The following is a 144,179-nucleotide window of genomic DNA, read 5'->3' on the forward strand; positions in this document are numbered from 1 at the left end:
TTTCTCATAATTCAAATTCTTGACACCTAGAATGATATTTGATGTACATTTTTGTACTCCCTCTCGATAATATTCCTCCCCTGATTAGGTGATCAGAACTGCAGAGGACAAGCACTTAAGTCTCTCTGACTGACACTGAGATATGGAGCAGTCTGCAGATGGCGCACAATCTATGTTTAATTACCATGAATGTCAAAAATTTACTCACAGAATCTAATTATATCTGGACTAGATCATTCTGATGTTGTCCAAGAAGTTATAATATATTCAATGATGAAACATTTTTTATCCTTCTTTGTGCTTTACCCTTTTCATTTGGTTGTTTCCAGGCTCAAAAACTGCGCATAATCTCCTGCCTTTGACTGAGATACCTTGTGCATGATTGCCTCCTGAGTGTTGTGGTATTGGCATTACAGATGGATGGTGCAAATGGAAAGGTTCAAACGTACTCAGACTGGGGAGTGAGAGCCTAGGAGGCACAGAGCAGAAACAACCAATCGCTGGATTGCCTGTTGACCTTTCCCTTGAGATTATAATACTTGTGATCTGTACTAAGCCAGGCAACAAATTAATACAAATTCAGCACTGTTCCCTAAAGAGGTCGCTCTGCTTCCTGCATTCATATCACGATCTGTTATTAACAAGATAGGTACACGGTTCCAAATCTTACTGATTTAACCATTTGAATATTGAACATTTGGAATAGTTTAATGCATTCATTGAGGAAATGAAGCAGAGCATTAGGTGTGGGAAATTCTGTTCATTAAAATGGGAAAGAGGTAAGAAGCAATGAAGTTGCCACAAGTTTATATTTAAACATTAAACATTTAAATATAAACTTGTTCCTAGAATTGGCCCAGACACAGGTAGAACATAAAATCCACACTCTACAGAGGAAATCTAAACTCATTTAGTTTGAACATCGGGCTTTTTTTGAAATTACCTGCTGTAATGAAATTCTAGAATAATTTCCTTATTCAGAGATCCCCAGCTGATGGGGGATTTGCAGGATCGGTTTAAGTAGAAGAAATTCATTTCCAGTTTGTCTCTGACCTGAATCCTGATTTTGTTGCTGTATTTGCAAACTAAACAGATGGTTTATTCTAAACCCCTTGTGCACGTGGTCTGGGGAAACATTACACAAAGCCTAAGCTGTAGCAACACTGATCTGTAGAAATCACTGTCTCTCTTTTTCCCTGGCAAAGCAATGGAAATCTCCACATTAAGACCCATTTAGGGACAAGTGTGGATTTTCACTGCATCCAGATGGCTTTTGATCTGGATCCCCAATGAATGATGCTTGATATTGGTTTGAAAGTGGGGGAAGACACAGTGACTACTTGCAGGATCAAAAGAGACAAAGGAAGAAATACTTGCCTGGGACGGAAAAGAAATCTCTCACAAGGTGTCAATTTGAACTTGTTTCAACAAAATGGTAAAGTCTTCAACAGCCTGATCTTGCTGCTAACCTGATGACATGGCAGTCACCATTTTGAAAGGCTTTAACTACTGGATATCCAAAACATTCTCCTGTTACAGCCAGCTGGTCCAGTTCCATGCGTTGCCACTTGCTGATAGAATGCAGATAGCAGAGGTATATTTGAATTGAATTTATTTGGGATGCTGCTCCAGAGACCTGTGAAGTAAGCTAGAGGTGTAGAACTGCCTGGAACAGAGTTTCAGTGTCAGTGTAGCAATGAAGTAAGTAAGAAGACTGAAGATGCATACAAGTGGGCCAAGGAATGGTAGACAGAATTTAACTTGGACAAGTTCGAGGCATTGCATTTTGGTCAGATAAACCAGGACAGGACTTGCACAGTAAATGGAGAATGTTGTAGAACAGAGAGACCTAGGGGCACAAGTACATAATTCGCTGAAAGTGACGACACATGTAGACAGGGTGGTGAAGAAGGCCTTTGGCACACTTGCATTCATTGGTCAGGGCATTAAGTACAGCAGTTGGGATGTCACGTTGCAACTGTAGAGGTTGTTGATGAGACCATACTTGGAGTATTGTGTTCAGTTCTGGTCACCCTGCTATAGGAAAGATGGCTTTAAGCTGGAAATGCTGCAGAAATGATTCACAAGGATGTTACTGGGACTGGAGGGTTTGAATTATAAAGAGAGGCTGATAGGCTGGGACCTTTTTCCCTGGAATATAGGAGGTTGGGGGTGATCTTATAGAGGTATATAAAATCATGAGGGTGTCGATTAGATGAGGGTGATCGATCAAATCTTTTCCCCAGGATAGAGAAGTCTAAAACTAGAGGATATAGATCTAAGGTGAAAGGGGACCTGAGGGGAAACCTTTTACGCAGAGGTTGGTGCATATATGGAATGAGCTGCTATAGGAACTGGTGGAGACGGGTACAATTACAATGTTTAAAAGACATTTAGACAGGTGCATGGATAGAAAAAGCTTAGAGGGATATAGACCAAATGCAGGCAGATGTGACTAGCTCAGATAGACATCTTGGTCAGCATGGACATGTTGGGCCAAAGGCCTGTTTCTGTGCTGTATGACTCTATGACTGTATAAATGGAAATAGATAAATCTAAACTAATTCATTTTCTAACAGCCCACAAAGAAAAAGAATGGCCAACATAGGGTTAAAAAACTGTGGCTTTGTCTGATGTTGAAGGTAGAGGGATGATGTGTGCTTTCAACATCTGTTTAGGCAGTCCTTCAGGGTCAAGGATGATTTGCTCCCAGTACAGTTCTTTTGATTCTGTGGAGGCTGAAGAGGCCAATTTGGGACTCACAGATTCTATTACAGGTGGGGCAGGAGCTGGATAAGCAAGTGTGGGGGTTATTTGCAGGGGTTATTTGCAAATAACTTCCACCATTTATGCTGGATTCTGATATGCTCCTAATGAATGGAGATAAGGTTCTTAATACCGCTCAGAATACTTCTCCATTTTGAGCGCTCATGAGTCGGTGAGGATGTTACATTTTCCATGGAGGATTTGAGTAAATCCTTGAATTATTTCCTCTATCCACCTGATAATCCCTTGCTGTGACAGAGCTTAGAGCAGAGAGTTTGTTTGAGAGATCTGGTGTCATCCGTATGTGAAAGATGTGGCCTGTCCGGCATAACGGACTCTGTTTAGTCAGGGCCTCAAAGCTGGGGATGTTTGCTAGGGAGAAGATTCTGACATTGCTTCTCTTATTCTGCCAGAGTATTGAGAGGATTTTGCAGAGGCAGTACTTGTGGTATCTCTCCAGTGTTTGGAGCTTTCAGCTGTAGGTAATACCTGACTTGGAAGTAGAGAGGAGGGCAGGGATCACTGCTGCCAGGTAGATCATGGGTTTTGTGCCAGGTCTGAGGTTTTGATCTCTATCTTTTCCCTAGTTGGCAAACTTAAGGTAACGGTGAATTTCATCCTCCATGTCTTCATCGAGAGGTCACTCCTGAGACTGAGGAAATTGTTGACACTTTTCAGGGTCCCATCAAGGACCTTTATTGTCAGGGGGCAGTGTTGCACAGTGCAGGCAGGTTTATAGAGGATCTTTGTTATTGTACACCAGCTATCATATAGACTTGACAGAATGAGCTCTTAATCCAGTGACAAGAAGACTGGAGACCAGATTCCACTTCATGGGAGCTCCATGCACACACAGGTGGACATATCCATTGGTGCCTGTCAGCACATGTGCATTCATCTTCTCTCTCTCTTTTCTTTTCTCTCTTTCTCTCTCTCTGTCTCTCACACACGTACACCTCCACTGAAAAACACACACACTACATACACACACACAAAAACACTCACAAACAATAACATTAAACCACACACAGACACACACATAGACACAGAGAGACACACAAACACACACACACACACACACACAAACAGAAATACTGAAACACAAAAACACACACATGCATGCATGTGTGCACACACAACCTGATTCCTTTGCCAACTTCGTTTCTATCTCACCCTCCGACCCATCTGTTGTGCAGCCAGTGGAAGGACAGGTGTAAAGTTGTTGGTGGTGGTGGTGTGGAGTGTGACGATGGAGTGCGGGGAGGGAGGCAAGAATCCAGCTGGGAATGGTGATGGTGCATAGCCAGCTGGGGCAGGTGCGTAGCCAGCAATGGTGGACAAGGAACAGGTGTCCAGTTAGACAGCGGCAGGCGTGCAGCTGGAAGGGAAGTAGCCAGGAGCAGGGGCAGAGAGAGGGAGGGTTGCCTGGAGCAGGGAAAGAAGGAGGGTGGCAAGTGACAGGTTAGAAGAGCAAGGGGGAAAACTGTAAGTAATAGAGGGGTGGGCATCAGTCAGAGGGTTGGAATAGGACAGGGGAGGAGGGAGACAATGAAGGTGAAGAGATTTATGGAAAGGGCTGATCTCCAATGGGAGCTAGGGCTGTTCTCATTGGAGAGAAGGAGGATGAGGGGAGACATGATAGAGGTATACAAGATATTGAGAGGAATAAATAGAGTGGACAGCCAGCACCTCTTTCCCAGGGCGCCAATGGTCAAAACAAGAGGACAGGGCTATAAGGTATTGGGTGGGAAGTTTAAGGGAGATGTCAGAGGGAGGTTTTTCGCCCAGAGAGTGGTTGGTGCATGGAATGCGCTGCCTGGGGTGGTGGTGGAGGCTGATACATTAGACAAGTTCAAGAGATTGTTAGATAAGCATATGGAGGAATTTAAGTTAGAAGGATATGTGGGAGGAAGGGGTTAGATAGTCTTAGGTGTGGTTTGAAGGGTGGCACAACATGGTGGGCCGAAGGGCCTGTATTTTGTTGTATTGTTCTATGGTTCTATGGAGAGTGAGAGGGGTTACAGCACACACAATTGTACACTATATCACATACATCACATTTGCATTTTTTACCATCCACGAGAAATAGATGAGAACAAGGAAGAGACTAAAATTGGGCTCTTTGAACACTCACATTTTGTGCAAGATATTTCAAGCGTTGACTACCTGTGGACATTCTGAACTGGAACCAATCAAGAATTATTACACTATGAAAATCTGGTGCATTGAGCAATATTAGAGAGGTAATGCAAAATATGGATGAAGAGTGTTCCATGTCAGTCATAAAGAATGTAGGAGTTTACTGTTTGGTGCTGCCTAGAGCAGAGTGTGTTCCTTCAGTCATTCAATGAGAGTAGACAAGTCTGCTGCCTGTTCAGTTTTTGATCAGACCGTTTAATGTTGTAAAGCTATGACTAGAAAATTGGAATACGTACATCAGACACCAAAGTCTAATTTTTAGAAGATCAGCTCATTTTTATCTGGCTCCAAAAGCAGAGGTACTAATTAACTTCCAATTCCTTTTTACTGGTAGTGCTAAAATTCTCATGATCCCTCTTCCCTTCCTTCTCCCTATTTTCCAAGTACTATAATGGAGGTGTGAAAGGTCGCATTGAAAAATACCAGATTCTTTAATCTGGAAGCATGAGATGGAAGAACACCTGGTCTGGAACCACAAAATAATGTAGCAAAGAAGAAGAACCTTTAACCCATTATGCCCATTGGTCCATAAGGTTAGAATCCATGGGATCCATTGCAAGTTGGCAAATTGGATCCAAAATTGGCTGAACGGTAGGAGGCAGAGGGTGTTGGTGGAGGGTTGTTTTCGTGATTGGAATCCTGCGACGTGTGGTGTACCACAGGGATCAGTGCTGAGATCCTTCCAGTTTGTTATAGACAGTAACAATTTGGATATGAATGTAAAAGGTATGGTTAGTAATTTAGCAGATGACACAGAAATTGGCAGTATTGTTGATGGTGAGGAAGATAGTCTCAGGTTACAGGAATATATTGATTGATTGGTAAATAGACAGAGCAATATCAGATGGAATTTAATTCTGATAAGTGCATGCTTAATGCACTTTGGGATGACTAATAAAGCTAGAACATACACAATGAATGGTAGTATTGAGAAACAGAGGGACTTCAGCATATAAGTCTAAAGAACTCGGCAGGTGGCAGCACAGATAGATAAGGTGGTGAAGAAGGCATTGGGGTAACTAGTCTTCATTATAGGATATAACAGCAGGAAGGTTTTGATACAGCTTTATAAAACATTAGTCAGGCCACAGTTGGAGTACTGTGTGCAGTCCTGGTTACCACACTATAGGAAGGATGTGGTTGCACTAGAGAGAATGCAGAGGAGTTTCACCAGATGTTGCCTGGTATGGAGCATTTCAGTTATGAGGAGAGAAAGATAAGTTTGTTTTCCTTGGACTGGAGGAGGCTGAGAGGGGACCTGATTAAATTGGCATTGACAGAGTAGAAAGTAATAAACCTTTTACAGCGACAGAGGTGCCAAAAACTGGAGGACATAGAATCAGAATCGGGTTTATTATCACTAACATATGTCGTGAAATTTGTTATTTTGTGGCAGCAGTACAGTGCAAGACATAAAGACATAAAAATTACTATAAGTTACAAAAATAAATATATAGTGCAAAAGAGGAATAACGAGGTAGTGTTCATGGATTCATGGACTGTTCAGAAATCTGATGGCAGATGGGAAGAAGCTGTTCCTGAAACGTTGAGTGTGGGTCTTTTCCTCAATAGTAGTAACGTGAAGAGGGCATGTCCTGGGTGGTGAGGGTCCTTAGTGATGGATGCTGCCTTCTATATTGTCAGATTTAGGGTAAAGGGGAAGAGGTTTAGAGGAGACCTGAGGAAGAGTGTTTTCACCAAGAGTGTGGCTGGAATCTGGAACACACTGCCTGAGGGGATGGTGGAATTGGGTACTCTCACATTTAAGAATTATCTAGATGAATCGCCAAAGCATAGAAAGCACAGACCAAGTGCCAGTAAGTGGGACTAGTAAGATGGGTATGTGATGGTCAGCAGGGATGTGGTGGGCTGAAGGGCCTTTCTCTGTGCTATATGACTTTATTACTCAATGATGTATATGAATTGAAAGTCTTCTAGAAAATCTTCTCTGAGTCTTCCCCAGTATGAGGAGGAGCAGGATTTCATGTTCTATTAAACGGCATATGTAAGATGTTCTTAGTGATTATACAATATACCTTTCATGTCACATTGCATACTCCTGTCCTCAGAGGAAATGCTAATGGCTGCCTCAGGCCTTGAAATCAGTGGTAGGAGAGGATGTGCATTTAAGACTTTCCACTGCATTCAATGTCTTTCGTTGTGCTGTTTTGGATTTTCCCATCACATTAAATGTGTAGTGTTTTATAAGTAATAGCAATCCCTTAGCGCCTGCCAGGGCTCGATCTGCTGTGGGCCTTCCATGCAGGTCTCTCCTCTTCTGCTGGAGAAACAGCCTTGTATACATCTGGTGTCTCTGAATTAAAACTCTCTGAGGAACAGAGAGCTCTCACACTACTGACTAGAAAGAAAATATAGATAAATTACAAAGATGCTTAGAGCATTTATTGGAGTTGAAATAAGTTCTACAGGCAGAGTATCTGCCCAAGTAAGAATTGCCTTCTTCTTGGAACTAGTCCACAAACTCCAAGGAAAAAATGTATTCTTAGGGCAAACAGTACCAGGATAGCTCTTCTGGGAGATGAATCCATCTCCCATTTACCATGAAGGGCTGCACTCTGGAGGTACTTGTTCCATGAGGATGTCACTTAAACTGGGAAAAGCCATGATCAGGAAACACATATGCAATCCACAAGGTGCACTGGAGCAGTTCACTGCAATGGCTGGGGTGTGCTGGATCAGTGGTTAAATTACTAAACTAGCAGCCAGAGTCCTGTACCATAGAACCGGAATCTTACCATGGCAGTGATGAACTTAAATACAAGTAGAACATAGAACATAGAACATAGAACAATTACAGTACAATTCAGGCCCTTCGGCCCACAAAGCTGTGCCGAACATGTCCTTACCCTAGAAGTATTTAAATAAATCTGTATTTTTTTTTCTTTAAGAAAGGTAGTCTCATTGACAGTAGGGATAAACTATTGCATTGTCATAATAAACCATTTGGTTTACTAATGTCCTTCAGTGAAGTAAATCCGCCATCCTTACCTGCCATGGCTCATATGTAACTCCAGACCCACCTATGTGGTTGTATCTTAAATGCCTTCTTAGTTGATGGGCAAATAGGAATTAACAATCAATGCCAGGTTGCCAGGGACATGATGCATCCTGCAAATTAATAAATGAAGGAAACTAAGGCTTCTTCAAACCCTAACCACGTACAAACCCATGACATCCATCACTTAGAACGACATGAGCATCACATGGAAACACCAGCTGTCTTAGAGAGGTATCACAGGTTCTTCATCAACACTACGCTTTGAGAGATCTGACTGTAGCGATTCAAGAAGATGGCGGTCTACCTTCTCACAGGGTGTCATGAATGGGCAGTGGATGCCAAACCTGTGAATGAAGACCATATCCTATGAATGAATATAAAAACTGTGAACTACCTCACCTTGACACCCCTCACCCCCTCTCCAATGCATGAAGATCTGCAGTTCTGTTGTCTGTCTCCTCCAATGTGTTCTGAAACTCTCCATTATTATATATATTTCCATTTGTGGTATAAACTTGGAGCATCTCTGACAGTGTTTATGTAGTTTTCAGTTTTGGAATATATATTTCTCCATGTGTTTGTGTGTGCGTGCGTGCGTGCGTGCGTGTGTGTGTGTTCCTCTGTTGGGCCTTGCAAGTCTCGGCAATTTAAATTCTAAAGTGGTCTCAGTCTAAGTAGCCATTCAGTCCCTGGACTCTGGCTGCTTTTTATTGGGATTATGATCTAGCTGATTTAATATTGACACTGGTTATGTACCTTGTGTGTGCTGAGTGGAACAGTCTAAACCCAGGATGCTCTTTACATCTTAATGTGGACTATAATAGTTAGTACCGGAACTGCAGCATGAATAAAATGTCCAGCTTTCTCCTTCGTCTCTTTGCATACTACTCAACTCGTGGCTGTTCTTTCCTCACTCCTGCTACATAAAGAAAAAAATGCCATGCGGATCAGAATAAAATTCAGACCCAGATTTTCCACACTGGCACAATATATGTACAGGCTTTGAAACTGTCCAGGCCACACTGCAGATTTTCACAACTAGCATTTTCTGATCTGATTCCTTTCTCTGCCTTATTTTTCCTTTTTACTGGTGCCCCACAACCTGTCATGTGCTCTGACTATAGCCTGTGGTCACTGCCTGCCCCTCAGAACCTTGCTTAGACACATAGTTCTTGTCCTGTCAGCATGGACAGCTGATTGGGTAGAACATCCCGAAAAGTAACTTTAAAAACTTTAAGAGACATTGTGATTCTATTGTTAAACTCCATCTAGTGGTTGGGTGACGACACAGGAAAACAAAATGCCTTTGCTCAAGGAAAACACGTGATGAAGACCTCTGGAGTGAGCTTTGTTTACTTGATGTTTGCATACACGGAAGGGTACTGTTATGACAGTTGGTGACGGTGGATGAAAGGACATCAAGCCAGATGGTTAAAGGAGTAAGTGTGAGATTTAGGCTTTCCTCTGGAGCTGTGGAACAGCATCGTTGACAGAGACAGTTCTTGTGCTTGTATCAGCTGTGCCAATGTGCAGCACAAGTCAGGATGACCAAATCTGGTACAGCAATCCGGTTCAGTCAAAATATTTATTGAACATGTGGAGAGGGTGGTGATGTAGATGGATCACATAAAGTGTTTCCACTGTCAAAATTCTACTGAACCTTCTCATACATAGTAAACATTTCAGAAAAAGGAATGTCATGGGACTTGACAATGGTGTTGCAGCACCGGTGATGTGTGTGTAAGAATTTAAACAACATTGGTCTGATAGTAAAGTGTAATTCAAGGACTCACTCCCTTCTTTCAAACTTATACTCAGTATGCTGGGGATGTATGAAGTTAGAATGAGAAAGCAGTAAAAGTGAAGCAAAATTACCTTGTCTAATTGCTCTAGGTTAAAGATCTATTTCTTTAGGCCTGAATTGGCTATCAAAGATAAAGTTAGATTTGGGAGAATAAAGAGTATGAAGACACTACCTCATTATTCCTTTTTTTTGCACTAATTATTTATTTTTGTAATTTATAAATTTTTATGTCTTTGCACTGTACTGCTGCCACAAAACAACAAATCTCAAGTCATATGTCAGTGATAATAAATCTGGTTCTGATTCTGAGAAGGTTTACTAGACTGATACCTGGAATAGGCATGTTGTCTTATCAGGAAGGTTTGAACAGGCTATGGCTTGTACTGTGTTTACTGGAGTTTAGTAAAGTGAGGCAACTTGGTTGAAAAATATGAGATCCTGAGAGGTCTTGACAAGGTGAATACGGAAGGAATGTTTCCTCATGTGTGTCAATCTAGAACTAGCGATCGGTGTTTAAAAATAAGGGGCTGTGGTGACCCACCTTCGACGCAAGTGAACCGGCTCTGAAGTTGGCGCGCGTGTCGGCAGACAGGCCAGCCACAAAATGGTGCTGGGCCTCCTTCTTCAACAGCAAGGGGAGAAAGCCCACACGCGGGAAGAGGTTCGGTTGGCGCACCTCTGACGTCATCGCTGCGCGTCGAGCGCGGGAACTTAACTGCTTAAAAAAAGCCAGTGCGGCAAGATTCGAATAAACCAGTCTCGAGTTCAACCCACCGACTACGTGTCGTTATTCCTAGCTCAGTGCGTAGTCCATCGCTACAGGGTCACCCATTTATGTTAGGGATGAGACAAAATGTTTTCTCTCAGAGGATCATGAGTCTTTGGAACTCTTCTTCAAAGGCAGTGGAAGTAGAGTCTTTGAATATTTAAGGCAGAGGTAAAGAGATGCTATAAGCAAGGGGTTGAAAGGTTTCTGAGAGTATGTGGGGATATGGAGTTGGGATTACAATTAGATCAGCCATGATCTTATTAAATGGTGAAGCAGGTTTGAAGGGCTGAATGACTCTGTGTATGTATGTTCATAAAATTGTATGTAATAGAATTTTAATAAAAGATAAACCATTCTGTTTGAATCATGAAAAATTGCATGTTTTAATGGAAATCTAGGAAAATATAAATGGAGAAAGAGAGAGGAATGTGAATAAAGTATTGGGCAGTAAGCAGAACTAGATGGATTCTTGAAAAGCAACGGGGTGAAAGGTTACTGGGGTAGGTGAAATATGGAGCTGATTGGAAGCAAGTCAAAGGGTCAAGTGGCCTACCCCGGACCTAATTCTTGTTTGTTTCTTTGCATTTTCAGTCATTTCTTGATATTCTAATTTCTTTTTGACACTTAAGTTCTTAAGTCATTTTTTAAAATATTTTTGTCTCTGGTACAATTTATGATGCCAACAGTTTTCTTTGTTGGGACTTCTTACTTTATGATATGATTGAAAGAAATGATTGACCAACAGGGAAAAGGTAGCCAAATCTGGCCACACAAAGAGGTCACCGTGACTACCTCCAATCTCAAATATCTGCATCTGCAAAGATGAACAAATCTTGCTTGGGCAGATGGTAAGTACGCACTGCAGATCCTTAAATGGACATATAGCTCAGTGGTGGACCAAGTGCTCTGCATGCATCTGCACCACGGTTCATTCCTAAACAACTTGAATTGTAGTTGGGTTTGGTGGTGGTGCAGAGGTTAAATTACCAAACTAGTAATCCAGAGACCTGGACAAACACAGACCCAAGTTTGAATCACATCAGAGCAACTGTAAAGTTTGGAATGTGGAAAAAAAAACACCAATTAGACTTAGTAATTATGACCATGAAAAACTAATGGATTGTCATAAAAACCCTTCAGGTTCAGTAATGTCCTTCAGGGGAAGAATCTGCCACCCTTACCTGGTCCGTCCTACACATGACTCCAGGCCCGCTCCATGTAGCTTACTCTCACATGCCTTCTGAAGTGGTCTAGCCATCCTCTCAGTTGTACCAGTACCAGTTTAGTAAAGTAGGAAATGTAGCAGTCAATTTGAACACATCCCCTTCCTGCAAACAGTAGTGTTATTGACCAGATAATCAGTTTTTATGATATGTTGGGGGAAGCATAGCATTTCATGTAATAGAGCAGCTGCCTCATAGCTCCCATGATATGGGTTCAATCCTGACTTCCAGAAGTGACTATGTGGATTTTGCACATTTTCCTTTGACCACATTGCCATCCCCCTGGTGCTCAAGGTTTTCTCCCACATCCTAATGAAGTGCTATTTGGTATATTAATTACCCTCTTTAAATTGCTCCCAGTGTGCTTGTGAGTGGTAGGATCTGGAGACAGCTGATGGAAACATGGAGAGAATAAAATGAGATTAATGTAGGATTGGTGTGGTGGGGTGATTGATGATCAGCATAGACTCGGTGGTCTAAAGGCCTGTTTCCATGTTATATGGCTAAAACTCTTTGATCATGACCATGACTAATTTATCCATTGAGGGACAAACATTGGCCAGGACAATGGAGAAAATTCCCCTGCCTTTCTTCAGAACAGTTCCATGTATATGTTTTGTCTATTTGAAAGAGCAGATAAGGCATTAGTTTAATAATTCAATCAAAAGAAAGCACAACTGACAGTGTAACACCATCTCAGTACTGCAATGTTAGCCATGATTTTAGTTCATATTCTCTGGAATGTGAGCTGAAGCACAACCTCTGACCCAGACAAATTATCATTTTGATCTCATTTTCCCATGATACAAATCCTAATTTTTCTTTTAAGAATATTCAAGGTCCTAGAAGTATTTCCACTGGAGCAGAAAAGTTTACATGGAGAGCTCATAGAAGGGTTGAATGCTATGGCATTGGTATGTTATTGTCACATGTACTGAGATACATTGAAAAACTTTTGTTTTGCATGCCATCCAGACATACCATACATAATTACATTGAGGTAGTAAAAAGAAACAGAGTCCAGAGTATAGTGTTGCAGTTACAGAGAATGTGCAGTGCAGATAGACAAATGAAGTCCCAGGGCATGAGTTGCTTTGTTTTGGTTAAGCAACATTTCCTTTAGTTAGTGAGCTAGACTTCATTTTTAAAATTTTACTAACGGAGTGAAAAGACAGGATAACCTTCTTTACATACTAGAGCACAGGATACTTTATAGAAGAAACTGAATAAAACCTGGTTAAGGTTAAGTTTTAAGGGAAAATTGAATAAATATTTCAGTCCAAAGAAGATATGGAGGTATGGAGAGAAAGCATGAGAGTAGCTTTAGTTATGCGTTGCTCTTGCAAACACCTGGTGAAAGCATCTGCTCATGGACACGTACACGCAAGATGACCACCTTCTGTCCTGTGAACTTATATTGGAGGGATTTCCCTCAGTGTTACCAACTGAATTTCAACAGAACTGGAGGAAAAATGAGAAGACTGGTGCATACATTTTCCTCACCTCCCCAACATACATTTTCCTCTCTCACATCCTCCAGGACTGCTGTTGACTACTCTTCCTACACTGAAATGGAAGCAGGGAGGTGGGTTTAGATCCTGGCAAGTTTTCTGGCTTCACATGTTACTGCTTCTTCCTGGATTCTCCCGTGGAGAAAGCAGCAGTAGGAATGGCAGCAACTGCCCTTTGGAGTTCCTGGAAACACTCATCAAGTAATGTGCCTCTTGGAGAAAGAAACAGGATTAACTGTCTAGAATTTGCAGGTGTAATGATGGTGTCATTACTTTCTGAATTTGACAAGTGCTCCTGACATCTGCAACTGTACACTTAAACGTAGAATCAAGAAGTTGCTGTCAGAGGTAACCTTCTGTGCAACAGGATGCACTCTCACGAATACAACAAAGTCAGTGATCTGACATGAAAGTTATCTTTTAATCCACCACTCTCACAATAAAATAGTGAACATGTTGTCTTGCTGACTGAAGTGTAATTAAAGTTTGAACAATCTACTAAGCCATTATTCCGACTGGACATTCTCTCTGGCCCTAAAATTAACCTTATTTGTGCAGAGTTTACATTCCCACAAATGCAGAAATAGTTATTTCAAAAGTCCATGAAATAATAACAAATCTTTCTGGAAAAAAGTTTATATATGTGATTTAAGCTAGAATATCATGATTGTTCCAATGTTTTATTCTCTGTAAAATAAAAGGAAAAATTAGAGCTTTTTCTTCTGGCTTGCATCTGGCTGAATTCTTAAATTTGATTAGCTGTTCAGTCACCTTTATGACTTCACTGTGGCTGGTCAAAGTCACCAAGTCTTGTTGTGTCACAGAACCCATTGAATTTCTGTGGATTGGTCTCTTTCAGGTCAGTGGCAAAATATGTCCCTTCACCACATACCTGAAAATCCATAAAAAACGTTTCATATTAATGACCTTTGGTTAAGACTGGAAGAAGTTAATGATGTAACAGCAAGTAAGGAAGAAGGGAGAAAAGGTGGAGTGAACATAAAGAATTGAAGGGATGGTCTGTGATAGGTTGGGAGGACGGAGAGGTTAAGAGACTAAAGAAATGCCATGGCAATGCATAAATCTTTACTAGTTGCTACTGTGTGGTTGGCAGGATCTCACAATGGCTTCCTCAAGCACAAATGCAGTCTGAGCCTAATTATACCAGAAGTTTTATTGATATCTTTCATCTGTGCTTTCCCATTAGAACATCATGTTCTGAAGTTAAAATTCAAGGGAAACTTCTCATCTAAATAAAATTAGCAAATAGGAATAATTTGTAACAACAACTGTATGGTCTTTAGACATTATATTGTTTAAATTTGGCTTATGACTTCAGGAAAAATATAATTTAGATGAATCTACAGTTCTTCCTCCCCTCCTTAGTGCCAAATTTATTAGCAGTCAATTTTGCTTACTGGAGTTTCTGATTGTGATGGAGGGCCTTAAATTTCAGTATCACTGCTGCTGGCTATTCTTGGTAGCTTTACCTCACTGGAGACCCTGCAATTTATGGGTTTAATGTTAATAAAACATTCCAGGCTGAAATATTTCAATTGCCAGATCTCATTGAACATGCTGATACAGGTGAAGTAGGAATTTGAATACGTTCCAAGTATAGGACTGTACAGACTCTGGTTTTCACTTTGTGACAGTGAATGCAAGGTGATGGAGGCTAATTGCTACCAGATAAACCAAGAAAGCAAAGTTTTTCCAAACTTCTTTGAGCCTATTGAACACCAAAGGCAATCTAGAAGAAATTTGAAAAAATCTCCCACTAGCCAGACCTAGCATTGCTTTAAGATTTAAGATTTCTTTATTAGTCACATGTACGTCCAAACACACAGTGAAATGCATCTTTGCGTAGAGTGTTCTGGAGGCAGCCCACAAGTGTTGCCACGCTTCCAGCGCCAACAGAGCATGCCCACAACTTCCTAACCCGTAAATCTTTGGAGTGTGGGAGGAAGCCAGAGCACCCGGAGGAATCCCATGCAGTCACGGGGAGAACGTACAAATTCCTTACAGACGGTGGCAGGAATTGAAGACCGGTTGCTGCCACTGTAATAGCATTACGCTAACCACTATACTACCATGCCTGTCCGTGTGCTTTCTTGTGTTTTACATTTTTTTTGTATTTATTAGTTTTCCAGAATATGGGCATTGCTGGCAAGGCTGAGACACAAGAGACTACAGATGCCAGAATCAGGACAACAAACAACATGCTGGAAGAACTCAGCAGGTCAAGTAGCATCTGTGGGGGGAAAGGAATTTGTTGATGTTTTGGGTCAAAACCTTGCATCAGGATCATCAATGAACTTTCTACTTTTGACTTGATAATTGAAGGAAAATTACCAATAAGCAGCTGAAGATGGTTGGGCCTAGGTCACTATTCTGATGAACTCCTGCATTGATGTCCCGAAACTGGGATGACGTCCAACAACCACAGCCATATTCCTTTGTACAATGTATGACTATCAGTTAGGTCCGGCTAATGGTCTAGGGCTCAGAAATGATTGGGGGATCTGTGTATTCCCCAATTGTACTATTGAGCTTGTGATTCATTCCATCTGACAAACGTAGATGGCAACCTAATTAACATCAATCAGGATACCAAGTATTCTCCAGCCATCTTCATAATACATTTGTTTTGTTCCCATTCCATCAAATGAAGACCTGCAAATGATTCCTGCAGGATTCAATCTGTTGTTACCTGGTGTCTTGCACGTATAGTCTACCTTAAGTCACCAAAGAGCATAATTGACTTCCAATCCATGCAGTATTATATTCTAAGCCAAGTGATCACAATGGTTCAGCCACTTCTCCCAATCCCACATCAGATACTGCATTAAAAGCACCAACAATTCATCCTGATAAATACCAGTCAAAACTCTTCATCCATCCCATTCAATGTCACAAAGAGTCAGACCTAATGCTTTCTTCTATCTGCCAATATGATTTCATGATAGTTGAAATACCAACACTGATCCCCATGATAAAATCTCAAATCATCCAAAAAATCTAACTCCAACACCACATTAATAATACAACATTGTAGCAAACTACTTCAGCACTCAAAATAGTCACATCCAATACAAGATTTTCTTCCACATTATTGAAGCATCCATGTTATCTATTTCAATGCTTTAATTTATTGAATTGATCTCATTAAGATTCCATACTATTTTTTACTCCCAATATTTATTGACCATCCCTAAATGTCTTAGAGGAGATGGTGATGAACCACCTTCTTGAAGGTTGCAATGTTGAAGATACTGTTACTGTGGCTGTTAGGGAGAGACTTTTGACCCATTAACAACAGTGGAAAGGGTGGGCACAATTGACAATCTGCCACCATTCATAGGATGTTTCAATGTCTTGGGCACCCTGGTACAAATGAGCTGATTAGGATATTTAAATTGGATGACCTCTTCTTTTGTCTCTACCAAATTCAGCAAGGTCAGAAGTAGACATTCAATGCAGACATATCCCAAAGCTTATGCCAGAATGCAAGCTATCATCTTGCATCCCTCAATTTTCTTTCAACCTCTATATCCAAATCCTTCCTATACAACATTTCTTGAGATTCCAATGTTTTATTCATTATCCATTCCAATCTGCCATCTTGCCCATCTCAATATCCTAATCTACCATACCAAATCCTTATCACCCATTTAATAGCCCAACCTATTTAATATTCTTTGTAACTAGCCCCAGTGCCCTGCAACAACTGCAGACCCTATCTAATCCCATTAATGGAATGAACCATTCTTAACATAAACTATGGTATCTCAGTAGTGCCTTCTTCTCAGAAGTGCTAGCGCTAGCCAACTTCCCAGCCCAATTATTCAACCTCCAAACAATACTTCAACCTATGCCCCTCATAGCCAGCATTGCACGTCTACAATCACACCCACTTCATTAGATGTCTGATCAGTCTCAGACCACTTATGTTGCAAATTCCTCAACTATCTCTACAGCCCAACACAAGTCCACAATCTTTAATTGTTATCACTCCAACATTATATATGTTTGCACACTATTCCCTTTTTTATCATTCAGAAACCTGGATTAACTGAATGGAGTTTACAGACTAGAGCAGAAAGCCATTATGTTACCATGATTTCTGATGTGCCATCTGGTTTAAATGATTGTTTTATAATGGAAATCCTTTGCTTGATTGAATAAACAAATACAACAAATTAGCGTAGAAATTAGATTTCAACTGTTTTTTGTATTCTATTGTGTTTAGCACTAATGCTAAATAGGGTTCTCCTCAAAAATAACAAAATTGGTCAAAAATACATCTGAATTAGATTGAAGTGTTTTACACCCATCAGCTGGAACCTGTATGTTTCTAGCTAGGACCACTCAATTCAGTGCAGCTGATGACATTGTGCTGTGCAGATCTTAAAGACACACTCCCCAGGGTAGCTGGACAGCAGCAATCAACTATGATTGCCAGGAAGAAGAGAAAGGCTGAAAGAGAGAGGGACAGAACTCTCAGATTCACTTAAAAAGACTTGGAAGTCCTGGTCAATAAAGTGTTTGTCGGTGTGTCATGGAGAAAAATAGACTCACCAAGTCCACCATTAGGAGGGCATGGAAGGAGATGGCTATAGTTGTCTCCTCAGAACAGTGTCACATGAAATTTCGTGGTGAGCTACATACCAGTGAAAATATTGTTTCCTTATCCATGCAAACACACACACACACACACACACACACACACACACACACACACACACACACACACACACACACACACACACACACACACACCAAAAGCGGGTATGTTGGCGTTAATTGCAAATGGGATTTGAATAAAAGAATAAGCATGCCTTATGTTGGACCTTAATTAGACCACACCTGGACTATTGTAGTTGTGTGGATGCCAGCAAGTGACCATATTTCAGTGGATACGTCAAGGAAAACGTAGAATTTTCTGTTGCTTTCCAAGTACAGAAGAAAGTACTTCTGTAAGGTTACCACATTATGCATTCTAACTGATTGCCTCTTCAATCTGTTTCTTTGTCTTTTTTTTGTACTGAAATTGTACCCTTACAACACATCAGGGGCATTACAGGCAACAAGATAGTTCATATTCAGGAACGTTTTTCACTGAAGTCCTCGTATACAATATTTTATTGGATAATCAGTGTTAAGCTATGAAAGCAATTTGACAGTCTGGGAGAGTCAGCATATATTGAGGCATTGTGGTATTGTGTTACTGTGACTCTATGCACCTGCTGTGTCAAGTCTCTTCGTGCCTGATGCTTGATACCTGTTCCCTTCAAGAAATGTTTCAGCTGAGACAGATGTTTGTGGTGTGACAGGAGTTGCGCTTGCCATTTGTTTAACGCTGAGCATGTCAGCATAATAAAGTACCTAAAGGGTCAATGTAATAAATTCGCTGACCAATTGTCATTCAGGCTGTGAAGTGCATCATACAATTTTCCAAAATATTTCATCTCTGTCTTGTTTAACTTCACATCCATTACGGTATTATTATGACAGAAAATAGATCAAAGTGTTGAGATGTGGAGATACTGTTTGTGATAGACTCTATTCACCAGAGTACAAGGCAGCTCAATGAAGATAATGGAGTTGGACTGTGTTTGGATTTAGCTTCTCAGAGGCACACAGCAAGTGAGTGAAAATAAGAGCTGCAATCTGTTAGGGGAATATTCTGATCTGACGTTTATTTTTTAATATGCTGTTGTGCTCTGACACTGTGTCATTGTCAAATGATTCTCTTACAAAAGAAGGGACTCTTGTTTAGAACTGACATTAGGGGTGAAGGATTCAGTGTTTTGAGTAGTGCTGGGGAACTAAAGGCAGCTGAACCTTAGCTTTGACAGACTGATGTGGGGCTGCAGAGGGCCAGGTGATCAAGGTTAACATGCTGTGCTTCTGTGTTTATATATAATATGATAGAATAGATAAATAATTCATTACCCTCAGTATGTATTGATAATCAGTTCAATCTAGCTGTGATTCTGTCACCAACCTGAGATGTATGACTAAGTATATAAAAAAAACTGCAGATGCTGGTAATCGGAAATAAAAACAGAAAGTGCTGGAAAACCCTCAGCAGGTCAGATAGCAACTGTCAAAAGGAAAACAGTAATAGTCTGTGTCCTGTACCCTTCATTAGAACCTCTGACAATGGGTCCCAGAGCTAAAACGTTAACTGTCTCTCTTTCCACAGTAGCTGGCTGACCTACTGAGTGTTGCTTGGATATATGACTCTTAACTATTATGGAAAAATGCTTACATTAAGGCTGAGGGTGAGTGAGAGGGGCTACTACAACATTAGGAGGCTTGCATTGTAGTTACCTCTAACAATATTGTCTGCATCTGTTCAGTTGAAGACCAATTGCCACAAACAAGGGTTGTCTTTATTTGAAGCTCCACATCTACATAAGTAATGAGTGATTGTGCCTCTCTGGCCAAGAGACCAGCTCAGAAGGACCCATAGAACATTATACTGACAATGAGGAGGGGATGTATAGAAGCTCCAGGTTGTAAAAAGTAAGACGGGATGAGTCTGCAGATGTTCAAAAGAACTGGTGAAATAGAAGCCTTTCCTAAAAACTAAAATAAGATATTCATAAGCATAAAGGGAGTTCAAGAGATGACAGTAAGGCACAAATGGGATACATTGGAAAGTTCAGGAAATACAATAAATCATAAGAGGGTTTTAGGACCTACCTGGAACATTATGGCAAAGAACATTTTAGAGACTGTGGGCAACAATAACAAAGAACAAAATAAGCATTAAAAAGCCATGTTATTACATCCACACAACACCAGAAAATTTATTGGCACCTTGGAATTCAAAAAGTGTCTCATTTGAAGCCAAGAACACACTTCAACACAAATCTGAAAGATTTCAAAGTTGTAAGTTTGGCACTCATAACCAGATGCCAGAGGAGACAATTGGGTATTACATTGTTGGTCTGTGGGACTTTGTGAGGAGGGTAATTTCAGAATATTCCTAAGCAGCATTGATGGATGTATTAGTGTGTGAGTAAAGTGATGAAAACACAGATCAAGTTCTTTAATATGCAACACAAAGACACTGTGAATTGCCATCCTGATGGAAATGACACTGAAAAGTGTGAAAGAATTTTAGCCAGCACAAAATGCAGATATGAGTTTATTGGGTAAATCTACAGTGGCATTAATGGCAGCATAAAGCATGCCTTCTTTATTGTGACCTGTCACATGGCTGTTAAGAGTAGCTTTGGAAGGAAATAATTAACCATGTAAACCTGAGAGGCATTAAAACCACATAGAGGCTGTAAACAGTGTCGAGGAAGCCTTGCTGCTTCTGACACTCTTAAAATTGGACATGTGGCACCAGTTTGTGGAAGCAGACAGGACATGCTAGACCAGAGCATCACAGTAATAGCTTGTTCAGATACAAGTAAACAGATTGATAGGGTGGTAAAGAAGGCTTATGGCATGCTTGCCTTTATTAGTTGAGGCACTGAGTTCAAGAGTCGGGAATTTATTTTGTAAGCACTACGCAAAACACCTAATCCTTCACCCCTGATGTCAGCTAAACAAGAGGGCCTTCCTTTGTAAATGACAATGACAGAGTGTCAGAAGAGGTTTACCAGGATGCTGGCTGCATTAGAGGGCATGTGCTACATTGAGAGGTTGGGCAAACTTGAGTTGTTCCTCCTTCTCTGCAACTTAAAGCACATTCAATTTCCAACCTCCTCTTGTTTCAATGAAAGGTCATCAAATTGAAACATTACCTCTGTTAATCTCTTGGGTGCTGTTTGATTTGTTGACTATTTCCTGCATTTTGTTTCAGATTTCCACCATCTATAATTTTTTACTTTTTGTTTACTGTTGAATTCACTGCCACTTCTGTTCCAACTTTGAACAAAATGCCAATCTTGAAAAGCTCTGCTCCTCCGTCTGATGCAATTACTGCCTGTCTCTTTTACCATGTTACCCTTTCAGTAGTTTCTGTTTCCCTTTTTGTTTTTGATAAGACATTGATCAAAACCTTGCTGTCTACCCTATCCCAGACATTCACTTTCTTCTCCAACCCTTCCCTTTCTCTACAGCATAAATTATGACAGATTTCCAGGCTTTTTTTTGTTTTTATGCAAGGTCTGAGTTGTTAATTCTGCTTCTCAGTGCACAGATGCTGCCTGGCCTGCTGAGTATTCCCAGCATTTTCATATCAGAAGAGAGTCAAAGGTGGGAACAGACAGTGTGAAGAAATAGAAACATGAGAGGATTTGTTTCTGGAAATTCAATTTGGTAATGTGATGCAAGAGGCTATCTTGCTGCATCAGATAAATGGGATTATTCAGTGTGGTCCTCTTGCAATTTATTGAATTTGGAGAGGCAGAAATGAAAGAAGGAATCTGCATGGGGCATGGCTGATTCAGCTAAGCTGGATCAAGAACAACTGAGGCTTGCTAGCTCTATGGAAAGTTAAACCCACAGCAAGGCTGATTATAATTACATGTGTGGCTCTCAGCAAGATCACCATATGCACTAGAGTCTGAGTAAGGTATCTGTCTCAAAGTGCACTGAATCACTGTCAAAATGTTTGTCCTCAGCCCAATTCTTGCTAATTCATGAGCATCTCACTGGGGTCAATCAGTTAGAGATGGAGCTGAATAAATTGACAGTGGAATGTATGGCATTATGGGAACAGCATTAGGATGCAAGACACACAACAAATCACTTCAGCAGATAGAGGCTGGTTTAACACTGATAATGTTTGCTCCATGTGCTATTGCCCAAGCACAGCGGAAGCAGCTTTACAGGGTTTGGCAAAGGTTAAGGCCAAAGGAAACATCTCCAGAAGGAAAACAGAGATGACGTCTGCAAGGTAGAGGAGAGGAGCAGTAATAGAATAGCAGAGGAACAACACGAGGCTTTGGGGAGATGAGTACAGAATGTGCAGAAAGTCCATGAGATGAAGGTTTCCAGTGAATGCAATGGGTGTGAAGGCTTCTAAAGATGTAGCATGAGAGATAAGAGTCACAGAAGCACTGGGTGCACTGGGTTGTCCAAAAATTTCAAAAGAGACAAGAATGTCTGCAGATGTCAATCCATATGTAACTGAAATGGATCAGGAATATCTGGAGTGAGGTGGAGATAGAGGAAAAAGAAATGCCGCAGGAAGGTCTCTGGAGAAAAAGAAAATTGCAATATGCCTAAGAGTCCTTATTATATAAATAGTTTCTTGTTGTAACCAAATTTGTAAGTTTATATTTTAGATGTAACTAAGCATATAAGTTTATAATTGACTTGAGTTAGTCAGTATGTATATATAAGCCCCCAGAGTTGTTCATGCAATGTTGCTCATTTCTTTTTTAGGGGTGCAGTGGTATGGTGCATGCCCAGCAGCTGCTATAAAAATCGTTGATTATACCATGTTTGCACTTGAAAACAAAGGTTTGGTTTACTCGAGGGTCCATGTCGATCCAAGTGAACTAGTGACAATGATATTCAGCTCTATGACCCATTTCAAAAGAATCCAAAATATACAATAAACATGAATTGGGTATTAGTTAGTGACCCATTTTTCAACTTTAAAGTTTTAGTGATTAGTTGTCCAACTACATTTCATCAGATTGGATTGCTTTATTCACCTCAATCTGCTAAATTGGATGCTGTGTCTGAGGAATAAGATTGAAAGGCCATTGTTCCCAATCTGCTCAGCAATCATGGTTAACCAGTAGGATAAACATCCCCTTAAACCTAAGCTGTCCTTTTGATATTGCCCAGAGTATCCCATCAGTAAGAAAGTGTAATTTGCTCGACTTGGTGGAAACATTACTCCTTATCTCCAACATTCTAATTCTATTATGCCAGTCCAAGAAACTCAGAGAGAGGAGTAAAGAAGCTATTGTTTTGATCTGGTATGAATAGCTATGGCCAGACTTTGCTTTATTTCCACCAGTGGTGATATCATGCTCTGTGTCTTGAGTTCATGTCCGTGTTGCAAAAGCCACTCAGCCTCCCTCAGAAATGAATTCAGTGCTGCAAGGGTTAAAATGTTTCTGGTTATAAAAATTCCAGTAGATGCTTCCAGACCAGTACAGACAACCAAACACTGGACAACACTTATATGTCACTTGTTCTCCCAAGACAACACACTTTCTTTCAATTTATTCCAAAGGATTAGCGAATTATCCCATGGTCTAACAGTCTAAAGCTGGCGAGTGATGAGCAGATAATCCATCCCTTCTGTAGATGACAGCAGAGAAGCAATTCCATCAAACACTAAGTGACTGATGGGGTGATTGTGACACACAGCATGATAGTCGAAGAAGAATGATTCAGAAAAATCAATCATGGTACCATTCCCACTCTTACTATCTCAGTGCATTTCCCTCTCAGCAGATGTCTGAATAACTCATTGCAGAGTAACATTGTGCCATCCAGCTGACAAGTTATTTTACAATGATGAATTGGTAACATCACCAAGAATCATCCTTCTAAACCTCTAATATCATCCTCTAAAACTCCAATACGAGCACCAAAGGGCTTTTTCCTTCACCGAAAAATTATCCAGAGAACAGATCACTAAACAAACATTAGAGCTGGAATTTAAAATTCTTATTTTACACTTATAATGGCACAGAAGGAGACTCATCGAATCCATGCTGAGCTGCAAGGCTACTAATTCTCTTGCGCTTATTGGAGGAGTGACAAGATATCATGGCACAGAAGACTGGTGGAAAACATCAACAGACTTGCATTTTGTGAAGATCCAGTGCCAGATTCTGAATACACCTGAGGTTCAGGTATACATTTTGTTAAAACGATTGCAGTGTTTTGTAATACTACTTATGCTCTTTAGTGCATTCACACAGATTCATGTCATTTCAGGATTCCATAGCATCAGCATTTGGCATTGACTGAAGTAATGCCTGCACCTCTTAAAGAGACCATGTGCTCTGTCTGCAATCATTGCTGGTAGTCACAGCACAGCTTTGGAAAGGCTTGAAGGAACCATGGCAAACCAGGCACTGGCACTGTCACCCTGATTCTCAGCCACCATACTTGTCACCTTAGTTGGAGATGTGGAGAGGAGAGGTCTTTTATTCTCAGGGGGCCCAGATCAGACCTATGGAAAACAAAGTAGTTAAAGGCAGGATCTGTGCATGGTAACATAAGAGGTTGCAGATGCTGGAACCCGGAGTAACAAACAATCCGCTGGAGAAACTCAGTAGGCTGAGCAGCATCTGTGGGAGGAAAGGAATTATTGATGTTTTGGGTTGAAACTCGACATCAGGACACTGTGCCATCCTGATGCAAACTTTGGACCCGAAACTTCAACAGTTCCTCTCCTCCTACAGATGCTGCTCAACCTGCTGAGTTCATCCAGCAGATTGTTTCTTGCTCTATGCATGGTAAGTCAACAGCTTATGGCTAGGCCAAGGGAAATGGTAGCTCAGAGGGAAAGTAAGGAAAGGAAGAAAGGAGGGCTAGTGTAATATTGGTTAGGAAGAATATTGCAGTGATGGAGAGAGAGGATGTCTTGCAATAATCAAGGATAAAATCTATCTGTTTAGAATGAGGAAACAGGGGTGTGATTACACTACTGGGATCATTTGATTGGCCTGCTCTCTAGTGGGAAGGAAAATAACAGAGCTGTGTAAAGACAATAGAGTAGTGATAATGGAGGATTTCAAGTATTCAAATATAGATTGGGATAGCAATGTCATAAGGGCCAAAGAGGGGGAAAGGTTTCTGAAGTACATTCAGGAGAACTTTCTTGATTAATACAATCAGGCCCATCAAGGAATGTGACATTGCTGAATATGGTTCAGGGAGATAAGCCAGTCCAATTTGAGCAAATATCAGTTGGGAACTTTACGGAAAAACAATCATAATATCATCAGTTTTCAAAGAACAATGGAAAAAGACAACTCCATGATAAAAGAGTAATTTGGAGAAGAGCGGATCGGAATTAAAACCTGATGGGCAAAACTGTTATTGAACAAAGGAAGGCCTTTAATGTGGAGACTATTCAGCTACAATTTAGAAACATTCCATGAGGAAGGAGGGTAGGAAATTGACATCTGCATTCTCTAGGTGATCAAAAAGATGGAGAGTGAAATATAACAGAAAAGAAATGGCAGATGGTAGATGCGGGTTGTAAACACAAGTTAGAACCAGGCTAATTACAGAACGTTCAGAAGGAAAGTGAAAAGGAAATGAGAGCAAGGATAGTTTGATAAAAGACTGGCAGCAAACATAAAAGGAATCTAAAAATCATCAAAAGGCATGGGAACAGGTAAAATATTATAAGAGAAGCAAGGATGATTAGAAACCAAAAAGGAAACTTACTCATGGAGGTAGAGGATGTGGCGAAGGAACTAAATGAATACTTTATATCAGTCTTCAGCATGGAAGAATAAGGTGTTGTAGACTCAGCAAAGAAGTTGAGCTCCTGGAACTGGCTCAAAAATTAACAAAGAGGAAGTAGTAGAAAAGCTGCTGCACTTATAGTAAAGGCATTGCCTGATCCAGGTTGCTGAGGGAAGTAAGGGAGGAAATTGCAGAGATCCTGGCTATAATCTTACAGACAACTATGGACTTAGGAGTGGTGGCTGAGGACTGGAACATCACAAATGCTAACCCCATGTTCAGAAAAGTGTGTATGGATAAATCCAATAACTACAGACCAGTCAGTTAAATGTGGTGGTAAGGAATATATTGGAAATAATAATCAAAATATGGATAGACTTGAGAAGCTGGAAGAGAGGAGGTGGCATGGGGATCTGATAGAAACACTTATAATTGTGAAGGATATAGGTCGAGAGAAACTGCTCCCCCTGGCAGAGGTGCCAATAACTGCAGGACAGATAATGAAGGTGATTGGCTAAGGGACCAAAGTGATGAGGGATTTATTTTTATACAGTGAGTGTTTGGAACGCACTGTCAAGAGTAATAGTGAAGGCAAATTCATCTGAAATGTCTAAAAAGGAGCTGGACAAGAATATAAATGAAAACAATTTTCAGGATGGGGGAGTGGAGTGGCTGGATTTATCTTACACAAAGCTGACTTGGTGGATGTATACATGTAGCCCTGTGTACCAAAGTAAGTGTCAAATCATGAGAATTGACATCACTAGTACCATCTTTGCATCCTTCCAGTTTCCATAAATGATGTGGGTGGAATGCGTGATTCAATTTAATAAATAGCATGTTAGAGGCTACGCAATTGTAATTGTGAATTATGATCAGAGTTCCCTACCATTTAGGACGTGTGACACTTTGTGATCCAGGTCTACAATTTATTTCACGTTAATCCCATAATCTGGGCTGCAGTACTAAGGAAATATACATTAGATGAAGTGCTAATCCAAGATTTTGCCTGCCTTCTTAGATGAATAGGAAGAATCCAGGATTATTATTCAAATGTGTCCTCCTGATGCCATGACCAAATTTTTCCCTCAATCAAAACAGATTATTTGCATGTTTGCACGATCTTACTGACTGCAAAGCACTCACTAGACTTATTTATATTAAAAAATAGTCACTACACCATTTCGCTTTAAAATAATACACTGTATGTGAAGTGTTTGGAGATGTTTTAACCAAATGGCAAGGCATTGCAAAAAATTTTAGTTTTGTGTTTAGATTCGCTTCAAACTGTTTCTGTAAGCAAATTTCAGATTCTTAAAGATGAGAAGTTTCCCTTCAATGTCTATTCAGTAGCAACAGCCAAGGATTTTAACAATGAATACCCTTGTTACATAAACCGGATCCTTGTGTGTGCGATGATAAATGCTTCTCCTGTCTTCTGAAAGACTGATTAGCATTTCAGTGAGAACGGCCAAATGGTAAGTTAGTTTATTTTACAAGCATTAAGAAAATATTACATTTATATTAAATCTCACTTTAAATCATTACATTTCCTTATCTCTTTTTCTAATATAGGAAAAAAACCCTAATGTACACTTGAAGGAATGCCCTCGACTAATCAGAAGGCTCTTTGTAAATGCTTGGCATGAAGAGGGTACTTGCCTGTTCTCCAGATCTAGTTCTCCATCAAAACTAAAGTATTTCCAATGTTTCTAGCTGGACGAGAAACCAAGGACCGTCAATCAAAAGTACTAGGATCTTTCAAGGTCAAATCTCTTTAGAAGCAATATCTTGCTGAATACAATTGGGTGAGATGTTCCACTGCAAGGGATATGAATGACTACTAAGATGTTTTAATAAATCTCCTTGAAGCAGATACTCTGAATAAATACACCATCTGAATGTGATCTCAATAGCCAGAAGCTGTGTTCATACTATAAATTTAATCTCAGTTGAATTTAGTGTTTATATTTTGATATAAATTACAAAAACATTCTTCTGTCACCATTACAAATCCAGTGATATAAAGGGAAATCACTGGAAATATTCAGATGGTCAGGCAACATCTTTGAAAAGAGAAACAGAGTTAATGTTTCAGACCAATGACCTTTCATTATGAAAAGTTCACAGCTCTGTGTTTGTTTCTGTCTCCACACATGCTATACCTGGCCTATTTAATATTTCAAAAAATTTCTGTTTTCATTTCAGGTTTCCAGCATCTGCAGTTTTTGTGCATTATAATGACTGTTTATAATTTGTAAGAAAGGTTGTGCAGCCACAAGTATTAACATGGGTTAATGCAGTCTTGGTTCTAAGCTCTGGAACTCCCTCCCTGCTGTCCACTTTGCTCTCCTGTTTTATGATCTTTAAAACCAAACTCTTTGATCAATAGTTGGTTATTAACTGGCAGAGTATCTGCAACATTGTGACGCAGCAGGTAGTGGTGCTGTCACACAGCTCTTGTGTCCCAGGTTTGATCCTGATCTTGGGTGCTGCCCGCATGGAGTTTGCACATTCTCCTTGCGACCTCATAGATTTCCTCCAGGTGCTTTGGTTTCCTTCCACATCCCAAGGTAGGTTAATTAGGTTGTGTACCTAAGAAAAACAAGGTAATATGGTTTAATGCTACCACACGGTGGCTCTGACATCCACCATCATGAAGTGCTTTGAGAGGCTGGTCATAGCACACAATAACTCCAGCCTCCCAGACAACATCAACCCACTGCAGTTCACCTACCACCAAAAAAGGTCTGCAGCGGACACCATCTTCCTGGCCCTAAACTCTTCTCTGGAGCATCTGCACAGTAAAGACACCTATGTATATTGTATATTGACTACAGTTCTGCCTTCAATACTATTATTCCAAGCAAAGTCATCTCCAAACTCCTAAACCTGAGACTCAACTCCTCCCTTTGCAATTGGATCCTTGACTTCCTGACCAACAGACCACAATCAATAAGGATAGGCAGCAACACCTCTGCCCTGATTATTCTCAGCACTGGTGCCCACAAGACTTCATCCTCAGCCCCCTACTCTACTCCCCAGACACTCACAACTGTATAGCCAGATTCTGCTCTACCTCCATCTACAAGATTGCAGATGATACACCTTAATGGGCCGTCTCTCAAATAACAATGAGTTGTAGTACAGGAAGGAGATAGAGAGCCAAGTAACATGGTATCATGACAACAACCTTTCACTCAATGACAGCAAAACAAAAAAGCTGGTCATTGACTTCAGGAAGGGGGGCAGTGCACATACTCCCATTTACATCAACGGTGCTGAGGTCGAAAGGGTTGAGAGTTTCAGGTTCCGAGGAGTTAACATCACCAATAGTCTGTCCTGGTCCAATCACGTTGATGCTACTGCCATGAAAGCTCACCAGCGCCTCTAATTCCTCAGGAGGCTAAAGAAATTTAGCATGTCCCTTTTAACCCTCACCAATTTTTATTGATGCACCATAGAAAGCATCCTATCCAAATGCATCATTGTATGGCATGGCATGGCAAGTATGGCAACTGCTCTGCCCAAGACCGCCAGAAACTGCAGAGAGTTGTGGACACAGCTCAGCACATCCCAGAAACCAGCCTCCCCTCCATGGACTCTGTCTATACTTCTTACTGCCTCAATAAAGCAGCCAACTTAATCAAAGATCCCACCCACCATGCACATTCTCTCTTCTCCTCCCTCTCATTGGGCAGAAGATAAAAAGCCTGAAAGCATGTACCACCAGGCTCAAGGACAGCTTCTATCCTGCTGTTATAAGACTATTGAAAGGTTCCTTAGTATGATTAGATAGACTCTTGACCTCACAATCTACCTTGTTGTGACCTTGCACCTTATTGTCTACCTGCACTGCACTTTCTCTGTACTGTAACACTTTATTCTGCATTCTGTTATTGTTTTACCTTGTACTACCTCAATGCACTGTTGTGATGAATTGATCTGTATAGACGGCATGCAAGACAAGTTTTTCACTGTACCTCGGTACATATTACAATAATAAACCAATTTACCAACTTAATTGCCCCTGCTGTAGGTGGCTGGCAGGAGAATTGGGGTGGGGGATGGAATTGGTGGGCACGGAAGAGAGAATAGGTTACGGAGAAATAAATGAGGGGATGGTACAGACTTGATTACTTCCTTTCATGTTGTAAGTATGAGAATTTTGAGATTATGTTCCTCTGAAGCAACATGGGGCATTTTGCTATGCTGGTGACAATATTACTGATAAACTCTTATCCTCCCCTTTCCCCCACATACATGATACAGCAGCTGTTGAGAGTGAGAGAGGTATATAACGATTAAGGGCAAGAACAGAGAAGATTGGGCCCGTGGCTCAGTTCACCCATGTTTTATGGCTAAAGCTGGGAAATTCAAATCTGTTAATAGAGCTGCCATCTGAGGCACTCAAACATTTAAGGGTGGGAGTGATGTCCAGGTATGTAGGCATTGCTAGGGTGCAGTAAAAACCTCCCATCACTGCTGTAAGTTGTGTATGACTGTAGATTTATGTTACAATGGCTTTCAAGGCCTGGAACAGGAATTTACAGATGGAGAAATCAACAAATAACATGTCACAGAAAAAGCTACAGAGGACTGAAGCAACAAGGTTAGCTTAGGGCCAGCGACAGTAGAGAGAATTCATTCAGCCCCATTGTTGTTGCTGAGCTGTCAGGAAACAATTTGCTATTAGTAGTAAGACTAGATATACGAGGGCAATGTTTATACAGTTATGATTCTAAAAACACTCTTCTAATAATAATGCACAATAAGAGAAACTTTTTGAGAGATTCTTCATTTGGACAGTTTTAGTAACAGCTTCCCATGGGTAGTTGAGTGATCAAGAATGTATCTATTGTGAGGACAATGTTGCTTATTAGTTTCTATGTCAGTTTCATTATTTTTTGTTGTCTTTTTCAGGGCTGTGAGAAGAGTGGATCTCTTCAATAATGCAGCCACCTCCTCTCTAAAATGCAATTAATGTTATGGCACTGGAATAGAGCAGAAATAAAACGAAGTAAATGAGGGCTCCGCTTCGCACTGATGAATAATAAAAAAAAACAATAGCTGAGAGGATGGTATTGTGAGAAAAATTGTTACAGTTTTCTAGGGAAAGACTTTCTTTGCCAAAGTGTATTAAGTCATCTATTATGCCAGACAGGAAAGTAAACTTCTTATATTCTCTGCAATGATACTGACTCTTAGAAACCGGGGGCATATGTGCGATGTAGGCTCTCCGAAGAGAGCACCTATTTTAAATTGATGAGCTCTTTTGTCAAGTTGCTGGTCAGTCTCAAGAACAGAGGGTGTAGAATGACTTAATAGATAGCTGACCTCTTCCTTATTGGTCAAATTCATGCTGCCAGGGTTGTGGAAGGGGCTTTTTTTGCATTCTGGCTACACCTTAAGCTGAATTCAATGTGAAAGGAAAGATAATAAAGACGATATGTATTTTCCTTTGAGATTTTCAATATGATGTGAGAATCAATTGTTCAGGTGTCATTAGAATAGCTAATTGCCACAAGTATATTGAGGGCACCATCTGCTTCCCTCCTCCAACGGGTCCTGAATTTGCGTAATGGGGACATAAGATTTTCAGTAGCAATCAAATACCAGTGCTCTTTGTGGGAGACAGATAGTTTCCCCATCAAGTCTGGAGTCAGGCAGGGTTGTCCACTCTCCCCTGTCTTGCTTATGTGCTGCATAGAACCCTTTGCTGAATCCATTAGGAAGGGTGTTAGCATAAGAGGGGTGAAGTTGCCAGGCGGAGGAGGCACCCAAGTTAAGACCACACTGTATATGGATGATGTTGCCGTCTTCTTGCTCAGATCCATGGTCAGTTCGCAGATTGATCAACACCTGTGATCATTCTGAGTTGGCATCAGGGGCCAGAGTCAACCGCAGGAAGAGCGAGGCCATGCTCTCCGGTAACTGGCCCAACCGATCCTATGTCCCCTTCACCATCAGGTCCGACTACCTGAAGGTGCTGGGGATCTGGTTCAGAGGGGCTGAGGCGTGTAACAAGGATTGGCTGGAGCAGATTGGGAAGGTCAAACAAAAATTGGGTTTGTGGAAATGGCATTCTCTCTCAATAACTGGGAAGAACTTGGTTATCAGGTGCGATATGCTCTCAGGGCTGTTGTACTTGGTGCAGGTGTGGCCTGTTCCTCGCTCCTCTGCCTCAGCAATCACCTGGGATGTCTTACAATTTAGCTGGGGTCCAAGATGGAGTGAGTCCGACGGGTCACATTGCACAAGTCCCCAGAGAATGGGGGAGAAAGTGTACCCAACGTTGTCCTCATCATGAGGACCACCTTTCATGTGTGGCTTTACAGGTGGTGTGTGGACTCAAAGTATGTGGGCACCAAGTGTCACTGCATGCTGAGGTTCTACCTGTCCCCTGTGTTGCGTAAGGTAGGCCTGGCCCCATTACTGTGCAATGTTCCAGTCAGCTGGACGTCGCTGCACTACCTGTCCTATGTGGAAGAGTACTTCCAAGTAAACACCTCTGACCACAAGTCCATCAAGCAGTGGTCAGCATGGAACATCCTGCAGTACTGCGAGACAGGGACACTATAGATATGGTGGGGTGGTTCCCTGAGCAGACTGTCCAATCCACCTGGCAGAACACCTCATTGCCAGATCTCACCAACAAGCACCAAGACATTGCTTGGCTGGCAGTGAGAGGTGCCCTCCCGGTTAGATCCTTCCTGTACAGACGACGTATCATCCCCAATGCACGCTGCCCTCAGGACAGCTGCAGTGGGGAAGAGACGATCACCCACCTCTTTGCAGACTATGGATTTGCAAAGAGAGAGTGGAGACAGATGCAAGGGTCGATGTCCTGGTTCATCCTCAGTAGCTGCGTAACAGAGGACTCTCTGATCTACAGGCTGTTCCCAGGGACACCCACCACGACAGACATCAAGTGCTGCTGGAAGGTCATCAACTCGGTGAAATACGCCCTTTAGTCTGCCCAGAACTTGTTGGTCTTCCAGCACAGCAAGATGTCCGTAAGGGAAAGCTGCAGACTGGTACAGTCTGGGATGCAGGAGTACATGCTGAGGGGCACACTGAAACTTGGTGCAGCCAATGCTACGGCCGCGTGAGGTAGGACCACAGTCCAGGTTCCTCCAGCTACTGCACATGGAGGGGCAGAGTTGGGTGGGAAAGCCCCTTGACCAATGAAAAGGGTATCACCTCAGGGAGCCACATGAGTGGCAAAGGTGCTGTGTTTGTATTATTTTTAAGTTTACACCACTGAATGTAACAACCATAAATGTAAAAGTTTTTTGCACTGTTTCTTCCTTTATATATTTTTTTATTTTAAAGTCTATATTTGAAACAAAAAAAAGTGCTCTTTGGCCCTCAGTCTGATGTCTACCATTGTATGTGGCTGCAGTGTGTACAGCATGGGTAGGTAAACACTGAACGTCATTGTATGCCGAGATTCTATATGTCCCCAGTGTTATGAAGGAAAGTTCTGGCTATGTTGCCTTGAAAATGGAGACACAAGAGACTGCAGATGCTGGAATCTGGAGCAATTATGAATTCCCTTCCCTATTCCCACACCCACCTGTCTGTCCTTGGCCTCCTCCACTGCCAGCGTGAGGCCAAATGCAAACTAGAGGAACAGCTCCTCATATTCTGCCTGTGTAGTCTACAACCTGACAGCATGAACATTGAATTCTCCAATCTCAGCAAACTTGCTCCCCCTTTGTCCCTTTCTCTCTCGCCCTGGTTCACCCTATTCCTCCTACACACAGCCAACCCCCCACCCGAGCCCCTAATCACCCTGTTTCTTTACCTTCCTCCATCCACTCCATCTGTCCATCACCCTCACACTCCACCTACAGGGTTCTTACCCCTGCCCCCCCCCCCACTCTTCCCATCTACCCACTCCACCTCTCTTATGTTTGTTCCATGCCCCACCTTCCTTTCCTATCAGATTCCATTATCTGCAGCTCTATGTTGCCTCCACCTCCTGGCCTCAATTGCTGTTTCCACTCTTCCCTCCTCCATCTGCCAATCACCCCTCCTCACCTGTATCCACCCATCATTTGCCAGCTCTTTCCCCAACCCCTTCTCCTCACCTCTTTATACTGGCAATCTCACTTCTACTCTTTCAGTCCAGATGAAGGGTCTCGACCCAAAATATTGACTGTCCACTTCCCTCCACAGATTCTGCCTGACCCATTGAGTTTCTCCAGCAGTTTGTTTTTGCCTTGAAATATTCCTTTTAATTGGAGGGTGCTATACCATCTGCCCCTCGTAGGACACTTTATCCAGAAGTACTCTTCAACTTACAAAACATTAAGGCAGCAATCAGCACGAAATGTCACCAGAAATCTGCAGGAAAATGAAATGTGGATCATGTCAGATGATTGCCCAAGCAGACTTTCATTGGTGGAATGCTTCATCACCGGAAATTTCAAACAAGAACCAAGGCCTTGCTTGTCTGGGCTGGTGGTGAGAAAGTACCTCCCCGTCAGATTATCTATGCAAAGTAGGAATGTTGATGACACTGCGAACTGCCCTTGCGATGGTTACATTGGAAATGAGGCCATTTCCCATCTTTGCGTCCCATGCATTTTCCCTGTAAGATCTGGGAAGAGATGTAGGGGCAGTTTTTGAGGTTATGAGATAAGATTTCTTTATTAGTCACATGTACATCAAAACACACAATGAAATGCATCTTTGTATAGAATGTTCTGGGGGCAGCCTGCAAGTATTGCCATGCTTCCGGTGCCAAGATAGCATGCCCACAACTCCCTAACCCGTACGTCTTTGGAATGTGGGAGGAAACTGGAGCACCCAGAGGAAACCCACGGAGTCATGGGGAGAACTTACAAACTCCTTACGGACAGCGGCCGGAATTGAACCTGGGTCGCTGGCGCTGTAATAGTGTTATGCTAACTGTAGCTACCGTGCCTGAAGAGTTGTGTATCACAGGACACTGTGCTCTGCAATCTGTTCCCAGGGAGACACACTGAAAGAAATACTGACTGTTGGTGGGACACCATCAACACAATGAAAGACATCCCTAGATTCATTGGCATTCCAGAAAAAGGTGTTGTCCATGACCAGATCCTGCAAGCTGACATGCTCTGAGCTCCAGGATTTCATGCTGACAGACACAGCAAAGCAAAACACCACGGCTGCATAGGCTCAATGGGAAAGAGCCACAGCTTAAAGGCTTCACTCCTTACTGGGTGTTTGGAAAATGTGCTAAAACCCCATGAACAAGGTTGTACATAATAGGGAACTGATGTGTGCTAACAATAAGTAATTAGAACAGCTGTGCAATGCAGACAGTGGTTGTGTTTGCACATACTCAACTCCAAGCCATCAGCAAGGTTTCACACTGAAGCATACAAGAGCTGCCTTTTGCTGAAGGGAAACATTGATGATGAAATTCACCATGGCATTCCATGCACCAGGACAACCTGAGGTAGATTGAGGAAAAGGGTAGACCTCAGACCTTGCTCAAAACTCTTGTTCTATCAGGCATCTGTAATCCTAGCTACTATGCTCTTCTGAGATCTAAGCTTCCAAGAGCAGACATCTCAAGGTACTGAAGAAATACCACCAATGCCATCTCTGCAAAATCCTTCAAATTCACTGAAAGGACGAACAATTTGAGGTCAGTATCCTCTCCCAGGCCAACTACATTGGGCCAGTCACATTGTTTGCATACCCATTGTCAGAAGCAGGCTTCTGCAACAGACACTTTATTCTCTAAACTGTCACAAGAAGAGGTTACAAGACAGACAGAGGAAAAGATTCAAGAATATGCTCAAATCCTCCTTGAAGAAATGCAACATCCTCACTGACACCTGAAAATCCCTGGTTCAAGATGTTCAAAGTGGAGAAGGAACATTTGGGATGGTACTGGGAACTTTGAAGACATGCATTAGGAATTCACAGAAACTCTATATAAGCGGCAGAACAAGCACACCACCTCACAAATTACCCATTCACCTGTCCTGTTGGCCCCACCATGGAAGAGTCTTTGTTCCCTTGGACCTTGGGGTCCAAGTCCATAGCTCCCGAAAGGGGCCGCGCAAGTTGATAGGGTGGTAAAGAAGGTGTATAGCATGCTTGCCTTTATTAGTCGAGTCATTGAGTTCAATTGTCAGGAAATTATGTTGCGGCTTTATAAAACTGTGGTTGGGCCGCAGCTAGAGCATTGCATTCAATTCTTGTTGCCCCATTATGTGAAGGATGTAGAGGCTACAGAGAGGGTTCAGAAGTGGTTGACCAGGATGCTTCCTGGATTAGAGGGCATGTGCTATCAGGAGAGATTGGACAAACATGGGTTGTTTTCTCTGGAGTGGCAAAGGCTGAGGGACACCTGATAGAAGTTTATAAAATTATGAGAGGCATAGATACAGTTGACAGCCGTTTTTTTTCCCCAGAGTCGAAATGTCTAATACTAGAAGGCATGCATTTAAGATAAGAGGGGAAATTTCAAAGCAGATATGTGGGGCAAGTTTTTTTACACAGAGAGTGGTGGGTGCCTGGAATGCCTGCCAGGGGTGATAGAGGAGGCAGATATGAGAGAGACACTTAAGAGGCTCTGAGATAGGCACACAAATAAGCAGAGAATGGAGGGATATGGACCATGAGCAGACAGAAGGGATTAGATAGCATTAGCTTAATTAGTTCAGCACAACATCGTGGGCCAAAGGGCCTGCTCCTGTGCTGTACTGTTCCTTCACTGAGGCCTCATTAGCCACTACGGAAACCAATGGAAGTAGGTCATTCTCGATCCAGAGGGATTGACTAAGGAGAAGAAGAGGAATTAGAATAACATGATGTGATGAAAATGTTGACTTGAATGTTTATTTTATATACATTTGGAATTTTATGAATAAGTTATATGGTAAATTTTTTAAAAATTGCTTTTGCAGATGTCACCAGGGCTGGATCATGCTAACCATTAGCTAGCAGTTCCATAGAGAAATGTGTTTAGTTTGACACGGAGTAAATTTCCTATTTCAATTTTTTTCATTCATGGGCTAGTGGGCGTATCTGGCAAGGCCAGCAGTTATTGCAGCCCATAATTGCACCACAACTGAATTGCTCATTAGGCCATTTTTGAGGGCAGAGGAGAGTCAACCACATTGCTGTGGGACTTGAGTCATTCAGAGGGCAGCCTGGGGGAAGGACAGCACATTTCCTTCCCTGAAGGGCAATTAGTGAACAAGATGGGTTTTTAGAACAATCTGGTAGTTTTGCAGTAGCTAGAACTGCTAACAGCTTCTTAAACTCTGATTTATTTAATTAGACTTTTTACACAGTTGTATCACGTGTTTCCAGATTAGATGCAGCACAGCCTAGATGTGCTCTCAGGTCAGATACAACATGAGTTACATTCAAATTAAAATTAACTCTCCCCTCACAGTTTCTTTTTCTTTTACTCACATACTCCTCTTTCTCTCTGCCTTTCCCTTTTCCTCTCTGTCTCGGTCTCGCTCTCACTCTCCTTATCATCTCATTCACAAGATGATGGGTCAGGTCCCTCCTTGAGATACCAATTGCTCCACTTGTATCCCCTGAAGAATGGATTGCCGAACTGAATTTATTTTCCGCATGTCAGAGCATGTCACACAGGAACAACAAAATATATCTGAGTGAAGGACCCTATGGAGCTGCAACAAATTGGAAAGTACTTTTAATTCAAAGATAATTTGTCTGAAACACTGAAGGAATTAAAGCACTTAACCATGATTAGTAAACACAGCCAGTTCATGATTGAATAAATAATTGAAAAATGTGTTGTTTATATGTGATATAATATCAATCTCCATTAATGCATTATACTGTAATAATTAAAGGGGACATCATTACTTGATAATTAAAATGAAAATTACACATCTCACTCAAAAATAAATATCCCTTTCTGGACTGTGCTCCAATGGATGGACAGAAAGCTCACAGTGAACACTTGGAGTGGAGCTGTGTCTATTTTTGTGTGAGTTTTTGCCTGAGTAGGCTATCTGAGCTACTACAGCTGTCACTTTGGTAACTATGGACCAGATTTCCAGTATGTTCACTCAGCTGGACAATAAGTTGTTGTTAAACTTCTACTGTTGACAGATTATACAGTTGACAGTCCTACCTTCCATTAATACACTGCCTCGACTTTTTGGTGTTGATAGTGCTGCTCTTGCGTTGTTTCTTCTCCACTTCCATTTCCCTGATATTGGCCTTCCGTGGTGAGATGGACACGTATAGCTCAGATTTTCTGAGTCTGGAGAATTATTAATGCAATTCCTATTCTGTCCAGCAGGATATAAAAGTAGCTTCAGGGTTCCAACAACTAACAAGGCTCTTGTTAGGAATAAATTCATGAGGTTCTCTTTAGGTCAGGTGTCCACCACTGCCATACAACTTTAACGTGGCTGTGAGGTGAAAAAGATCGATAAGTGAGTTGCTTTAATTTTGCCTGGTGCAGTGCCTGCAATGTACAGGTGGTTGGAGTTATCCTTTTACCTCTTCTTATGTCTTTAATGGTCATTGTGTTTGGCACGATTGGTGTAAAACCTGCTCACTTTTCCACCCATTGGAATGACTAGGCTCAGTCCAGGAATCTAATTCCAATAGTAGGTTCAGGTAATGACCATCTAAACCTAACTGGGAATTCAATAAACTGACAGTGGTCTATGAGATAAATATTTTTGCTATGTTCCACACACCCATAGTATATTGGGCTCATTTTTTCAATATATTCATTCAAGGGATGTGGGCTCTATCGCCCTTGAGAAGGTGGTGGTGAGGTGCCTTCTTGAACCACTGCAGTCCTTGAGGTGTTGGTACACCCATAATGCTGTTAGGGAGAGAGTTCCAGGATTTTGACCTGGTGACAGTGAAGGAATGGTGATATATTTCCAAGTCAAGGTGTGTGGCTTGGAGGGCAACTTCCAGGTGTTGGTGCTCATATGTAAAGTCATGACATTTCCTGTAACTAAATTATAGCCACTCACAACAGAGAGAGCGACTTACCTGCCAGAAGCGCAGTGATACTGACTAGTGCCAAGAGTGCAAAGATATCTCTGGACAAGACAAGAAATAACAAAATCATCAACAACAGCCAGACTAAGAAGAACAGTAATAAACATAGGTCACACTGATCTGGATGTCCAGTTTGATACAAAAATTTATTTACCATTGGGGTTATTGAAAGTGTGCCCTGTTGTATGTTTTACTGAATGTGTGCCCAGTCCCTGGATTTTATTGACCATATTTTGAATTGTTGTTTTATTGAATATATTACCTGTTCCTACAGTATATTAACTACATATTCTGTTTTTGGATTTGCTGAACGTGTTGACCATATTCCTTGTTCCTGGAATTTATTGTAATCTATTGTTGGGGACTGGATGTATACGTGATCCCTACAGTTTATTCACCATGTCCCCTGTTGTTTTGTTTATTGAATCTGTGCTTTGCCTCTGGAGTTTATTGACCAAGTGTCAGGGAGTTGAGTTTATTGAATATATACCCTCTCCCTGATGCTTATTAACCACATATCCTGTGTTGGGCTTACAGAATGTATGCTCCGTCTTTTATCAACCTGTGTCTTTCTATATGAAGGATAGCACCATCTGGGCAGGATTTTATCTGTGTGTAGTTTTTATCCAACTTTGGTTTCAAATGATTGAAAATCAGGTGCGTATGATCAACTAATCTGCCAGGGTGCCACGACCTCTATCCTCTGTACTATTCCCCTGGACAGTACTAATCATCCATACTTTCCCCAGGGTTTAATGACTCTGTGCTTTTATGTAATATGCCTTCATGCTAGGGTGGGCCTGAAGCAATCAATTAATTTATTTTATTGTCAGACATCTGTGGTGTACTCTAATCCTGCTTGGATCCACAATTCATAATTCTACTAATTCCATTTCAATCAAATCAGTGACTTGTTTTACATATAATAATAGTAGCATTTATTATTTGGGTTTTCTGGTGGGACGGCACTTTTATAAATGTACCAGCTGAAGGCAACAAGCCTGGTGGATGTCAGACGATAGTAAGAACACAGCTAAATTAAGACTCTCATATAGTTTTGTCTGTGACAGGATGAATTATCTATCTAATACTTCTGTTTCCTGTCCCTGTGCAATTTTCTCTGTTTTTTTGCCTCTTGCTTGATAGAATATTGTTTGATTATTGTCTGGCAGAGAGCTTGGTAAAGGCAATAAGAAAGCTTTGCATTTATAAAGCATCTTTCATGATCTCAATTGACTCAGAACATTTTAAGGCCAAGGAAGTACTTTGCTAAATTGTGGTCATTATTGTAATATACAAGTATAATTTATGTAATATATGATTCTGTCCATCTAGAAGCACTGTGGACAAGATCTTTGTGGCATGGTAACTCTAAGAAATCTACAGAGAGCAGCACTAGCCACCATACACAGAAACCTTTGACCTCAGTCCATCAATCAGAAGGGACTGTGGAGCTCCCTCCTCATATTTGGTTGTCCACAGAAATTTGTCCCTATTTCACATATGCTCCATGACAGAATGCAATTCACGATGGTAACCAGTGGGGTTACAACAGAACTAATTTCAGTGAAGACCATTGTCAAGCAAGGCTGTATCATTGCCCTGTCAGTTTTCTCATTTTCTTCTCACTGCAATGATACATCTCACCCACATCAAATTTCCAATGGGAATGGGGCAAATTTTCAAATTTAATGGGAAACTGTTCAATCTTTGGTGACTACAGTCCAGAAACATGCTCAGCTAAATATCAGGAGTTGAGATGCACTATGCAGAAGATGCTTGCATTTGTGCATGGTCAGAGACCGAGCTCCAAAACATTATTGACTCATTCACTGAAGTTTATTAGAGGATGTGCCTTACACTCAATATCTGCAAGACCAAGGTTCTCTACCAACCTACTCCTGCTGCACCACATGGCCCTCCAACAATAAACATTTATATAAATCACTTCCCATTTCAGGAGGCACTTATTGGCAAAAGCAGATATCGATGATGAAATTCATCACAGCCTTCAATGCACCAGCACAGTCTTTGGTCAATTGAGGAAAAGGGAACTTGAAAATCAAGACCTCAGACGTGGCTGAAAACTCATGGTCAACTGAGCAGCAGTGATCACTGCCCTACAATGTGCTTCTGAGACATTGTTGAATCAGTCCAGAGGTTTGCCACAATACAAAAGTATGGTGGAAAATCCCCAGTTGCTTAATGCTTCTCATGACCATTTTCTGGGGTGTGATCGCACACAACCCCTCTCTCCCTCCATCATCTCCCCACCCCTCTGTTATTATCAGAAGTAAACAGCTAAATACATCAAAAAAGTTATTTTGCAAGAGCACTGTCTGCTGAGAACCCAACTCCTGTGCAAAGTGTTCACCAAACTGTGCTTTAACTTGCTGCTGCTCACAGAAAGATGTGGGAGAAAGGCTTAAGCCTGGCAGTAACAAATTTATCACAACAATATAAACTGTCAGCACAAAAAACACAGTTCAAAATTCTTTTATAAAAGACAACTATGGATTTATGTGACCACCTGAGGGCCTTACATAATAAAAGGCATGAAGCTGGCAAAGGCTGTGTCATCCTGTTATTGTTGTATTATCTGATTAGAAGAACAAACTTTTTTCAGTCAAACTCACCCACTTCTATCTCCCATCATGACACTTGCTCTCATTCTGGGGCTTGTGCCTCAGTGCATATTTAGCCAGCACACATTGGTGGGCGATCTGGCTTTCAGAAAATTGCAAGGCCAATTGGAGCGATGCTTCCATAATCCTAGATGGACTGGAGCTTGTGACTCAAAGTATTTCCCCCATGCTATTACCAGGGCTGTAGCCTGAAGACCAAGTGCTGGTAAGTGGGATTATTGTAGATAGGTATTGATAGTCAGCATAACATGGACCAAAGGGTCTGTTTCTGTTCTGTATATCTCCATGACACTCAACAGAAGAAAAACACCACTGAAGTTGGAAACCTGAAATGACAATGTAAATACCGGAAATACTCAGGAAAACAGGAGCTTACCTGGAGAGAGAAACAGAAGTAACTTTACTCAGCAGGTCAGATAGCATCAGTGGAGAAGGAAACATGGTTATGTTCCTGGTCAACAGTTCAGAAACGTTGGCTCAGAACTGATGGTAGGTCATTCGCCTTTTCTTGCCACAGACACTGCCTGACCTGCAGAGTGTTTCCAATATTTTCTGTTTTATTTGTGAGGAACAGCTGTTGTATTGTGAGCATTTTTATAGAAAAATTAGAAAATGCTGGATATAGCAGGTCAGGCAGCAACTGTGGAGGTAGAGAAATAGAGTTAGTATTTCAAATCAATGACCTTCTCATCTTGAGAGATCATTGAGCAGAAATGTTAACTCTGTTTCTCTTTCATCACAGATACTGCTTGACAGGCTGTGAAATTTATTGCAGATTTTCAGCATCCATAATATTTTCCTTGCACTTTCTTGTCATTGTGCTGTCATCTTTAACTAGCTATTTATCTGCAAAATTATATTTTCTTCTCCATGTATCTTAAGATGTGTATTTCCATTTCCTAGAATAATTCCCAAAACAAAAACATGCTTCGCTCTTCTACAATGAACTGCAGCTCCTCCAATCTGCTAAATCTGTTAATTTATATATTCACTCCTTCCATCTGTCACGCTACCCTTTTCAGTTTTCTCTGCCACTCCCAGTTTGGTGTCTTAACCAATATGACAATGGTGATTCTTAAGTCTAGATATTAATGTATTTGGTAAATAAAAGCAACTCCAAGACATTTACAAAAGTATGTGCAGAGGTTGAATGTGTGAAGGTGCATCCATTACCACACTTTTGTTTTAGATACATATCTAGGGCATCACCTCCTGTTTTCTTGCCATCTTGCACATGACCCTGTCTAGCTGTAGGACCAATACCTGAGGAATCTTTGTTGCCAACACATCTCTATTATCCATTTGAAAGGGAGGAAACGGCATTTGGTTTGATGAAAATGGAAATTTAACTGCATGTTGTTACAGTATAAGTCACTAAGTTCTGTAGTAGATAGGGGCAGCACGATGGTGTAGCTAGTAGAGCTGTTGCCTCAGAGCTCCAGTGACATGAGTTCAATACTGACCTCAGGTGTTGTCTGAGTGGAACTTGGCCACTGTAAGTTCCCCGTGAACGTATGTGCATGTATGGACTAGATGAGCTGAAATGGCCTCTTTGTTGTAAGGGAATATGGAAATGTATTATACATGTGTATTCTGCATTTGTTACATTTGTGTATTTATTATATACCCGCTGAATGTCCTTGTAAATATATAATAAATGTACCACATATGTACTGTGAGCATATGTTATCTACAATATCACTTCTGTTTAATATATGCATAGCATTTCATTATATTACAAATGTATAATTATCTATTGTGTATGGTATTTAACTATTTCATTAATTTTATTTAATGGTTTGTGATTAAAAGTTTAAATTTTTTGGTTTAAAAAAGTAAACACATCCTGGAGTAGTATTTCAGTGAGCATTCTCCTGATCCATTGCTTCAGTAAGTAAAAGACTGGCAGAAAGTTGCCCACGCAGAATTTTTAAGCAACATTATTTTTAAGCAACACAACTCAAGAATACTCAACTCAAGTAGATATTGCAATTTTGTCAATATTTTATGTTTTAATGTTTCAAATTTATAAGTATATATTGTTAATGGATATTATACGTTAAACATATATGTGATATACCTACTGGATATGCAAGCTTTTATACACTACATACATAACATACCTGCACTACAGAGCATATGTTTCAGTTTTCTGTGCATTTGTATGTGTTATACATGCACTGTACATATTCTATGTACACCTTGATCAATTTTTATACAGGTAATTCATGTCCACATACTATGTATATTCTGCCTAATAACCAAACAGTAATCCACTTGTATTTTGTTGGAATGCTATATATACACTGCAATGTGTAATCATTGTAACATGCTTTATATGCATGTTGTGCATGGTGCAAATATCTTGAGTTAGTTCTATTTTTACATGGAAAATGTGATATGTATGCATCAGCCCTAAGTTGCAGAGATATGTAAAGCATAGATTATGTGTGTGCTGCATTGTATTAGATACGTGCTGCCTGTATTTAATATATTTCTGTATAGAGTTTCTACAAACTTTCACCAAAGCAGCAGACCAGAAGACTGCACATTGAAATACAACCCCATGCTGTGGTTGCCTTTTTTTAACTAAATTCCAATCTTTAGTCAGAAACTAATAACTCACTTTAAATATTTTGGTGATATCATTAGCTTTGGGTAACAACAAATGCAAAACATAAATATTTGTATTTTCTGTAAACATATGGTGGTTTAATTACAATTTCTATTCCAATGTGTTAGATGTGCTGCTTTAAAACAATGACTTTAAAATCTTTCTATGGGGCAACTTTCTGCAATTATTAACACAGTCTAAGGAAAAGGGTGGAAGTCGAAGTATGGGCTGCAAGGTAATGGATGCTACAATCATACTGTACGTTCAGTAAATAGTGACACATTTCTGGCAAACTCATTGTAAATAATGACACACTTTCAAGATTCATTCAAGTACTGGCACAATCCTGGGGAATCCCTGAAACAACTAAAACACACTTGGTCCTTCCTGAAATTCCTGACACAGTTCTGACAACCGATTCTGAGTGTCCTTGTTAAAACTGACAAAAATGTGCAGGGGTCTCTCTATAAAAAGAAAACACATTTACAAAGACATCCTGCAAAACACCGACACACACCCAGGAACCCAGCTGAAAACACTGATAAAGAGCCATGTGAAATATTTATATAAACCCAGGGAGCCCTAAGCTTTGAAAGGCAGGGACTGCAAATTAGAGAAGGAAATCATGCTGCAATTGAAAGAAGTTGTTTTTTAGTTAAGCATAGCAAGAGGTGTAAAGCACTGAAAAAACTCATAAAAGAATTCCTGTGATACCCTCCTCACAGAGCCGAGAACACTCATCCCAGAAACTACCCCAGGGTGGATCACCTCACTCACTCCAATTTAAAAGTCGATGGCACAAAGGTGCATTACCTGTTTAGATGAACACCAGCCCTCAGATACAGTGAGTCTTTTCTCTAGATGGTGAAACTCTCACTGCCACACCAGGGCTCTGAGGATCGAAGTAATGAGGTACAGCTTAAAAGCTGCATTGACAATCAGGAGTGATGCTTACTATTCATCTTTAAATGCAGTCATGCACTGGCTCCAATGGAGCAGATCTACTGATGACTTCATTAAATATGTATAGTTAATTTGGCCTTGCTTCAATTAAATTGTAAAGCCACAGAGCACAGCATTATGTTGTACCAGAGAGAAACACCAATCCTGATGCCACAGCAAGAAATACCTAGCATTTGTAAAAATGATTTTAAAATGAAGATTGTAACAATAAATGACCCCTCATTTCATCTAGGTGTCTCATTAGTTAAGCTCTTTACCGCTGAGTACATAACTCAAATAGAAGCTATTCAGTGGGGACATGCTGTTGTTTAAGTCACTCCAACTGTTATTTCCTCTTAAGACAGGACCAGATTAGTGAAAGCATTTTCTTAATTGAATAGCGTGGCATTTTCAAATTTTGTCCGCTCGTGTAGTTACAGTCATGTAACTCTCCCAAGTGCCTGTTCCTCACACAGATGACAAAGAACTAAATGACGTCCCTCCCTCAACATGCCTTTGTTGAGATAGGGATAAACCTGGAAAGAAAATGTGGATTATAAACTCATTGAAATACACAGCAAAGGAGATCTTTTAGCATATTGTGTGCATGTCATCTGTAAAAGAATTATTGCTGCTAATTCTGCTTTCCAACTAATGCATGCCACTCAGTCCATCTTGCTCAAGTCATACACAGTCATTGTGGCTCAGTATCTCTTGAACCACCATGGGGTCATGATCCATCTGCTAGTTTTATTTCTCAGATGAATATTCTTGGAATATTTTACCAGGTAATTTTGACTTAAACTGAAAATGAATTGCTGCCTATGTTACACTCAGCTGACTCAGAGTTTGGGACAGAAACCAGGTGAAGCATAAAAATGACAACTCATCTGATCCTGTCAGGTGGGACCAGTTGACGTTTCTCCCTCCACGTTTAGGCGCCAGTAAAACATTGTTAAATCTAATACACATAAGATGATTGAAAAATTATTTGTTCCTTGTTTTCTTTTCAATTTTTGTTTGCAAATGTCAGAGAATGGAGAACTTTAGTTTGTTCAGATATCTGGACATTCCTGGCAAAACCAGTATTTATTATTCTTCCTTAATTTCTCCTGAACTCTATGCTTTGCCTACTCACTTCAGGGAGTAATTAAGAGTCAAACACATTACTTTGAGTCCAGAGTTACTTATGGCCAGGCTGGGTAAGGACAGCAGAGCAAACCCTTTTTTTATATTGTCAAAAATAGTTGCTGCATGATCACCAGTATGGATGCAGGCTTTGTATTTCTGATTTATTTAATTAAGTGAATTTAGACTCATCAGCTGCAGGATTTGAAGTCTTGTCTCCAAATTATTAGACTAGGCCTCATTTATTAGTCCATTCCCTTATCCACTTAATTAGTCCTCTTTGAAACCACTTCAAGAAGGCAATATGCCTTCTCTGTATAGCTGCATGACAAATTGGAAACAAAGTTAATCTCTCCATTTTCTGGTCTATCTTCAATGGCGATAAGATCTGGATGAGCACTTGATGTACCATAATTGTCAAGGCTATGAATCTAGTGTTGGAAAGTAGGATTAGGCTCAATAATTCCTTTGCAGCTGTAATGGTAGTGATGGGCTAAGTGGTCTCCTTTTTTGCAGTATATATACATAGGGTCTTTAATCTACATTTCCTTTTTAGGTTTATCCCAATCTAACTGAGGTGAAATGAGGTAAAATGACAATTAGAACCTCCAAGAGTCTACATGGGGACTAATACTCATACAGAACCTCTTTATATAGCTATGGTGTAAAATATTTCATGCTGTATTCTCATAATTAGAGAAAGTGTAGAAAACAGCTGATCAAAAGCAAGCCATATGTATTCTTCTCAAGCATGGTGGGGTCAGCAAGAATTTAGGGAAAGGTATACAGGGGTGGCTCTGGTGCACCTCTGCACCTTTTGAACATCTCTACCTACACTTGGCAGGTCACTGTGTGTCCTTACTGCCCTCTGCCTCCCTCTGGCTATTCTGACAAATCAATATTTAATGAGCAACATTGCATCCATTGCGCTCTACTCTATTCCCTGAATACTTTGCTCACTGACATTATAATTTTTAAAGGGGTAGTTATACTTAGGCTTCTCAAAAGAAATCTATTGATGTTTTAATACAATCATTTTTGAAAAACCCAAACAATTAAAATTGGCATCAAAAGTTCATAAGCTGTAACAAAGAAGTGAATTTTCAATATTTTCTATGCAGTATTAAAAAATAAAATTATTTGGGATATTTTGTTCCTCACTGCTGGAAGTATTGGAGCAAGTAAACTCTGACTGATCTTTCATTGGAGTCTAGGTATTAAAGAAATGCCTCACTCACTGGCATCTCACAGTGGAATCATCAAAATATTGAATGGTAGATTTGTTACAGCACAGATGAGAACCATTCACCCTAACAAGAGTTTACCGAGAGTGAAAGTTAACTTGTCCTGACTCAGTACAGGATGAGTTAGATGTAGACTATACATTCTTACATTGTTTGACCAGCACTCTTATACTCCAGCCTTCAAAGAACATCACATATCATATTAGGATGACATTTCCCATATTTCACATCATAGTACACACACAACGTCAATTTAAATTGGATTAGGTGCACTTTGTTCTTTGTGCTGTTAATCATTCAAATAAAATTAAATCCATGCACAACTTATTTCAGACTCAACTCTTAGCCAGCAGAGTAAGGAGCCTTTTTATGCTGCCAGATGAGGGATTCATCGTGCCAGACTTTAAAGGGCAGTAGGTTACCCACTCTACCACCTAATGCCTTTTACTGATCTCATTCATTATTAACATCAACTAATTTCAAGCTTAAAAATCAGTAATAAATCTACATAGCATTGATGAATCCAAGACTGTTGCATTAATCCAAGACTGGAGTCTATTGATTGCTGAAACATTTCATTAATTCCTGTTAGATGGCACGATTGCTGAATGTACAATGAAATATTCTGGAGCAGCACGGACTGGTTTAGCTAAACCCACCAAATAAATACAAAAGATGCTTGCAAACAACTTTGACCACAATGAGAATGGTTATTGGTTTTAGGAGCTAAAGAAATAATGTAAAATTGGTCTATCAGCAAAGCATAATCTCTTCAGCCTAGTTGACTTTGCAATATAGAATGGATACAGCTGAAAAATAGTGCTGATCTCTCCTTTTCTGTTACTTTCTCAATACTTGCCTCATTTTCTGCTAGACCCTGATAGCTTTCACTCCAACAGGTGCTCTCCTTTTCTTCTGTCCAATTTCCATTTTATTCTGCTGATCCCTCCATAATGTTACTTTTCAGCTCTGCCCTCCCTTTCTGAGTTTCTAACACCTTGTCTCTTTGGCTTCTCTACATATTCACTAGCTCAGACTGGTCTATTCAATCCCGTTAGGGGCTCTAAAATTTCAGTTGTGACACTACATGGAACAGTCCATGTAGATTTGACTTCACTTACAAAGCATATTCCAGAAACTCTTTAACAACCAGAGACAAGCATTTGATAACAAAATCCATTTTTACCAGACATTTCCTGACGGCTGGCTGCAAGATCAATATTTTTGATCCGAGTGGTGCGTGGACCAACCTAGATCCAGAAACAATGGTGGCACAAAAGACTACTGGCATCTGCTACTTACACCACTCTTGATCTCTCAATCTACCTTGTTGTGGCTCTTGCATCTTATTGTCTACCAGCACCACATTTTCTCTGTAACTGTAACAGTATATTCTGCATTCTGTTATTGTTTTCCTTTTGTACCACCTCGATGTACTCATGTATGCAATGATCTGTCTGGATGGCAAACAAAACCTTTTCACTGTATCTCGGTACATGTGACAATAATAAGCAAATTACCAATTACCACCATACCTATTATTCATGTAATCTTGCACATTCTTGCTGATTCCTGCCTTACATCATAGCACAAGAGGTCAAAGTTAAACTGTAGTGAGTTTCAGGTCGGCATGTGTGAAACTTAGATGCAGTCTAAATGATTTGCTCTGATGCCATTGTTTATTACTGTCTACCTTTTCTCGGGACTCAGCCAAGTTTCCATTCTGAGTTATGTAGCTGCACAAAAGAGTTTAGTTGTAAATTCTTTTTCCATGATTTTCCATGATTAGTGTGCAAAAAAGCCTTGTTGGGTGTCGGGAATTTCACTCAATATGTTCCCTGTGAGATCAAAAAATAAGATTGTCCCATTGTCCCATTCCCGATTTTCTGTTATGCTACCAGTTTGGTTTAACAAGAATATTTCAAGACAATGTCATTTTACCCATGGATGTGAAGAGGAGATAAAGATTTCCTTAGGATTATGAATAAAATTTCCCTTCCAATCTCCAATCTTCCTCCTGCTATATTTGAATAGACAGAGAAATCCTTCTTGATCTCAAAATAATTGAAAATTGCCACTAGGGATGATTTGCAGTCATATGGCACAGGGCCTGGAACGTCACTCTTGCAAATGCTGCATTCTCACTGATCCATCACAAAACTGTCGCCATTCTTAACTCTGGGGAAATCAGATCAATATTGGGATAGCAAGCACTGGGAGTTCCCAAAAGCAGCCATGGTATATTGTAATTTTTCAATATACAGTGTTGCTTAGAAATGGATCGTGGCTGCAAAATTAACCCCAATCTGCAAACCTTCTGGGAAGAACTCTCCATTGTAATTCTCCCACTTTAATTTCAGCAGGACATTGTTAGCAACCCTGGAGAGCAGCAACAATGACCATTTTTAGACACTGATAACATTTTCCTGAAGGGGGGGGGGAAGGGTGTGCAGGAAGAGATCGAAATCACCTAGAGTGTGTGGAAGTTTAAATTTTCTAATACTTGGAAAAACAGAATGAGGCAAATGTAGGCATGCTCATTCATAATACCTCCTTATGTAGTGCTTTTGTTAAAAGTTTGATGGCTGGGGGTGTGGTGTGGTGTTCCCCTGGGAGCAGGGAACAAGCCACTGGGTAACACATCGCTGGAAATTCCAAACCACTGTTGCTGCTCGAATCATTGTTGTCAGCTGCAGTGAAATCTTGCTACACATTCCTCGATTGCATGAAATTATATTCATTTGATTTTTAATTTGGGTATTACAGTGGGCACCTCTCCGTGCTTCTCCTTTAATGAAGATTACTTCATTTTATATAAACCTTGATTTGTGGGCTGCCCCCAAAACACTCTACGCAAAAGATACATTTCACCATGTGTTTCAATGTACATGTGACTAATAAAGATATCTTATCTTATCTTATCTTAATCTGCCATTAAGGATCCTGTTTCCTATAAATACATGTCGTTCCTTTTTAGCTGAGTTGACTACAACTCCAGTACTCCAAAGCAAAGCTGATGATTGACCAGCCAACCAGCTTATTAAGGGGACCTGAATGCCTGAATTACCACAAAGGTCCATAATTGTTCTCCTAGCCAATGCCATGAAAGAGACAGATGAGAGAATGTCTACAGTGTCCTGTGCATTTCTTGATCTTGAAAAGTTCTTCTTAGATATACCTAAATTTTGCTATTTCAGAAAAAAATCCAAAACTCTCCTGGAAGAAGCAAGGAAATTCCCTCATGGGGGGAGTATTATGTTTTGTATTTCAGAAAAATGAAACATACAAATTTCTTAGTGGTTTAGTTTTTAGATATCAGCATCTGAATGAATTTCCTTTCACGTAACGAACATGGTTAAAACAAAGCATGGTAAAACGTGGTTTTAACGTGGTTAAAACAAATGTGGTTAATTTCCAGATCATTAAACTAATGTTCAGCTTTGGTGTTACATACACACCTATGTGATCTTTCTAGTCTTGGTTTCCAACTGCTGCTTTGGCAAGCTTCCAGCCTGAGTGTGTTACGTCTCAAGGTTGAAACTTTGAGTGGAACCAGAGCTGCATCTTATTACTGTGATGATGTTATATAACCCTTCCTTCGAGCTCACTGAAGAATTTCAGTTGTCTCCCAACTTCCAGCTGTTGGTCAAAATCAGATGGAGCATTAGCAGTAATCTGTGTGTTCCCTGAAGGAGACTGTAAAACTAGAGGAAAAGGTGGAATCACAGACACATATGGACAGTGGATAATTATCTATGATTAATTGGATATACCCGTGAGCATGTACTTATAAAAGTGAAAAATAGACATGCATTTGTTGAGTTTGATCCACACACAGCTCCTGAGCATGAGAGTGTCCATTGAAGGAGAAATTTAGCCTTAATCTCAGGTGGAAACTGGGTAGAATGGCAGTACAATTTATTCTCCAACTCTTTTCTCATGTGTTGTGTAAATTATATGCATATTTACCCTTGAAAATTAGATGAATAATGTGATATGCCCCTTGATTACCTGTAGTGCCTGTTTCTCTGTAGATGATCCTCAAAAAAGGATATGACTTTAGTAGCTCGATGCTACTTGTTTGCCTTATTACCTAGAAATACAAAAGAGCCTGTGAATTTGACCTCATGGGTTCAATTTTAGCCTATTATTCTAAGCAGGCAGTGAGGACCCCGTCACAATCAGTGGGGTCCTTCTTTAAATATGCAGATTGAGCTCCAATGATGCCCAGCTGCAGTACTACCTGGAGGCCAAGAACAGGAAGACTGCCAAGGATTTCCTGTTAGGTCAGTCAAGATGAGAAGATTCCCTGTGAAGTTCTTGATTGTGGAAAACTTAGGCCTCTCTCATACCATGCTTCCCCCTCTGCATGACTGGGAAGCTTCCCAAATCCATTCTCTGCAAGGCCAGCATTAGTTGCCCTTGAGAACATGATAAGCCTCTTTCTTGAACCAGTTCAGTCCTTCTGGTGGAGGTGCTCCCAAGGTGCTGTTGGATGGGGAGTTCCAGGATTCAGATCTAGCGACGATGAAGGAATTTTTGGCAACGAAAGTGGTATATTTCCAGATCAAAATAGTATATATCTTTCAGGGTAACCTACAGACAGTGGTGTTGCCAGGTACCTGCTGCCTTTCTCCTCCTTGGTGATGAGGTTGCAGATTTAGGAGGTTAGAGTAGCCAGTGAATAAGTGCAGTACATTTTGTAAATGGTGTGCACTGCAGTCACAATGCACAGGCAGTAGGTGAAATGAATGCTGAGTGAGGTGGATGGGGTTCTAAGTATGTGAGCTGCTTTGTCGAGATGATGTTGAATTTCTTGAGTTCTGTTGGAACTGTACTTATCCAGGCAAGGGGAGAGTGCTTCAACACATATAAGACATGTTCCTTATAGACAGTGATAAGGATTTGGGGTGTAAGGATTTGGGGTGACAGGATGCGAGTCAGATATTGCCAGACATGCAGCCACTGACCTAATCTCGCAGCTGGTCCAGTTGAGTTATGACAACAGGATATTGATGATGGGAGGGTTAAATGTTGCGTTGATACCAGCATGGATAGGTTGCTCCAAATGATCTGTGTCTGTGCTCTTTATTCTATGTGATTCTATGTGGGATGACTTAGGCCTTCGCATATGAAGTATGAGAATTTTAAAAAGATCATAGATCCCTTAAGAGCATAAGAAAAAGCAGCAGGAGTAGGCCATTCAGCCCCTCATGTCTACTCTGTCATTCAAGAAGATCATAGCTGATCTTTTACCTCAGTGCTACTTAACCGCATTAACCCCATATCCATTGATTCCCTTCATATACCAATATCTTTCAATTTCTGCCTTGAATATATGCATTTCCACAGCTCTCTTAGGAAAAGAATTCCAAAGGTCACTACCCTCTGAGTGAACAAATTTCTCCTCATCTCAGCCCTGAATGCCTGATTCTGAGACTGTGATCACAGTTCAAGACACCCCAGCTGGGGGAACATCAGCCCTGTATCCTTGCTTTTAGCCCTGTGAGAATTTTCTTTGGTTCATTGAAATCACTGCTTAATCTTTTAAACTCAAGAGAGTAGAGGCCCAGTCTGTCCTCATAGTACAAGATATTCATCCAAGGAATCAATCTGGTGAGCCGTTGTCTGGTGAGCTTATGTTATTATCCTTACCCTAGGTAGAGAGGCCACACTCATACAGAATACTCTTTGTGTGGTCTTCAATCATCTTGCCTTTCTAGTTGCTTGCTATACCTGCACATTAACTTTCAATGATTGTAGAGATTACAGCACCAAGTCTGAACCCTAAGGAAAGTCTGACACCTATTGCAGACACCAATGTCAGTCAACAAAAGAGTTTGTATAAACTGACTACTTCCTGCAGAGCTGCAGTTACTAGAACTGGACTCAATGCACAGTATCAGGCAGAAATCAAGGCAGATGCCTTTTGCTAAGATATACTTCATCTGTTATATCTACTGTGCAATATCTTGCCTCAGCCCTGGCCAGGAACCTATTATGAATCTATTCAGTATTCATTGTAATGTACTGTACAAAAGCAAAACAAAAGAGAGTAGCACTGAGAATTCTTTAAACAAATCAACCCTGGAGACACAGAAAAAATTTCTGTCATTAATTAATGAATGAACCCAGCTCTGCACATTGTCTGCTCAAGCAAACAATTCATCTGATTTATTAACTTTGCTGTGTGCATCTTAATACTAACTCACCAGCTCCCCTGTGTAATCTTACACTAACTAGAACCGCACCAGATGTACCACGTAATCACTAACTGACCGACTCCTCCATGTAATCTTGCACAGGATTGCCAACTGTGGAATGTAATCTCACACTAATTCATGAGCTCCCCAATGTAATCTTGCACTAACACATCAATATGCTGTATCATGAAACTCACCAACTCCTTGTGTAATCTCATACTAACTCACCAAAGTATCCGTCATCTTTGCATAAAGTTACCAATACCTTTGTGTAATCTCACACTAACTTGCCAACTGCCCTGCATAATCTTGTACTAACTCATCAATTTACCATGTAATCTCACATTAACACCGCAATTTCCCTATGTAATATCATATTAAATCACCAGTGCTCAATGCAAGATCACATTAACTCAACCGTCCCAATAACTGCATGTAAATTCACCAATATTTCTATATAATATTGCATTGGCTCATGATCTATCACTGCCACCCCCATGTAATCTTGCAATAATTTATCCCACTGTAGTCTTACACTAACTCACCAGCTCACCCGTTCAATCTCATACTAAATCAGTAACTTTCCCAATAATCTTTCATTTTCCCAACTATTTCATATAAATATACACACTCACTCAATTAATATCACACACAAGAAGAAAATGAAGAATGAGAAGTGTTCCAATTGAAACATATAGGATCCTTGGAAGACATGGCAGGGTAGATGTCAAGATGTTCCCACTAGTGGGAGAATCTTGAATAATGGGACATAGTTACAAGATTAGGGGCAGTCCTTCAAGGCTAAAGTACCAAGGAACTTCTTGCAGACAGTGGTGAATCTTTGGATTTCTCTTCCCCAGAGGGTTGTGGAGGTCGGATCATAGAGGGTACTTAAAAAAGGAAGTAGATACATTTTTGATAGATCAGATAATTGAAGGATATAGGGTACTGGTACAGAGGGAAGATAAGGCCTGAGGCAGATCAGCCATGATCATATTGAATGATGGAGCAGGGTTGAGGGGCCAAATGGCCTTATTCTTCTCCATTTTTCTTAAGTTCTTACTCACTAGTTCCTTCTATATAACCTCACACTAATGGCCTGTTACCCTAACAAAAAGTCTTGTCTTGGAAAAGGTAATGGACATAATACATTTGTATTTCAAAGGGCCTTCAAGAGGCACCAAATAGATACTTGTTGACTAAAGTTAGTACTTGAGGCATTGGGAGACATGCACCAAATAGGTAATACGTAGGCAGTAGAGATAGAGTAGAGGTTAAAGATAGTTAGTCTGACTGGTTTGTGGTGGACCATAGAGATCCAGAAGGAAGAGTTTCACATCATTGTGAGAAGTGCAGTGATCACTGTGGTTCCTCTCTCCCATAAGGGACTTGAACTGGAGAATTTGAAGTATAGTACCAAATTTGCAGACTATATCAAACTGGGGACTGCGATAAAATACCTTGGGACTTGCAAATTAATGTGTAGCAGATGCCTGTGGTGACCCTCGAGGCTGCTTGGTGGGAAGAGAAATCCTGGGCAAGAGGAGGGAACTGGAAATAATGGCTGGAAGCAAACTTGAATTTGACTTGGATCACAGCAGACCACTAAGGTAATCTTGCAAGTGAAGAGTTGTCTTTCTGGATCCAGCCATCAGCTCTAGAGTCACATAGAACAGAAGCAGTCTCCTTGGCCCATCAAATCTTTACCAATGATCAAGCCCCATTTACACTAATCCTATTTTATATTCTGCCCACATTCCTATCAACTCACCCACAGATTCTGCCACTCACTTACAAACTAGGGGCAATTTACAGTGGTATTGTGGCAATTTTCAGTATCAGATATTTAGATGCCCACTTGATGCCTATAATTTGGGCAGAGCACTGGAAAATTTCTAGGTAATTGATCGCAGGAAGGAAGAAAACATTGGACAAACCCATGAGTAATGTGGCATCTTTCCAAGACTGAAGGTTTCATTTTTATAACTTTCAATTAATAATTAAAAATGAGAAACAAATGCAATGGTTTTAATAGAAAACAGGCTATAATTGTATCAATGTAATAGAATTTCCCAACTACATGCTCTTTATCTCAAAAGTACATTTTTAGTACATTTTTGATCCAGGTTTCAGCACTGAGTGAAGGGAAGCCTCTGGGAGACAGTTAGATATTAATTTTTTTATCAGATTTCAATTGTCCCCAGGCAATTGATTAACAGTAAATTGAATGTGATTGTTCATATAGTGTAAGTCTCGGACAATAATATCCTACAACAGTTTTAAATAACTTCCTGTGTCTTATCTTCAGTAGTTTCAAATAGTCCCTACACTTGGCATGACTTCCAGTATTCTGTAGTATCTTTTAATGGATCCCAAGACCTTCTGACACATACTAATAGCATCCAATTATCCTATAAATGTGTCTATCAGTATCCAAAGATTACTTGTATTTCCCAGCAGCACTCTATGTAGGTTCCAAAAACAACCAATGGATTTATCCATCTGCCCAATCATCACTGGCATCAATTACTTACCAAGAATATGGAACCCCTATATTCCACGTTAATTTTGCCATATTCAAACCTGGTTTACATGTTTCAATTGCTTTTGGAATTGTTAATCTTAGAATTGCAAAGGCAAATTTTGAGGTAATAAGTATTCTTCTTGGTTTCAGCTGAGTGGGTAGGTTATCCAGGAAATTAATAGCTCTGATTCTCTTCCACACTCCCTTGAAACCCAATGAGAATTGAAGGTTTGGAGTGCTGCTCGTGTATTTTAGCCAGACCACTGTAAGAGCTCTTCACATATAAAAAACAGTGATGCTTGTTAAATCTTGTATGCAAGCTCTAAGAAAACACCAAAAATACAAATAGTTCCCTGCTTGTATGTCTGGATGAATTGTGCAGAGGAGATTATGTGATTGTGCATTTATAAAAATTACTATAGTTATATGTGTTTGTGTATAGTGCAGCCATTCATATGTATTTGTGCAACCATTAACTACCTTTGCTGATTATCCACTGAAGAATTTTTTGACTTATCTTTATTATGAATTTTGTTATAGTTCTTTTAAGTGATGCTGGTGTCCAACAACTTTTTGATAAGACTTTGGTCTGCAGGTTCCTCTTCATATTGAAAGGCTGGAGAGGGTTATTAATAAGATTGGGAGAAAATAATCCTTGATCTGCAGTGAATGTGGCATCATAGAGTGCCTGATGTTTGAGTAGTTGAAGATGCCACTCCGTGCCAAGATGAAAGATATTTCATTGTACAGCACCTGTCATCTTTCACCTTGATCAACAGATACAAAAAAAGGATGAGTCTCCCTTGCCTGACAAGCATTCGGTTTATGAAATATATACACAGTGGACAGGCACTGCAACCTTTAGCAGAGACATGTGCAGCAATATATAAATATCAGGATTATCTTGACAATCCAAATAATAACTGGAGTTCTGAACATGTAAGGGTCTGTGAACGTAGAGAAGATGCTAACAAAACATGCCTTTGGAGCTGAGTAATCCCCAGCTGGCTAACTATTGACATGGGGAACTGAACTGGTCATGAGGATCATGATTATCTTTTCCAATTCACCTGATGCAGGCAGCTCATGAAATTCATCATGCCTGCACATAACAATGATCTCCGCATCCGGCTGGTGTTAGCTGCACTGCAGCTGAATGTTACATTAACTGGACTCAAAGTTTTGACAGTGGCCTACAATATCTCACTGCAGAAACCCAATTGGCATTCCTTGAAGGGGAGGAGTATTGATACTGCAGTGGGTTTGAAATCATTGTGAATTGCCACCACACACATGGCTCAACGTAGGAAGGAGCAGGCTTCATGATTCTTGGACACTGCACAGGAAGCCTTGAAGGACGAGGTGGAAGGGAAGAGGGAGACATATGAGGGGCCGGGAGGCCCTCTTTAGTCAAATGCTCTGACACAGTGGAGGGATACAGCTATGGAGGTCAAAGCCAGGAATCGAGCCCTGAGGATTTTGATGCAGTGCTGTAAGATATTCAATGACCTCACACATGGTCAAGGTCAGTGAGTGCCATGAGGCACTAACTGCGCAACAGTGTATACCATCTTCAGATATTGATCAACGTGCCACACCCTTTTCAATCACCTACCTATAATCTCCAAAATTCATGTTTTGTACATAATTTCATGTGCTCCATTGCATTACTCTAAGCCTTACAACCACGCCTCACAGTTTACGCAAACTTCCAGCAATTCATCTATGATGGGAACATCACTCATACTCCCTCTCTCATACAATGGAGTTAACTGTGGATCCATAACCTCCCTGGGAGAAAATGCCAGCCCTCATTGGAAAAGATCCAAGGCTGAGAGCACAGAAACTAGTGGTATGATTAGACCTAATCCTTCTCAGATCCTCTTTCTCCCTCCTCCCACAATTTCTCCTGAGTTACAAGCTGCAGATGGTGCAGGCACGCACCTCTTAGATCCACCCCCCACCACAAACACATTATTTTGCCTTTCTCCATTCGAATACCTATGAACTGCAATTGGGTCAGGCGGTCATAGAAGAGAGTGAAGATACAGGCACACCATCTCCTGACCTGACAGTTTCGCCCATCAGCTCAGATGATGACACCACAAACTCTCAAGGCCATTTTAGAGGCAGGAGGTGCAGGAGTCTATAGGGACTGGTGTCCTGTGACCAGTGCTAGGAGATTGCAATGGGCCTGATGCCAGTTTCCCACAGGTGAGTTTGCACATGATTTTTGCTTCAGAGGATTCAGGTGCGATTTAAGTGGGGCAGCTCACAGAGAAATAAAAACTTCAAAGGAGAATGCAGGACATTAGGGATTATTACAGATAAGTACTTGATGGTTGACATTCATCTGATGGCATGAATGACCCGTTTCTCTGCTATATGACTCTATGATTAACATCAGAGATATCCAGCAATCCCAGATTATTAAGGTTGCTGTGGTACCCCCATGGGAGTGGAAATGTTTTTTTTATTTTTGTATCCTTTATTTCTTCTATAAGGAAGTTAGTGAACCAGATGGGGTTTTCATTACAATTCAGTAGTTTTCCATTGTAATCATCATTAATAATAACAGGTGTTTTCCCCCAAAATTCTTGATTATTTATGTTTCATAGCTGCTGCTGGAGATTTTGAATTTGGATCTCTGAATTGTTAGTCTAGGTCTCTGGTTACAAATCTGGCAATTTAACTGCTATTCACCACCATCTCCCTAATCAGCTGCCCCTCTCAGAATGACAGCATTTGCAGTCTCTCCATAGCCACATTGCTAGTGTCATTGCTGTTGTCTGATTGTTGGCCAGCTCAGCTCCAGCTGCTCATGCTGAGATGGCGCAGTCTTCAGGGCACGCAGCTGCTCGAGATTGTCCTGCAAAGCCAACTGCAGTGTCCTCCACTGAAATGCGGCAGCCTTCCTCCAGCTATTCTGCACTCATTGGGAGAAAAACACATGGAAACACAAGAGCAGACAAGGCATGCAGAAGGTGGGCAAAACAGGAATGTGCAAGGGAATGATTAAATGGAGGTGGTATAGTATTTGGGATGGTTTATGTATTTGCTTTGAAATGCTTTTTCTGTATTAGCTTTTATATTTTCATTGTGTGAAGTAGACACTGTGATGGTCAGGAACGTAGAACATAGAACATGGAATGTGAAACAGAAATAGAACAATACAGCACAGGAACAGGCCCTTCGGCCCATGATGTCTGTGCTGACCATCATGCCAAAGGAAGGTAATATGGGAGCTCTTGGTGATTGTGTTTGGTGGTGGTATGGTCTGGTAAGCTGATTATTTAGGGGACGGCTGGCTTCATGTCTTTCTTTCCTTTTCCTGCTCACCATATATCTGATGCCGAGAGGTGAATCTTTATTTTTTGAGAGATTGTACAATATGCGGCAGACCACAATGAAAGAGAAAATCAAAAACAACTACAGATGCTAGAAATCTGAAGCAAAAGCAGTTTCTGTTTCATAATCAAACTGAGTTCTGCTGTGCACTGCAGGACTCCCTCTTCACACTCAGGCTGTGAAATCATTGTATGAGGATACCAGTCATAGAATCGGGGAAAATGTATGACACAGAAGGAGGCCATTTGGTCTAATGTGTCTGTACTGTTTGAAAAAGAGCTAGTTCCACCTACTAGTAAGTGATTCATAGCCCTTCATTGTCTGCCCTGTCAAATTGAAGGGGTTCATGGTGTGCACAGTGCCTTGTATGTTGCACACTTGATTCAAGTGCCATGTTGTTGGAGAATAGTGCTTGTTAACCAGTAGCCATCTATTGTTTGTCATGGAGGCTCAACAGTGTCCATGTGCCACAGAATGATGTCATGATAACTGCTGCTAGAATATTGTACAAAATGCATGGGGTATCAGGTGGCGATTGAGGAAGCCTTTCTAAGTCACAGTACATCTGCAAAGTGATAGGTGGTGTCCACAATGCAACCAGGACATATCATGGAACTGTCTGCAAAAGACATAAGCTTGCTCTAGCCATTGCCCTCTGACAAGCGGAAATGAGATGTAGTCACTTGCTTAGAACTGAAAGCATCTGTGATCATCTTTAATCGATAGTGTGTGGCAATATGTTTTGGTGTCTCATGGAAGGAACTTGAAATCCCAATGTTCTTGATCACCATGATCAAAAGAGCTATTGGTGGAACAGTCCTTGCCCTGCTCTGAGATTGGAATTATGGTTGTGACATGTGACATCTCTATGAGGGTGACTATATTGAAATGCCTTATGTGTTTTTTTCTTGCTGAGGTAAGACAACAGCCTCCTGAAAGTATTAGATTTATGTGTTAAGAGTCCACTTTTCCTCTTCCTCTTCCAGCTGTGTATTGTTCTACATACCCCTGCTCATTCTCATTCTCACTTTCCAAAAGGAACAGAAAGTACATCACAACTTAGTATTTAGTTGGTACCATGCCAAATAGTAGCACTGGTGTGGTTGTGCTCTGCTCTGGAACTCAGTACTGTTAATGGCAAAGGAATTGACTTTTGGAGGCAGAGTAGAACTAGCAACCAGTACTGTACAGCATGCTTAAGATGAGATAAGATAAGATTTCTTTATTAGTCACAAGTACATGGAAACACACAGTGAAATGCATCTTTTGCATAGAGTGTTCTGGGGGCAGCCCCCAAGTGTCGCCTCGCTTCCAGCACTAACATAGCATGCCCACAACTTCCTAACCCGTAAGTCTTTGGAATGTGGGAGGAAACTGGAGCACCTGGAGGAAACCCACACAGACATGGGGAGAACATACAAATCCTTTACAGCCAGCGGCCGGAATTGAACCCGGGTCACTGGTGCTGTAATAGTGTTACGCTAACTACTACACTACCATGAACAACAATTATTGCTTAAGATTCAAAATTAAGACATTCTCAGTCAGCTTTTGGCCCACCACTCTCTGTTGGCTTAAACAATGTGGAAGAATCTTGGAAGCAGCAAATACTTACTGAATCATCGCAACATTCAATAGAGATCAATCAGCAACAAACTTACAAGCAGTTGATGATCCCTTTCAATAATGCTGGTGGGTGAGTCCCTCCTGGTGTTGTATGCTTGTTCCGCTGTGCATAGTCAATGTGGCATTATCGTTAAACCAAAATTTGACACCTCTGCCATTAAATCACAATCTGTATACTTCCAGCATGAATTAGCATCTCATGAGCTAACGCTCCTCCCAATATTGAATGCCAGCCAGAGTGGCTTTCACTACAAATCCACATGTGCACATTAGACTCCAAACTAGATGAACATGGTGTTCAGATCATTGTGAGCTGATCCTTGTGTTCCAGTCCCTGTGTGCTAATCCCCGTGTGCTGATTTTTGTGTTCAGGTTCTTTTGTTCAAGATCTTTGTCTGCCAGTACATTAAAATTAAAATCCTCATCCTTGTTTTCACATACATTCACAGCTTTATTCTTGTGGAGCCCTCCAGTAGTCTAACCAAGGTTACCAATTGTACGTGAACATATTTTTGGAGATTTAATTGCTAGGTTTTTCATATCCAAAAGCCCTACGCAGTTAAACATTCTTTTCCATCTCCAATGTTTTTAAGTAAAAAAATTGAATCATTCAAATCATTCATTAACAACAATAGATTTTGAAAGCACCTATAATTTTCCCCAGGGCTGCTTGCTGCTATGTCTATAAGATTAATCAGTAATTTCCTGAGACACTAGTGTAGTAAGCCACTTTGGCAAAATTCCTTCAACATGGGAGTAACATTAACTCGTAACTAACACATTGCTTATGACTCCTTAGTGGCTTGTTTTTACTCTGCCTCACTGATTTTGTGCCTGCCCCTCATTCAGTATATCACTCATGTTCTCACTCACTCTATCTCTTTCTCCACATTCCCTTCCTCATTCCCTTTCCTACTCTTCCTCATTTCTTGTCCTCTCCCTTTCTTTGCTTATCTGTTTTTCCTCTCATCTCTCTCTCGTTCTGTATCATGACCAATAAAGGTCAAATCATCTTTTTTCCTTTCTCTGCATTTCTATTGCTCTCGCCCTCTATTCTCCTGTATCTATTGATTATTCTGCCCCCTTCTATTTTTCTCTTGTCCCCTACATCATTTCCCTCAACCTAATTCCCTCTTCCTCTTTCTCAATTTTTCTGACTTTCTTTCTCACTCTGTTGCTTGGTCTTGTACACGCTATTTCTTTTCCATCCACCTTTTTGGATTATTTTCCTTTCTCTTATATTTTCCTAATTTCTTACTTTCTTTCTCTTTTGTTCTTTATCCCTTCCTCTCTCTCTGTCTCATTTTCTAACTCACCCTTTCTGACTATCTCATTCAGATTCACTTGCAATGAATCCATCCCTTGCACACACTTCCTCTCCACATCTTTTATACACCCACTGTCTGTCACTATGTCTCTCTTCTTCGATCTGCTGTTATCTTTGCCTTAAAGTCTCCCTGTCTTTTGTATGCTTTAGTGTTCATGCATGTGTATTTTTCATGTGTCTGGGAGAAGGAGGAAGAGAGTGTCTATGTCAACTGTGTTACACTACAACACTGCATCTTAGAGTTCCATACACCCCTCACTCCTCCTCAATCTCTCCTCCCATCCTCCTGTCTCCCTGACCCTCTTCCTTCAGCCCTTACATCTCCTGTCTGGGTACATCTGCTCATATTATTGACCACGTTCTGGCCCCTGCTCCTAATCGTGGCCATGCTTAAGCTTCTGGCCGCACACTTGGCTTCAATCCCCATGCTATTCCTTCTACATACCTGGTCAGTTCTGGTCAGACTCTATCTGCATCCATGGCCTCATTCCGAGTTATGCTCTACCCACACTCCAGCCTCTGCTCCCTCATGAGCTGCACTTAAGATTGATGTGAACTGCTATTGTCTCTCAATCCTTGCAATGAGGAACGTGTTCATGCAATCCTGAAGAGCTAAGAACCTTGTGTCTGTCTCTGGCCTCTATATACCCCTCTGCAGCTACAGTATATAATATTTATTTTACCTAAACTTCTGTTCCTCCATTCTCTCCCTGCCATTACAAAATGTTTTCAAGATCCTTATTTTTAACCAAACTAAGTAACTTCTCCACCTTGGCTTGGTGGCAGCTCCTTTTATTTACGAAGAGGTATTAGAAAAAGTTACCAAAAGCTTGGTCAGAGAAGTAAATTTTAAGGGGAAGTTTAAAGGAGGAGATAGATGATAGGTTTGGGGAGATAATTATAGAGTTTAAAGACCCAGGAAACTGTTGGCATTGTTGCCAATATATGAATGCAAATTTAGATTTTTAAAATATTGCTTTTATTTAACTGATCCAATGACCATTTTGAAAACAAATATGATTGCTTAGAACCTGAAATTTGTGCTATATTTTCTCTAGGTTGCTGAAAAACAATGTATTCCAGGGCCAGCATGTAACCTTATTCTGACAAATTTGCAGAATGAAAGTTCCATTGGATGTCAGGTGATCAAAGGATGGAAGACGATATTGTGCATAAACCAAAACCATTAGATTAATTTACTTTGTTCATTTAGCACACTGAAATGTATTAATATAAGCAATATTTTAAAATGCATCAATGGCAAAGAATCCATTAGCATTTATAACTCCCTCAGTTTTGTTTTGAATGAAACAGTGTCTTGGAAGATACTATTAATCAATCGGATATTCAACTAAAACATGCAAGCTGATCATTCAGAGAGCTTCTGTTCTGAGTAGCTTTTCGAAATCCATTTAGTACTAAAATGCACAAAGAGGTCAAATTCTGATTCCCTGTTGATTCTCCTGCAGCAGGATATACATTCTTTGATGCAGTAAACAATCTCATTGATACATTAATGTAGACATCCTGACAGTGCCAATTTCCGGCAAGTGCTTTTTATTGGTCAGAAATGAGAAGAAGAGCCACTTCCTTTGGGGTTTTGTCTTCAGATTAATTTCCTTGTGCTTCCTCAACCTTTTTTGATAATTTCCATGATCAATTTGGTGAGTTATAATGCAGGAATGTAAGAACAGAGGCAGTTCTCAGAACAAGACCAGTGTCTCTGGACTCCGAATTTCCTGGTTAACATTCATAATATGTTGGGAGTTTGGATGAGAATTATAAATCACAGCTGTTGTATAGAATTCTGGGACTAATGGACATGAGGAAGTTGTCAGCCTAAAAACTTGTGAAAGTTAGGGGGTTATTACTGCAGCTGGGAGCAACGTCTTATTTCAATGCACACAGATAAACACTGACCATAACAGTGGAAGTGTGAATGACAACAGTGATGTTTTTGATGTATAAGGTGACCCAAGTTAAAATCGGTAGGTACTTAAGTCTGAGGAGTTAATGACTAAGAAAGAGTGAATGTCAGCTCAGCAGAATGCAATTAGCTTTCTGACTGTAAATCACATGATTCCCTAGCTCTGCATCATAAAAAGTGGTTGTTCCAATATCAACCTGAGGATGCTCTAGGGGTAATAATATTAGAAATGTACATCATCACATTACCAAAAATCAATACTCAGGGTATCTCCGTTTGGGGAAGAACTAAATGACACAGAGAGTTGGATTGCTGGATTTTAATGCTGCATTTTACAAATCCTGCATTTAACAGAATGTGAGTCAGCTCTGAATGTGTGGGCTGTAACTGCGGAAGGCCCCGGATGAGCAAACAGGAAAGCTCCACTAGAGAGATGTTCAGGTTCCAGGTAAGACAGTCTTTTCACAGGTCACAGGAATAATCATGACTTGCATTTAGAAAACATAGTTAACCCAAAGGAAAAGAGTGTTTAGTTGCGCTGCAACTAAAACAACGTCAGTGCAAAGGAAGTTAAGAGGGGTGAGCAAAAGTTTGCGTGAAGAACTGGGCTTTATGGATGGGTTCAAAGAAATTGAGACAGAGGGGCTTTGAGGGGGAATTCCAAAGTGTGGGTCATGGTGCAGAAGGCAGGACAGGCAAATGATGATCAATAAAAGGGAAAGTACACAAGGGGTGGAGAAATGGAGATTGCAGGGAAGGATTAAGGGCTTTGAGGAGGTTGTGTACAAAGGAAGGAAAAAGAATGGGAACTGACTAAGCGACAAGGTGAGGGCAACATCAGTAGCATAAGGCTCACTTCTGGGCCTCACCCACAAACCTGGGGTTACTTGTCCATCTGAAATTGATAGACAAGGCAGAGGTAGGTGTTGGGAGCAGAATGTTGGGTTACAGGAAATTTCCCATGACAATCAGACGGGTTGCAGGAGTGGGCATTGGGAAGGTCTCTCCATTGTTCTTAGCTCCCCCGGCTCTGTAATGAATGTTGGAGAAAAAGGCACGAAAGCTTAATTTCTTCAGTCTCCCAACTCTCCCACCGACTTCTCCCATTGGGAACAGCTTCTCTGCTTATAGCACTGCAGCTGGACCCCTATGACATTAATGGAGTCCAATCCGTATTTCTAACAAAGGATCTCACTTGCTCGGAAGAGCAACTTCAAACTGGGCCCTGTGGGAAGAGAGCAAGATTTTGAAGGGTAAGATGTTAAATGCCTATGCAGATTCTGCCAGTGGGCAAGCTAAGTTGCCCTAGGGGAGCTTGGAATTGGGAGCTAATGAAGGTTAGTGAGGAGGAATATGATGGGCAGGTAAGGCTTGGAGTGGGAGAGAACATGAGCATGTGAGATCTTGGATGAGCTGCAGTTTATAGAGTATATACTGGTCATGAAACCATTTGAGGTGTCAAAATACAGATGAGTTTCAACAGAGGATGAGCTACACTGAGGTGAAGACAAGTCATTCTTCAGAGGCAGTAGTGGACAGTCATTGTAATAAGGAAAACCCGTGGTCTGTATCTCAAGCCACATTCAAACAGAGCAAGAAAGTTGTTAACAACTCAGTCTCACATAAGCTGCTAGGTTAAATAGTTCAGCTGTATTCCAGGTTAAGCAGCTTTTTTCCAGGCAGAATGAGATATTACACCTTATGCTCGGGAAAACTGTGCCACGGGTAGGATGACTGTCATATCCATGAGTTGTTTTACATAGATAGCTCAGCTGTTTTACAGATAAGCCATGTAGTTAAAAATAAACATCAAGGACAACAGTCAATCCCACACAGTTCCATACCTCATTAATCAGTTTCAATTAGATGTATTACTGTACATAAATATGGGTAATCAGGAACATACAAAACAAATTATGTTATATTTTTTGTTGCTCATCTGTGACAAAATAATTGTGACTGGGATGTGGCTGGAACATGGTTAGATCCTTAACATTTGTCCTATTTATTTCCACTATCAGTTATAGTTCTAAAGTTCTTGTTTCAGAAACTCTGACATGGTTCCTCACATCTCTGACAAGCATCCTCTTCAGTCAAATATCACTGTACAAAGGCATTAATTGTTTTGTAATTTCTTACTTAGTTTCATGATGCCCCGTGCTCTGTCTCCATGCCTCAAATAGTCTGGTTAAGCCACAGTTTGCAGAAACCTTGCTCCTCTAATGAACAATGTGCTGCATACAATGGTTCTGACCTGGCACCCTGGGATTTGCTCCCAGTCATCACAAAACCTTACATTTAAGCCACTGCTGACATCCCACCAACCCTCATGTACTTTCATGGTATGTTAGATCTGAAAACTATGAAACACTAACCTTTGCATTTAAGGATACTGATGTTAAGGATCAACCCTAATCCTCACCTAAAGTGATCCCTCTTCCCCACTAATTTAGAATAATTTAATATGTATACTATAAAATCAGTTGGTTTGATGAAATTCAAATACTATTACATTAAGGAGAACTTAAACCAGATCTAAATAATTTCAATTTCTTTCCCGCTTTCTGTAACCTCACAATGCCTGGAATTACTTTAAACAGCCAGGGAATTATTTATGAGTGCTTCGAAAATCTTGATGGTCTGCTTCTATCTAATTGGACTCAGATCACTGGTACTGATCCATTAGAAGGGAATATGCTCAGTAGAATCATAAAGAGCCCATAAAACTTAGCAGATGTAGTATCTTTATGACCTCATAAAATGAATGCTTTTTATTGTTATTGAACAAACACGTAATCTGATCTTTACAACGCAATATCGAAGACCAATAGAAGCATCATCAAACACATAAAGGGTAGGAATCCATGGCAGGTTTTGTGTTCTGTACAATTAGCTTTAGCACACAGATTCTTCTCTGTTTTTGTGTCTCCTCTGTATATCACTGACCTAATTAGGCAGCTGTTCCTTCACTGATACCTTCATCTAGTTTAACAGTAGCGATCTATGTTTGGACCAATTTAAAGACACACCAAAATTCAACCTTGAACTGCTTTCTCAGCTACAGATTCACACACTTAGTAGAAGACAAATTGCTTGATGTACAGGCTGATTATGGCACAGTCTGAGTCATCTTATGATGACTCAAAAGGAGGCCATTTGTCCCATCAGATCTCAGGGAAATTAAATTAGTTCTGCTTCCCCTCTCCTTATTTCACCAGAGCCCTGCAAATTATTCTCTCACACACATGCCCATCAAATCCCCTTTGATTCTTCTTGCTATTAACTTACAGTGAAGGGTAGGTAACAGTAGCTAATCAACCTACCAGTACATCTTTGGGATGTGGGAGGAAACCAGAGCACCCAGAGGAAACCTATGCTGTCATGGAATGTGTAAAATTTGCACAGATGGCACCTGAGGTCAGGATTGAACCTGGGTCCTTGGAGCTGTGAAGCACTTTATGGTACATAAATATGTGAACCTATCTGATGGCCTGGCTGGGTGTTCAGTACTTGTGCTGCCAGTGTAGGTAATATTCCTGATGTATGCATAGCCCATTTACTTGCTTTGATTGGTGTTGCCAATTGTGTTAGTGAAGTCATTGGATCTGCCTTCTGATGGAATTTTTCTGGAGAAATACCCAGATGGTTTGCACTTATTCCTTAACTAACTTCAGCAGCCATTAGATCGTGCATACTCTGGAGACGGCCAAATGTTAGAAATGCAGTGTATTATTTTTAATATAGTAGCATGCATTTGGATTAGACAACAGTATATTATATCTAACAGACAAAAGCCATAGCAAAGGAAGCCTAGAGTAGCACCGCGTCAATCACCGTAAATATTAATTTCCTCCATTACCAGCAGACTATGACTGTAATGATTACCATTTACAAATGCGTTGTTGTACCCATGCAGGCTACTCCATCTGTACTGCCCAAGCCCTTGACCCCCTACCACGGAGAACAAGTGCAAGTCACACATTATACTGATTTGGCAATATATATATTGCCCTTCTTTGTTGCTGGATCTAAACCAAGAACTCTCTACCCAATAGCAGTGTGGGAGTACTTTCACCAGAGGGACTGCAGTGGTTAAGAAGGTGGTTCATCGTCACCTTCTCAAGGACAATTAGGCAATGCTTCCCTTGCCAGTAATCCCAACCTCCCAAGTAAATAAATAAATTCAATTGATTTCTCCACATATATTAACTGTAAACCAAAAGCAATTTCAGAAATCATTGATATCTTCCTGTTTACTGTATGCTTTAGAAAAGAAAGTGGATAAAAACTTGAGGCAACCCAATTAAGGACTATAGGCCTCAGGGTCAGAGTACCGGGAAGCTGGTGAAAGGTTAGAAATGTCCATAAGTCTTTTGCAAAAGTGAACAAATTAACTGAACAATTTCACCACTTATTTTCATTTGATTGGAATAATCCACTTTTTCTTGTTTTTGTTCTGACTCTGATAGCCTTTAATGGCTTGTATCCTGCAACATAATATAAAAAGATCACACCATCATTTATACTGATTTGATGTGTAAAATAAATTCTTGGAAGAGCCTAAAAGGCAGTTTGTGTATCTAACCTGTGATGGGGAGTGACACTCATGCAGCAACAGAACTTTACAGTAATTGTGAGGCTTCATTCATTGTCACTTAAAGGGACCTGTCTAAGCAACTGCCAGCCTATGGAGATTGAGCAGGAAACATGCCTCAGGTGAGCCCATTGTGCTGTTCACTATCCTGATAAATGTGACACGATCAGGCACACTTCTCTATCCAACTTACTGACTACTAATCTGCCGACAAACAATCCCCACTTACCACCAACCTAATGACACCACTCCTGACACCTTCTGACTGCTGATCGTAGCAGATGTTTCCTGGTCCAATACTCTGCTGATCTCAACCACCAATTAATTGTACACCTTGACCCTTGCCCACAAGCCCCAGGCCTCTGTCATTCTCACTTCATGCCCAGGTCCAAGCTACTTGTCATCCTTTGTGTGCTGTACGATAAAGAAGCATGTGAAGGATTGTGTAAGTTCTGAAAGGTAGTGCACAATCCCTTGGGCTGTATGTAAAATTGATTTGTGAGCAATGGGCTCGCAAACAAAACAGTTATTAGCCATGTCACACTAACCTGTTAATGTGCTTTTACTAACTCTATTCATTTTCTGAGCCAATGATGAGACAGTCAGCAAGAACAGTAATAACATGAGGTACAGAAATTGTAAACAGTGGCTAGAGTCCCATCCACCCAAGTGTTAATATGCCTTTACTAGCCTGAAGCCAGACTTTATCTCCAAGTGTCTGATGAAAAAGAGAGAAGGAGCTTGTCTCTATACCTTTGCATTTCTATTGATGGAGAGAAAGGAAAGTGTACTCCATATTTAACCCATGCTAAATCCAAGAATGCCCAATTGAATTTGAAAATTTTAATCAATGGCTGGTCTAAACTGAGTGAGCTGGTGATGCCAGATGGTGAAAATGCTGCCTGAGCTTTCTTTCTTTATCACTGACAAAGTGGAAAGCTAAATTAACCAAAGTATAGAAGTCACCACAGTGGTCTTCAGATCCAACTGGTATCCTGGATACAAATGGGCAATGGACTATCACCACAAAAATTAGGGTTCAGATCAAGTCCATACTAAATAAAGGAAAATGTGGCCTGAATACAAAAGGTTGGCAGCATTTGAATTTTATACATTTGATGTTGACTCTTCATTTAGGAAGATGTTGAAGAATCTCTGATGAATCCCATGCAGGACTCTCTTGTCATTCAGAAAGTGAACCTTATGGACCATGGCAATAAATTAAAAGGCAGGTTTTCCTGTTTCCTATTGATCCTATGGTGTTGTCATTCAATGTCACTTCTGCCTTCAACATAAATATGGAGGAAATGGTTTTGAAAAATAAACTTAAGTCTGTGAGCTGACAGGTGGCCCTTATTTAATGCATTATGGTTTCTCAAAATGATACAAAAACTATCAGCAGACTCCACAGGAGATATATGGCTGTAATTCATCAGCTGCTGAAAGAAAGAGGCCTAACTATTGGATATATCTTAGTCGTTGAAAGCTGGGAAGATTTACAAAAACAATGTCATAAACTTACAGAGTTAATGGAATTAGACTCTCAGAACTGAGATCTTGCTATCAGGAAGATTATTTGCTGCATAACTCTGTAAACTGAAACTGTGAGTAATGCACAGATAAGAATATTCAGGGTAGAGGCGCACAAGTATAGGAACAGGCAGGGAGCAAGATACGGCGACAAGGGCACAGGGAGCAGAAAACAGAAACAGGGACATAAGCGAGACATAGAGATAGGGACACTCGTGAAGAAGACAGGAGTAGGACTCAAAGTGGGATGCATAATGATGAAAAGACACCATGTCCTTAGGGATACATGAGCCACATTTTGGGTTCAAATCAACACCATGGTTATGGCTGATTGATTCCATATCAACACAGTTGCCAGTGTCAGAGATGAAGGCAAAGCCAAAGGAAAGCTGGCAGCTGAATGGAGGCGAGGCTTGCCTTGGGAAGATAACTGTTAAATAAAAGCCTGAAAGCATGTACCACTAGGCTCAAGGACAGCTTCTATCCTGCTGTTATAAGACTATTGAATGGACTGGTTGTATGATTAGATGGAATCTTTACCTCATAATCTACCTCATCACCTTATTGTCTGACTGCACTGCATGTTCTGTAACACTGTATTCTACATTCTGTTATTGCCTTTCCCTTGTACTACCTCGATGCATTGATGTGATGAAATTATCTGTATGGATGGCATGCAAAACAAAGTTTTTCACTGTACCTCGGTACATGTGACAATAGTAAACCAACTATCAATTTTACTGCATTATTTTATGGACCAGGAGGAAGAGGAGAACTTCACCCCAATCTGCACCAGATATCCAACTTCATTCAGACCACTGCCCCATATAAAGACACCCAACATTGGATACATCTTGAATCAGAGGTTGGAACTCCCCTGACATCAGTCCACCATCACCAAGGATTCAACCAGTTAATATCCAAATCAGTGGCTTTAATCTTCCCAATCTTAATTTCTGCTCAGCCAGTATTGATATCAGACTCACAACATGACAATTGAGAGCCTGTGAAGCATTAAGAAAGTTATAGAACCATAGAACCATAGAACAATACAGCACAATACAGGCCCTTTGGCCCACAATGTTGTGCTGACCTTTAAACCTCGCTTAAGACTATCTAAACCCTTCCTCCCACATATCCCTCTATTTTAAATTCCTCCATATGTTTATCCAACAATCTCTTGAACTTGACCAGCGTACCTGCCTCCACCACCACCCCTGGCAGCGCATTCCATGCACCAACCACTCTCTGGGTGAAAAACCTCCCTCTGATATCTCCCTTGTACCTCCCACCCATTACTTTAAAGCCATGCTCTCTTGTACTGAGCATTGGTGCCCTGGGAAAGAGGCCCTGGCTGTTTACTCTATCTATTCCTCTTAATATTTTATATACCTCTATCATGTCTCTCCTCATCCTCCTTCTCTCCAAAGAGTAAAGCCCAATCTCCCTTAGTCTCTCCTCATAATCCATAGTTTGCAAACCAGGCAGCATCCTGGTAAATTTCCTCTGCACCCTTTCCAAAGCTTCCACATCCTTCCTATAATGAGGCGACCAGAACTGGACACAGTACTCTAAGTGTGGTCTAACCAGAGTTTTGTAGAGCTGCATCATTACTTCGCAGCTCTTAAACTCAATCCCCTGATTTATGAAAGCTAACATCCCATAAGCTTTCTTAACTACCCTAGCTACCTGTGAGGCAACTTTCAGGGATCTGTGGATATGAACCCCTAGATCCCTCTGCTCCTCCATACTACCCAGAATCCTGCCATTAACCTTGTACTCTGCCTTGGAGTTTGTCCTTCCAAAGTGTACCACCTCGCACTTCTCAGACCAGCTCTGCATCCTATCAATATCCCCCTGTAATCTCCTACAGTCCTCCACACTATCCACAACACCTCCGACCTTTGTGTCATCTGTAAACTTGCTAACCCACCCTTCTACCCCCTCATCTAAGTCATTAATAAATATCATGAAAAGTAGAGGTCCCAGAACCAACCCTTGTGGGACACCACTAGTCACAGCCCTCCAATCTGAATGCACCCCCTCCACCACAACCTTCTGCTTTCTACAGGCAAGCCAATTCTGAATCCACTCGCCCAAGCGTCCCTGGATCCCATGCCCTCTGACCTTCTGAAGAAGCCTACCATGTGGATCCTTGTCAAATGGATATGGGCAGGCATTCTTCCAGAAAATGTTGTAGGGCTCAGCATTAAAATAAAAGAATAAAGGGGCAGGGATAAATCCTCAGGGGAGAACTATAAATGTCTTTGTAAGTACACTGCTGAGCGTGTAGAAGATTCCGTTGTTTCAATTTCTATTGAACCTCAGACCTTTTGTTTCACCCAGACCAATATCTACCTCAGGGAGTTTTGTGGCATAGAACACTGTCAACAAAGATCTAAGACAGATCTATTAGCTTTGTACTGGTTTAAGAATCTTTTGTGTCAGGTACTAAAACAGTGAACTTTCCTTACATCGCAATACATTTTCTAAGCACATTTATTGTGCTAAGCCAGCTTAGACAGGCAAATCTGTAAAGGCAGAAAGAAATCAGCAATAAAATAAACTACATTGGAAGGAGTTCAAAACAAAATGGGGTCAGTATGGTGGAAACACAAGGAACAGATGAGAAAGGATTATAGGATTAGTTGAAAGGTGAAAGCTGTTCACACACAAATGTCTCCACATGGTCAACAAGAGGGTCATTCATAATTGGATTAGAGCATGCATGGTCCAAGTCAGAAATATCTTCAGGCTGCAGTTGGTTCCAATGTGGTTGCCTGAAGCAAATGACTTGAAACATAAGGATTATAGCAATGATATTAGGTCGGTGAAGAAATCAACTCAGAAATGTTTGGTGTATGTGACAAGGAGATTACAACAGGAAATGCTTGGGTTGTTGGCATGATTTTATGAGTATAATTTGGCACAGACTGGAAGAGGAATAGTTGTTTTCCCACAGCCTTGTAATTCAAAGCAGGATTTTCAGAACTGAAGGCATTGTTCATCTGTTCCTATCACAGTTCTGGAGGCAAATCTTTGGGTCATTTAGGATATCGCAGGCTAGCAAGTTTTTAGAACGGTATTACCATTGTCACCATTTCTGCAAATACTAATGCAGTTAAAGTATAGACAAAGCTAATTATGATGGACAAAATCTAAAGTGAAAAAATATCTACAGTAAGTGAGTGACTGGGTTGTCTTATGAGTAAAGGTTGGACATGTTAGGCTTGAACCCACTGGACTAAGAAGCAACTTGATTGCAATATATAAGATCCTGATGAGTCTTGACAGACTGGATGTGGAGAGGAAGTTTCCTTTTGCGGGTGAATCTAGAATTGTGGATCACTTCTTAAAAATAAAGTGTCACCATTTAAGACAGGGATGAGGTAAAATATTATCTCAAGGGTTGTGAGTCTTTTGAACTCTCTTTTCTAAAGGGGGTGGAAGCAGTCTTTAAATATTTCAAAGAAAGAGCATAATAGGCAACAGGATGAAAGGTTACCTTGGGTAGAAGGTGGATATATAACAATCAGATCAACCATCATCTTATTAAATGGCGGAACAGGTTTCGAGGGGCAGAGTGGCCTACTTCTGCTTCTAATTTGTATTCCCATTTTAAAATGTATTTTCCTACCCCTGGGTTTGAGTACATTAGATCTCTTGAACATGGTAGCAGAGCTGAAAATTAGGAAGTAGGAATCCAAAACTGTCAGGGCTCCCTTACAGCCATCCAACCCTTTCTGCTAGATCCCTCAAGTCCTCTCTGTTGGATTCAAATGAAAAATCTAATGGATCAATGGCACAAGAAAAGGCAATTCAACCCTGATTTGAATTCAATACTTTTAAATTCATTGTCATACATGGAATAATTATGACAATGATCCTTAATTAATCTGAATGTTAAAGTGTAGGAACTCTTGGTATATAATGTTCTAAAACTGAAAATGGACAAAGACCATACAGATGGAACGGTTCTTGCTTCATGGTTCTTAAAAAAGCAGTCAGTCTACTGATAGACCTGTTTTGGCAATATTCAGTTATATCCATCCAGTAAAATTTAATTTTATTCCACTACATATTTTCCTCAAGATGTAGTATGGATTAACACTTAACAACCAGCTAAATGTAATGTTTGTTAACCCAATAGTGTGCTAGATTTCTTCAATTCCATGGAGCAAGTTGCCACTAATGTCCACTGCAAACAAAATATCCAAAGAGGAACAATAAACTTTACCTTTCCCTCATGTAAAAAAACAGTATCATAAAGAGAAATATGCATTGGAACAATTTATAAGCAGAGGGATACAGTATATGTCCAGGTGCTGGAATGGTCTGTGAAATCCGCACGCTTCAGGTTCATTCATGTTGCTTGCCGTGGGGTGATACAGTAATAAGATCACTGACATAACAATTTTTAGATTTCCGATATTCTTTTAGGTGCACGTGAAATACTCTAAATTCAAGTTTCACGTTTCAACCCTTCCAGTTTTGTTTTGTCTTAGCAAAGGCAGAACATGGGAAGCAGAGGTTGCTATTGACTTTATGTGTGTTACAGTGTCCTCCAGTTTAATTTTCACTTGCTCACAGACAGAGTTGCTCAAAAATCAGACCCACACACCCAGTTTCTTTTTGCTAGAATCATGCACAAAAGCCATTTTATTGATGTTTTAATCCAATAGTAGCCATTCCTTGTCGAAATCCTGTCAATTGCAAAATTGGAGTTGACTCTTCCTGCTTTACCGACAAAAACTGGAGCAATAATGTACAACTTACAAACTCATGGTTAACTTCCAGTAAGACATGGAGCAAATCCTGCAGCCAAGCAGCCAGAAGATGTGTGACCTAGATTTTGTTTGCATCTGGATTCTAAGTTTTTAATGCTCTGCATATTTCACACACCATTGCTGCATCTCACAATACGCATTACAGTTGTGCACAGCAGAGATATATGCTGTGAGCTCTGCAGAGTGATGAACTCGTGCCTTGCAGATGCTTAGTGACACTCATGGCACAGGATTTGATTTGAGCCAATGACTGCATGGAGAGGAGGTGAGGGAGGGGGTGCAGCCATACACAAAGAAGACATTTTCCCCTCCCTCCCCAGTGTTTTTCCTAATCTCTATGGCATCCTCTCATGTGTTGTACTCTGGCTGCCGCAGATGGAGTCTTTTAAGACTGAAACCCGCTTCCCATGATTTCTAGTAGCAAAGATACCAGCAGATGCCCTTGAGAACCACATGGGTCACACTTTAATGCAGGAATAAGAGTGAAAATCACCATTGTAGTTTTCAAAAGGTAGATTTTCCCATTTTCATGACTTTTAGGAAGTCCCTCATTAGCTCCTTAGCACAAAATGCAGCAATCATTTAGCACACCAAGTAAAGGTGAATGTTAATTGCTAGGCATATGGATTAACAGATAATAAAAGATTTTAAAGCCTTCTGATTTTGGTTTAACTAAACTGGTTTATATTCTTATAGAACATAGAACATTATAGCACAGTACAGGCCCTTCAGGCCACGATGTTGTGCAGACATTTTATCCTGCTCTAAGATCTATCTCACTCTTCCCTCCCACATAGCCCTCCATTTTTCTATCATTCATGTGCCTATCTAAGAGTCTCTTAAATGGCCCTAATGTATCTGCCCCCACCACCTCTGCCGGCAGTGTGTTCCATGCATCCACCACTCTCTGTGTAAAAAACTTAACGCTGACATCCCCCCTATACCTTCCTCCAATCACCTTATAATTATGCCCCCTTGTGTTAGCCATTTTTGCCCTGGGAAAAAGTCTCTGACTGTCCACTTGATCTATGCCTCTTATCATCTCGTACACCTCAATAGTCACCTCTCATCCTCCTTCACTCCAAAAAGAAAAGCTCTACCTTGCTCAACCTATCCTCATAAGACATGCTCTCTGATCCAGGCAGCTTCCTGGAAAATCTCCTCTGCACCCTCCCTAAAGCTTCCATATCCTTCCTATAATGAGGCAACCAGAACTGAACACAATACTCCAGGTGTGGTCTAACCAGAGTTTTATAGAGCTGCAACATTTAACTCACGGCTCTTGAACTCAATACCCTAACTGATGAAGGCCAACACACCATACACCTTCTTAACAATCCTATCGACCTGTGCAGCAACCTTGAGGGATCTATGGATGTGGACCCCAAGCTCCCTCTGTTCCTCCACCTGCTAAGAGTCCTGCCATTAACCTTATATTCTGCCTTCAGATTCAATCTTCCAAAGTGTATCATTTCACACTTTTCTGTGTTGAACTCCATCTGCCACTTCTCAGCCCAGCTCTGCATCTTATCAATGTCCTGTTGTAACCTACAGCAACCTCTTACACTATCCACAGCACCACCAACCTTTGTGTCATCTGCAAACTTACTAACCCACCCTTCCACATCCTCATCCAAATTATTTATAAAAATTACAGAGAGCAGGGTCCCAGAACAGATCCCTGCAGAACACCACTGGTCACCGACCTCCAGTCAGAATATGCTCCATCTACAACCACCCTCTGTCTTCCATGGGTGAGCCAATTCTGAATCCACACAGCCAAGTTTCCCTGGATCCCATGCCTCCTGACTTTCTGAATGAGCCTTCCATGAGGAGCTTTATCAAATGCCTTACTAAAATCCAGGTACACCACAGCCACTGCTCTGCCTTCATCAATGTGCTTTGTCACATCCTCGAAGAATTCAGTCAGGCTCATGAGGCACGACCTGCCCCTCACAAAGCCATGCTGACTATCCCTAATCTGTCTATGCTTCTCCAAATGCTTGTTTGATTTCTATGTCTCCACCTATATGCTAATTAAAGAATCCAGTCATTCCTTATTTTTTAATAACTTGGGGCCAGAAATTTTATTTATCTTACCAAACAGCTGAAAGAATGGCTAATCTCACTGAGTTACAACAACTGAACCTTATGGCCATTAGGGGAAGAGAAATTCACCTTTGTTGGTGAGTGACTGCTGGTTCAAGTCAATGGAACCGAATATTGGGCAGTGCATAGTCTGGTGCTTGGCTGACCTCTTAAAGGAGAGAGGCACTGTCAATGTAGAATGCTTGTGAACAATGAAAAGGGCTAAGAGGTCTGAAATGGGCCCTTAGGTTCGGCTCCAAGCAGTTACCAGAGGGAAGAAAATCTTGCTGCCCCAGTGACAAAATGCTTTCATTTCCAGTGGGAAGGGGCAGCTTTATCATGTCTTGAATCCTGGAAACTGTGGGGAGCAATGGAAGGATCTTGCTGCCCTGAACACAGGTAAGACACTGAAAATTACATCTATCAAACCATCATCTTCCCAGCTTCCCTTTACTCTACCTCCCTCCCCTTGTCGGCAAACCTGCAGCAAAAGTGCACTGAACACAAAGTAAACCAAAATTAGAGAGGTCTGGTGACTGTACTGTGAAGGCAGTTTACCACCTTCACACGTAAAAATTGACCAAGCATTATTTCCCAGCATGTCGTGAGGAACCAAATGCATTTTATTAAAGTTTTAAGGCAGACTTTGTGCTGAAAGGAATACTGGAGAATTAATACACAGAAGCAAAAAGGACAGAGAGGATTTCTTGAAGTCTAACTTTTGTTTCCTTCTCTGAGACCCTGTAATTTAGGTGTCCACAGTGCCAAAAGAAGTGTCAAACGTGCCTCCAGCAAAACTGGATTCATCCTGAAAAGCCTTTGGAGTTTTAATGTTGAAAATGTTGTTGGAGTGAAAGCTTCAAAGTACTGATAAACTTGGAGCTTTTCCCATGTAAATACTGGACATGATATCAGTGATACAAAATGACAATCAACTGATTCAATAATTTGACCACTTCACAGACTTACAACAGACAAGATAAAGATAGCAAAATCAATATGGGGAGTAGTGAAATTGTGTACAGAATGATGTACAGTCACACCACAAACTATTAATCTGTCAGTGATCTGTTGAATTGTACTAAGACAAAATTGGAGCTGACACAGAGATAAGATCACATAATTCGAGCTGAGTTCTTCCCTACTCAAAGTCCACTGGGCCAAAGACCTGGGAATTAACAAGCAAGATATGAAGCTGTGGAAACCACTGATAATAGATAACAAAGTTTGGCCTTAACTACTTTTCAGCTATGAAGACACTGCAGTTGGGCAAGGGTGACCTGGTCAGTCAGTGGATATATACATCAGCAGATCATCAGTAAATTAACCACCAAGATTGACACGAGTACATGGAGTTAAGCTCATAACTTTAAGAGAATAGGTATAATGGTGTCAGTCATAACATAAGCTGTTCTCAAATCAAGTAAAGTAGATCATCACAGAATGAGAAATATTGGTTTGTCATCATTTATTAAGTCGGATTGGATTCTTCTAGAGCCAGCAGTAGCTCAATCCTTGTTTATTGTAAAGACAGATAGTTTCAATAAAGACACCAACCCTACACCCTCACATTCTCCATTCTGTACCTATCATCCTCAGCACTATCAGACCACTCACACCATACCACTCATCATTCCTGGCACATAATCTACCTGCTCACAGTCCCTTCAATAACACACTCCTTCCTTTTTTCCAAGAGAGTGGACACAACATGTGGCATCAAATGCAGCCCAGTCTGAAGAAGGTGTGCTGGACCCCAATGGGCAGGGTGCAGTTCATGGCAATGTTGAGTACAATTTCAGGAAGAGACATCACAAACTTACTATCACAACCCACACTCTACATATCAAATTATGGTTGACATTTATCTTTCTCGCTAAACAGCAAAGTATAATCTTATCTTACACTCTTTCATTTCAGGTGCTGAAAATATCATGATCTGCATGCCAGTGGAGAAAGGGAAGGCTGAAGACGTGGTGTCATTTGATCTGACAATTTCAAGCACTCACTTATAGCCTGGCACAGGATGTACTTCAGAGGGTGAGCTGGAAAAGAAGTCCTCCAAATGATGAATCATTGGGCACCAGTGCACAAACCTAATGCAAGGATCACCACAAGTACCAGTCACCAGCATATGAGATACATACCAGCTCTGGTACTTAAGTCTCAGATGCTGACTTCGGTGGCTCAGTTAACAAAAAAATCCATCACAATAAACTAAAATACAGAAGTGCACTTGTCAGCCTGACAATAAAGTTGTGCAATGGAGACACAAGAGACTGCAATTGCTGGAATCTGGAGCAACAGGCAAAATGCTGGAAGAATTCAGTGGGTCAGGCAGCATCTGTGAAAGTAAATGGACCATTGATGTTTCAGGTCGAGACCCTTCATCTGGACTGAAAGGTAAAGGGGAGATGGCGCCAGTATAAAAAGGTGAGGGGAAGGGGAGGAACAAGAGCTGGCAAGCTGTAGGTTGCACGTTTGTTAAGAATGCGGGGGGAAGTCCCATCTGGACTTTGTTCAAAGAGCTGATTCTGCCATTTGTGATGAACAGTAGAAACATGTTAGCCACCAGGATGAAACCTCTGCTGTCAATTTCCATGGCTCCTCAAATTGCTACTGTCTTGTTTCTGGATGTCTTTGTTGGTAAGAGTCTTCAGGTCATTACATCACATCTTGTTCTCTGTCCTTGTGTGGAGCCAATGGAACCCAAAGGTGCAGCCCAAAGATAATGGTAATTGTCCATTGCAGAGAAATCTGCTCCTCTTTTCAGTAAATGGCATACCTGCATGTCCTCTACTCACTTTGACACACTGCTTGTTAGTGTTGTCTGCCCCACTGAATTTCTGCAATGCCTTATGATGTTTTACTCTATTATAAGTACTAAATAAGTGCCAATTAAAATCTGCAATCGACATTAATTTCCGCCTTTGTACAACTAAATATCCACCAGCCTTAAGAAACTACAAGAATTCTTCAAGTATTGTATCGTAGTAAGTGTAAAAATTACAATGGGCAATTGGTGAGTTAATTGTCCTCCCAGTATTTGCAATGAAACCAAAAAAGCTTTCTGCTGGAGATGAATAACAAATGGTCACACACTAGTATAATGGTGGCATTGAAGAAATTGAAAAAAATGGACTGCACTGTGACATCACATTTGTAGATTTGAAGAAAACCTTCTGCATTTTAGACTAGACTTTAAATGATTTTGAATGTGCAGGAACATAAGAAGCTGCAGAGAGTTGTGGACTCAGTCCAATACTTCACAGGTACATCCCTCCCCACCATTGAAAGTATCTACATGAGTCACCTGCCTCAAGAAGACAACATCTATCATCAAAGAACCCTACCATCTAGGCCATGCCACCTTCTCACAGCTACCATCAGGCAGGAGTTACAGAAGCCTGATGTCCCACACCACCAGGTTCAAGGATAGCTACTTCCTTTCAACCATTCAGTTCTTGAACCAAACTGCACAACTCTAATCTTACCTCAGTACAGCAACATTATGACCACTTTGACCAGTTTGCACTACAATGGACTTTGTTTTTGTTCTAATTGGGTTCTTTCTTATATAATTTTGTATAACTTATGTCAAATTTATGTTTTTCTTGTAAATGTTGTGCCTCAACTGATATGTGTCTGTGATGCTGCTACAAGTAAGTTTTTCATTTCACCTGTGCATACATGGACTTGTGCATATGACAATAAATTTTGAGTCAAAAGTTTCCTTTTCTGAAATTATATAGAATTCAAATTAAAATCATCATTGGCATCCAGGTGGTGACGTAGAGTCTGTTCAGAAAAAAAGCAGGCGTTCTTTACTAAGACGGATTCTTCCATTACATGTACTGCCATTTACAGTGTAATGGGGAAGACAGTAGATTCCAAGGAAAGGGAATAGGTTTTTGTACCATCAGATGAAAGGTGAGCTGAAGTTAGCTGGCAAGAAAAATTATTGAAGAATGCATTATTGTCCTGGTGTATTTGTTTTTGAGAAGAACAGCAAAGCAGTATTAAAATAAAGGAGCATATATAAATAGAAAATACGACAAAGACAAATTATATAGAAGTTCAACTAAATTAATTCACTGAATTGAAAAATTAGATGGGATTATCATTGGAAGTTTTTTGCATAATTGTAAAGATGTATGAATAAAAGGAATAAGGATTTAAATAAGTGAAAGTGAAATATATTAAAATGTATTTATGTGCTTAATGCATGCACATACAATTTAATTTGTGTAAATATTTTGATGTGACGAGTATATCCAATATAATATATATGGATTATTTTCTATCAAGATAAAATTAAATATTTATGAAATCTTATGCTTACATTAATGTCAATTTCTGTGTAGAAAGAAAATTGTGTTAATGCTTGTGTTTCTCTAACAGTGGGTGTGTAATGAGACATGAATTGGAGAATGAGGCAGAATGTATGAAGTGGTTTTGCATTGTAAAAGTACTAACCGGAATACCAGGCACAAAGATTCGTGCCTTGATTATTGTCCACTCAGTTTTCTATATTAATTGCCACCAAGCTTACCGTTGGTGCTCCCATTGCACTAGACTGACTGGAAGAGTTTCATGTTGGAAAATCCACCCCATGATACTGAAATGGAAGGTTTGTTTACAATGGGGTCTAGGTCAAGCTGGAACTTGTTAAATTTGAGTGTGGTTTAATGTTTGATGGCAGAATGGGGAATTGGTGCTGTGTGGCAGGAAATCTCATAGATTGGGAGACAAAGGAAGAAAGAAAGCAAATGGAGCTGGGTTGTCAGTGATGAGAGGGAAAGCGACTGAGTAGATGACATTCAATTGAGAGGTAAAGAAAACAAGGAAAGAAAGATTAAAGGACAGCAATGTGGAATATTTTGGGAGGGAATCTAAAGGAAGATTATTTTATTGCGAGTTTCAGAGATTATGAAATCATGATAGGTGTTGGGTGGGGGTTGAGGAGTGAGAATAAGAACATAAGAATCAGACACTTACCTCTCAGTCCTGCCCTGCCATTCATCATGATCATGGCTGCTCTGGTCCAGGCCTCATCTCCTCTTCTGCACTGGTTCCTTAATCCCCTGATCTTTCAAAGGTTCATCTATTTCTTCTTTAAATACCACTGAAAAAAAGGATTGCATGATTAGATCATTAGATCAGAATGGGGTTATAAGGTATAAATTATGAAATGCATCCCTGGATCTGAGCATAGAGTGCAATACGATGAGTTTGCTTTATGTGGCTGTGTTTGAAACAGTGAGATTTGGCACTCCGATGACCTTCACAAGAGTTACAAGATAAGGTGAACAGGTTTCTTTTTCATGATACATTTTCACTTACTACAAGGTGCAAGGCTAGCAGAATGTTTTCTCAACATGTCCCAAGGCAGATAGGTTTCACCTAAATTTGAACAAAAGCTCCAGAGAGCAAGCAGCCATTGGTAGTCATGGTGCTGCACATATACTTACAGCAAATGCAGCAACGTCTGGCTGTCTGCATCCAGAAAAAATCACAGGCACTCTCTTTTCAGATGCCTTTTTCTTGGCACTCTCTCCTCTTATTAGAATTGCACAGTCTAAGGTGGGGAGCTGGACAGATTATATCTTACTTTGCCTCCAAAGGAAGCATACTTGCAGAAAACAGATCGCGCTGCTTTAGTGCAAGTGCAATTATAGGGCTTCATTTTCCCTTGTGTATGTCTTTGTGGTAAAAGCTTCAAGTGTCAGGAATGATGGCCACCTGCCAGGTCAGGATGACCAAAGGCAATGGGCCATTGTGGAGTTCCCACAGTGGGAAGAAAAACACCAGGCAGGATGTTGCATCTCTGTGCCTTAAAACCACAATACTCCATCACTGCCAGCTTCTCTTTCTTATCCTCTTTATGTGGGCTTATTGCCATTTGGCTTACAGGTTCTCTAGCAACATAGCCATCTCACTTTTGGAATTGTCAAACACCAAACACTAATGATTCTGTAAACCCTTGCTGTGCTGCATAATATCACTATGCTCATGTGGTGTAAGCAATGAAATTGTTTTAATGTCCTAATCTTATATTGCACAGTGATATGAATGTAATTGTGGCCTTACTGTACAAATAATTACAGATGCATTGCCATTTCCAACTTAAGTATATCACATTTTGAAATTTCATAAACCGGGATAATATTAACATGGATAATATGATCACAAAGCTAACCTTAGCTCTCTTTGGGATAAATATTGTAGGACAACGTTTTGGGAGTGGTACAAGCTAATGGATTTTTTGGCTTAAGTAGTTTAAACCCATGAAAATATCTAATGGAAATCAATAAAACTGCAGATAGAAATCTGAAATAAAAACAGAATTTTCTGGGGAAACTCAGCAGGTCAGGCAGCATCTGTGGAAAGTGAAATAGTCAATGTTTCTGGTTTTTCCAGCATTTTCTGTTTATTTTATGAAAATATCTACCGCGGGACTGATGAAAAATTGGTTGGTCAATCCCAATTGAGAGCTGTTAATACTATTCAAAACTAAAATGGTAACTATGGAGGAATGTAGATTTAAATTTGATTGAAATATGCAATGGTATTTTTTAATTAAACAGGATTAATATCTTCACGATTGGTCTGGGCTGCAGCAGGAAGGGTTATACTGCAATAACCACCTCCTGATGATTGCCCCTCATGACCCTTTCCACAGTTCGACCCTGGGACACAAAGGATAAGTGTTCACCATTCAGATGCAAATCAATTCTAGTTTTTATTTCCTTCTGAGAATTAAAAGAACTCAAATCAATACATCCTGAACAGTGCCTCGGGTGAGGTTGAGTTTTGTGGTGTGGAGGTCTATCCAGAAGCCTGCATTTGTTTGGGGAGAAGCAGTACAAAAGAAGCTTATTTCAATTCTCCACTCCTGTTGTGAAATTTCCCTTCTGTAACTGACACTGCCAGTCCCTGAAGGTGTAGTGTGCATATGCCAGATTTGAAATTAGAAAACAGAGAATAAATGTTTGATCCAAGCTCTTTCAAGACTGTGGATCATTACAGATCTTTACAAAAAATTAGCAAAGCTATGAATTAACAAATGTCAAAAAAGGAAATTAATGAGAGGAGGTTGCAGACACTGTTCAACACTTTAAGGAGTGAGTTCAAAGGAAAGTTTCTCATCTTCAGCTTCTCTTTTCAAGCAGAGCAGTTACAACAAAGCAGGCCCTTGTTCATTCCTCACAATAGGCTACTGTCCAAATGTTTTACTGAACACAAACTGATTCATTCTTTTCCTGGCTCTCCTGCCTCCTCACCTTAGGGGTTCACAGGAAGGAATTTGTGCTGTGTCCAGGGTGATCCATTCACTGTTGTTTCTCTGTATCTCTGTGGAGACAGAACTGGAATATACACAGCATCCTTCATCTGGTGCTATGGTTCCCCAGGAGTTCGTTGCCACTCAGATGGCCAGGCTTCATGTGTGAGCCCAGTTAATGCCAATCAGAGACCTACTTACCAGAAATGACCTGATCTTCTCGCAAACAAACAAGTTCCTGAAGGAAGCACTGAATTGTGATCAGCCGTAGCACTCTGCTTGGTTTTTCCACCTCCATCTATCAGTGGCATTAAAGCTGGAGCATTAAATTCCCCGTAAAAAATCTAGGTCTTTGTGATATCCCAGGATAGGTCAGGCTCTTCTCCTACATCAAGAGAGCAAAGTATGAGACAAGCTACCCAGAGCAAATGTTCATCCATTCGCTGGAATTCACATCAATTTGTTTTACAGTTGTACTATAAATCCTGTTGCCCAAGTTCAATTTCCTCTAAGTATACAGGGGTGACATTAAGATTGATGTCATTGAAGATATTCAGTAATCCTTAAAACAGACAACTGGTTTGGATACAACAGTAACATCCAGTCTGGCCTCTAGGCTTGTTTTGGATTTAATATACAGGAAATGTGAATTCTAAATCTCACTCAATGCCCACAACATTTTGTTAATCTTGTATGAAAATCCTTTCTTTATATCCTTTACCTGGTCAAAAGGTATCAGATGCAGCTTTCTACACCCTCATTTAGTGCCATATTTAAATGAAAACACTCTCCATAATGCAATCCACAGGAGGACCACAGTATCACACTGAGGAGAGAGCAAATTGAAGAAAAGGTCTTTCAAAGAACTGAGGAAAAAATATATTATGGGCTGAGCTATGATAAACTGGAAGGTAATTCTTGAAGGGATAGTAGAAACAGACTAAGTGGTAAGTTTCAAAAGAAAATTGCATATGAATTCAACAAAGGAAAATATTCCAGGACTGCAGAGAAAGAGCAAAGGACTAAGTATATTATTCAAAGAGGCAGCACGGACATCATGGACTTCTTCAGCCCAAACAATCTGTTGGAGGAACTCAGCAGGTAGAGCAGAACCTGTGGGGGGAAAGAAGTTGTCAATGTTTTGGGTCAAAACCCTGCATCAGGATCCAAACCTTCGACCATTCCTTTCCCCCCACAGATGCTGCTCAATTCACCGATTTCCTCCAGCAGACTGTTTGTTACTCCAGATTCCAGCATCTGCAGTCTCTTGGGTCTACACGGACTCCTTCAGTGCTGTATCATTATATAATTCTATGATTCCACTAACATCAGCTTGAATGAATACATTAATAGTAACAAACTAATATCATCAAAAGGTTCGGTGATTACAGTAAAGATAGACTAAAGATTTAAAGCTATAAGGGGTATAAACTGATTAGCCAATACTCAGTTTCTGCATTAGGGGAGCAGGTTTTGATGGCAACACCCTCTCCTGGAAATGTGCCCACTGTAACATTGACAGTTGGTGATTTTGCTGCACCTGATGCACAGGGAAAGTTCAGTCCAAATACTCCTCTCTGCTTCACAGCCTGGTACCAGACCACGATCAACCTCCTCACCATCTCCTTTCACCAAGCACCACCATGAACTCCCCAGACTACTCTGTTGGTCGTTATCAGTACGAAGATGGATGTAGCACAGATCTGCAGCTGGAGCAAGTGCTGGCAGTCCTTGAAAGCTAAACAAATGACACTCGATTTCAGGTTGGAGTCTGCACTCTTTGCAGACAACTGGTAGTGTGGGTGAAAATGGTCTACAGCCAATATCCAAGCTCTTATCTGTGAACCTCATAGAGTCATAAACTCAGACAGCGCAGAAACAGGCCCTTCGGCCCACTATATCCATGCTCACCATTAATTACCCATGTGCACTGATCCCAGTTATCAGAACTTGGTCTGTAGCTGTAGTCCATAACATACATCCTGAAAACAAAGAATTCAAAATAAGAATAGTCTGCCCAAAAACATCTAACATACAGTATCTTACTTCACAGAACCCTTGCAGTAAATGAAATGGCTTAATACACAGAATCCTATAAATCATTAAAATGTTTGTAATGTCTCCATACAAAGAAATGGTATTGATCTATCTCATCCTTGCACACAATATTTGTTTTGAAGCCCATCAACACAATATATATTCTCTGTACTTTATATAAACTGCTGGCAAAGACCAATTTTAATTTTGCATTTGATGTGACCAGCAAGAATTAATCCAACAAATAATTTACCCTAGCCAAAAATGTTTCATTTTTGTCACAGCCTGAGACAAAGATGCTTTTCAATTAAAAGTTATTTGCATAAACACTTTTAAATACAATTCAACGAACAGCATGCCTTTAGAAAATGCAACTGTCAAGCAGAATTTTAAGTCAAGAGTCTTTGACCAAGTAGAAGTTCTATAGAAACAATATTGCATGGCAAGTTTATTACACAATATTTTCAAACATTATTTTAATTTTTGTTCCTGTCTGAAGCTCAAGGTTAATCAACCCAAAAAGAGCTTTCTTTTGTTTGGTCAATACCATCTGTTCCTCAGTGTGGCAATCTGCCATACAGACAGAACATTGAAAGCATTGAAGGCTGCACTTGGACTAAGTCAGATCGTCTAAAAGTTGGGATAAATTTAAGCCATGGAGAGCTATGACTGAACCAGCGAAGTAATGAGGTGAGGAGAAGAAGGGAAGGGGAAGTATAGCTGGAGATCAAGGAGAAGGCTAAACCTGGAACCTGGTGTGGTGGAACAAATCATTATAGATGGGGAAAAAATACAACACACTTTTTTGTTGCAGCTATCTAAAACCAAATCTTGATGCAAGTTATCGACCCAAAACATCAACAGTTCCTTTCCTCCATAGATGCTGCTCAATCTGCTGAGTTCCTCCAGCAGATTTTTTTGTTGCTCCAGATTCCAACATCTGCAGAATCTTGTGTCTCTAATACCAAATGATGCTTGACACACATATCACTAACAAATATTTATGGTCGTGACACATCCACACCTATTACTTTGAGGAGCCCAGTTCATCCAAAATGCTATTTTACAATCATTTAGTTAATGATGCTCTATCCCATATCCCTTATCCATATTGAACAAGGTACTGAAGAAGGCCTGTGCTGGATGGATATCATAAATCTTTCTTGATCAATTAATTAATTTGAACTTCCCTGGAAGATAAGGCAACATTTTTCTATCTACGTTACAGTTCATCATTGTTCATGATTGAAATTTTGAAAGTGAGTTGTTCACTAATTACATTTTGGAACTTGCATTTGACAGGAAGTGCAAATTCTTCCAGTAAGCTGGAAGCCCACTCATAATATGCACTCCAGCTTACTTGCATTTCCTGTAATTGGACATACAATTAAATTTATTGAGTCATATTTTACATTTCCTCATGACATAGAAGGAGGCCACTCAGCCCATTGAGACTATGCTGGCTGCAAGAGCAATCCAGAACCCTCCTGCCTTGTAGCTGGATAGATTCTCCACAATTACAGATATATTTTATTGTCATGGTTGCAGGATAGTCACTGCACCATCGTGTGAGACATGATAGAGGTCCCAGAGTTCTCTATACCTCTTGCTGATGCCATGATTGGTTTACTAATGGAGAAGTAGAGTTGAAAAGACAAAGACAGAGGAACAGTCCATAAATAAGAATGAACAGAGCGTTACAAATGACAAGGTAAGCCAGAAGATAATGACTGAGTAATATTAAAGCCTAAACATTGAAGGTGATTAATACAAGTCATGCATTTGAAATTCCCCATTAAGTGGAAACATTTGATCGTTTCATAGGATTGTAGGATAGGATCTTCATAGGATTGAATTCCCAGAGGACTCAATTCCACAGCCTCCTTCTTGAAATTGTCATGTTGTGCACAAAATTATTGCTTTGATTGATTTCATCTAAATCACACTGATTTAATTAATGATTAGTCTTTAGAAGAGCTGTTTGATTGGGTCTTCACTTCCTTGAATATTTAGTGATATCTCTTCTTTAAAAGGCATAGTTGTTCAATCCCATTGGAGCGAGGTTTTATCAAATCTTAGAAACCCATAGTTCCAGTTTAAAAAAAATTCCTCTTTTGTTCAATGTGTTTTGTCTCATCAGCTTTTGTTGCTGAGAGACCATGTGCTGGCCTGTTGGGATGGTGAGGGTTCGGGGCAGGAAGAAGAATTATTGGATCATAGAATTGTTACAGTACAGAAGGAGGACAAATGGCCTCCTGAGTCTGTACAGAGCAATCCAATCCATTCTATTTCCCACACATTTACTGTACCCGCAAATTATTTCTCTCAATTGTTCATCTGATTCCCTTTTGAAAGCCACCTTGTTCCTGGATATTAAATTCCAGATCAAAACTACTCTTTGAGTCAAAAAAGTTTTTTTGTCACAACTTCATGTGTCTACTTAAAACTTTTAATCTGTGCCTTCTAGCCCTTCAACCATTTTCTGGGAGGAAAAAGTTCAGTCTCTTTCCTTTATCTAAGCCAGTCAAGTTCTTATGTATTGGAATAGTCACTGAACCTAAGCATTTCTGAGCTGTGAATGAAAGGCACAGGGCAGATTACCTTCTTCTTTTGGCCCATATTCAAGTCTCCTGCATGCCTTCTCTACTGTGAAGGACTCACAGGTGAAGAAGGAAGTTACCTTCCTAAGAGAGAGTGAATCAAAAAAGGTTAAAGGAAGAGAACATAAATTAATTTTTGAAAATCAAATGAAAATATGAACATTAAAACTTGGGACAGAGAATGTTTGATTGGGTCATGTGTTTTCCAACAGGACAGGACAGGCTAATGGGAAAGAGCATAAGGATAAATTAAAATATCCAGGATTAATATGTTGGGTTTACTGCTCATCCTTATTAAGCAAATGCCCATCTATCTGGGAATTAAATGTTTAATGCCTTTGCATATCCTCCTTCTCTTTTATGTGTCTCTAAAGCACTCAAGCCACAGTTTCCTGATGACAGTGGTTTGCAAACAGTTAGATTATCCTCAGTCAGACAGATTGTACAGAGCATGCAGAAAATTCCTTCCTCTGAGAACGAGGACAGTAAACCCACAAACAATATAGTTAAGGTGTTTCTTCTCATTAATGACCAGTCAAGCTCAGTAGTTCCTGAGAAGCTTTATCATGCAATCATGCAGCACAGGCAGGGGGAAGATCTCACTGGGAAAAGCCTTAAAACCCAAAGCTTTATACCACATTCATCAATCTAACTGCCTCAGGCCTCCCTAAGATTAATGATAATCCTCGCAGAACATAGCCACAGGGGGTTTATTTGTTTTTTTAACACACGCACAGTCAAAATAATGAAAAGAATTTAATAAATGTAAGAAGGAGAGTTTACAGGGGCTAGTCTGATATATCACTGAGAAAAGACCTTAATCGATGCTTTACATCAGCAACAAACATGTCAGTATGTAGTACTGGAGTTTAAGCATTGCACAACAGTGGTCTGCAGCAGTCAAGAAACGACTTTTGCCATTAATGGAATTGCTGCATGAAACTGTCTTCTCGAAGACATAATGTGCAAAGTCATAGGCTCTGCAGCTAAAAGGATGTCGACAGTGGAAACCTGCAAAAGTCAGCTGAGCATTTTGTGCATATGTTGGAGCACAATTTAATAATAGCTTTGATAAAGGTTAGCTAACACTTTCATTCAAACAGGATTGTGTAGAAACAAAACTGACTAAATGTAATCAGGACAACAACAACTTACATTTTTACATGGTAAAACATCCCAACAGAGTGTTGTCATTTAAGAGTTGACACTGGACATCACAATGAAGGAAGTATCTGGAGTTTAAAGGAAAAATATAGCTTCATCCAAAATTTAGGTGTTGGGAACTATTTAAAAAGAAAAGATAAAGTTTGAGAGGCAGAGAGGTGTAAGAAGGAAATTACTGACCTTGAACACTGATGCCTGGGTTTTAGGCTTTCATTCATGGACAAATGAATGGGGGTTTGTGAGAGCAGCAATATTAAAGGACTGCAGTCAGCCCTAGGTGAGTGCAGAGAAATGGTGGGGCAAGGGAGAGCTTTGTGGATAAGGATTTTCAAGTTGTAACACTGATGATTCAGGAAGCATTGTCGGTAATGGGGATGATGAGTGGGATGGTATGTCTTAGGACAGGAACATTTTGATTAAAGTCAAATTTAAGTAAGGTTGGATGATGAACGAAAAGCCTTCACAGACAGCACTGAAGATGACATAGGATGAATCTTGAATTAACAAAAGCATAGATAAGAGTTTTAGTAGCAGATTGGGAGGTCCAGGGGTAGAGACAACAATATTACAAAGGTGGTAGGTGGCCTTCAGACTGAGGTCAAAAACTCTCAGAAATGACATGGAGGTTGCAAGGAATCTGGTTCAGCTTGAGTCAATGACTAGAGAGAGAGAGAGAGAGAGAGAGAGAGAGAGGGAGAGAGGGAGAGAGAGACCGAAAGAGAGCGCGAGAGAGAGAGAGTAAAATTGATGGAACATAGTTTGTGACAGCGATCCTAGACAGTGCCTTTGATCTTGCCAGTGTTTAAGCTATAGCTCATCCGTGACCAAACACATGAGAACACATAGGCTTCAGAGTGTGGTATATAAAAATGTAAATAAGCACAAACTAATGAGATCAAAATGTGTTTGATGTAAGCACAAGAGGTAGCTGTTGCTAATCTGCAACCAAGTGCTAACACATATTCTGAAGCTTCTAGTATCTTCGAGAGATTGTTATAGTCAGTAAGTCACCAGGGCTACAAGCATGGTTTACAAACAAGCTACAATTATACTACAACTGGCGACAAGGATAGTCAAAATAACTGATGTATATTGGCATCTGTAGGAAACAAAAATAGTGGCTTGAAGAAAACCTTCAAAGCACGAACTGAGCATTGCTGACCAATGGTACTGACCACAGGACTCCACAAAGTTAGCTGCTTGGGAAGAGAAAACAGCTCAGGCATCAATGTTTTCCTGGATGCAGAGTGAGTTGGTTAACTAGACAACAGCAATAACTATAACCTGTGGTATGGTGGGAGATGCTGATAACAGAAGAACTAAACACATTAGAGAATTGAGTATTGTGGAGACAAACCTTGAGTGTAGCAGTGTTAGTAGTTAAGCAGGAAAAAGAACAAGATGATAGCTCAAAGACAGAACATAGAGGCAATTTAGGACTAATCAATCAAGTATGTGAGTCTTTCACAGGTTAAGTGGGGAGAATGGAAATATTATTTTATTGTTCATAAGTTAGATGATGTTGAAACTGTGCAGGCACTATAAAGAGCCAAGAGAGAGTATAAGAAAGCTACTCTATTGATGGAGACTGGCTCTGATATGCTTATTAATCTGGTAGCCCCACAGAAAAGCCAAAGATGTTCCATGCATAGAAGCAGTGCAGAAGTTGGAGGATTGTTTCAATTCACAGCCATTTGAATTAGCAGAAAGTTATAAATCTGGTAAAAGGCATCAAAGAGCAGGATAAGCTGTCAGCAATTATATTCTTATATAAAGGGATTTATCCAGATGTTGCAACTTAGTTGAATTCTTAAACCGTATACTGGATGGCTTAAGTAATCAATGGTTTGGTCCAAGCTATTAAACACACAAGGTCTTTCCTTTGACTTGGCTTTCAAGATTGTACCTACAATGGGAATGGCAGGAAAAATGCTGAAAATTTTCAACCATCGCTGGGCAAGCACATAACAGCAGCTTATAGTCAGAAGGCTCCATTTCTGAAACAAGGTTAGCATCATGGGCAGAAGTGGAGTGAATTCTTGTTCCGTATGCAATGGGAGGCATTCACCAAAGGCCTGTTTCTTTACAAAGGTAAAATAGAATAAGAGACGTATAACAGTGTCATGTAGAACCAAACCTAGAACAACTAATCAGAATAGTACTTCCAACATGATCCTTCCACAGACAGGAAATTTGTCCAGCTGGAAGATCAGAAATGAGTCTGAATATTATTGAAATGTAGAACTAGGATAGAACATCTCTGCTACTGGAGGAAATGGCAACAAGCAGCAAGATTCAAGATAAAAATACAGATAAATGCCCAGTTAGCAGAAATGATCATAGATACCTACAGCAGGAAATTTGGCCATACTTCACTGAAAGAAAATATAATTAATCTTAAGACATACTCCAGGGCAGTATTGAAGTTTTAGGCAAACACAATGCATTGCATTTTTAAGTGGCCATTAATTAGAATTGCCAATGATGACAGCTGATGGTACAGAGTGATCAACATTACAAGGCAACATTAGCTAAGAAAATGGGATATTAAATGGTCAGATGTGTTAATTGTTCAAACAGATACTTCAACAAGGTTATAACACAAACATTCTGGCACAGGCAGCAAAACACAATATTTACCTGATGCTCCCCTCACCTACTCCAACATTACCCCTTCTGAATCTATGCCTTTACCTGACATCTAGGAGATGATAAATTTCCAATCAGGGCCATAGAAATTAATGGGACAACCTGAGAATGTAAAGTGAGTCCATGGGTATTATCTCAAAGATCACACCTTTTTGCATAAATGACCAAATGTGGATATCCAGTTATTTTACACAGAAGATTTTATCTGCAGATCAAGGATGCCTGGCTTGAGGACATAGAACAGTCATCCTCAATATTCTGCAAAGATCCCTCAGAAAAATTATCTGGTATTGTAGTTATAGAGGCTTATACCTGAAGCTTTAGATATTAGCCAGGTATTGCCAAAGTTCTAGAAAAGTTGTGAATATGTCCAATTTGTTAAGGATGCAGATGGAAACTATGAAGAATGCCCATGCAGCCATGGAGGTAACCTATACAACAATTTAAGAGAGTTTGTGTCAATTTTTTGCCATAAAGGCAACGTTCTTGTCTGTATTACCACTCATCCTTACTGGATTGAAGTTTGACTTCTGGCAATATGTACAACAGCAGTACATTAAATTGAGGGTCTAATGTTGATTTTTTAATGTTGATGCATATCCGAAGAGTTGGTGTCAGGTATTAGACTCCAAATCACGTTGTATTGTGGGGCTGGTGGTGAGCTGAGGGTGAAGTGGAATGGCAGGGGAACAGTTGGACTGGACTGGAAACAAGGATAAATCCTTTGGGTCTTCAGAGTTAGTGGAGCTGGTGGAAGAGAAATCATTGGTTCTCAGGTTATAACAGGAAAAGTAAATCTGGGACAAAGGGAGAATAATCCCAATCAATTGGATAATGAAGCACAGTTGATAGAAGAGGTAAAGTGTACCTGGATGAAATCTGGGATTTAGATTGGGGCCATTTTATCATTAGTGAAAGAGAGAAAACCTAATTGGGAAGATACAGAAAAGATGGGCAAATATAGGAATGACAATTTCAAGGACTCTGGTGGGGAAAAGGCGATTCAAGTTGGGTGGTCATTTACAATGAAATAAGTTTCAAGCTTTGTATTTTTTTCAACTGAGGAACAAGGTGATGACCACCAGATATGAAAGGAGAATTGTGTATTACACCAGGAAAGAAATATTTAGTCAACATGGTTTCAGGAAATAGCTGTGTTTTCAGCAGTTTGGTTAAAAAATAGATTTCACAGAACTGGAGGTGGAAGTCATGGACAAGATTCCATGAAGCTAATTATAGTTAGGAGACAGGAAGAAACCAGGGAAAGGTGCAAATTCAGGGCTGGGACAGGACAGAAGAAGAATGACTAAGAGGCAAAGAGGAGGGAGGGATCTGAATGGATGAATAGGATTAATATTTGTGAGAATATCGATCAGCTCCTCACACATTGTTGGTGGTAGAGGGGAGGGGAAGGGAGGGGAGGGGATGGAGATGGCTGGCAGAAAGATGCTTTCATAAAATTCTACAAAGATGATGCACAGGTTACTTAATATATAGGCATTTATTTTTGCAGCTAACGTGCACTTATATCGTGCCTTTCATGAGATCAGGAAGTTGCAAACAGCTTTACAGTCAATTAAGTACATTTGAAGTATAGGCACGATTGTATTGTAGGAAGAGAGAGCTGTATTGAATTCAATTATTTAGTTTGTTTTATACCCCATCTAATGATCCATTAAACAACCCTATAACCTGGACTCCACCAAAAGTAACCTTACAACCCGCACTGTTCAGTTATTAATATAAAATAAAAATGGCCAGTTCTCAGTTATTACAGCCCTTATAATTCAATACAAATTCAAATTTATAGCCAGCATCACTCAGCTGTTAAACCAATGATGCAATCAACACTATAAAATAAAACCTTACTTCCTGCACTATTCAAATCCCTTTCCAACCTTTATGTCGGCAATTACCCAATCTAGAATGCAGAATGAGGAAACTAGCATTCATCTATCAAACCACCTTTCTTGCCTCCTTAATCAATTATTAAACCACTCTTACAGCTTACAGTTCTTAGCTATTAATCCAACCTTACGGCAGCACAGCTCAACTATCGAACTTATATTATAAGTGAAACCAACTTTACTGCGTTATTGTTCATCTATTAAACCAACCTTTTAAACAGTACTACTCAAGTATAAAAACAATTGTAAGACAATTATGTTGAATTATCAACCCAATCTAAGCTAAAGCATTGATTATCTATTCACTCAACCATATGTTGTTCAATTGTTTACTGCCTTAATTACTGATTTAAGCAGACACTTTCAACATGGGAGATCATTCCTGCCTCAGCAACAGATTGGGTCACTATTCACCTTTATATTGAAACATTCATTAAATTTGTCTATTCATATGGGTCCTTTGTGAAGATACAAAGCTACAGAACACCAGTTGTTTTGTTAGGAAAATCCAACACTCTCTGTTATGTATCCACTGTTCTGTGATGAATGAAACCCTGGGCACACTTCCTTCTGGTGTATAGCCCAATGTTAGTGTACCTGCTGTCTATATTCATTTTCATCTTTCATTCAGAGATGCCAAAAATGAGTTGCAGCCTGGAATAGTATCACGCGATAGGGTTGATGCAAGGATGAAATTTCCCTTGGCCAGAGGTTGAGAACCAGAAATCGGTGTCCCAAAATGAGGGTGAAAACAGAAAATCCTGGAAATACTCAACAAGTCAGTCTGCATCTGTGGGAAGAGAAACAGATTTAATGATTCAGGTCGAAAACACTTGGTCAGAAGAGGGAGGAAGAGAAAGAAGCACGTTAAGCTGCAGGGAGGGTCGGGGAGGCGGGAGGTCTATGATAGGGTAAAACTGGAGTGATCATCGGGATAGGCTGTTTACAAGGATAACTGATCAATGAGGGAATGGAATGGTTAGAGGGTGAGGATGCAGACAAAGTAACATAGGAGTTGTAAAGTGCAGAACATGACAACATGCCTGGCAGGTCAGGCTGGGCATGTCCTCCACTTCCAGAGAATAATAAGAAAAAAGTGGCAGAAAAAAAATCAAACCAGCTGAGCCAATATCACAGATGGATGACTGATGCAGGCAGAAACCAAGTGACCTCAAGTTGTAGAATTCAATATTGAGCCCAGAAGGCTGCAACATGTCCAGAAGGAAAATGAGGTACTGTTCCTCAAGCTTGTGTTGTCCCTCATTGTAACAGTGCAGGCGGCCACAGACAGAGAGGTCAGAGTGGGAGTGGGGAATTAAAATGGCAAGAACAGGAAATTCAGGGTCACCAGTGCAGACTGAACTCTGGTATCTTGCAAAACATCACCCAATTTGCATTTTGTTTCTCCAGTGCAGAGGAAACCACGTTGCGAACATTGAATGCAGTACACACTAGATTGGAAGAAGAGCAAGTGAGTTGCTGCTTCACCTGGGAAGGCTGGGTCCCTAAATGGTGGGAAGGGAAGAGCTGAAAGGACAAGCCCTGCACCACATGCAGGTGCAAGGGGAAGAAACGTAAAATTGAGGTGTTGGACATTCAAGACTGAAATGAGAAGAAATTCCTTCACCCACAAAGTGGTAAATCTTTGGAATTCTCCACCCAAGAGCACTGAATATGTTCAAGACAGTGATTGATATATTTTTGATTGCCAGGAAATATAGGATTAGTGCAGGAAAGTGGTGATGAGGTAAAAGATCAGCTGTGATCATATTGAATTGTGGAGCAGGTCAAGAGGATGAATAGCCTATTCCCATTTCCATTCCTTCTGTTGCTATGTCCTCACATTCACCCACATCCTTAGTAAACCCAGTACCTTTGACTATGAATGTGAATTCAATAAGGAGCTTTTGTCGATAATGGGGTCAGTAGTTCTAACTTGCAAAATTTATTTGTGACAATCGAAGTACATTTCTGTGTCTGCAGAAAGTTAGATCCTGTGATGTCACAGGCATTTAGATACAGATGGAAAGCAGCTGAAATATTGGTTGTCTTCTGCATTTTACTTGACTGCAACAGCACCACATTGGGAGTGAATTCCATAGCCAATGTAGCAGAAGTGGGAATAACACAAATACTCTTTCATCTTTGCAATTTTATAAGTCCAGGAATTTATACATCCTCTGTTCTTATTATATATAGCTGTGGAAAACTCTGGCTGACTCACCACCTTCCAACAAACAGTGCTCTTGAGTTAGCCAATGCTAAAATAATCTGATCTGAAATGGCTTTGAGATTTCTCCTACCGCATTTTTGTCTTTGTTGAAAACAGGTCCACATTGATTGAATACTTCCTGTGTTTGATCAATAATCCAAATTAAATCTTTTCTTTTTCCACCTTTGCTAATGGACACACATTAATGTAATACACTTGAAAATATTCACCAAGCTCTACTTTACTGTGGTAGTTTGCAGGAATTGGAATTAAATGATTAATTGCAAACTTTGCCTGCATACAAAGGGTAAAAATGATTATTTTAAGGTTCTCTCGGTCTTTGAGGTAGACTCTTCCTAATGTACCAAAAGTTAACATTTGACCCTTGACTGAGTTTTACCAAACTCAGTGTGTTACCAAACTGAGTGTGTGTAACATGACTTAATGACTACCGCCTGGTGACTCTGAGATACACCATCATGAAGTGCTTCGAGAGGTTGATCATGTCACACATTTAACTCCAGCCTTCCAGAAAACCTTGACCCATTGCATTTCGCCTCCTGCCGAAACAGGGCTACAGCAGACGCCATCTCCCTGGCCTGACACTCATCTCTGGAGCGACTGAACAGTAAAGACACCCATGTCAGATGATTGTTTATTGACTACAGCTCTGCCTTCAATACAATTATTCTAAGCAAACTCATCTCCAGACTCCTAGACCTCAGACTTAATACCTCCCTTTGCACCTGGATCCTTGACTTCCTGACCAACAGACCGCAATCAATAAGGATAGGCAGCAACACCTCCGGCACGATTATCCTCAACATTGGTGCTACACAAGGCTGTGTCCTGAGCCTCCTACTCTATTCCCTACACACTCACAACTGTGTCCAGATTCTGCTCTAACTCCATCTATAAGTTTGCAGATAATACTACCATAGTGTACCGTATCTCAAATAACGATGAGTCGGAGTATAGGAAGCTGAGTGACATGGTGTCATGACAACAACCTTTCCCTCAATGTCAGCAAAACAAAAGAACTAGTCATTGACTACAGGAAGGGGGGTAGTGCACATGCTCTTGTTCATATCAATGATGCTGAGGTTGAGAGGGTTGAGAGCTTTAAGTTCCGAGGAGTGAATATCACTAATAGCCTGTCCTGGTCCAACCACATTGATGCCACTGCCAAGAAAGCTCACCAGCGCCTCTACTTCCTCAGCAGGCTAAAGAAATTTGGCATGTCCCCTTTAACCCTCACCAATTTTTATTGATGCACTATAGAAAACATCCTATCTGGATGCATCATGGCTTGTTACGGCAACTGCTCTGCCTGTGACTGCAAGAAACTGCAGAGAGTTGTCGACACAGCTCAGCACATCGCGGAAACCAGCCTCCCCTCCATGCACTCTGTCTACACTTCTCACTGTCTCGGTAAAGCAGCCAGCATAATCAGCACCCATCCCGGACATTTTCTCTTCTCCCCCCTCCCATCAGGCAGAGGATACAAAAGCCTGAAAGCATGTACCACCAGGCTCAAGGACAGCCTTATTCCGCTGTTATAAGACTTTTGAACAGTTCTTTAGTATGTTTGGATGGACTCTTGATCTCACAATCTATCTCGTTATGACCTTCACCTTATGTCTTCCTGCATTGTACTTTCTCTGTAACTGTAACATTTTATTCTGTACTCTGCTTTTGTTTTACCTTGTACTACCTCAATGCACTGTTGTAATGAATTGATCTGTATGAACGGTATACAAGACAAGTTTTTCACTGTACCTCAGTACATGTGATAATAATAAACCAATTTCCAATTTTACTGCTTTCTGATCTAAAATAATAAAATCTGTAGGGGATTTGAAAAAGAAGTCCATACAATCCCATCATCATTCCTCTGCTCAACCTTTTGTGTGATTTGCTAGAGGTGTTTCCATGAAAAATCTGCTGTGGTATCCAGAGATAAATTAAAACAAAACCAAGCACTACTACTTAGAGCCATATTGTCATTGAATCATTGAGTCATAGAACTCAGAACAAGCCACTATGCCCATGTCATCCATCATGGATATTTAAGTGGACAATGTTGACAATCTACATAAAGCAACAAGCTATCACTCTACCACTAGTTATAACATAAGACCACAACTTTTGTTCATGTCCATGCATCCATCTCTCAAGATCTCAGAAGTGTGTGGTTTCCTCATGAACTTCCCCAGTTCCCCCTAGTCGCTAGATCTGAACATTATGTCCTCGCACATGATTTTAATCTTCATTTTGGTCAAATATAAGTCTTAAGAACATAAGAAGTAGGAGCAGGAGTGGGCCATCTGGCCCATCGAGCCTGCTCCGCCATTCAATAAGATCATGGCTGATCTGGCCCTGGACTCAGATCCACCTACCTGCCTTTTCCCCATAACCCTTAATTCCCCTACTATGCAAAAATCTAGCTAACCGTGTCTTAAATATATTTAATGAGGTAGCCCCTACTGGGCAGAGAATTTCACAGGTTCACTATTCTCTGGGAAAAACAGTTTCTCCTCGTCTCTGTCGTAAATCTACTCCCCGGAATCTTGAGGCTATGTCCTCAGGTTCTAGTCTCACCTTCCAGTGGAAACAACCTTCCTGCCTCTATCTTATCTATCCCTTTCATAATTTTATATGTTTCTATAAGATCTCCTCTCATTCTTCTGAATTCTAGGAGTATAGTCCTAGATGACGCAATCTCTCCTTGTAGGCTCCAGAATCAACCTGGTGAACATCCTCTGCACCGCCTCCAAAGCCAGTATATCTTTCCTCAAGTAAGGAGACCAGAACTGCATGCAGTACTACAGGTGCGGCCTCACCAGTACCCCGTACAGTTGCAGAATAACTTCCCTGCTCTTAAATCCAATCCCTCTAGCAGTGAAGGCCAGCATTCTATTTGCCTTGATAACATGTTGCACCTGCAAACCAATCTTTTGTGATCCATACACCAGCACTCCTAAGTTCCTCTGCACAACAGCATGCTGCAGTCTTTCACCATTTAAATAATAATCTGATCTTCTATTTTTCCTTCCAAAGTGGATGACCTTACATTTACCAACATTGTACTCCATCTGCCAGACCCTTGCCCACCCACTTAACCTATCTATATCTCTCTGCAGACTCACCGCATCCTCTGCACAATTTGCTTTTCCACTCAATTTAGTGTCATCAGCAAATTTAAATACACTACTCTCAACCCTCTCTTCCAAATCGTTAATGTATATTGTGATAAGTTGCAGGCCCAGAACCAACCCCTGCAGCATCTCGCTCACCACTGATTGCTAACCAGAGAAACACCCATTTATCCCAACTCTCTGCCTTCTATTGGTTAACCAATCCCCCATCCATGCTAATACATTACCCCCAACTCCATGCATCTTTATGGGCAAGTCTTTTATGCGGCACCTTATTGAACACCTTCTGGAAATCCAAGTATACAACATCCACCTGTTCCCCTCTATCTACTGCGCTCATTATATCCTCAAAGAACTCCAATAAGTTTGTCAGACAGGACCTGCCCTTCTTGAATCCATGCTGCGTCTGTCTGACGGAACCATTTCTATCCAGATGTCTAGCTATTTCTTCCTAATAACCAAGTCTTCATAATATCAAAATAGGAAATACATGTTAAAAGGAAGATACGCGTCAATGAACTAATTAGCACCTCCCCTCTCATTAAAATTATCAGAAGAAACTTTTGTACATTTTGAGCATTTGTGATTCATTCTAAACACTCACATACACTGTTTGAACCAAAAGGTAGCTAAAAAAGAGACCTGCTTAATTTAAATTTGTTCTTTGTAAGAGCAACACTACCAATAAGATATTCTGAAACAACAGTCATTACAGAAGCCAAACAGAAAATGAAATAAAGAGGTAATATATTTGGAAATCCTCAGAGTTAAGCAACAAGCCTGAGGGATTTTATAAACCCACCATCTAACAGTGAGAAATCAATTTCTGTATCATCCTCTTACTTTGATGGTAAAATCGTCAATATACACTTCTTTGAACTTGCATAGTGCCAAAGCAATCGATGTTAAAATTGTATTGGTCATGCTGTTCAGGGATATCAGACCCCATTACTGTTTCTTCATATTTTAGCAGAATATTTATGATTATAAACTGACCACTGCAATACCAAAAGGTTATGGCTGCTTTTGAAATACAGAAAAGGGCAAACAGAGTGATTGAGGTGATGGATGGAATGAATAATGAGAAATGGTTATGGAAATTGGGCAATTTCTCAAAGAAAAGATTCTTGGTGTTTTAGAATTCTGAAAGGATGGGTTAATTTGGATCTTGACAGACTGTTTTACCTTGAAGAACAAGAGATCACATTCTGGACTTGAAAAGAAATAAATTCAGAACTCGTCAATGGAATTGTTATTTCAGCAGCAGAAAGGTAAGTCTATAGGAATGGCTCCCTAAGTGAACATTTTTAGTAATAATTCATTCAGATATATATTAGATGCAGTTATTTACAACAAATATTTTAGGGTAGGGAAAATGAGTAGTTTCATCATGGGACGTACATGGGAGGAATAGGTGATTTTAGACTTCTGGTTCATAAAGCTTTCCAGCACATCATGCCTGAAGATGTTGGACATAAAGAGATGGAGATTGATTGGTGTGATTAGTCAACGACTCCACCATTGTCTCCCTAATACCAAAGTGGACAAACTAGAGGGCCATCAGTCTTTTGAAACCTAGCAGTCACTATCATCCTATTTCCCTGAAGAAAGACAGTAAACACACAGGAAAAAAAAATTATGATTATATTATAAATAAATTGATTGATTATAAATACTTTTCACATCGGGCAATAATCAAATGGGCCACTGACTCTTCAGTGATGTGCACAAAAGAATACCTTACCCTGATTAACTATCTAGACTTCCTCATTTGGTTATGGCAAAGAATTTATACCCAAAGTATTAACTCATCTGCTCTTCCCACAGGTGACACCTGATTGATGAGGCCTTTCAAATTTTCTCTGTTCATTTTTGTCACCCAGTCAAATGGAAAATAAGGGATGTAAGAAGACTCTCACATGAGGCTACTGATTGCATTTCATGGACTGTTCTTTGTTATTTATACATTGGTGTGCAGCTCATTGACGAGTAAGTTCCACTTGATGGCATTGTCAACTAGCCTTCCTATCTCTTTGTTGAATGATGGAGAACAGACAGATGGGGTGGTAGTTGGTTGGGTTGCATTTGTCCAGCAATTTGTGGGCAATTTTTCATTTTGTCAAGTTGATGCCATTGTTATTACAGTACTGGAATTGTTTTGTTTAGCGATGTGGCTTGAGTTACATGTTTTCAGTTCTACAGCCAGAGCCCATTGCTTTAGCTCTATCAAGTGCACTCAACTGTTTCTTGTTATCATATGGATGAGTCAAATTGGCTGAAGAATGGCATAATGTATTACTGTGGACCTCAGGAGGAGGCTGAAATATATCATGCATTCAGCACTTCTGGCTGAGAAGGATTGCAAATTCTTGTGGGCATTAACACACTAACCCTCAGCAAGTAGGTAATAAATGTGGGAGCGGAAAAAGAAAATAAAAGCCCATGAATTACTTCTTTAGTCACTTCCTTAACTTGGTTTGATGAATAATTTACTCCTACTGGACTGTCTCAAATAAAAACAATACAAGAATAAAAAAGATTTGTTCCAAGGCATTAATTTAAACACAACTCAATGGTGATATAGTGGTAGTGAGTTCCTAAAAATGTGTATGAAGCATTTTAAAATCCATCTGCAATTTCTAAACCCACTAAGTAATTAATCCTTCTGAGGGCTGTTATGGGAACATATTGTCTAGAATAAAGTGAAGTGCAGAAAACCTAGCCTGGCCCCCAGCGAAGTCCATGTCCCTCATACCAAGCTTCCTTCATTTATTATGAGGCCAGGTTCAAACTTGAACTTTTAAGGTTTTGTTTCTGATGCTCTGGTTTAATGATTAGTTCTTGGGTCCTTGTTTGGAAAATATAGCCATGATCATAAGTAACACAACAAGAAAGTGTTGAATACAACATAGATAATTTGCTAATGTTCACTGTCAGTTTCCCATTACATTTTGGTTCTAACTAAGCTGTGCTGATTTGGCAGAATGGACATCTGGCCAGAGATAATTGATGAATACAACTGTTCAATGGAGGGCATACTTAGCGATACAAGGCTCTGATCTTCAGCTTTATCATGTGATTATTCAGGTGAAGCAGACATTTACATTTACAAATTGCCCTCTAAGCTGTTAAGCCAACAGAAGGAAATGCAAATAATCGACTCAACCAATTTCAAACATTGCCTCTGTTCTCTTCTAAGCGTAATATCTGGGAGAAGTTTATGGATGTAATTCACAAAAAGTCATAGTCTGAACTAAAACCCTCAAGAGGGTCATAGAGATGCTTCAGGGATGTGTGGTAAGAATTGACTCAGAGAGCAATGGAGTGGAGACAATGAGAGGAGCCACTACTAAAAATAATAGAAACACCAAGGGGAGAGATTGCATAGAATAATAGAACTAAACAGAGAAGAAGCATGTATAACAAAGAACTTAGGATATGAAGAGATTCCCCCCCCCCCCTTCAATGTAATAGAGATATGGAGAGATCCCTCCTCTGTGTAATATAAGTGAGATTCACTGCTTTCTTAAAAAAAGACACATTGAGAACATTGGAGAAATATGGCTAACAGAGAATCCCAAAGAATAGCAACAGGGACAGACTGTAAATATAATAAAAGAGTAAGGTGGAGACTTCTGTATGTTCATAATCCAAAGCTCTAGAATAATACATTCCAAATCATTGTTTGAAAAATGATAAATGACCTTTAAATGGCAATTGTCTGGAATCAGATGTATCATTGTCTTATTTTATTTGCCAAAATACATATCTCTTTATCAGAAAAAGGTTCTTTGTAATGTTCTAACGATGAACATTAAAAATCAAATCAAAGACATGAAATGTTCTGTCACCTTTCATCAAGATCCAATTTTGAATATTTCTGTATATTAAGGAGTGTCTTAGACTTTGCTTGGAGTGTATAAGTAAATGTGAATCTTCAGCATCAAAACTGATCTTGACAGAAGACTCATTTTATCTTTCCCAACACATCTCTCTTACTCCAACTTTTCCACTTCTCCTCTTGCCAATTTTTTGCTCCCACCCCCTTTCTGTCTTCTAATCTGCTTTCTGAATGCATACTTCTCAAATAGGATCCTGAATGTGACATGATGTGTCAAAATTATATTGATCAAACTCTTGAGAAAAGAAATAGGAAGATGGAATAGGTGGACCAGGTGCAGAAGGGAGGGCTTCAGGGACATGGATCACTAGGCTCTCTTCCAGGGCAGGTGGGACCTATACAAGAAGGACAGGCTGCACCTAAACTGGAGGGGTGCCAATACCCTTATGTCGGTGCTGGTGCTTTCCAGGAGGGTTCAAACCAACATGGCAGGGGAGTGGGAACCAGAGCAGTAGGTCCGCAAGTGAAGGGATTAAGGGGAAAGTAGACGTTTGATCGAGTGAGTCAGAAAGGAAGGACAGGCAGGGCCAGGTTAATGAATACAGTGGGACTGATGGGCTGAAGTGTATTTATTTCAATGCACAGAGTATCATGGGTAAGGCAAATGACCTCAGAGCCTGGATTAATGCAGGAAATATGATGCTGTGACCATTACACAGACTTGGTTGAGAGAAGGTTAGGACTGGCAGCAAAGTGTTCCAGGGTTTAAATGTTTTTGACGTGATAGCGAAGGATGTAGAAGAAGTGGGGGAGTTGCACTTCTGAACAGGAAGAATGTCACAGCTGCACATGGAGAGAACATCCTGGAGGCTCATCCAGGTTACACTACGGGCCTCCCAATGGCCCACGGAAGATAGAGGAAAAGATATGTAGGCAGATTATGGAAAGATGTGTAGTAGTGGGTGACTTTAATTTCCCCCAATATTTCCCCATACAATAAGTCCCACTAGTAAGAAATGTAGTGACAGAGAAGGCATGAAAGGGAGGCACTCTGCGGTGATTTCCACACTGTACGCTATTTTCTTTAAAATCTTTGTTTGAAAATATGAAAAAATCATGAAGCAAATTTTGAGAAATCCCCTGAGTCCTAGAACACTTTAAGCTCCAAAAGATTCTACCTTTCAACATCATCTCTTAAAACAACTTGTTACATTTAAATGTTAATTTTACTTCAGTCCTGAACCCTCTGAGGATTTAAGTGTTCCATGAATTTCTTTTCTTCTTTACCAAACAAATCCAATTTCTTCATCCGCAATTTTATTTGTGTGCTTGTGCTGTGAGTTGCATTTGTGTAGGTCAGGGGTTATTTTTCCAATAATCAAATATTCCTGATGCTTCCAAAGGTGAAATTATTTTCTCAGAGACTCTGGAGCCAAGTGTTTAGGACTGGTTTACCTTGGGACAGAACAAAAGTGTTTTTCAGCATCAGGCAGTGGCAGGTTGTAGACTGGGGAATATTTTAATCAGTTTGCTTGTTTGTTTTTAATATGCGATGAATTTTCTGAGGCCTACAACATAACCCAGCTCAAATCGATACAGGCCTGTTCTTCAAGGGGAAAGCAGAACACAGCTCTCTAGGCAATGGAGCATGCCCTTGGATCACAATAAAGCAGTCAAATGATTTTTGGGATTTTTTTTATTGCAGTGTTGGAGAATGAGGGGTGATCTTGTTGAGATGTATAAAATCATGAGGGGCATATATAGGGTGAGTGCGCACAGGCTTTTTCCCAGGGTTGGGGAATCAAGAACTAGAGGGCATAGGTTTAAGGTGAGAGGGGAGAGATTTAATGAACCTGAGGGGCAAATTTTTAACCCAGAGAATGGTCCATTTATGGAATGAGCTGCCAGAGGAAGTGGTTGAGGCAGGTACATTAACAACATTTAAAGGGTATTTGGACAGGTACATGCATAGGAAAAATTTAGAGGGATATGGACCAAACACAGACAAATGGGTCTAGATTAGATGGGAATCTTGGTCGGCATGGATGAGTTGGGCCGAAGGGCCCATTTCCATGCTGTATGACTCTATGGCTCTATAATTTGAGTTCTTCATGAGTTCTAAGTGTTGGATATGCCTGCAGAGTCCAGTGCACCCTCTACCATATGTATAATGGCACCTAAGTGCAGTGTTGGACATTTTCAAAGGTGAAAATCTATTCTTCCTTTTCTGAGGCAGAACATCGGAGATATTTGGACAAACCCATAGCTAGCCAGGCATGAGGAAGACTTCAGAGCTCAACATTGTGGTGTTGGGCAGAGAGGTGGGGTCAGGGTTAGAATTGCTGAAGGAGATGGTGGGAACAGGTATAAAGTTGGGTGAAGTGAAGGTGGCAGAGAAGAAGGAAAATGAAACCTCGAAATGACTTTGAGAAAGAGCCAGAGGTCCAGAAGCCAGAAGATCACCTGAGGGTGGGAGCAGAGGAACATACATCATACTTTATTGATGGTTGAAGGGTGAGGGAGATGGCGGAAGTATTGGTCTTTAGGAACGGCAGCAAAGGTCAAATGCTTTTGGGTATGTCCTGGTGTTAGGGGAGTTTCAAGTCTTGGGGAATCAGAAGGGCTGGTTGGAGATCAAGGGTCATTGGACGATGGTTTGAGTGCCTTAGATACCATGCAGGGCTCTGAGCTCGATGCTACGACGTGAAGAGTGGATTGTCCCGAGAGTATCTAGTGATGAATGTTTCCAGAACAGCAGGTCCATTCCCCTTCAGTGCTCCAAAGAGAGCAATTCACAGGGGAAAGACATCATCACATATACCCTTTACGTCTGATGAAGGGTGCTTGACCTCAAACATTTGTTCTTTTCCTCTTGTCACACGTGCTGCCTGACTTGCTGGTTCCAGCATTTGGGATTTAAAGGTGACTATTTCTATTACCTTGATGTACTTAAATATGGCAATGATCTACCTGGAGGCCACTCAAACAAAAGCTTTGCACTGTATCTTGGTACATGTGATAATAATAAACCAATATCAATAATTAATAACAGTAACTGTCCAGTAAGAATTTACCAGTGCTGCAAAACACCCAGAAATGGTTGCTATTGTGTTTCACTCCAGAAAACAAAGATATATTTTCAATTGCATAACTCTGAATAAAAGAGTAATTTGAAAATGAATTTCCATGCTATAGGGAGATAATTGCACACTGAGGAACTCTCAACACTACCATTTCCATTTCCCCATATCCCTGCCTCTTAACAATCTGTGATTATGTTCTAACATAACTTGTAATAGACAACATTGGAACAGCTACTTTGGGTAGTATTCCCTTTATGCAAAACTCTTTTCTTTATGGGCAGGGAAGCATACAATCCACTATACCAGTTGTATTCATTGCAGTTAATATCTGGAATATCAAGAGGCTTGGAATGCAGTGAGACGGGAAATTTTGAACATTATAATTCACAGAAGGATGTGATTGTACTGGAGAACGTGCAGAGGAAATTCACCAGGATTTGCCTGGATTGGAGCACATTAGTTATGGGGAGAGATTGAATAGGCTGGTGTGAAAGAGACTGAGGGGTGACCTAAATATAAAGTTAAAAGAGGCATAGATAGGATAGATAGTTAAAATCTTTTTTGCAAGGTAGGTGTATCAAAAAATAAGGGGGCATTGTTTTAAGGTGAGAGATAGGAGTTTTAGAGGGGATCTGAAGGGCAAGTTTATGACAGTGAGTGGTTGATATCTGAAACGTGCTGACAAAAAAGGTGGTGGAATCAGATACAATTACTACCTTTAAAAGGCATTGCGATAGACACTTAAATAGGTGAGGCATAGAAGGATATGGTCCTACTGTGGGTAAATGGGATTAGTGTAGATAGGCAAAAAGGTCGGCATGGACGTGATGGGCCGAAGGACCCATTTTTGTGCTGTATGACCCTATGGCTCAATGAGAAAACACATCAAAGTTGAGATCCACATTGGAATCAGCCTTGACAAAGCAAGGGGTTAGTATTCTTTTGAGTCCATCTTAGATCTCTCCATTGATGGTATGATGCAAAGCTCAGAAGTTGGCCTTGGAGAGATCCTGAACCATAAAAGGCCAGTCCTTAAACAAAGGCACACCAACAAAGGTTGGTCTGCAGGCTGTGCCTGGCACAGATCCTCACTGGTGATCATGGACCTAGTGGCAGCTACCTGCCTTTATGTGATGAATCTCCAGTGAGACTTCAGGCTGTCTCCTGTCGCTGTGTGTCTACATACAGAAAGCCTGGCCCCTGTTTGCTGCAGAGAAAGGCATAAATTAAATTCATGAAAGAGAAGAGGTATTAAAACATGAATCAAAACATTAGAACAGGAATTAAGGGGGAAAATATGCTGACAAAGATTCATTTGGAAATTAAGCTGGGAGAGTATGTTGTATAAAGGAACATCCATCACAATGTGCTGACAGGAGGCACATTCAGCAAGTACAAATGAAATGTAGAAAACTCAAGAAGTAAAAAAGTGTACAAGAATCAGGGCCATGGAGGTTAGAGGTAAAATGAAATATTTTGATTGATTGAAGGAAATGATAGGATAAGGAAAATAGAAAATAAAAATACAGTGGGAGAATCAAAACAGTTGTCAACGAGAGAAAAGAAAACTAGAAAAGGAAATGACATTGACTGTGAGGGCCACTGAGAGGATTGATTGGATGTGTTCACAATGAGTGACAGTGAACAAGTGAATTCCTGAGGGATGATGCAGTGAGCCGAGGAACCTGCAGGAGGCTATGCATTTTAAATCATTTTGTACAACATTCTTCATAGGGTTAGATGTCGGGGATTCCAAAGCAGCTGAGGGGAGTTGACAGAAGATATATCTTACTCACTGGTGTGCTGAGAGAGCCTCGATTAATTTCGCCAGAAGACCAATGCAGCGAGAAAGGAGGAACTCACCCATCCCCTTGGTAAGAGTTTAACCCAGTTTGCAACACAATTTCATTACCTCCATTCTAATTCTCACCCTGATGTCAGACTATCCTCTTCATTCTTCACTTACTCATCCACCCCATATGTTGATCTCAAAATCCATATCACAAGATCACAAGACAAGGGAGCAGAAGCAGGCCATTCGGCCCATCGAGTCCGCTCCAAGGAAGGGGAAATAGAAATGAGAAATGGGGAATTGGGGAAGAAAAAAAAACTATTGTAATCCCAATTTCCGGCCTTATCCCCATATCCCTTGATATCCTGACTATTTAGATATCTATCTATCTCCTCCTTGAACGCCCGCACTGATCTGGCCTCCACTGCTGTACGTGGCAAGGAGTTCCACAAATTCACCACCCTCTGGCTAAAGAAATTTTTCCTCATCTCTGTTTTGAAACTGTACCCTCTAATTCTAAGATTGTGCCCTCTGGTCCTGGACTCACCCACCAAGGGAAACAGCCTAGCCACATTTACTCTGTCCTTTCCTATCAATATTTTAAATGTCGCTATGAGGTCGCCTCTCATTCTTCTGTACTCCAGTGAGTACAGTCCAAGAGCCGACAAACGCTCCTCATACGTAAGCCCTTTTATTCCTGGAATCATCCTCGTAAATCTCCTCTGAACCCTCTCCAATGTCAACACATCCTTCCTAAGATGTGGGGCCCAAAACGGCGAACAATATTCCAAATGAGGCCTCACTAGTGCCCCGTAGAGCCTCATCAACACTTCCTTACTTTTATACACTATACCTCTCGAAATGAATGCCAACATAGCATTCGCTTTCTTTACCACCGATCCGACCTGGTGGTTAACCTTTAAGGTATCCTGCACGAGTACCCCCAAGTCCCTTTGTACTTCCGTGCTTTGGATTTTCTCTCCTCCTAGATAATAATCTGCCCATTTATTTCTGCTTCCAAAGTGTACAACTGCACATTTCTCTACATTGAATCTCATCTGCCATTTCCTTGCCCATTCTCCTAAACTGTCTAGGTCCCTCTGCAACCTTCCTATCTCTTCAATACTCCCTACTCCTCCCCCTATCTTGGTATCATCCGCAAACTTAGCCACGAAACCATTTATTCCATCATCCAAATCGTTAATGTACAAGGTAAAAAGGAATGGTCCCAACACCGACCCCTGCGGCACACCACTAGTAACCGGTAACCAACCAGAACGAGATCCTTTTATTTCCACTCTTTGCTTCCTGTCAACCAGCCAATGCTCCACCCATTCTGTCATCCTACCCGTAATTCCATGACCTCTCATCTTATTAATCAGTCTCTTGTGAGGCACCTTATCAAAGGCCTTTTGAAAGTCTAAATACACAACATCTACTTCCTCTCCCTTATCCACCCTACCTGTGATTTATTCAAAAAACTCCAATAGGTTGGTCAGGCAGGATCTTCCCTTCACAAAACCATGTTGGCTAGGACCTATCTTGCCTTGTGCCTCTAGGTATTCCGTAACCCCATCCTTGAGGATAGATTCCAATCACTTTCCCACCACTGACATCAGACTAATAGGTCTGTAATTTCCTTTATGCTGCCTCCCACCTTTCTTATACAACGGAACTACATTTGCGACCCTCCAGTCCTCCGGAACCACGCCGGAATCTATCGATTTCTGGAAAATTATCGCCAATGCCTCCGCTATCTCTAAAGCCACCTCCTTCAGAACCCGGGGATGCACCTCATCCGGTCCGGGAGACTTATCAGTCTTTAGCCCATTTAGTTTTCCTAGCACCTTCTCCCTAGTAATCTTAATTGAACTCAATTCCATTTCATGAGACTCCTGACTAACCGGCACATTGCTGATGTCCTCCACGGTGAAGACCGATGCAAAATATTCATTCAATTCCTCTGCCATCTCTCTATAATCCATTATAATAGCTCCTGCACCGTTATCAATTGGTCCTATATCAACCCGTGTCTCTCTTTTACACCTTATATATTTAAAAAAACTCCTAGTATCCTTTCAAATGTTATCCGCCAACTTCCTTTCATAATTCATCTTTTCTTTCCTAATGACCTTCTTAGTTTCTCTCTGCAGGTTTTTAAAAGCTTCCCAGTCTTCTGTTTTCCCACTAATTTTTGCTTCTTTGTACGCCGCCCCTTTTGCTTTTATTTTAGCCTTTACCTCTCTCGTTATCCACATTTGTGCCTTTTTTCCATTCAAAACCTTTTTTCTTGGAATATATCTATCCTGCAATTTCCTTATTTCCTGTAGAAATTCCTTCCATTTCTCCTCTGCCGTCCCTCCAGCCAGCTTACTCTTCCAATCAATTAGGGCCAACTGCTCTCTCATACCATTGTAATTTCCTTTGTTCCACTGAAATATCGATACACCAGTTATCAGCTTCTCCTTCTCAAACTTGAAACTGAACTCAATCATATTGTGATCACTGGTTCCTAGTGGTTCCTTTACCTTTTTTTCCCTAATCACCTCCGGTTCATTACACAGCACCCAATCCAAAACAGCCAATCCCCTGGTGGGCTCTTCAACAAGTTGCTCTAGAAAAACATCCCTTAGACATTCCACAAACTCACTCTCCTGAGTACTACCACCATTCTGGATTTCCCAGTCCACCTTCATGTTAAAATCCCCCATAATTATCTTCATATTGTCACTCTAGCACGCTTTTTCTATCTCAAACTGCAACTTATCGTCCACTTGCTGACTGCTATTAGGGGGCCTATATATGACTGCTACTATTGTCCTTTTACCCTTGCTATTTCTTAGCTCCACCCACAAGGATTCCACCTCCTCTGACCCAATATCCTTCCTTTCTATTGATTTTATATCACTACTAACCATCATGGCCACACCTCCCCCTCTGCCTACCCGCCTATCCTTCCTATACACTGTGTACCCCTGGACATTCAGTTCCCAATCACATCCATCATAAAGCCATGACTCAGTGATTGCCGCAATGTCGTATTTATTAACCTGTAGTTGTGCCACTAGGTCATCTACTTTATTCCTAATGCTACGTGCATTTAAATATAGTACGTTTAGTCTGGTATCTGCTATTAATTTTGTTGTACGTCTATTGTTCAGCAGATTATCCTGGCTTTCCACCTGTCTATCCTTCTTACCATCTTCACTACATGCTACCTTAGACATGTTCCTATATACCTCATCCCCTATCCTAACATTCTGTATCCTAACATCCTGACTTGTACTTCTATTATTCAGCAAATTATCCTGACTTCTCACCTGCCTGTCCTTCTTGCCATCCTCATTGGACTTGTTTCTATAAACTTCCTCCTTTACCTTAGCAACTTGTAACCTAACATCCTGGTTTCCATCCCCCTGCCAGATCAGTTTAAACCCTCCCCTACAACTAAACTAAACATTCCCGCCAAGATATTGGAACCTTTGGAGTTTAGGTGCAACCCATCCTTAGCGAATAGGTCATGCCTCCCCCAAAAAAGGTCCCAATTATCCAAAAATCTGAAGCCCTGCCCCCTGCACCAGTCACTCAGCCACACATTCATCTGCCAGAGCTTTCTATTCTTCCTATCATTGACAGGTGGCACAGGTAGTAATCCTGAGATTACTACCCTTGAGGTCCTACTTCTCAACCTTCTCCCCAATGCCTTGTATTCCTCCTTCAGGACCTCTTCTCTTTTTCTACCTATGTCATTGGTACCTACATGTACCAAGACTTCTGGCTGTTCACCCTCTCCCCTCAGAATATTCTGGACCCGGTCCGTGATATCCTCATTTCATCATATCATCATTTGGAACCTCCATTTATAAATTTCTGGAATATGAGCATCACTGGCATTTATTGTCCATCCCTAACTGCCTTGAGAAAGTAATGGTGAGCCATCTACTTGAATTGCTGCAGTCTTTCTGGTGAAGACTCTCCCTCAGTGCTGTTGGGTAGAGAGTACTTAGAGCCAGTAAGAAGGAAAGATCAGTGATGTACTTCCAGGTCAACATGGCGTGCGGCTTGGAAGGCTGGTGCCTCTGCGTGCTGGCTGCCCTTGTCCTTCATTGTGGAGACTGCAGGTTTGGGAGGTGTTATTGAAGTAGCCTGAGTGAACAATTACAGAGCACCTTGTAGACAGTATACACTGCAGACACTATATGCTGTTGACAGAGGCAATGAATGTTTGGAGCTCATATTTTTACATTTTATATTTCCTTTAATGACATAGAAGGAGGCCATTTGGATCATGAAGTCTCTGCTAGCTCTCAGAACAATCCCATCAATCCAACATCCAACTTTCCTGCTATCTGTTCTTTCCCACGTGCCTAATTAAAAAAAACTGCTGGAAGAACTCAACGGATCAGGCATCATCTGTGGAGGCATTGGGACTGTCGACTACCTCTTTGCTTCCACAAACACTGCTTCACCGGTTGAGTTCTTTCAGCAGTGTTTCTTGCTCCAGATCCCAGCATCTGTCATCTCTTGTGCCTTCCTATTAACTTCACCCCTGATTATCATACTACCACCTGCACTATGTAAGTTACAGTTGCCAGTTAACTACCAGTGTGTCTTTTGGATATGTGAGGAAACTGGAACACCAAGAGGGAACCCACACTGTCACCTGGAGAATGTGAGAACTCCACATGGAGAACACCAGAGACTGGGATTGAAGCTGAGTCACTGGAGCTGTGAGGTAGCAGCTCCACTAGCTGTGTCACTGTGCTGCTCTGGATGATGTTGAGCTTCATGTACATTACAGGACTTGCACTCATCCAGACAAGTGAAGAATTTTCTATCACACTTCAGACATGTGCCTCATCAATGACGAAAGGATTTGGGGTATCAGGAGGTGAGTTACTCTCCACAGGATGCCTGGTCTTTGATATGCTCTTGGAGGCACAATATTTATGTGGCTGGTTCCACTTAGTTTCTGGTCAGTAGAGACTCCCAGAATATTGATGGTGAGGGTCAGCCACTTATGAGTCCAAGCCTACGTGTTGAATAAGTCTTGCTGCATATAGGCATGGACTTCTTGAGGTTCGGAAGACCTGTGAATGGGATTGAACTGTACAATCGTCAGCAGATATCCCCACTTCTGACCTTAGAATGGAAGAAAAGTCATTGATGAAGCATCTGAAGATTGTTGGGCCTTGGACCTGAGAACCTGTTACTGAGATGCCTCAGGCTGAGATGATTGACCCCCAACAAGCACAACTATCTTCCTTTTATGCAAGGTATGACTCCACCCTTTCAAATGTTTCCCCTTTTTGTCCATTGACTTAGGTCTAACCAGAGTTCCTCAATGTCAAATTTAATCAAGCAGTGCTTTGATGTCAAAAGCACTCATTGTTGTTTCATCTTTAGACCAAGATTGTGATGAGGTCTGGAGCCATGTGGTCTTGGCAAAGTCTAAATTGGGCATGGGTGAACTGGTCACTGGAGAGAAGTGCTACTTGATCACATTGTTCAGGGCACCTTCCACGATTTTGCTGTTTGACAATAGATTAATTGTGTGACAAGTGGACACAATTAATCTGTGGACAGTTTAAATTGTCCTTGACGTGGATCATTCTCCATGTGCTCCATCCATAGCTACTGAAGTGACAACACTGAGGTCTCCTTGTTCTGTCACCATCTAACTGTCCTGGGTACGATTTCCCTTCTGCCTTTTGGAGAAAGCTTTCTCCAGTACTCTACATCAAACAATCATCTTTTCAAGAAGATTTTTATTAGAACAAGAGGAGAAGTGTTGAATATGTATGATGTTTTCAGGGTGACCTAGACATCAGGGTGATCTCCTCACCTTACTGATGGGGGACTGGTTCTTCTGAAAGGAGGCAATAGATCTCATTGTCCATTTTATGTTACATTATTTTGTGGTCTCTTGTCAGATGCTTGCTGGCAGAATCAAACCCTTTTATACTCATATTTGCCATGGTTTGATGTTGGGTTTGGGTTCCTATGTTTTGTCAATGTCCAGCCTTCCAGGGAAACTGTGCACACATGATAAAAATCACCCTCCTGTTCCTACTGTGGCCAGTTTCCCATTGGTATATGTCTTCTTCTGGTGGGTGACTCCTGCTTGATGTGTTTATGCAATGAAATCTGACCAGTGTGAAAATTGTCATCAGCAACTTCACGAAACCAGAAACATTAAAGTTTAATAATGTGGTGACTTTCATAGCAGCCTATCCCTGTGTTGGATCTTGTCCACAGATCAGGCTGCAGCAGACAGCTTGGCATAAGGTCCTTCATAAAGCAAAGCCGATGAGCTAAAAATTATAAAGCTGCTAAAATGGCACTGCACAGGTCACACACACTAATCTCTCCCAGGGCAGTGGGGTGATACTTGCTTAAATGTATGATATATAAAGGGTATCATACAATAGTGATTTGAGTCCAGGCCTGTTAATACAATTAAATACAGGGAATTGCACAAGAAGCACCCCAACTTACCTATGCAGTCTCCTGCCAATGCCCTGAACACTTAGATGAGTAGCACATAAAGGGATTTCCTGCTTGAAGTCATGGGCCTGAACCGAATAGTCTGTCACTGGGAATGACAACTCAGGCACAGGAATGGGCTGTGATGGATGGGAATGGAGTGGGACAGGAATGGGACCTCTCTGACCGATATAGTGGGCAGGCATGGTAGTGTAGCGATTAGTGTAACACTATTACAGCGCCAGCGACCAGGTTTCAATTCCAGCCACTGTCTGTAAGGAGTTTGTACGTTCTCCGTGTGCTCACATGGGTTTCCTCCGGGTGCTCCCGTTTCCTCCCATTTTCCAACGACGTATGGGTTAGGAAGTTGTGGGCGTACTATGTTGGCACCGGAAGCGTGGCAGCACTTGCGGGCTGCCCCCAGAACCCTCTATGCAAATGATGCATTTCATTGTGTGTTTCGATGTACATGTGACTAGTAAAGATATCTTATCTTATCTAGTGATATCAGCACATATGTGGGACACATCACACCATTTGAGCTTTTCCCAAAGAAAGCAAAAGACTTTACTTGGAGCATCAGAAAGGTTTGGTCCATTGGAGAGGATTCCATTGTCACCAGTGGTAGTCTCTCTGTCAGTGGCTCAGGTAACAATTGCCTCTTTAATCGAAACTCAAGATAGTCTTTATTTTTCCACTCAGCCTTTTCTAGTTGAGGCCATGCTGTGTGCTCAACTTCTACGTTCCTGTGCTGTATGAGTTGCAGACAATGCTGATCACCCAACAGCTTCCCTACATTACATGAACAGAAGCCAGTAACAAAATTTCACACTGTGTGCTTTAGGCATGTGGAAGAAACAATCAGGTTGAATGATTGATGAAGTACTTGCTTTCTATCAGGTAGCACAGTAGTTGACCTTCTTGGCTGAGATATCCTTAGATGTGGCCAAGATGTACAGATAGCAACTTGGCATCGGGCACCCAAGGTGTGACAGTATTGGCCTTGGTTTCTCTTGCTTGAAGTTGACAGTTGATGGTTATGGCGGCACTGTAAACAGCAAGAGAAACTATTGGAAAAGCAATAATGTGAGAATGACTGGTCGTCAAGTCAAATAGCAGCAGAGACAGTCCGTCCCTGGCTTAATAACGGATGTTGTCAAACACCATTTCAAATCAGCAAAAGTGGAAAATCTTGGCTTCAGGACATATGGGAACAAATGCCAGAGTCGCATTGAGGCAGGGGCACCTGAGCAGCCTCGCCGCAAAAGAAGCCAAAAAAAACATCTCATGCCACAAGTGCTGCCATCAGCACTGAGAGTCACAGAGTCGTGGAGCAATACAGCATGGATACAGGCCCTTCAGCCCATAGAGTCCATGCTGACCATGGTGCCCACCCATCTGGTCCCAATTTCCTGTACTGAGCCCATATTCCTCCAACCCCACCCCTCCATGTACCTAGCCAAGTGCTTCTTAAATGATACTGTTGTACCAGACTCAACCACTTCCTCTGGCAGCTCGTTCCATATACTCACCACCCTCTGTGTGAAAAAGTTGCCCCTCAGGTCTCTTTTAAATCTTTCCCCTCTCACCCTCAATCTATATCCCCTAGTTTTGGACTCCCTGACCCTGGGGAAAAGACTGTTACTGTCCACCTCTCTATCCCTCTCACAATTTTAAATATTTCTATGAGGTCCCCCCTCATTCTCTTATGTTCCAAGGAATAAAGACATAGCCTGGCCAGCCTCTCCCTATAACTCAGACCCTCTCGTCCTGGCAACTTGATCTGCCGACTTGATCCACACTGTACACAGGCTACTGACAAGGGATACTTCCTGCCTGCTGCATCACCGAATTAGCCCTGTCATCTCAAAGTGGTTGAGTGCTTCCTGATGGTTTTACTAGATCAGTGATGAAAGTGAGTAAATGGTGTCTGTAAGGCTGAAGGCCATTCCAAATTGACTGTGCATAATTTCATGCTTTCACTGCTGGTACAGAAGGTTTGAAACTTCCAGAGTGCCAGAGCTGGTGGCACAGTTAATATAAGCAGGACAGGGATGCAAGGGTTACCAGAAACAATTCTTTGGTCTCCATTACCAGTGTAATTGTTTTCTTTCACTGCCTGAATTGATTTTATGCTTAAAAAGTATTATTAATCTGAGGAACATGTGGGAGGTACATGGGGTGCAGTGGGATTCTATATGAAAAAAACACAAGTTTATTATTTGCTAAACAACTGTAGACAATTTGTTAAGCTGTCTGTAAACCTTTTTTCAAAATGTTGCTGACAAAATTGAAGTCCATTCAAATGACTTTGCTTCAGTGGCCAGATTGCCTGAGTTTTTTTTAATTGGTCTATTCATCCAATAGCTCAATATAAGACCTGACTTACAAATCAAATTATTGTTAAATTAAAATGCATTTTGTAGCCACATAGAAACATTTTTACAAATATCCCAGTATAATTAGAGGCTACTTGCTCCTTGTGACATATTGGCAAAGCTCCATCTCATTCAAATAAATTCTGACAAATACGGAAGTGTGATATGACAGCCCTCAGCCAGCCATTCATTTCCCAGTTTTGCTGATGCTGAGGCCTATTTGCTTGCCCATAGAGGCTCAGTGTTTGAATTATAATCCTCGGACAGGACGCAGATGGTTACTTTCCCTAGAGTCATAATTCTGACACTCACTGTCCACACTGTCATGAGTTAGGTTACAGCCCTGTCTGCTGCCTCACTTCACAGAACACACACCACAAACAAGCACATTTAAATGTAGATCAAATTTTTATTCTGTCCCCAGAATGCAGCTTTGTTTCTGCAATCAATTTTACTGATGGACTTCAAGCATCAGGAACACAAGATTCATAATATACAGGGCTGATGAACACCAAATTTTAGGAGCCAAGACCTCTGAGATTTGTGAATGCCTTTTGTGGATTCTTTCCTTTTGTCAGAGCTCTAATGATTGAAATCATCTCCTATCTCTGTTCATTCCTCACACTTAAGTTCCACAAATTCACTGCTCATTTTCCTGTCATTCTGAAACCCAGGTGGTCTGTAGATGTTGTAATGGGTCCTTCCTGTTAAAAATATATTTTTTTGTTTCCATGCTCCACTTTTCCTCATCCTAACCATCAATCATAGTACTTTTTTCTTCATTTAATGTTTTTCTTCTTCTCTTCCAGATTGAAATACTTTCACACAAAACCAGAAGACAAGAAAATAGGAGCAAGAGTAGGCTCCGCCCCTCAAGTCTGTCCTGCAAATCATTCGGATTATTGTCTATGAAAATAATTTTGGTCTGCTCCTCTTCTATTCCAGTTTCAAAACCCAAATCTCTGATCTTTCAAAAATATATCTACCTCCTCTTTAAAGATCTTCAGTGATCTAGTTTCCAAAACCCTCCAAGCATTAAGAATTCCAGAGATTCACTACTGTCTACAAGAAGAAATTCCTACACTACTCAGTTTTAAATTACTGCCTGTTGTAACTATCTCCCCTTGTTAGAGACTCTCCCACCAGTGGAAACCTTGTAACATCCAATTTGTTATGCTTCTTAGGATCTTATATGATTCAATATGATTCAATAAGGGTTGTTAGGAAGGCATACGGTGTGTTGGCCTTCATTAGTCGGGGTACTGAGTTCAAGAGCCGCGAGTTAATGTTGCAGCTCTCTAGAACTCTGGTTAGACTACACTTGGAGTATTGTGTTCAGTTCTGGTCACCTCATTATAGGAAGGATGTGGAATTTTTAGAGAGAGTGCAGAGGAGATTTACCAGGATGCTGCCTGGATTGGAGAGCATGTCTTATGAGGATAGGTTGTGTGAGCTCGGACTTTTCTCTTTGGAGAGAAAGAGGATGAGAGGTGACTTGATAGAGGTGTACAAGATGATAAGAGACATAGATCAAGTGGGCAGTCAGAGACTTTTTCCCAGGGCGAAAATGGCTATCACAAGGTGATTGGAGGAAGGTATAGGGGGGATGTCAGAGATCAGTTTTCTACACAGAGAGTGGTGGGTGCATGGAACGCACAGCTGGCAGAGATGGTGAAGATAGATACATTAGGGACATTTAAGAGACCCTTAGATAGCCACATGAATGATAGAGAAATGGACGGCTATGTGGGAGGGAAGGGTTAGATAGATCTTAGAGCAGGATAAAATGTTGGCACAACATCGTGGGCCAAAGGGCCTGTACTCTGCTATAATGTTCTATGTTCTATGTTCTATGTTCACTCCTCATTCTCCTGAACTCCAAATGAATTCTAATATCCTCAGTCCTTTCCATTAAGAGCCTTCCAGTACATAATGGCTCACAAACCCAGAAATGCCCATTACTATTCTCTTATATATTCTCATCTACACGCACAACCCCAAGTCCATCTTACAAACCAGTTCTTAAACCATTGACTTTTGTATTGGATTCTTCAGATCTGTGGCTAATCTACAAGAAAAACTCTGGGAAACTTTGGGGCGGTCATGTTCCTGCATTTTTCTTCAATATCTAAATTAATGTCTTGCATCTGTACTCTGTAGCTGAAAATATGTTCTACAATGATGGACTTATCACCACAGGATAGAGCAGTTCGAGGAAGAAGTTTTTAAAGGATGCAACTATCTCTTTGCCTCCACAGATGTTGCTTGACCTGGAGAATTCCTCCAGCAGTTTGTTTTTTGCTCCAGATTCCAGGACCTACAGTCTCTTGTGTCTCTAGCAGACTTGCTGGTGTCTCCCACTTCCTGAAAAGATAACAAAGATAGTTTATGTACATGGAAATTAAAACAAGGGGATAGAAATTTGATATGGTCTGATGTGCAAATCATGTAATATAGTACTACACTAACTTTAAACCCTTTTGAAACATGATTCTTTAAAAGTCATTAGGACCTAACTTCAGAAGTGGAGTAAATACCCACATGCTCATACATTTAGCTCATACATTTGGGAACACCAAGGCCTCATGTGCATAAATTAATATTTGTGAGGGGTGGGATGCTTCACACAGGAAACCAGAGGACAAAAAACATTCCATGAATGCATCATATGAACTGAACCTCAAACCTGTCCAAATCTACCCTCCAAATCCTAAATGCTGGATCCAATCCCGGACCTCATTTTCAATCCCTTCTATGTATCTACCAGTCTACAAAAAACATTCCAAACATCTTCAAAATGCATTCAATACTTCCCCAACATCATCCAAAATTCTTTCCCAATATGGAACAGAATGTGTATCAACTCTTGTGCATTTCCACATCATCTTATACCCAGCTCTGTTTATCTGGGCAACTCAGAGAAAATGAACATTTTTTCTTACAGCTGTCGAGCTCTGAGGGTGCAGGAAATAAAGATCTCTGAGACATGAGAAACAAACCTGAAGATCTGCAAAAGTCTTTGGGAAGGATATCTTCTCATGATTTTTGATGTAATATGAAAACAGCAGGCGATTCCAGAATTCAGCATATGATTTAATATTCCAGGTTCATATTGGCCTGGCTCATTTGGCCAATTTACAACATTGCTGCTGCTGAGTGCTGTCAGTGGGAAAGGAAGTTTTAACATGCAGAATGACTTGACATTGGAGCCAAAGTTTTGCAGACCTCCTTCCTTCATCCCAGTAACTGGGAACTGGATGTGCTGAATCAAAATTGCAGGTGTAGAACTGCAGCTTACTTGACCTGAAAGTATGAGCAGGCAAGCTAGAAACATACAGCATGGATCCTGGCTTTTGGTAAGCTATGACCTCTACTAGCCTCTGTAGATTCAGAGGTCTTCTCAATTCAGCAGCATCTAAACCCTGTGGTATATGTGTGGGGTAAGTCAATCTGCTCGAGCATCAACCAATGCTAAATTCAAAATTAAGTGAAACATGTCTATTAGAGCTTTCTGAAGCTAACGCTCTTATTTAATATCCAGATATGTTCACACATTGTACTATTGGGTTAATCTGTTGCAGAGGAACAGGATTTAATTTGTTCTGCCTTATGCAGTCCTGTCACTGGGGACAGCAGTGAGTGGAGTAATTACCTGGTGGAAATGTGTTTCTGTTTTAAATGAAATAGATATTCTTCCTGCACTGTTTCCTCGTTAAAATGACTAATGAATAATTAAGGCAAGACATGATGAAGAGGTGGAGGTGGGAACCAGAGAGCTTGTGTGTGATCAGAGGCTATCTCCAAATGTGAGATATAAATAATTATGGTCTGTCTAATGACCCAGCCGCACATGCCAGTTCATTATTGATCAACTGGAAGTTATTGTGGTGGTGTGCAAAAATCCATGGGGAATACACCAGTGACATAATCTCATACTGGATTCTCTATTTTGATTGGATTGAGAGGAGTTGTACAAATTGTGCACTCTGGGATTGAACAGTGAAGAACAGCAATGAAATGACTTGAGTTGATTAGGGTTGCATGAAAATCACAGCACAGGAACAGCCATTTGGCCCAACTCCTTTGTGCCAATCTCTGTGCTCCTCTCAGCTTGTTCTCATCTATTTTATTTAAACCTAATCTCTATATTCTGATGATTAAAACTCCCAATATGCACAGATGTCAGTCAAAATATAAACATGGAAAGCTCGAGCCTTGCTTTATGGAGCAATGCCTCATATTATTCATCTGTCAATATTCTCCCTTCACAAAAGACAGCAAAGGGAGTGGACTTAAACCACACAAAAAGAAAACAAATGGACTGAGGAACAGTGGAAAGATAAACAATGAAAAGATTTCAAACTTTACCCCAACTCTTTTCAAACCTGTCTGTATCAATTGTAAAGGAGGTGGCACAGAGCAGGGTTCATGTGAATCCACTTTCAGCAGGTGGGAGCTTATACAGAGGCTTGACGTATGGAATTAGATTAAGGGCAGTCAATGTCAGGGTAAATTTGTCATATTTCCTTACAATACAGAAGGTGTCATTCAGCCCATTGAGTTTATGCTGGTTCACAGAGCAGTTCCATCAGTTCCATTCCCCGTTGTCTGTTCTCTCTCACATGCCCATCACCTCACCTCGATTGTCCTACCTTCAACCTACACCAAGGGGTAACTTACAGCAGCCAATTGACATACCAACCAACTTTTGGGATATGGGAGAAAACTGGAGCACCCAAGGGAAATCCACATAATCACAGGGGCAACATGCAAACTCTACACAGACAGTACCTGAGGTCAGGATTGAACCAGGCTACTGGAAATGTGAGGCAGCAGCCCTACCACTGTGCCACTACACTGTCTGCACTGTATGAGGACACAAGAAGTGACATTGGTTTTAATCATCCATACTGTAGTTAAGCATGTTACTCTGTATGCTGAACATTTCAGTAGCCATTAGAATAACACTACTATCTCACTGTTCTAGGAGGCCTCATTATATTTTGTGAACAATGAAGTTGCTTCTTTTCCTGGGTCTGTGGTTGTATTGTAAAACAATCTCTTTTTTTTGTTAATGGTTTACAAGCCTAAGGATCAAGCTGGCAAGCAGCTTTGATCTATTTTACCCATTTCAATTTTGTTCTTCATTTTGACATAACTTTGTACCCTAAATTCATATTCTTACAACCTTACATTTCTTACAGCCAATTATGTGTTTTGCCTCAGTAACTCCCAAACAATATATTGTTAGCCCTGCTTATCCAGGCATTTTGCTACAATTTGGTTACAGGGTTATTGATCATATTATATTCCATATCCTTAACAAAATTAACTTTTCATTTTCTCTTAATGTTCCAATGGTACTTGTCTATGTTCTACCAACCTGCCAGACAGAGAGTTAGGGAAAACAGCTCTGCTTCCCAGCCAAAGTAAGATTAATGGCTCTTCAGAGACAGCTTAATCCCTACAAGGAACATAAGGTTGTCTGGAGAAATTTGTCCTCAAAACTGTAGTGTTGAATGCAATATGTGAGAGGAAGGGATTAGATCGTCTTAGGTGTGGTTTGAAGGGCGGCACAACATGGTGGGCCGAAGGGCCTGTACTGTGCTGTATTGTTCTATGGTTCTATGGTAATATAAGTAGTGGCTGTGAATTGTACTGAGCTTCTGATATTTGGTTCCATCAGGGAATCAGACTTCAGAAATAGTGCAATGTTCAGCCGTTACTTTTTACTGAGAATCCAAGGACAAATTTCTAGGGGTCCTGGAAGTATATTTACACAGTTCTTTGAAATTGGCAGATCCAGAGGTATTCAAAAAATATTCAAAAAACACACAGGATCATTTTATAAATAGAAGCAAAGGCTCCAAGATCAAAGAAGTTATTCTAAACCATTATAGAACACTGACTAGAGCCTTTCATGAACAATCCATGTTATGAAATCTTGGGATGATTTATAGGCTTTCAGAGAAGATGCCGAGGAGAATGATCAGAATGGCGCCAGTGATGAAAGACTTTAATTGTGTGTAAAGACCAGAGGAACTGGGAGGTTTTGAGCTTAGAACAGAAGAGGTGAAGGAGAAATGCGGCAGAGGTAATCAAATAAATAAGGAAAAACTGTTTCCTGAGTCAGAAGAACTTAGAATTAAGGCAATTTGGAAAGAATCAAAGGATTATGCAGTAAATTGATCTGGAATGTGCTCATGGATAACAGCCGCGTGCCATGTAACGGCACTGCTGGTGCTCAACTCCAGTGAACTGGGTTTGATCCTGACTTTGGGTGCTGTATGTATGGACTTGATTTGCCCCAACTGCTCAGATTTCCTCCCACATCCCAAAGACATGCAGATAGGTTAATTGGCCACTGCAAATGGTAAATGACAGAAGAATTGGGGGTGGTTGGGGGCCGATGGACGTGAGAGAGACAATAGGTAATGGGGATATTAATGGGGTAATGGGACTGATGAGAATATTCAGAGAGCTGGCATAGACACAATGGGCTAAACTGCCTGCTTCCATGTCATGACAAAATATCTGAAATAACTTTCAAAAGGAAATGAGTGCAGGGAAATGGAATATGAACAGGTGAATGAGACTTTCATAGAGAAGGCACTGGCATGATCGGCCAAAAGATTATCTGAGCTGCATCCGTCAATAACCAGACCATTAGAAATTTAAATGCTTCAACAATCTTGGTACAGTATTATAGGGAAGCACATGGCACTTTCTGAAGAGTGACTTGTCAGCAGTCATTTCATAGCCAGCACACAGATCTGAACCAACAATGTGTTGAAATTCTCAAACCCATCTACGTCTATATCTTAACACTATTCAGGAAAGTGTACCATTGCATTGGCTTCCATGCCACCAGGCTTTAATGAGCCAAATCATGTGGAAAAAGTGCCAGTCATTCCTCTCAGAACTAATGGCATTTCTTCATGTACCTCCAGGTCAGTGGATGGCAATTGTTTGATAGGGCCCCAACTGTCCATTTACTCTGGGGAATCTGTAAGTGTATTAGAAGTAAGTGGGTAGCTAAGGAAAGAGTAGGTCACCTCAGGGACCAAAGGGGTAATCTATGTGTGGAACCAGGGGAGATGAGTGAGGTCCCAACCATCAGAATGCAGCAGGGAGAAAGATGTGAAGGCTGGAGAGTTAAGGGATGGTTATGCTGATACCCTGGAGTGTGTCTGTACCAGGAGGGAGGAAGCACTAGAAATATTGGCGTACATTAGAGTGGATAAATCTCCAGGGTCTGACTGATCCATCCCATGATGCTAAGGGAAGCAAGGGAGGAGATTGCTTGGACCTTGGCTGAGATTTTTGCATCTTTGCATCTTAGGTGAGGTGCCAGAAGACTGGAGGATAGTTAATGCTGTCCCCTTATTCAGAAAGGGTAGTAGGGATAAGCGGGAGCTGTGAGCCTGTATCAGTAATAGGGAAATTGTTGGGGAAGATTCTGAGGGACAGGATTTATGTTCACTTGGAAAGGCAGGGACTGATTAGAAGGAGTCAGCACGTTTATGTGCGGGGGAGATTATGTCTCGCAAATCTGATTGAGTTTTCTGAGGACATAACTATAAAAACTGATGTGGTAGACATGGTTTACATGGACTTCAGTAACGCTTTTGACAAGGTCCCACATGGTAAGCTAGTCCAGAAAGTTAAGGCACAAAGGATCCAAGGTGTGTTGGCAAACTGGATGCAAAATTAGTTTGGGTGAAAGAGGCAGAAGTTAGCAACGGATGGGTACTTTTTCTGACTGGAAATCTGTAACAAATGTTGTACTACAGGGATAGATGCTGGGACCTTTGTTGCTTGTAATATACTGTATATATAAATGACTTGGTTGAGAATGTAGGTGGCCTGATTAGTAAGTTTGCAGATGACAGGAAAATTGGTGGAAGCATAGATAGTGACAAAGGTTGTCTAAGGATACACTGGACAGAGATCAGCTGGAAAGTTGGGTGGAGCAGTAGGCAGATGGAATTTAATTCAAGCAAGCGTGAGGTAATGCACTTTGGGAAGTCAAATTCTGGTAGGACGTAGCAGGGACCTCAGAAGTGTTGATGTACAAAGAAACTTTGGGGTGCAAATTCTTAATTCACTGTAAGTGGCAAGGGTGTTGAAGAAGGCATTTGGTATGCTTGCCTATGTAGGCCAAGGCATTGAGTATAAGAGTTGTACTGTATAAAACATTGGTTAGAGTGCACTTGGAGTCGTCATCACACTAAGGAAAGGATGTGGTAGCAATAGAGAAAGTGTAGAAGAGATTCACTGATAGTTTGCCTGGAAAGGAGGGCTTTAGTTATAAGGAGAGGTTGGGATATGGTGGAACATAGAAAGCTGACAGTTGACTTTTTAGAGATTCATAAAATTATGAGGACATTGACAGGATAGGTAGTCAGAGCCTTTTTTCCCAGGGCAAGGGAGTCTTGAACCAGAGGGCACAGGTTTAAGGTAAGAAGGGATAAATTTGAGGGAGACCTGAGGGGTAGGTTTTTCACACAGGGGGTGGTGTTTATCTGAAATGAGCTGACAGAGGAGGTGGTAGAGACAGATACAATTACAATGTTTTAAAGATATTTAGGTGGGTATTGGATGGGAAATGTGTAGAGATATACAGACCTAATGCGAGCAAATGAGATTAGCATCACAGTTGGCTCGGACAAGGTGGGCTGAAAGGGCCCGGTTATGATTCTACGATCCTCAGATTTTATGAAGTTGCATTGGGTTGGACCAGACACAGGAAGTGCAGCTCCATTCATTTGAATGGAGGTGAAGAGGATTAAGAATAAGGTAACTTATATTTGTTTGAAATATTTGAAGTTGGTAAAAAGTTTAAATTGTTTACAAGTGCTTCTAAGTATCTCAATTTTTAAATTTTAAAGGGCTTTTGATGGTTTGATCTGTAATCATTTCTAAATGTGGTTTTTGGAATGGGTCTTAACTGGTAGTTGAAATCTGCTTCTGGTTTTTGTGAGTGGTTCCATTCTGAAACCTTGTAATGGCAGTGTGTCATGCAAGTTTCTTCTTGTCTTGCTGAGCTTCATTGAGACAACATTTGAGTATACTGGAGGATACTCAAAAGGTTAGCTTGTGCATGCCAAGTTGGTCTGGTCCAATGAAATTCTCGCCACTCACCACACTGCGGCCACACCATGAATTATCTATAAGCTTGCTTCAAACATAAACCAGGGTAGGACTTTCACAGTGAATGGTAGGGCTCTGGGGAATGTTGTAGAACAAAGGACCTAGGAGTACAAATATATAGTTCCCTGAAAGTGGTGTCACAGGTAAACAGGCTGGTGAAAAAAACGTCTGGCACATTGACCTTCATCAGTCAGGGCATTGAGTATAGGAGTTGGGATGTTATGTTGCAGTTGAACAAGACGTTGGTGAGGCAGCACCTGTGTACAGCTTTGGTTATCCTGTTATAGGAAAGACGTCATTAAGCTGGAAAGAGTGCAAAGATTTCTAGGGTAGGGACATGTTCAGCACATCTCTAAATTCTCCTTCAAATCATGAACCACATTTGAACATGTACTTCTATTTATTCATTTTCACTGGGTTCAAATCCTGGATTTTCCTTTGGGACACTTTCAACATAACAAGTGAAGTGGTTCAACCCAACGGATCACCTCAGGATGACTGGGGCTGACAAATAAACCTGCTTATGTCAGCATCACCTTCAATCCAAAAACAAAGCTTCAACAAATGTTAGTTTGTCTGATGATCTCTCACATAGTACCTAACCCTTGGCCCCAGAAAAGAGAAATCAGTTAGGATTCCTGCTTCTAAGTTATCTCCTGATGAAAAAGACACATGCATGTTGGGTAAGGACTGGACTAAGTTTTATTGTGGAGGCTCATTCGTCAATGATAATTTAGAAGATAATGTACTAAATGTAGTACAATATCGTTGTGTATGCATGTTGTACCCTTCTACTGAAATCTGGTTCTATTGCTATATGAGAGACATATCAATGCCCTGAATGTTCAGACTGTGCTGTTCCATTTATATAGGATGAATTAGATGGTCACAATTTAAGTAGAGTGCACGGAAAGGAACACAATATATGGAGTGCAATAACTGTAGTGTCAAATATGCACAATCTGAGTAATTCCTGATCATTTGACAAAGCACTTCACTCAGGAATTAACTGAATGTAATTTTAGACAATGGTATCACAATTGACAGTTCAGACATGAGCATTTGTTTGTTTAATGTGAGAATGGCACCATTAGCTGTGTTTGTGTTAAACATACACTTTTAAAGATTCTACTGTTGTTGATATTACTGCCAAGCTGCAATGTTCTGACTGAAGTAATATTTAGCAATAAAAATCGACCAGAAGCTTTGCAAGAAACAACTCAATTCTAATAAATCACTGCTGTGAGACTCCCAAACACACAATGCTCATGCAACTTCACCAGTTTGTATCCCATTTTAAAGATATGGGCTGGGTAGTGCCTGATGGAATTGTAATTTTCAAATTTATCTAAGTGACAGACAAAGTTGACCTGTATAAATTGTTCACTGAAGGAATAGGTTCAACCAACAGGTGATCGCTGTTAAAAATGAGCAAGTTTGAAGTGAGATGGGGAGTAAATGATGTTTTATCTCCAAAAATGTTAGAAAAATGTGGCATGTTTTATGTAGGTAGCACATTAGAGTAAACATATAAATGGGGTAAAGCAATCATCAGGTATGCTTCTATAGAGGAGATTATTGAATGTCATTTGGCAATTGAGGGTGAAATATGATAAAAGGAGACCATATAGTTTTATTGATGAAGGTGTCAGCTGCAGAGACATACAGAGTAGAAAATCATAGGCTTAAAACTTGGATTGGGTGGCATGGTGGCACAGTACTTAGTGTTGCTGGCTCACAGATCCAGGGCCCCAAGTTTGGTCCTGACCTTGGATGCTGTCTGTGTGGAGTTTGCACATTCTTCCTGTGACTGTATGGGTTTCCTCCCACATCCCAAAGATATGCTGGTCAGTTAGTTAATTGTCCATTGTAAATGACCCCTGATATAGTTAAGTGGCAAAAAAAAATTCAGGAGGGGAGTGGAGAGAGTGTATTACAGAGGAATAAAATGGAGATTGGGACTGGTGGGATTTCTCCACTGGGAGTTGACAATGAACCAATGGGCTAACTAGCCTGCTGTATTGTAATAAGTAACTTGTACAAAAGTAGGAGGGTAGTAAAAATGTACTACAATTGGTCTCTGTTGCCTTGCACTGAGAGGAAGAAATCAGCTCGAGTTCATCAGCTGGTAAGCACACATGCCTGAACAATAGTTTATGGCAGGATTAAACTCATCTGTGCAGCCTCATTCATCATTGATGTGTCCTTGGTCTCATGTGATATTCTAGCAAATGCATGTTTTTGTACTTATCACACAAAAGGAGATTAGTTGACCCAACAGATCCAAGGCAGCTCCAAGGGAGCCATCCCATTAGTCCCGTTCCACCTCCTTTTTTTCCCTGTAGCTGTACAATTTATTTCCTTGCACACAGACTCATCAATTACTCTTTGATTTTTTTTTCCATTAACCTACACTTTGAGTAATATATACTAGCCAATCAACCTACCATCATATCTTTGGGAAGTGGGAGGAAACCCACACCATCACAGAGAGAATGTGCAAACTCCTCACAGGTGGCGCCCGACATCAGGAGTGAGTTCCTGAAGATGTGGGGCAGCAGGTTAAATTAGTGCACTATCCTGCTGCCCTACTTGTACGTTCCTTCCAAAATTCATTGCACTGACATCATTGAGGCCAAATTCCCCAAGCAGATTAAAGCACACATATACTAGTACATCATGCATTCAGCACATATGAGCAAGGACAAATGTTACCAGGCTCAATCAGGAGGAAAACAAGAGACTGTCTTCAGGAAAAGAAAAAGAAATCTTAAAGAGAAAATGGATAAAGGGTTTTATTCTATGTTCCCAAAATTTGTTTGCTATGAGATGGATTGTTCTATTTCAACACATCACATTCAAAGAGCTTGCTGTAAACAATACTCCGCAACAAGTAAGTAAACCTTTCTGAAAGGTTACTTTGCAAAATTCCATGAAACCATGAACAATATATCTTACCTTAATTGGGAAACTAGAGTGAAGGACTGAGGCCCATAGTTTGAAAGAATAGAGGTGATAATGTAAATCAGGAAGGATTGTGAGGTGATGCCAAATTTGCCACACATAGCCAGAAACCTGAAGGGTAATTTCAGCATTGCCAAAAGTAGTGACAGACTAATAAATATACTCATTTCACCTCAACACTTTCAAAACAGCTGGCTCATGCCAATTTGTTAAGTTTATTATTTCATTTTAAGTGAAGAACAAAATCAACATTGGCCAACTGATTTGATAGCTATTGTACATTGTCCTGATTGTCAGATTTTGCACATTGTCAGTTCTGTGCATTGTCCAAATTGTCTAGGATTGCAAATTTTTAGGTGCTGCACTTTGCCCAAATTGTCTTGTATTGTGCATTTTCAGGTACTGCACATCACCAAGTATTAAACATTGTCCAAAGCGTGTGTGGCATTGCAGAAACATATTGCATATTGCCAGGTATTATAGATTGTTTGAATTGTCAGAATTTGCATATTGTCCTTACTGCCAGGAATTGTAGATTGCCAGTGTCTGAACTATCAGGTATTACACATTATTTTAAACCAGCAAGTGCTAACTTAATGTTCAGGTATTACTATGGTTCTATTATTAAACCAACACTTATGTGGCTAAACTCCATCCAGAATTAATTTTTCATGAGTAAACTCTGTTCTGCATTGGCCTAATCCTGACTGTGCTGGAAAAAAAGACCTCTGTGCATTCATACAGTGAGTAATTCTTACCTTGTGACTAAATAAGGGCTCTGTACAATTATACAATGAATAACCCTTATCTTGTTGAATTAACAAAAGCTCTGTATAGTTACACACAGTAACTGTGGCCCTGCTGAATAACCAGGAAGCCTTTGTCTTTAATATCAAACAATTGCTGTTCTGCATGGCTGGTGATACCAAGCATATAACAGCAAAGCATGAGATGGGATGTCAGGCAGAAATCCATGTGACAAGAAACTTCCTCTGGCACTAAGACCATGAATGCTTTATTCAAATATTCTAGTGCCCTTTCCTAAAAACATCAGTCTTTGATTATACTCAGCCTGGTGGCATGCTTGGGAGAGGGTTGCTCACTGGTGTCTCACAGGACGTTCTGCTCTGACCAGGAGCAAGTGACTGAAGAAGATGATGCTTGTAACAATCTGATATGCTCATGAAGGATTTACTAATTCATTGCTTGTTTAGTTCACCAAATGTCATGGGTGCTCAGGGTCAGGTTAGATAAGCAATGGCTGTTCAAAGTGCAACTGTTGTACTTAACACAAAATGTACACTAAAAAGCTAGTTTTTTAGGGGCCTGGAGAAATTAGCAGCGTGTCCAGGCAGTTCATTGGAACAGCACCATGCTTAAAGTCAATTTTGTGTCTAAGGTTCCATTAAGGTGAATGTGCATGTGACGGATTTATTAATTCAAAGGATTTATTAATGCCAAAGGATTTACTAATGCTGCAGTTGTTCCTGTAACTACTGCACACTGCATTTTCAGTACACATTGAAAGAAGGGATGGATATTGTATTCTGGCATTGATTCTATTTAGGATGGTTGGAAAATATCTCATTCCAACCTGGCAAGACAACATGTAGACTGAGAAATACCAGACATTAAAGCAAGTGCATCAATCCGCTTGAAGCAAAGCCCAGATCCTTGAAGAATGAGTTCTCCCCGTTATGGGGTTGGATAGGTATTACACTGGGAAAGATCGTCCAAGCTGGGACTGTGGCATCCCCCTTGGATCCGATATCCTCTGCCAAAATTTTGTCCTTTCTGTTCTGGAATTCCTATGATGCGTTTACCATTTCCATGGTATCCATGTTGTTACCTTATTCCACACACACCCTCCTACCCTTCCCCTCCACACCCCATAACTCTCTTGCCTCATGTGCATAACAAAGACAAAATGAGTGATTCAAATACCCACAAATCTTAGAAGCATCAGGACTTGAAATTAGTAAAGCTTTGTCTGAAATCTTTTGTTAATTTACTAATGTAATTCCCCAGCACATCCTCTTGTCTCCATGGTGAAGGTTGAATTTTAAAAATGCCATAAGCTTTCTTTAACATTTTATGAGGCACAGTTGTCAAGATTCCAATCTGAACATCTGGATTATTGAATTGTTGAGCTCTTGTAGGGGTCAAGGGATTCAAATTCTGCTTGTCACTGCTGTTATGATTGTTTCACACTAGCTGGTTTAATTCACTGAAATGTGTATTACTGGATTGCTCACCAGAAACGATTGCATTCATTTAGGAGTTCATTACACAAAAGAAATATTCTATTAAAATCCCTGCTAAATGATATTTAAAAACGTGCACTAAATTCAGGACTTTTCATGAATTTCCCCTTCTTATACATGTTTTAATGTTTTTTTTTATATTGCCAGTAAATCAGTGGAAACTGGGACTTAATCATGGAAAAATATTGTGGAATTGTTTGATTCCTGTACAAATATGATAAGATTTGGTTGTAAGTGGTTGGTGTGAAACTATGGGCACACATGATTATGCCTTAGAATTTGCCTTGGATTGTGACCACAGTTTAGGTATAATTTGGTAAATGGCATTCAAAATTATTATATTGGCTGAACCAATTTTGTCTATATTGGGCAATTAATAACTTAAAAATAAATGTCATGATTCATTTTAATTTTTTACAGGGTAATACAACTGAAACCAATGGAAGTATAACATGTAGATTATACAGTAAATGGCAGGAATCTTAGGAGCATTGATATACAGAGGTATCTTGGGGTGCAAGTCCATAGCTCCCTGGAAGTGGCAACGTAAGCAGATAGGGTGGTAAAGAAGGCGTATGGCATACTTGCCTTCATTGACTGGGGTGTTGAGTATAAAAGTCAGGAAGTCATGTTGTAGCTGTATAAAATTTTGGTTAGGCTGCATTTGGAGTATGCAGTTTTGGCTGCAGCATTACAGGAAGGAGGCTTTGGAGAAGGTGCAGAAGAGGCTCACCAGGACGTCGTCTAGATTGGAGGGTATTAGCTATAAGGAAAGGTTGGACAAACTTGGATTGTTTTCTCTGGAGTGCCGGAGGCTGAGGGGTGACCTGATAGTTCTATAACATTTCTATAACATTGAGAGGCATAGATAGAGTAGGCAGTCAAGTGTTTTTTCCAAGGGTGGATATGTCAAATACTTGGGGGCATGGCTTTAAGGCGAAAGTTTAATGGAGATTTGTGAGGCAAGTTTTCTTTACACACAGTTGCCTGGAATGCTCTGCCAGGGGAGGTTGTGGAAGTCGATATGATATAGAGAGTTAAGAGGCACTTTGACAGACACATGAAAGGCAGGAATGGAGGAATATCACACATGTGTAGGCAGTTTAATTAGTTTAATTTGGGATTAGTTCAGTTTGGCATCATGGTCGGCACAAACATCATGGGCCAGAAGGCCTGTTCCTGTGCTGTACTGTTCTGTGTTCTATGTTCTAGATGAATATAGGAGCAAAAGTCTTCACTTCTAGGGATTGTCACTGAGTTGTTGGATAGGACTGTTGAATGAGGTGCTCAATGGTGACATAGGATACTGCTCTGAATGCTAAATTGGAGAACAAGTTAAATCATGGTTCTTTTTTAGCAGGATGAAAAGCTATCAGCAGCACTACATAGCTGTGCCATGGCTATTGTTGGCCTAATGATATCTAGCTAGCTGAATGGATAAGAAAAGTCTTATTTTCAATTGGATGGAGGAGTGGGTGCCAAAATCCTCCAACCTGCCTGGAAGATTTTAACTTATAGATCTCACTCCTTTGCTACCTTTAATCTAAGACCAAAGTACATGGGAAATGAAAGCCCAGCGGTGCATTGTGGCTGAACATTGAGGAGCAGAAGAAAGCCAGCTGGCGGAGACTTTTATTTACCAGAGGGGAGGAATGAGTAGACTCAATGGCAGGTGACCTCCAAACTTTCATTATGAAATTTGGAAAAAGCATTCTTCTTCCTCCTGGTTTGGTATAAAAACATGAGAAAAAAAATTCTGTTGGGTTTTCTCTGAAACTTTTTCTGACCTGAGTCCATTTCTCACTTTTGTCAGCTGACAGAAAAGCCACTATAATTTCCCTTTAACGTTAGTCTCTCAGTCAGGGTCCAATGTGTCATCAAATTCTGGTCTGTATACTTAAAGATGGGCACCACTAGCATGAGGCAGATTAACACTGCTGCTTGTTCAAAAGAGTGAGTTCAAGTATAATATAACTAGTTCTCAGTAACTCAGTTCGCTGCTTGATTTTAAATATATTCACTTGGTTTCTGTTTGGTAGGTGAGGTTAAATATCTTTCGATGGAAACTGACAGCATCTGGCAATAGATTATTTAATTCACATATCTCCACTGTTATCATCTGCTTCCTCTGAGACAAGTACTTACCTCTGTTTCCTTATCTGTATAAATTTTATATCAGATCTATATTAAGTTTGTTTTCATACTTTCTACAGTAATCTGCAGCAGGTGGGTAATTAGGTGTGACATCATGAGTTCAAATGCATCAGAAGAAATTCTAAGGATTCAGACATCCTTATTCTGCATTGCCCATACAATGACCTTGAGGACAGATTTTGTGCTGATTCTGCAGACTGACCCTTTGCGTTGACTCTCTGCACTGCATTACATTGACCCTCTATGTAATCTGGAAGGCAGGGACAAACATGAAGCAACATCTAATGACCTTCCCATGCCGAAGCTCTGATCGCCAAGTGGAAGAACCACCTGAGCATGAAATGGATCTGAGAGATATTAAAAATCAGATGCACCATCTTCTGCAAGTCACTTGGAGCAATGGGTCTACAGATCTGAGACCTGTTTAAGCACATATAATTACTTGCAGCGCATTTTGCAACACAACCTACCTCTGCTCATACTGAATTAATAAATGATTCCTGTGCATTATTTTCATATCTTGATGAGAGAGAACAAGGAAATTGCCATGGCGTAGAAACTCATCTCTGGTCACTAGTGCTAGGAGGGAAATGGAGCACTGTGTCAATGGAACTGGGTGTCAAGAGGAAAGTACAATGGACTTGTTTAATACTGGAGAAAGTCAAATCTCCACCCTATATTTTATAAATGATGTTTTTGTTTGCTCATTGTGCATTATTCGTTTGAAATGTGCTGCAGCCTCTCCCTTGCAATGAATAATGTGACTTAGCAATAGAAATACAGTCTCTGATTTATTTCCATCCACCTTATTTGCAGAGATTTTCCCTGGGCAAGGCAAATGATCTCTTTTATCACTTGCTTTGTGAGGGATTACCAAATGTTCTGCTCCTAGCAAGGAAAAGATGAAACTGGCAGAAATCATCATAAATGGGTCTCTGTTATAACTTGTAGACTTTTTCAGCAGTACTCTTGCCCCCTTGTATTAGACAGAGGTAAAGGTGATCTCACAATGCTACATCTGTTTCAAGAGGCAGAAATGGTGAAGATTCCATATGATAATATTCACCTACATGAAAGGAATCCTTATAATCTCCCTCTCATTCTTTTTGTGACAATCTTTCGACTATGCATTCATGTTATTCACCTGCAAAAAAAGCAAAAATAAGCTTTGACTACTTTATCCTCTCAAAATCTTTCATCATTTTGAGAACTTCTTATCTCCCTTAACTTCCTTTTTTAATTTCAAAAATAAACATCATCCATAATAAAAAAATACGTACAAAAGAACACAGTGCAAAGCTCTTTACACTCTTAGTGTCACCTGGTCCATACATTCAGTGCTGTTGGTTCTATACACAGTAGTGTTAGTACATTTTTCTTTTGTACATAGCACTATTGCCACCCGTCTCCCTTAACTTCCTTTGGCCCAGTGGAAAAGCCCAATATTTTCATAGCTATAGCCTCATTCCAGGAATCTATGTTATCTAAGCAATGCTTAGTATATAGTATCACTTCTTGTTTTAGTGTTCAATATCCTTAAATACAAATTCTTAATTCTGTGCACTTTCCAGCCTTTCCTGCCTCTACCTTCTTTTCTGCCACTCCCTTGCCCTATAGAGTGTATTTGTTTTCACTCTTTTGTCTCCAGATATGCTGTTCCTTTCTCCACATTGATGGATTTCTCTGCATCCATCTGCATACCAGACTGCTAAAGTAGCTATACCTCCTTGCACTCTGCTGCAATATCTGTATTATTTGCATGTCATTAATTTGGTGTCACAGGCAAATTTCAACACCTCCTTTCCTGTTGTCTAGATCCAAATAAGCAGTTAACACGGAAGACAAGAAAGATCCCAACGTATCCCTGGGTACCAGGATTCCTTTGTTGGGGTCTCTGTGTTAAAATTCTTTCATTAGAATTCTTCTATTTCATTCACTGAATTATGGTTCTTCTGGCTTCTGTAATACTCCTGTTCTGTAAGGATCAATAAAGCTAAGATTTCTCTGTGAGTACATAAAGGAATTATTCATTCCTTTCACCCTCTCTATAATGGTTTAGATTGGGGTTCATGGACCTGAATCCAGCTTGATGAAACACTCAGATATACCTCAGACAAAAATTTTAATTATTTAATCAAGGATTAAATAAGAAACACAACGAGACCTGTTTTGACTGCACCTGTAGGAAAAGAAACAGGGTTAATGTATCAGGTCGAAGACCGTCCATCAGACCCTTTGTCAGAGCCTTTGATCTGAAATATTAACTCTATTTCTCTTTCCATAGATGTGGCCTGACCTGCTGAGTATTTCCAGCATTTTCTGTTTTTATTTTAGTTATTATTATTTTCTATTGTTCCAACATCTGCATTTTTATTGATTTTCACTAGACTTGGTCTGGATGCTTCAAGAGCCTGGATTGCAACACTGATGATCAAGCAACATCTGAAAATTCTGTTTGATTAAGACCCACCTGTGCTGCTTGCAGTACAACAAGTAGATATTTGTTAGCCTTTGGGTCCTTATCATCCTCCATGTTTGTCATATGCACATTTGACATAACGACATAAAAAAAGTTTAGTGGGTTACTTTACCTTGCACGGTCTATGTTGCAGTCTCATTATCAGATGTTCAAGGAGTAAGAGGCAAACTTCTGTCACTTTGGCCAAAAGATACAGGGGCATTGTGAGGAAAAACGTTTTTTTTAATCCAGAGAGAAGTTTTAATCTGTAAGTCGCTCCCTCTAGAGCTAGTGGAAACATATTTAATCAAGGCTTTCAAAAAATAATTGCATAAGCACTTGTGAAAGAATAATTTGCTTGTCTATGGAGGAATCAGATTAATGGATGCTCTACAAGGAGGTAGCATGGACTAGGTAGGTTGCATAGGCCCTTCTGTGCTGTTACAGCTCTATGATTCAATGGTGTCCTATTCCAAAATGATACCAGTTTGGACTATTGACCCCATAGCAATAAGAGATTTGTCCTTTATCAACAGATGCCTTTGTTTGACAAAAATGGGGTAAAAATTCATTCTTGGTCCCACATAGTAAATACCTGCTATAGGTGTATATATGTGCTATACTTCACTTCCAAAATTTAGTTTCATTAACTATATCACGACTGTATCATGCAATTCTACCACAATATCTGTTACTATTCCTGTGTCTCAGTTTACTGTTGTTTAGCTGATATTAAGGTTCTAATGTATGTTAAGTATTTGCAGTAATTTGCTCTCATATCAATATTCTTCATGCTGATAGTGATTTAAAATAGACATCCTTCCAATGTGTAAAGATCTATCTACTTGAAGTTCCTTTTGTTGAGATCTCTTCATTTTGTCATGTATCAAAATATGATTATTAACATTACTGTATTAAGATCTATGTGTGTTCCTGTTTCAAGTTCCCCAATTAGAATTTACTCAATATTATTCCTGGATTAGTTATTTTGAATCCATATCTTTCAGTCCTTTTATTAAGATTTCTTCCTAAAAATCGTATTTCAGGATTCCTGTGTTGGTCTTCCCTCATAGGATCCCTATATAATGAATTGTATTTTAGGTTCCCTGTATTAGGATTCTTCTGCAATAAATAATTCCCATGTTGTATTTCTGGCCTCTTTCATTCTATGGTTGTTGAAACAATGATTTTGCTGTTTGAAATGAAGGTCACTTTTATGCATCGATGAAATATTCAGTGACTGCCTCTTAAAAATGCTGCAGTAGCCGTGCTGAGACATTCATATACCAAGAACACAAATAAAGGAACTTACTGTGTTTTCTGAATTATGAAATCTAACAAAAATATTCTTGTAAGCAGCTTAAAATGTGGACTTTAGGGTCCACTCAAACTTCTGTGATTTTTCAAAGGGGCTGTTTCTTTCCTGTCAGCAATTATAACTTCATTGAGAGAGAGAAAGAATTCTAACCTCATGTATCAATAGAGCTTTCCAATCAGAGACTAACCTAAGGTAAAGGGCACCAACAAAACCCTTGAGAAATCTCCATTCACTAAGAGAGCAGACATTTGCAGTCTATCATTACTACATATCAGACTGTGCATTTTTGGAGATTGACTTTGCCTGTTAATTCAAGTGCATGTCTTGGAGCATTGAATGCTCCCTCCTGTGAGCCAGACTGCAAGAATACTTCACAGCAATTTATCTCATGGCATTCCATCTTATTCCAAGCTATTCCAACTCAGTTTATCAAAAAATATTTCAAGCCACTTCAAGCCACGTTTATCCTAACCATCTCATTCCAATGCTTCCGACAATCTCATTCTAAATGATCTCAGTTCAGTCTAATTCCAGGAACTCCCATCCCATTTCAAATTTATTCATTCTGAACATTCCTGCTAACTTCCAAACCATCTGCTGTTTCAAACTGTCCCATTCCATTTAAAGCTCTTCTATCATTCCAATGTTCTTTTCATCATTTTATCACTCAACCAATACCTTAACAGATTTTTAAGTTGTCGATGGATGCAGCTTGCTGTGCTCAAATAGCTCATCATGTTTTCTACTCTGTATCAGAGACTATACCTCAAAAGTTCTGAGCAAGAGACTCAGACCAGAAATGTTAACTCTGTTTCTCTTTCCACAAATGCACCTAACCAGCTGATTATTTCCATGTTCTGTTTTTATATTTGACACAGGGCTGCGACCTAAAATGTTGACAATTCCTTTTCCCCCCACAGATGCTGCTCGGCTTGCTGAGTTCCTCTGGCAGATTGCTTGTTGCTCCAGATTCCGGCATCTGTAGTCTCTTGTGTCTCTTAGAAATATTTAATTGACTGTAAAGCATTTTGGAACATCCTGAGATCAATATCATGAAGCTGCTATATGATTCATAAACATTTTACCTTATTCCAAATCATCATTTCCTACACCTTTACATGAAGCAATGATTCTTCATTGTGGGTCCATGGCTACATTAAAATCTCTGTTCCATGATAAGCACTAAAAGATTTTACCCATTAGGGGCTGAAGTTCAGAGCATGTAGTAAATCAGCACCAGTCTCTTTATTTTCCTCAGGGTACGCTGTGAAATGCTCACACTTCACATAACCAATTTGTACTCAAATTAATGGAGATTGAACACTGAGAACGTCACTGAAGAAATACGGGCATTGACATAAAACATGGTCAGAGAAGCTTTGGAAAGTGCAGGTCACATTGCTGACAGTAGAAAATGACTATGCTTCAAACAAAGCTTAATGGTTGTACAGTGTTATGTGTTATTCTGAGGTCCTGAGAGGTGCTATATAAATGCAAGCCTTCTTTTGATTAAAATTATAAAATGTTCAAATTAATTTTAATATAAAGGTCTACTTTTAACTAGAGTCATTTGGTAACATCTAGCAAAACATGAAGGTATTAATTATCTCCACATGTAACTTATCCTAAGGAACTTGGTTGTATGAGGTGAACGGCTCATAACTTGATGACAGAAAACTGTTCCACCACTCATAATGCACAAGTTCAAAAGCGTAATGAAATGCTCTTGCCTGGATGAGAGAATCTCCAACAATACTCAAGAAATTCAACACCATTCTTCGCTTGAGGCTGCCTGCCTACAGAACTGTGGGAGTACAGTCATCAGCAGCCTGTAATAAAGACTGAAAATGCTGGAAACACTCATCAGGTCAGGTGAGATCTACGGAGAGAGAAACAAGAGTTAATACTTTGGGTCAAATACCTTCCATGAGAACTAGCATACTGTAGCAGGTCATGAAGGCATGCTCCCACTTCTCAAGGAAGTTTGGGAGGAGCAATAAATGCTGACCTTGTCTATGAAGGCTACTTTTCTTAAAACTTCAGGTGAGGTACTTACATTGAAGTTTACCTGCTCCAGTGTAAGCTTTCCACTTACATTGGAAATTTGTCCTCAATTATATGATGTTAACTTTGCAAAGATACCACCTTGTTATTTGACTCCCCAATAAAGAGCCAAATGCAGATTGGCTGTAATTGCACAGTAGATAAGAATTAAACTTACTGGAGTAAATTAGGTCAAGTTCGTGAACATTTTAGTCAGTGTGATAACTGGCAGTTCTTACTAGCAAGCTACTCTGGCTTTAATATTTAACTGTGACATGTAGAAAATTCAGCGTTTACTTGCTGGAGATTTAAAAGTACCATCATGTTACTTTCTCTTTTTATTTTTCTCTTTCTTAATCAAAGCACTCTTTCCCTTCCTTTATTTCTCTTTCTGTACCCTATTGACATTTGTATTATGTGTAAATAATTGTGATACTGCAGTACATCCAATTTGATCACACGTCATGCACAGTCAAAGAACTTCAAATAAATTGAACACACCTTTTAGATCTCTCTGTTGCCCTCCACACTCCTCATTTTACTCTTCCAGAGACTAGGAACCCACAGGAGCATGAATATTACACTGGTAAAAAGCACAGAAGGGAAAAGAATTGAAGCTGTCTGATGTATTGATTAACAAATGCATTGAGTGACTGAATACTTCTGATGGTAAGGTAAGCCTGAAAACTGACCATTAGTTATAGTAAATTCAACATACAGATTTGAAGCAATGGGCTTCAAGTTCAGACTTAGAGGAGAAATAAAGGGAAGCAAAAATAAATCATCAAGTATAGGTCTTACAACGTTAAAGCAGCAAAAGTGCAAGATGGCATCTCAGATCCAGATGGCTGGGAGCCTTAGTGTTGATGATAAAGTGCATCAATCCTTCATTTCTTATTGAGAGCAGATGGAGATGTTCTGCAGGCAAGCAATATTGCCGAAAATGAATGCAAGAATGAAAGTGGGCATGTTCAAAAAGAAACCAGGTAAAAATGCTGGGAAGTGATCTTACATGGACTTGGACTTATATAACCTTTGGTAAACCTCCTTGTGACATGAAAAACAATAGATGTTTCAGTCAATGAGGTGACATTTTAACCTGGCTCCTTTGGAGATCGTAAAAAGTTACAAGTTCAGGAGCAGAAACCGGAGTCAGGCAAGACCATCAGTAATTATATGGTTGTGTTGGTAAATCTGCCTTGACACAGTAATTTTGGCCTCTTCCCAAATCAAGCACTATAGGACCAGTTGATGTGTGATTTAACAGTTAAATAAATTAAATCTAATATTTTAAATACATAAGATTTAACATATGAGAGTGCATATGAAAACATCATTCGACAGGGAAGACTTCCCAAAACACTAAAGAACTCAGCTGATGCACAGGGTAAGTGCTAATGCTGTAAATGGACAAACAGCAGAAGCATAGGTGGAAACTCTGATACTTAGCCTGTGACAGCTGTGAAAAGCTACTACCACCTGTCATAGATATACCAGCTTGCAACATCAAAATGCTTCAACTACAAAATGAAAGGACCTATAGCCCGGTGCATAAGGCCGTATCAAGGATGGTAAGCCAGAATACTGTCAGTCAAGAAGATTCTCTGTGGATGAGAAGCACTGATAACAGAAAGCCACAAAGGAAAGACTTGTACAATATTGAAACTGCTGAGCAGCTTGAAGTTTAAACAGCATATATACTTCTAACATAAATAATGAAGAATGTATGAACCTTGATACAGCTGCTGATGACTTGATCATGGACAACAATGTGACTATTAGAAAGTGCAGCAAACTGCTTTTAATAAAAAGCACGCTGAATCTGAAGACATATTCTGTCTGGACACTATGGTCAAAAAGTAAAACTACCAGTCATAGTAGCTGGAGCAAAACAAAAAGCAGGTCAGGCAGCATCAATGGAGAGAAATGGACCGTCAACGTTTTGAGTCAAGACCCTTCATCAGGACTGGAAAGAAAGAGGGAGATAGGCAGTATAAAAAGGTGGAGGGAAGGGGCAGAGCAAGAGCTAGCAGGTGATAGATGGATCCAGGTGAGTGGGGGCTGGCAGATGAGGACAGGAATGATGTCAGAAGCTGGGAGGTGATAGCTAACCAACTCCATGAAGAAAGGAAAATCAAAACCTGCAGGTGTAAGAAATCTTTGCTGAAGCACTTTCCACCTGAAGCATTACCTCTGTTTCTCTTTCCACAGATGCTGCCTGACCTGCTGAGTGTTTCCAGCATCTTCTGTTTTTATTGCTGCACTGCTGGAGGTTCTGTCTTTTGAAAAACACAGTAAACTAAGGTCTCATCTGCTGTTTAAGATGCATACAATAGATTCCAGGACATTGTTTTGATGAAGAAAAGATTAGCTCAAAGAATTAAACGTGGATTGGAGGAATGTATTTAGTGTGAGCATTTCACAAACACATCCAGGTAAGTTTCTTGAGCAATGTACAGAAATCATTCAAAGGTTTGTACACTTGCACAAAGTCCACAGGTGCACTTAGCTGAAAGGCAAACCTATTTATTGCAGATAAACAAAGGACAGCAGATGCTGGAATCTAGATAAAAAAACACAATGGAGGAACTCAGCAGGCCAGGTAGCATCCATGGAGAAAAGCAGGCGGTCAACATTTCAGGTCAGGACCCTTCTTCAGGATTGAAGATAGGAAAAGGGGAAGCCCAATATATAGGAGGGAAAAGCAGAGCGGTGATAGGTGGACAAGAGAGGGGAGGCGGGGTGGGCACAACGTGGTGATAGGTAATTGCAGGTAAGAGATAGTGACAGGCAGGTGCGGGGGAGGTGGGAAGAGCAGATCCACCGGGGGATGGGTGTCCTAGAGTATTGCAGTCCTAGACAATTGTAGTCCTAGACAGATACTATATGCACAAAAGGTTCAAGTAAAGGAAAAGTTGAAAATAATCAAACAACATATTATGTTGATGTTGGTCAAAAGAACAGAGAGATGCTAGGCAATACCCATTGCTTTGGTGCTCAAAACAGATATGACATGCTTGTATTGTTGGAATTATAAGGTAATCCTCAACCAAATTGTGGACAATGATACCTTTTACCCTTTTTGCAGGATCTGTATGCTGAATTGGTAGGGGTCACATGCATATGCAGAATTAAATGTGCATGAAGAAAGCCAACATTATCTAACAATCACCATTCATGATATGTCAAGCTGCCTTATGGTGAGAAGTCAGCAGCCAAAAAAAATCTAAAAAAACGTGAATCTAACCACTTTATGCAACCAAGATGACATTTTGATTGCAACTACAGCAGAGGGATATCTTCAAATACATGAAGAGATATTCAGGAGGCTTCATGTTCCTCAGAAAGCAAATGCACCTTTGTGCAGAAAAAGATGGTTTACTTGGCCGTGAGAAAGCTATCTACAATTTGTCAAGAAGGTCGAGGATACTGGTAATCCAGAAAACCTGAGACTGGCACGAAACTTCGGTCTTTCTTAGACATGGTCCAATATTATGCTAAGTTTCTGCAGTACCTTGCTAAGCTACTAACTTTGTTGCATCACGTGCTGAAGAAGAATTTCATTTTAAAGGGAACAATGAAGGCATACTTTCTCTGTTTTTGCAATGACTCACTCCTCTTGCACAACAATACCATTGACATGGTAAAGCTTGCTTGTGATGCCTCCAAATATGGAGAAGTGACAGTGATAAGTTGTGTTATGAATAACAGCCATGAAATGCCTGTTACATGTGTGTTCTGTATTCTAAAAAAGAGTGGGAAGAACTATACTCAGATAGACACTGAGATATTGGCAACCATATTTGAAATCACAAGGTTTCATTAATTTTTATTAAGTAGATCTTTTTCATTCATCACCAACTAAAAAACTCTTGTTAGACATTCTTGGAACCTAGTCAAAGAATGCAGTTTTGATCTGCAATCTTGGCACACCGTGCACCTGCTAACTCTTCCAGATTTTTGTTCATGCCAAGACAATAGGCATAGCCATAGGCTACTGCTTTCATGTTCTGACTCAGTTCAACTCCACTCCAATCTCTG

The 144,179-nt window shown here is 40.5% G+C and overlaps 2 long non-coding RNA genes across 2 annotated transcripts; both read right to left on the reverse strand.

Moving 5' to 3' along the window:
• Window positions 1-27,088: 27,088 nt before the first annotated feature.
• LOC127579459 (uncharacterized) lies at window positions 27,089-82,569 on the reverse strand. Its single transcript, XR_007957670.1, has 3 exons — window positions 82,539-82,569; window positions 82,194-82,320; window positions 27,089-28,243 (listed from the first exon to the last, which is right to left on the reverse strand). It is a non-coding gene; the product is annotated as an uncharacterized LOC127579459 (long non-coding RNA).
• Window positions 37,823-50,721, reverse strand: LOC127579460 (uncharacterized). The gene is made up of 3 exons (XR_007957671.1): window positions 50,700-50,721; window positions 38,660-38,709; window positions 37,823-38,058 (listed from the first exon to the last, which is right to left on the reverse strand). It is a non-coding gene; the product is annotated as an uncharacterized LOC127579460 (long non-coding RNA).
• Window positions 82,570-144,179: the final 61,610 nt, after the last annotated feature.

The sequence above is a fragment of the Pristis pectinata genome, chromosome 17 (assembly GCF_009764475.1).
Source record: "Pristis pectinata isolate sPriPec2 chromosome 17, sPriPec2.1.pri, whole genome shotgun sequence".
NCBI classification, from domain to species: Eukaryota; Metazoa; Chordata; class Chondrichthyes; order Rhinopristiformes; family Pristidae; genus Pristis; species Pristis pectinata.